This window comes from Phocoena sinus, chromosome 5 (assembly GCF_008692025.1).
Source record: "Phocoena sinus isolate mPhoSin1 chromosome 5, mPhoSin1.pri, whole genome shotgun sequence".
Lineage (NCBI taxonomy): Eukaryota > Metazoa > Chordata > Mammalia > Artiodactyla > Phocoenidae > Phocoena > Phocoena sinus.
The window spans coordinates 863,381-999,868 of record NC_045767.1 but is presented as its reverse complement, the minus strand read 5'-3'; the positions used below and the strand labels follow the sequence as shown (position 1 = coordinate 999,868).

At 60.9% G+C, this 136,488-nt stretch overlaps 4 protein-coding genes, 1 long non-coding RNA gene and 1 pseudogene across 15 annotated transcripts; 3 read left to right on the top strand and 3 right to left on the bottom strand.

The window, feature by feature from the left end:
- Positions 1-26,709: 26,709 nt before the first annotated feature.
- Positions 26,710-38,585, bottom strand: TACC3 (transforming acidic coiled-coil containing protein 3). Its single transcript, XM_032633213.1, is given in 22 exon segments — positions 26,710-26,923; positions 27,066-27,186; positions 27,275-27,381; positions 27,887-28,047; positions 28,711-28,754; positions 28,830-28,905; positions 29,508-29,628; positions 29,820-29,907; positions 30,189-30,292; positions 30,552-30,583; positions 30,586-30,603; positions 32,486-32,545; positions 32,548-32,638; positions 32,811-32,886; positions 32,969-33,049; positions 33,332-34,227; positions 34,229-34,298; positions 35,783-35,846; positions 35,849-35,924; positions 36,087-36,225; positions 37,646-37,785; positions 38,403-38,585. Coding segments are annotated over 22 exon segments (2,814 nt in total). The 3' UTR covers positions 26,710-26,857.
- TMEM129 (transmembrane protein 129) lies at positions 38,274-43,962 on the top strand. The gene is given in 15 exon segments (XM_032632564.1): positions 38,274-38,988; positions 38,990-39,019; positions 39,021-39,050; positions 39,052-39,081; positions 39,083-39,121; positions 39,123-39,156; positions 40,909-40,956; positions 40,959-41,110; positions 41,112-41,135; positions 41,137-41,283; positions 41,285-41,385; positions 42,062-42,221; positions 42,344-42,358; positions 42,360-42,560; positions 42,562-43,962. Coding segments are annotated over 15 exon segments (1,086 nt in total). The 5' UTR covers positions 38,274-38,946; the 3' UTR covers positions 42,595-43,962.
- Positions 43,963-45,413: 1,451 nt separating this feature from the next.
- SLBP (stem-loop binding protein) lies at positions 45,414-59,348 on the top strand. Of its 6 annotated transcripts, XR_004349929.1 has the most exons (9): positions 45,416-45,582; positions 45,688-45,804; positions 48,535-48,639; positions 50,950-51,009; positions 51,307-51,444; positions 52,008-52,157; positions 53,175-53,256; positions 58,822-58,975; positions 59,289-59,348. XR_004349929.1 is itself a non-coding variant. In XM_032632155.1 (8 exons), exons 1-7 carry the CDS (start codon positions 45,524-45,526, stop codon positions 53,226-53,228), a joined length of 792 nt encoding a protein of 263 aa, XP_032488046.1. In that variant the 5' UTR covers positions 45,415-45,523; the 3' UTR covers positions 53,229-53,256; positions 58,822-59,252. The 6 variants fall into 6 exon arrangements, 4 of the variants coding, with proteins under 4 accessions (XP_032488046.1, XP_032488047.1, XP_032488045.1 ...); XM_032632155.1 differs by lacking the exon at positions 59,289-59,348 and having other exon boundaries at positions 45,415-45,582; positions 53,066-53,256; positions 58,822-59,252; XM_032632156.1 differs by lacking the exon at positions 59,289-59,348 and having other exon boundaries at positions 58,822-59,242.
- Positions 59,349-59,369: 21 nt separating this feature from the next.
- LOC116754059 lies at positions 59,370-67,516 on the bottom strand. Of its 3 annotated transcripts, none has more exons than XR_004349931.1 (3): positions 66,851-67,516; positions 61,912-63,181; positions 59,370-61,559 (listed from the first exon to the last, which is right to left on the bottom strand). It is a non-coding gene; the product is annotated as an uncharacterized LOC116754059 (long non-coding RNA). The 3 variants fall into 3 exon arrangements; XR_004349932.1 differs by lacking the exon at positions 66,851-67,516 and adding an exon at positions 63,302-65,248; XR_004349930.1 differs by lacking the exon at positions 66,851-67,516 and having other exon boundaries at positions 61,912-65,257.
- Positions 67,517-67,943: 427 nt separating this feature from the next.
- FAM53A (family with sequence similarity 53 member A) lies at positions 67,944-91,861 on the top strand. Of its 4 annotated transcripts, none has more exons than XM_032632151.1 (5): positions 67,944-68,683; positions 78,098-78,345; positions 81,428-81,482; positions 82,740-83,449; positions 91,150-91,861. In XM_032632151.1, the coding sequence occupies exons 2-5, from the start codon at positions 78,268-78,270 to the stop codon at positions 91,441-91,443; spliced, it is 1,137 nt and encodes a 378-aa protein (XP_032488042.1). In that variant the 5' UTR covers positions 67,944-68,683; positions 78,098-78,267; the 3' UTR covers positions 91,444-91,861. The 4 variants fall into 4 exon arrangements, with proteins under 4 accessions (XP_032488042.1, XP_032488043.1, XP_032488040.1 ...); XM_032632152.1 differs by having other exon boundaries at positions 67,944-68,766; positions 82,743-83,449; XM_032632149.1 differs by having other exon boundaries at positions 67,944-68,766.
- Positions 91,862-99,200: 7,339 nt separating this feature from the next.
- LOC116754882 lies at positions 99,201-99,296 on the bottom strand (annotated as a pseudogene).
- Positions 99,297-136,488: the final 37,192 nt, after the last annotated feature.

Sequence of the window (136,488 nt, the reverse complement as noted above, 5' to 3'; positions counted from 1 at the left end):
CTGGCATCCGGGCCCAGAGCCCAAGTGGGCCGGGGCTCTCGGGGATGTGGGAGCTGAACTGTGGGCTGCAGGCAGGTGTCCCCTGGGCCTAGAAATGGCTGACAGCCAGTGGGACCCACCGCATGGGGCTGCCCTGGGTCCTAGAGGCAGGTCTGGGAGAGCCAGCTGAGCCCAGGGGAGACCTTTGGTCAACCTGGGGGGCAGTGTCCCTAAAGCCCCCACTGGGTGTGTGGCCGAAGTTGGGGGAGACATTTGGGGACGAAGGGGAGGCATGGGAGCGGCTCCCCGAGCAGAAGACGCAGCTGGGGCTGCAAGGCCCCACAGAGGGCTGTCCCTTCATCGGCTGCGGGGTGTGGAGAAGCAGGGAAGACTCTGACGCGCCATCCAGGTGGCCGGTGAGGTGGCCGGACCCAGGGGCCGGCGGCAGAGCTGTGGACGCAGGGCGAGTTGCGAGCATTCTAGCCTGTCCCAGAGAGGCTGCCCCTGGGGATGGAGACGCCCGGGTAGGTTGGGAGGCTCCAGGAAGACAAGCCCCATGGGCCGGGGCCCCTCGCCAGGCACACCTCACTCTATCCCCGGGCCCACCACCCCACGGCCCTCACTCAGTCACGGGGAATCAGAACCCACTCCCCATGCACGGGACCCCGAGGTGGAGCTGCCTTCCCTGGGAGGCCCTATGATGGGCAGTGAGGGCCGGGAGGTTGGGCCGGAGAGGCAGAGCCTGGCGTCAGGGGTTCAGAGCAGGCCACAGCTGGGCCAGGGTCTCAGAAGTGAGGATGCGTATGGTCAGCGAAGGGGCAGTGCCTGGGTGGGCAGCAGGAGTGATACAAGACAGAGGAGGGCCCCAGGCGGAGGCCACAGCTGGCCACAGGCCCGGCAGGCAGAGTGCGAGCTGGCCCGTCGTGGTCACCCCTGGGGACGGTCTGGGCCTGGGGTGCCCGGAGGAGACAGGTGTGAGAGCAGTAAGCCCACACCTCTGTGCCCCACTGTTCCCGGCCCCCATCCTGACCCAGATCTTGCTGCCATCTGAGCAGGAAGGGAGCTGGGATCTGAGACTGCACCCCCCCAACTCGGGTACTGAGAGTGGGGGCTCCTCCATGCAAACGGGGGACCGAGACCTGAGAGCCCCCTCCCCTCCCACTGCCTCTCCCCAGCCCACACCCAACTCTGGAATTGACTCTAGGCCCCCTGGGCCCAGCCCCCGCCTGGATCTGGGACAGATCAACCCGGGAGGGGCCGGGACAAGGGTCCTGCTAGTCTAGTCTCCGGGGACCGCTGGCCAGGTTTGCAGCAGGTGGGGGGCGGGCGGGGTTGGATTTCCAGTTGGCCCCCTCCCAGGCGCCGACACCTGCCCTGGGTGCGACGGGCCCATTCTGCCGCTGTCACAGATAGCACCTCCAGCGCTCACCGGCTGTCCGGGGAACAAGGGCTGGCACCGGGATCCAGCTGGGCAGGGAGGTGGACACAGTGGGCCAGGGCCCCAGGGAGGGGCAGTGGGAAATGGGAAGCCTGCCGCCTTCCCATCACCTCCACTCAGGGGTTCAACCCGCTTCTGGTTCACGAGTGGCGAGCCCCGAATCCTAGTGCCCCAAGGGGACTGCAGGGAGGGGCCCTCCTGGAGGGGCATGGGGCAGGGGATCCAAGGGCGTCCCCTCGTCTACAGAACACGCACCACCCCTGCACCTGACTGGCCCCAAACCCAGATTAAGTGAAGTGGCCGGAGAGAGAAGGCAGGGGAGGCTCGGGGTGCCCAGCCCAGCTACAGATGACCCCCGGTGGGCACTGCCCGGGCTCTCGTGACGCCAGTTCGGCCCTGCGAGCAGGGGCTCTTTTGGTGGCTGCAGCACCGCCATAGCCTCAGTTTCCCGCCCTGTGAGACAGGCTGGCCTCTCCCTGCGGGTCCCCCCATCGTTGCCTTTGGCACTTGCATCTGGGTGCGCACGCCCGGCATGGCCTAGAACTGGCTCTGATAACGCCCTGGTGCCCGGGCCCATCCTGGGCTGTCTGCCTGGCTCTGACTCCCCCAGCAAACGGGGGCATCGCATGGCCTCCAGAGCCTTCTGCACAGGCTCTCGGCCTCCTGCACGGCTGCCCGCAACTCTCCGCTGAGCCCCAACTCTGCCCCGGGCCTCTGCTTGCCCAGGGGCCACACGCTCACACGTGCACGCCCCCGTATGCCTGCACGCCTGTGAGCACAGAGGGAGCAGCTGCAGCCGGTGGTAGGACTTGCTGATCAGGCTCTGGGCCCCCGGGGCCACCCTAAGTGGCTGGGTCAGCAGGGTCGTGTTGCTGGCCAGCCGGGAAGCCGAGGCCTGTGCTCCTAACCAACCCGCGCACTGCCTGTCACTCCTCTCTGGGCCTCTGTGGGCTGAGATGAGGCCTCTGCCTGCCAAGGCCCCGTTCACCCCCCTGCAAAGTCTGGGCCCTGTGGCCGTGGTCCGCAGCTGGCTGGGGCGGGAGTGGGAGTGCGGGCCGCGCGGCGAGCCAGACCGCGAGGCCCCAGCGCTGAAAGCCCCCTATCTGGCAGGCTGGGGGCAGGGAAGAGAGCTCCCGGCCTGCAGCCCCAGACCTCAGGGTTCCTACACACCCAGCCTGGCCTCCAGAGAGAGGCCGCCCCTCTGAGGTCACACAGCACGCCGGGGTGGGGGGCAAACGGGGTGGCGACTCCCCAGCCGTCTCTCACAGCCCACCGGCACGCAGTCTGGCCAGGGACCATCCCATCCCCCCAGCCGCGTGCTGTACCAGGACCCCCATCACCAAGGGGAGGGCCTCAGCTCTGAGCCAGGGCCGTGCTTGGGCCACCGCTCCCGAGTGACCTGAAGCCCTGGGTGGGAGGAGGTTTGCAAAACCCACAGAGCCCCCAGGGACCTCCCAGGGCCACCCTACCCAGTCTGAACCGTGCACCCCAGATGGGCCTTGGAAGTTTCTGGCAAATTACTTTGGTCCTGCCGCTGCCCCTCTAGTTCCCCTGGGCTGCAGAGCGTGGAGTGCCAGGGCCTTGGACCCTTTGGCCCCTTGCCCCCAGGCCCCAGACCACTCCTCTGGGTGAAACGCTGGGAGGGGGCACCACCCCCCGTGTCTAAGCCGCACAAGGTGTCAGACACCAGCCAGTTGCCTGGGTGGGCGCCTCTGTCACCTCTGCCCCAGGTTGCTGTCCAGGTGAAGGGTAGAGCAGTCAGGGCAGTATGACCTGGTCAGGCCACCAACCCCACCACTAATCCCTGTGGACCCCTGCCCCTGGCTCTCTGAACCCCAGCCCCTGCCCGGCTCCTGCCCTGCACTTGGGCATCCTGACTTCTGAGGGCATTTCCCACGGGCTGTGGGCGGGGTGGGGGGGGGGCCGGGGGCGGCGAGTCGGGGGCTTGGGAGCTTGGCACCAGGAGGGCGCCTTCCCTTAGTCAGGTGTTTCTGCTTCGTGGGGGTGGTCATGGAGCTCCACTTGGCAGGTGGGCACAGATAGGGAGTCCCCGGCCTCTCCTCAGGAATGGTCCCAAGTCACCCCACCCAAGGCAGCTCCGCCCCACCCCCCCCACCCCCCACCCCCGCCCCTGCGCCCCCCTGGCGCGAAGCCCAGCGGCCGCGGAGCTCATTAGCACAGCGGCAGCCCCGCCAAGCTCGCTTTAATTGGGGCCGGCAGGACGTGAGAACCCGGGGACCCCGTGCCCGGGCCGCGGGGGGAGGGGGCGCCCGCCCGAGCCGCCCGCAGCGGCGGCCCGGATTAGCGCGGCTCAATGGGCGCAGCCAGCGGTAATTAAAGCTGCCCGCCCGCCCGCCCGCCCGCCCGCCGGCAGACTGTAGTGTGCGCCCCGTGCCCAGGGCCCAGGGCTGGGGAATGGCCGCGCGCCGGGGCCTGCCTCGGTGTCCCCTTATGGAAGGTGGGCTGACATGGTCTCTCACAGGGTGGCGGGGAGAGCAGGTTCATGAGTAGATCTGGATTCTGAGGCGGGAGTGAGCTGCCAGCCGCTCCAGCACCCTCTGGGGACCCGCCCCGGCCTCCCAGCAGCTGCCCAAAGGCCTGGCTAGGCGGCTGCAGGACACCATGACCTTGGTTCCCCTGGACCTCGCCTGGGTTTCCTTCTGTCCCAGGCCCTTACCTCGGAGTCTTGGGGCCTGGAGGCAGCTCAGGCTGGGACAGAGGGGCCCCACCGGCCCAAGGAGGGGTGCAGGTGACAATGCAGGGGCACGGCTTCCCCTCTGCCGGACAACCGCCCCCGGGGTGGACTCTGGAAGAGCTGTTCCAGAAGTTCCAGAAGGTTCCTGGGGGACCCTGCTATGGGCTGGCCCAGGCGGGCAGGTGGCCAGGCTGAGAGGCTGGAGGGCACAAGGAGGGCAAAGGAGGGGGGCGGGGGGGCTGGTGCATGAGGCCTTGGGGCCTGGCTTCTGGCGTCCACTGTCCATGGGAAGAGGAGGGCCCGGGGGTCCTCTGCTGCTGACAGGCCCATGGTGCGGTGGCTCCCTCAGCAGGTCACCCCCGCGCCAACCCTGTCATTACTTGATCGGGTTTCTCGCTGCAAACCCCAGGCTCCGTGTGGTTTCTCCAGAGTCATAGGATCTGGCCAGGCCCGTCCTTGTCCTGGCCTGGCGGGTGGGGGCCTGCCTCTCTCCTGCCTTTCCAGAGGCCAAGGGCTCAGGGTCGGTCAGAAACCCCTGCAGCCAGCAAAGCCCGGACTCCGGGACTCAGCGTCATCCCAGTAGGGCCTGGGACCCAGGGAGCTTCTGTCTCGGGCCTCCGCAGCTCAGGGTGCCCCATAAAGCCTCACAGGTCCCACGCCTGCCCGAAGCTGGTTCTGAGCCATCTGGGGCCAGGGGCCCCGTAGGGGGGGCGGTGCCCAGGGAGACACAGCAGCAGAGCCCCAGGCCCACGATGCTGGTGGCCGGGTCTTCTCTCAGGCAGGATCCCAGGAGCAGACGGGGTGGCCCTGAGGGCCCTATAGGCCCCAAGAGTCAGCCCTCGAGGAGTGGGGTCAGGGAGGGACTCACAGCGGCCCAAGTGCAGGGCACGCTCGGACCCCAGCACCTGCCGTGCCCACCTCCCCAGCGCCACGGCCTGCCCCACAGCCGCCCACGTGGGTGCCTGGCCCGTCGCGGGGCGGGGGTGGAGGGCGTCAGTGTTTTACCGCCAGACTTGAGAGGCCATCCCGACTCGGGGTTGGTGGCAAGAGTGGGGCCTAGAGGCCGCCTGGGTCTGGTTTGGCCACATTTTTTCTCTCGGGAGACAGGCCTGTTGCTTCCTCCACGAAAATGTTTACTCTTCCCAGGGCGGGGGTGCTCGCTGCAGCGCATGTGCCTGCGTGTACCTGTGTGTGCATGTGTGTGCGTGCGTACCTCTGCGGGTCCCAGTGCTCAGGCCCCAGGAAGCAGGTAGGGTTTGAGCTGGCCCCCGGCAATGGGCAGGAACGGAGGCTCAGAGAGGGGAGGCCCAGTCCAGGCCACACCCCGGGGCGGCAGGACCCCCACCCCAGGCCCCCGTCATGCTGGGCAGATGTTTAGGCCCCTGGGCCAAGAGCTGCCCCAGACAGGCAGGTGGCTGGGTAGAACGAGGAGGAGACCCTGGGTGAGGGGGCTGAGGGGCAAGTGCCCGCTCCACAGTGTGGCCTGGGGCTGCTTCCCCACCCTGCACCTCAGTGTCCTCATCTGTAAAATAGGGATAACAGTAACACCGCCTTGTAATTTAACCTGAGTCAGGTGTCCGGCATAAGGTTTAGCAGGTAGACGGCACTAAGCCACTATGTCCTCCCCGAGTTCCATCTGGGGACAGTGTCCTCTCTACTCTGAAGCCTCCTCTCTGGCCCCCTCAGGAGTCACTGACCCCAGGGCCCAAGAATTCTTTTCAGAGAAGGCTGAGAGCCCAGCTGGGTGCCCGGGGAGGGATGCTAACCCAGCCATGTGATCCCGGAGGCAGGAACTCCAGTAGGAGAAGGTTTCAGGGACCCAGGGTCGGGGAGCTCTGCCCTGGAAAATCCAGGCAGGCGGCTGGGAGAGGCAATGCTTGGGGTGGTGGGAGTACGCTGGAAGCAAGACCCTGGAGGTGGGCGTGGGAACGGCCCTGCGGTAGTTCTACCGAGCTCCGTGGGGGCTGAGGGACCCTCCGCCAGCCAGAGGCTTTGCTTGGGACTGGAAGATGGCTGGGGCTCTCCCCCCGTCGACCCCTGGTAGCCACGGAGGATAAGGGGGGACCCTCCCCGTCGGCGACACCTGCCCCAGCGCTGAGCAGGAACGGCGGATCCGCGGGGTGGGCACCCAGGTCCACCTCCTGCCCCGGCAGCCCCTCGGCTCCAAACCAGGCCGGAGCCCTGACCGAGGCCGGACGCCGGGAGGGGGAGCGCGGGCGAGCTGGCGGCCCGCAGGCTCCGGCGGGGGCGTCTCCGCTCCCGCCCCGCCCGTCTCCCTCCCCGCCCCTCCCCCATTTCTCCCCCGCTTCCGCCCCTCCCCCATCTCGCCGCGTCCCTCCCCCAATTCTTCCCCGCCCCCCGCCCCTTCTCCGGCCCGCGGTCCGGCTTGCGCGGGGGCGGGGCCGGCGGAAGGGGCGCCCCGGGCGCCGCTCAAAGGGCCGCTAATGTTCGCTAATCCCGGCCTTTCAGGCGGCCGCGGCTCCGGCTGTTGGCCCAACAACAGGAGTCTGAAAGGGGGGCGCGGGGGCCGCTGCCCCGGCCGCCCCGCCCCCGACCCTGGCGGCCCCGGGACCCCGAGCCCGCAAGACGGGGCGCAGGTGTGTCCGCGCCCCCGGAGCCCTCGCGCCCCGGGGGAGAAGGGCCGTCCCGGGCCGCCCCGTACCAGCTGGGGAGACCGAGGCGGGGGCGGGCGGGGGAGAGGGGGCTGGCCGGGCGCGGGGAGGGCTGGCCGGTCCGCCCCCTCCGGCGGCGCGGCGGTTCCCAGGCCCGGGAGGGGCGCGGGGGCCTCACGTCGCAGACGGGCCGGGCCCCTCCGGAGCGTGACCCCGGCTTTCAGCGCCGCCCCTGGCCCGGCCCCAGCGCCTCGTTAGGGATTTAATTAAGGAGCCGGCGGGGATTTGCATAATCTCCGAGCCGGGCTGGGAAGCCCCGGGCGGGGGGAGGAGACAGCTGAGCAACTCTCTGGGCTGGGGTCTCCCAGTCCACGGGACGGAAGGGGCCTGGAGGTGGCGAGGAGACAGGCCGAAGGCAGGAGGACCCTTTTGTATCGGAGCCGGCCTGGAATTCCCCATCCGAGCCACAGGGTCCCTCCTCCTCCCCAGCTGACCCGAGCTGTAGATTCAGCTGGGCCTGGGCCCCCGGGCGAGGCGAGGGGAGGGGTGCCCCAGGAGGGGCCGCGGGCACCCCCCTCAGGCAAACAGTGAATGCAAACATTCCAGCCCCGGCCCAGCCCGGGGGAGCAACAGGCCCCGCCCCTTCCCACAGGTCCGTGGCGTCTGCCCCCATCCCTGATGGCAGCCCGGGTCAGGCCATCAGGGGGTCAGAGCAGAGCGACGGTGGAGGCTGCCCACCCTCCCGGGGCAGGGCATCCCCTCCCGGGTCACAGTGCCTGTCTCAGAGAGGGCAGGGAACAGGCTTAGCACCCCAGTTCTGGCTGGAGTCTCTGTGGTGACCACTTAGTGGTGTGGTGGTGGTGGTGGCTCTACGACACGTCCTTGGACCCTGGACCTGAGAGTGAAGGTTAAGGAGGGGCCTCCCGGGCTCCGGTAGTCAGTGAGGCCGACCCTGCAGGGTTGTGTGGCGAGCAGTCTTGCCCCCCCTCCCTGCCCCTCGTGCTGCCTGCCGGAAGCTCTGTCTCTCCTGGCATTCCAGATGGGGAGACTGAGGCACTGATCATAGGGCTTGCTCTTGGCGGCTGGGTCAAGGAGGGTGGTGCGTCCTGAGCCCCATTTCCTGCTGGCGTCTCAGGCAGGACAAGGGTATGATAGTGTGGCCTCGGGAGGGTGGCCAGGGCTCAGCCAGGAGGCCTTTTGGGTCACAGCCACAGTACCAGCAGCCCCTCTCCCGGTGCCTGGCACCTGACTGCCCTGGGGGCATTCCCACAGCCTTCAAAGGGCACTGTGGGGCCTGCACGGGCAAAGGCCTTCCGTCTCCTGGGTGGCAGGCTGGGGGCTGGATGGTCCCCGGGGGTGCGGCCACCTCCCAGGCCCTTCCCCTGGCACCCTGATAGGACTTGGCACCCCTGCCCAGCCTCGGTTCTGTCCTCTGCATCGGCAGTGGCTCCTGGGGCCTCTGAGTCAAAGCCAAGTCCCTGTAGTGCCCATGAGGCCAGGGTCCCTGGAGCCCTGTGCCCCAAAGCTCCCACGGCCCCTCCGGCCCCTCAGGCCTGGTTCCTCCTTATCATTCAGGGCTCAACCCGAAAGTGCCCTCCCCAGGGTGCCCATTCTGACCCCTCATTGCCCTCACATGACTACCTGAAGCTGTACTCACATGGGGTCTTTTCACATGCCGTGGTCTGTCTCCATTGGGCACCCGGCCTCACGTCTCATTCCTGGGACCCCCACCCAGAGGAGGAGGGCAGATGTCAGTGCCCCATAGGGCTGGCACCTGCAAAGGGCTGTGTGACCCCTGGGGAGCCCATCTCTTCAGCTGGGGAGCCCACCCCCCCATTTCCAAATCCCCACAGAGAATAAGTGAGGCCCGAGTGAGGCAGGCGCCCGAGTGCTCATCCGGGTACCGGGCTGCCCCATGCCGGCCGAGGTCAGCACGGAGTGGGGCTGCAGCGTGGGGACCACACCCAGGCCCACCGTGGGGTTTGCCTGCAAGGTCCCTCCCCTCCGCCATCCCCCCGAAGGCAGGGTACGGGGACAAGGCCCAGAGGGGGGCTGTGGCCAGTATGAGCCTTGGCGCCCCGTTCTGGCCTGGTCAATTCAGGGGGGCTTCCTCCGGGCTGGGTGTGAGGGTGAGAGGAGGGGGCAGTGTGAACCAAGCCTGGCAGGTGGGCTTGGGGACCCTGGGTTGTCCCTGGAGCTTTGCCCGGCCCTCTCCGAGGCTCCTGGAGACGAGAAGCTGCGGGGGCACATGTTTTGGTCCTGGCAGCCCCTCCTCCTGCAGGGCCCCGTCTTCATCCAGCTCTTTGTGCCCCTGAGAACGTGCACTCACCTGAGAGCTGGGGCTGGGGGTCAGGAGGCCGCAGGCTGCAAGGACGAGAGGGGTCAGGGAAGCCAGAGGTGACAAGATTTGGGATGGTCCTAGGCCAGGCCTGCGGTGCAGGGGGCGGGCGTCTGGCTGAAGCAGGAGGACGTCCCTGCAGCCTGATGGGGACTCAGGAGAGAGGTGGGCTTCAGCTCACATGGAAGCCCACCAGGCCCTGTTTTCAGCCAAGGTGTCTGGAAAGCCCAGAGGGCACGGACCAAAACCAGCGGCACCTTCACCAGAGACGCTGCCGCCCCTCACCCTGGACAAGCCAGGCGCTGTCCTGCGTGGGGACTCAGGGACAGGAGAGGCAGATCAGCCCTGTCATCCGGCAGCGGTGCAGAGAGGCGGGGCGGGCGGGGGAGGCTGGGCCTCAAGCTGCAGTCCCCACTGTGGCTCGTGGGGCTACAGGTGCTCCGGGGGTCTCTGGAGGAGCCTGGGAGCACAGTAGGTGGTGGGCAGAGGATGCCACTCGGGGGAGCCCCTGCAGGGGCAAGCACCTGGGGTGGCAGGGCCATAGGCCACCAAGGGCCCCCTTCGAGGGGTGACGTGTGATAGCAGAAGCTCCCGCTCACAACCCCCGGGTCTCCGATTGCCCACCATGCCAGGGTCTGCGGGACCCTGTGCCTCCTGGCCGTGCAGGGAATGGAGATAAGCCCCAAGTTCCCATTCATTTCCACTTAAGTTGCCTAAATATTATTCCAGGCAGCTCCCACAGCCTCCTGGCTGCCCCCGCCCCAGAGCTGGAGCAGCCAGGAGAGGACGGAGGCCTCGCGGGGGTTGGGGACACTCGAGGGCCTGTGGTCGTGGTCCCCGCGGGTGCTGCCGCGCCACTGAGTGGGGCCTGACCCTGCCAGGGGCCGAGCACAGGGCCAGTGTCTCCCCTCCCGCCCTCGCCTGGTCCGGACCCCGAGAGGCGGCTTGCCCAGGACCCCTGCTTTGGGCGCAGACCCCTCGGGCCGGGCGCAGGCCGGCTCAGGGAACCACAGGGGCCCCGGGCCGTGTCTCAGGGCTTGGGGGGTGAGGGCGGGCAAGGCTGCCCAGGGAGTCGCCGCGTGGACCCCCGGCTGGAGCTGGTCCCTCCTGAAGGGGCCTTTCTCTGAGGCTCGGGGTGCGGCGGAGCCCCCCGCCCGCCCAGCGCCCAGCCTGGCTGTCGGCGCCTCCTGGCCGGGCGGCCACAACGCTGATGTTGCTTTAATAAAACAAAGTTTTTCTTTCGTGCGCGGCCTCCAGTGGTGAAAGGGCCGATTTACGGAGCGCCGCACCCCCCTGCCCGCCCGCTGCGGTGGCGCTGGCCCGGCTGGGTAATTTATAGCTTCGGCTTTGCGCACTCGCGCTGGGCCGCTGCTGCATGACTGGAGCCATTTATCCCGGCCCCCCCGCCGGCCGGCCGCCCAGCCGCCTTCCCCATTGAGATGTGTGGAAACCCCGCGGAACCCTGGGGTGAAAACAAGCCGGGCTGTATGTGCCTCTGGGCGCCCGCGGCCACCGCCCGGACGGCGAGACCCCTTGGCCCGCCCCGTCCACGGGTGAGCAGACCCGGGCGGCCGCTGTGAGGGCAGCATCACTCCTCTGTTCAGCCAGTCTTCAGTTTCCTCCCAGAATACGGACTGCCCAGAGGAGAGGGACTTGATCATGTCCCGGTAACGTCGTCCTGTTTGGAAGCTTCCAGGTCCAGGGCCTGCTTGCCCGCAGCCGGGACACGGCTTCACTCATGGTGTGTTCATTGAATGGCTGGTTTGTGCAGGGCCTCCCGCCCATCCCAGGAACCCCAGCCCAAGGAAGAAGGGGTGAGTGTGCCCATACGGGGCCAGGCCCCCCTGAGAGGGTCGGGGGGCCCTAGAGACAGGCTGAGCCCAGGACCCTGGCGACAGGGCGTGCTATAGTGGGCAGAACTCAGGGGCTCCCATGGAGGACCTGAGCTGTGACTAGTCCTCTTAAAGGGGGCTGCTGCCCCTGATCCACGGGCACATACTTCTGCCACAGACCTACCGTGGTGGAGTCTGGGGGCCCAGGCCCAGCTCTGGGGTCGGCACGCACAGGCTCACGGGCGTGCATACACGGCGTGCACAGGACACACAGACAGGCACGTGGACATAGACGCTGTGCCCCTACTCATGTCTGCACTTGGGCCTGCAGTGGACAGCTTGACTGCGCATCCTGACAGTGTCACAGCCAGCTCCTGACCCCAAGCCCTGCCCAGCTCGGGTCCTGGCTCCCATCCCAGCTCTCAGGCCCGACCCCGAGTCCTCTTTGAGTCTGGTCACCCTCTAACCACCAGGGCACCCGGCTGGCCCCCTCCACACTCTCCCGGGCCATCGCAGGCCCCCCTCGCTGGGTGCCCTGTGTCCACCTGGCCCCCGTGGTCTGTTCAGTGGCGGAGCCCCGGGGAGACGCGGGCAGGCCACACTCTGCTGGGTAGGACCCCTGCCGCCTAGGACCCCAGCCTGTCACTCACCAAGGGGTGTCGGAGACAGCCACCCACACCCAGCCTCCTCCCTGCTCATGTGCCCATCTTAGAGGTGGGGAAACCGAGGCGGGGGTGGCGAAGAGGCCCCTGAATGGTGTGGAATGAGCTGGTAGCTGGCATCTCGACTGTGTCGCGCCACGGCTCTGGTCCATGGAGGGCTCCACTTCCCTCCACCTGTGTGCGCTGGGGGGGTGTCACGTGGGAGGAGGGCAGTCCCCACACTGCAGGTGATGCCCAGCTGGGGTTCGGCCCCTCATCCGAGGTCAGGCAGCAGGAAAGCCGAAAGTGCAGGATGGAGGGGTGTTGCTGGCTACTGTCTGGTGCGGTCCGGGGCCTCCGTCTCACCCAGAGCCTCTGGCAGGGGGCTGGGCACGGGTTGCCTGGGCATGCGGCATCTGTGACCCGGGTCTCTTTGGAGAAGAGATTTTTTTACTTCACTCCCAGTCTCATGGGGTCAGTGATGGGGGCCTGGCCAGTGTGGGCGGCCCCGGGCCAGGGCCCGGCAGGGTTAAGGAGCTGTCTCCACTCCCACCGTTATAGTTGGGTCATTAAACCCCCATCTCCTGCCTGGGTTCCAGCCCTCCCAGGGCCTCCCGGGCCTTTGTCTCACTTTCTAAGGCTCTGACAGGATCGGTCGGGTGGGGGCCCAGGAAGGGGTGGGGGGCACAGCATACAAAGCCCCCGGCCCTGGAGCCTCCACTGCCAGGGTGCCTGCCGGAGCCACTCCCAGGATGCCCTCCTAGGGGGCTGGCATGGGCCAGGCTGGGCAGGCGTCCCCCAAGCCCGGCCTGGGACAGATCCACCCGGGCCGCACCCCTGGCCACCCCTGGGCTGTTCCCAGGCCCGTGGCGCAGAGCCCCTGGCCCCCTCACATTTGCCCACGCTCCACTGAAGGTTGCTAGGAGCTGGGCGGGGGTGGGGGCGTGCGGCTGGCGGAGGACCCGGGCAGGGGGGCGGACGCCCATGGACAAAGCCAGCCTGTGATTAAGTCATCTGCCCGTTGGCGCCACGCACGTCCCCTGGCCAGCTGAGGGCTGCTCCGGCCACACCCTGCGGCCACCGCAGCCCAACCAGCCCCCTGCCCCCCGGCCAGGCTCGGGATCCCCCACCATGGTCAGGGGTGCCTGCCCCAGCCCATCCCACCCTGCCGTGGGGCCTCTACTGCCCAGGTGCCGTGGCATCGTCCCAGCTCTGCTGCTGACCCGTGGGGACCATAGCCGAGGCCCCTTTTCTTCAGTGTCCCCATCTGTTCTACAGCCCAGTGCCGGGGCTGTACTGTCCCCATATAACCCCCTGACCCTCTTCCAGCCCCACACCCTGAGCCTTGGTCTGAGCTGGGGGTGCTGCCCTAGGAACTGGCCGGGATGGGTGGGTGGGCCGCCTCACTTGAAGGAAGTGGGGAGGTCCATGTGCCCCCCAGCTGCCATTCTTGCTGTCCCCAACACTGGTCCCGATGTCCCCCCACCGCCATCCTCTGGGGGCCTCCCTGGTGGGCTGGTCTCTGCCCGTCGCGCCTACCCGAGAGGAGGGGGCTCCCCAGTCTCTATCTACAGGGCCACGCGGGACCTCCCTGCACAGCCCCCCACCACCTCAAGGTATGAGTCCAGCCTGGTGGGGACCTTGGGGTGCGGGGCCGCAGGCTGAGACGGGGAGTGTCTCAAGAAACCAGGAGTCAGCTTCCTTACCAACCCCTCACCACGGGAGCCCGGTAGCTCCCTGGGCATTCACGGGGCCCTGGCTCAGCAACAGCGGGATCTGGGACCCCTCTTTGGTCTCCAAAGAACAGGTGGCCCCAGGGGCACTTTCGCTTATTTTAGAGCAAACTTGGGGTGGGGAAGGCCCGTGGAGGAAGGGTCGGCCCCTGGACCCTGCGGTCTCCTCGTCCCTAAAGTGGGCATGACACCCACTGGGTGGGGAAGGCTGGGGCCTCAGGGGAGGGCGGCTGGGCGTACCAGTGGAGGTGGCCTCTGGGGCCAGGCCTGCCCCGGATGGGTGGGATCACCTCCCCGCTGAGCCAGGCTGTAGATGGGGTTTCAGGATGGGGCGGGGACTTCCTGGGATTTGCCGTGAATCAGGGCCCTGGGCGGGGAAGTTTATCTGTGCCTCAGTCACGCGGTATATCTCCGCCTGGGGAGAGGGGCACAGCGGTGTCCTGGCTGGGGTGGGGCCCTGGGACCAGGCACAGGGGGCCTGGACGGGCCCTTCTTTCTCAGGCCTCAACCCTCCCCAGTGGTGAAAAGCCTGGTGGGCTCCAAAGGCCCAGCAGCCCCCTGCATAGCCCCTGCAGGGCCAGCCATCCAGGAGGGTCCCAGGGCCCCCTTCTCCCCAGGGAACTGCTCTGTAGCCTGGGGGGGACAACATGTGAGAGGGGGGCTTCCCTCTCCCCTCCCCCGTGCTCACGAGGGGCGGAGAATGGGCCTGGTTTGGGCTGGGTCCTGGGGTCTCGCCAGGACCCCACTTCCCATCTCTGGGCCTTGCGGGTTCCTCTGCTCCCCTGGGGACTTTGGTCCAGTCCCGGCTCAGTTGTCCTTGGTTTAACCCTCTTTTCCCTGCTCCATCTCATGCGGGCCTGCGAGGAGAGGAAGGCCGAGAAGGGCCTCCTCACCCCACCTCTGCCTTGAACTCCACCGCGTGTCCACTTAGCAGCCACGCGTGTGCCTTGTGGTCACGCGAGCTGGCAGCTCCAGCCCGGGTGCACCACGGGGAGGGCCCCCAGTGTCCACTGCCTACCCCCCGGGCCGCTTAGCTCTCCCGAGGGGAGGGAGCTTTCCTCAGCCAGCACCCTCGAAATCCATTTTTCGGGGGACCCCTTCAAACTGAATCTCTCCTTCTGTGCCCGGCCTGAAAGGTGGCTCTGGGAATGGGCTCCAGCTCGGGGCCGGGGGACCAGGTTCCAGGCAGGGAGCGATGGCAGAGCTGGAGGAGGGCCTGAGGCCTGCGGCTCAGGGCAGGGGGAGGGTGGGGGGTGGATGACGATGTCAGTGCTCATGTTCGCGGGGCAGGGGGCGGGCGGAGCGGGATGGGAGGGGGTGGGCCTGCCACCTGCGCCTGCCTTCCTGGCGCCTGATCAGGCCTGTCCCGCCCGGGCCTTCCCAGAACCCGAGGCTGCGGTGCTGGGTTGGGGGTCTGTGCCGCTTGCCTTCTTTCCAGCTGGGGCCTTCCGTGTGGTCTCCCACCTCACTCTGGGGCCGGAGGCAGACACAGGCAGGAGGGGTCCTCTCAGGCCTGCCCAGGGCCCCTCAGCAGACAGGGACACTGTCCCCTTCCCTCACCCCGGGCCCAGCCGTTCCAAGGCGAGCCCTCACTCAGCACCTTCCTCAGGGTCTCAGACTCTCCCAGTACACGGCAGGTGCTCACCACGTCCGTCTCAGGACTGGCTCTCGCCACTTCCTCCTCAGGTCTCCAACCCTGCTCTCGGCCCACAAGTCTCACCTGACTCCTGCCGTCTGTGCTGCCTGCCCACGGAAGCCCCCGCCGGACTCCCCACCAGGGTGGAAACTCTGGTCCCCAACTGTGCCTGGGACCGCGGGCACGGTCAGCCAGCATGTGTCAAGTGGACAGATGGAACCGGGAAACCCTCGATGGGTGATGGGTCCAGTGGCGGGGTGGGAGGATGCAGAGTGACGGAGTGGAGGCCAGAGGAGCGGGACGTGGGCGCCTGGTGAGTCTGTAGGTCTGTGCAGCCGCGTGGGGCGCAGGTGGTTGAGTGCACACTGCAGGTGAGGAGACGGGAGCGGCCGGTGGGCACCCGGGGGGGCGGTTTGTGGACGGAAGGTGGAAGGTTGAGTCTCTGGAGGGTGAGCACGTATGGCGTTCTGAGCTGTCAGGAAGGTGCGAGAGTCCCAGGGGAAGACAAGCTTGGCCTGATCCATGCTGCGTGTGGAGAGCATGGCCACGGCCCCTGCCTGGGCTCAGCGGGCCTTGCGCGGGGAGGCGGCCGCCGGCGTGAGTGCGGGGGTCCCGGGGAAGGAAGCGCCAGGAGGCCAGAGTCCCCGCCAGAGTCCACGGCCTGGAGCAGAGCTGGGGCAGGGAGGTGGGGAGTCATCAGCCTGGGGTAGCCCAGAGCGGATGAGCGCCCGCGCCTGCCCAGCGGGCCCCAAGGATGCCCCCGCCGCTGCCGCTCCCAGCGGGTGCGAGGCCAAAGGATAATGTCACGTCTGCTGAGGGGGCGCCCTGGGGTCTGGCAGCAGGCGCACAGTCCAGGGTCCCCGCCTCGACCCTGCCAGCCTCTGCTCACTCAGGTTGCCCCAAGGTCACTGAGCAGGCAGGGCACTGTTTCCTTGGGCAGTCTCACCTGGTTTTCCCGAGTCCCTGGCCCCAGGCCAAGCCTGTCTCCCACTCTGGGCCTCTAGGGGGGCTTGTGAGGAGTCGGGCCAGGCTGGGTCACCTCTAGGGGCATGGGCTGTGGCAGAAGGTGGGGGGTCAGAGCAGGGCCAGAGGAGGCAGAAGTGGGTGCCCAGAATGCCAGGGTCCCACAGCAAGCCCTCTGCACCTTCCTGGACACTCTGGGAGGGACCCTCTGCCCGGTGCCCATTTTACAGGCCGGGCACTGGTAGGGCCAGAGACTGACTACCCATGGCTCCGGCTCCAGAGCCCCTGGTTTGATGGGCTGGTTGCCTCCCAGTGTGGGCCAGCCTGGCCATCACCAACACCCTGGAGGGTGAGGGCTGTCCGCCTCCCACCCTCCTCACTGCTATCACTAGCCCAGAGCCACTGGTCTCCACCAGCCGAGTGCAGGTGAGGCTGGGGGTGCACAGGCGGACACAGAAGCAGAAATGAAATCTCAGCCCCTCGAGGCCCCTCACCACCCTGCCCATCCCCTGATCACCGCACAAGGAGCCAGGGCCGTGGCTGCCCTGCCCACTGAGGCAGGGCTGAGCTGGGGTGGGAGATGCAGCCAGACGGGAGAAAGTGGGGCGTTCCGGGTAGACACGGGCCTCCATCTCCACAGGAAGAGCCAGGAAGGCTGAGTGGGCAGATCTTATTAGCTGGTAGACTTCTCCGAAGCCCCATCGCTGAGTGCCCAGCGACCTGCCTCGTTCACGGCCCACCGTGTGCGCGCGCTGCCCTTGGGGGCTGGGCCTCCCGCTGCCCCTCAGTGCCCTCGGCCAGGTCCTGGCCAGCCTGCACCTCGCCCGGGCCCCGGTTCTCGCTCCCCACTGAGAAGGCTGCTGGAGATGTGCGGGAGATGCTCTGGAGCCAGGAGATGGCCTTTCCTGGGCAGTGTGGTCCAGGCCCCTCCTGACCCCAGGCCTTGGTGAACGGCCCACGGCCCTGACACGCTGGGCTCCTGCTGGCGCCCCCGCTCCAGGCTCTGGGTCAGCCCACCCCTGCAGCTCCCAGCTTGGAAGGGCCCCCAGGTCAGGGTATCGACCCCTCAGTGTCAGGCTTTGCGCCCAGCAGGCCCAAGCCCCCATTTCCCCATCTATAGAATGGAAATCATGACCGGTGATGGCTACTCCCATCCATCCGGGCAGTGAATGGGCAGTGAGCCCTGTGCCACCGGGACCACTGTCACCCCAGAGGGGCCTGGCCCGCCCTCCCTCCTCCCCCGACCCCAGGCCCAGCGCAGAGCGGCTGCCAACGGGGTCCCCATCTGGAAACGATTGTGCTCGTGGCCCCCAAAGATATAATTAAAATGCATTGGGGTTTTATGCTGCTTCCTTGTCTGGGGAGGAGTCCAGGCTGGTTATGGAACGGGATCACTCTGACATTGGGCCCGGAGCAGCAGATTGTGTCGTGCCTGAATCAGAGCCCACAGGGGGATTCTCGGAGGCCCGCCAGGCCAGGGCTTCACTGTGACCCTGCCCCTCGTCCCGAGGGGTCCCGTCCACGTGAGGGCATCTTCTGTACCGGCTGCTCCCAGGCCCCAGGCAAGGAGCCTGCCCTCGCCGACAGGGCGTCCTGCTGAGCGGTGGACAGTGAGACCCCAGCTCCATCCTGTCCCCCCCAGGAGCACCCTTCCCTCCCGCTTCTTCATCCTCCAGGCTTCACCCCCCACCCCGGAAGCGACCCATCTGGGAGATTCGAGGGTCATCTTGTTCCCAAGGCTGGTGTGGCCCAGGGCGGATTTGGGGTGAGAGGAGGCCTCAGAGCTGTGCCCGCCTGGCTGAGGCCAGCTGCTCCCCAGCCCAGGGGTCCGCTAAACCCCTGGGCTCCAGGGATCCAGGGGCTGAGAAGTGCTCAACGAACTCTTGGGTAGTGGTGGCTCCTGCTGGTGGAGCTCGAGGGGCAGATGTGGGGTGGGCCCTGGGGGGCTCCTCCCCCTCTGGGGAGCCCTCCCTGCCCCTCCCTCAGGCTGGCTTCCCTCAGGGGCGCAAGGTAGCCACAGGCCCAGTCTCCGCCTGCCTCCCCCCTGGCCTGGGGATGGGGCGGAGGTGACCCGGAGGATGCCGGAGAGCCTCGCCCAAAGCCTCTGCCGCTCCTGTCACTGCAGGCTCTGCCATCACAGCCCCTCAGGCGGGGGAGGGGCAAGGGCCGGAGAGGCTGCCCAGCTCCGGGCCCCCCAGAAACCTGGCCCCGGGACCGCCAGTGCGGGCGCCCAGGCTGGGTAACTGCCTGCTCAGCCACAGAATGGGCGACAGGCTGTGGCCTGGCTGTGGCCCCTGCCCTCCTGCCCCGAGGCTCTTCCTGTCGGGAAGAGGCCCTGGGGGCAGGTAGCACACTGGCCCTCGTCCAAGCAGCGCAGGCTGGACGTGGACAGGACGAGCCGTCTCTCCAGGTTTGGGGTGGGGCAGCGCACGGCCTGTGTGGCCGTGCCACCCGGCCCCTGACCCGGGGTTGTGCGGGCTCAGAGATCCTCAGTCACTGGCACCCATCTTGCTCCCAGCCCGCGTCCCCCAGCCCTGCGCCGGAGCCCGCGGCCTCGCGCCCGGGGTCCCCACTGCCCTCCCAGCATCTCCATGGGCTGGGCCCGGAGGGCACTGTCTTGGCCGCCCAGCCCACTCCGGGCCTCCCTGGCAAGTGGGGATGGAGTTTCTCGGGCTGCCGGGGGCTCCTGAGCAGGAAGTGCTTGAGCGTTTCTGGGGGGGGGGGGCTCCTCTGAGAGCCCCCGGCAGGTGAGGGCTCGGCGAGGGGATGCGGGCACAGGGTCTGCGTGCAGGGACTGGAGGCAGGAGCAGGGGGCACAGCTGGCCTGCCCAGTGCTTGTCCCTGTCACCACCGCTGGCCTGGAGGGACCACACGAGCCCTCCCGCAGCTGGAGGTCAGGAGCCTGGGGACTTCAGTGTGAGGGTCCAGAGCCTGGCATGGAGGAGGGGACAGCTGGAGGGAGAAGCCCCAGTCTGGGCCCCAGAGCCACGTCGCCCGGTTCCCGGCGCCCTCCGCCTCCCATTTCGCCCAAGCTCAGCCCCCACCGAGTCCTCGCCCCCAGCCTCCCCCTGGCATCTGGCAAGTCCCAGGGCACCTCCTCCAGGAGGTTGCCCTCGCTCAGCTGTCCCTGGCCAGGAGAGAGGCGTGTCAGTGGGGCCTAGTGGGGCGCCTGGGGCCAGACAAGCCTGGGCTCAGGGCAAGGGCACATTCCTGCTTTCCTAGCCTGTGGAGAGGGGGTTCCCAGAAGTACCGAGGAGGCCTGGCCAGCAGCCCGCCGGGAGAGCCCCTGGCACTTCCTGCTCGGCAGGACACACGGCAACAGCAACAACCGTAAGCGCCCGCCCTCCTGGCCCTCCCTCCGCCCAGGGCTCGGGGTGGCCTCCCCTCCAGGATCCAGACCAGACAAGGCAGCCCCCCGAGTCCTCTGCCCCCGGCACCGCGGGGCGCTGCGTCCTCGGGTGCCACGGAGCCTGTGACCCCGCCCACCGTGCCTGCCAGCCACCCCACCGCCCTCGGCTCCTTGGTCAGGGCCCTGCTTGGGTTGTCACTGCCCCCGCGTGAGGACGTGTGGACTCGGGACCCCTCAGGAAGCGGAGGAAGGTGGGTGATGAGGCAGGGTGGGGACATGGCCACGCGACCTCGGGCACGTCTCGTCCCCTGTGGGGGCGATGAGATCACTCTCCCGGCGGCGAGCCAGCACCTGGCGCGGTGGGCACGTCGGGGCGGGCGCACACCCGGCCGCACCCGCCTGGGCCGGCGGCTTTCGGGCTGGGCGCGGCCTCCCCAGGGGACACGGCCACCCTCTTGGCGGTGGGCAGGCGGGACTTCAGATACCGCCTTTAGGAGACAGGTCCCTGCCTGGCACGCCCCGCCCCTCGGGGAAGCCCCCGGACACTGGGCCGGCCCACGGCGGGGCGCCCACCGGGAGGAGGGCTGAGTGGCCGGCCTGGGCCTCTTGGGCAGCGCGGGGTGGCCGGGCCTGGACGCCGAGCCTGCCGCCCTGGAGGGAGCCTTCGCACTCCTCGCCTTCTGCTCATGGGCAGTGAAGGGAACCCCTAAGCCCACCTCCCGGGCCTTGTGCTGCGGGGTCGTCGGTGGCTGCAGTGGGTGGGCTGGACCCTGGTGTGAGGCCGCCTTCCAGGCCCAAGGAGCCTGCAGGTCGTTGGCCCGTGACCTCCGTGCAGCGCGGAGAGGGTGAGGGGCAGTGCCGTGCGAGTCCAACCGCTCTCCAGGGCACAGGAGCTGCTGGACCAGCTGCGGTCGAGCCTGGCCAGCCCCCCTGCCCCGGGTGGAGGTAAGCCCACCCTGGTCCCTCTCCTGTGCTGCCTGCTGCTCTGGCCTTGGACACACCAGGGACCCTCTGCCCGCTGGCCTGCGTGGAGAGCAAGCACCCCAGGCCGGGAAGCCTGACACACGTGTGTAGGGACGGGGCGGGGGCCGCTGTGAAGAAGCAGCTGGACCTCACTGGCTGCAGGGGTGCCTGGAACCCCCTCCCGCCATGATGCAGCTACTCCCCTTCCCCCTACTCTGTCCCCCCGCCGTGGCAACCGTCACCCCCTCCCCTGACACATTCCCTATCTGCTTGTCTATTCCTTCACTCTGCTCCCCCCACCCCAGCCCAGCCAGAAGGTCGGCTCCACCAGGGCAGGGACTGGACCAGTCTGTCCCCCACTGACCCCCAGGGCCTGGAAGAGTGCTTGGAACAGAGAAGGTGCTCAGCACATGTTTGTCATGTGAATAAAGGAACGAATGGCCAAGAGTGTGAAGCAGCCTTGGAGTCTCAGGATCCCACCCCTCACTGACTGTTGGCGACGACGGGCTTGGTGGCTGGTGGGGGTCTGGATGGGGGTCTACCCGGAGGCTGACGGCCCCTGCCCCACCTCTCCCCCTGGGCCCTGGGAGGGGGCGGGCACGGCCTCGGCCTCGCTCTGGGCAGGTCACGAGGCGCCCTGGTGGGAGCCCCAGGGCCCCTTTGCTGCTGTATCACAGCTGGGAGGCCAAGACACTGCAGCCCAGCCAGGGGCACTGTCCTGGCCTGGCCTTCACCCCGCCAGGCCCGGCCCTCCAGGAGAGGGCGCCCTCCTGTGGGACGCCTCGGGCTGCCTGAGACCCCAGCGCTCTGCAGGGACCCTCACCCTCCCTGCCTCAGGCCCCTCCCTGGACTCTGCCCACGCAGTGGCTCCTGCCAGAACACGCCCTCAGGGCAGGCCCGGTCCAGACGGAGAGCGGGGTGTGTGGGGGGCAGAGAGCAGGCCAGGTGCCGTCCAGGCCACCCACCCGCAGACACCCAAGGCAGCCCCCTGCCCCACACAGGGGCGCTTCCTGCCAGGTCCAGCCCGGGCTCTGGGTCTCATGCTGGCGCCCCCGTCAGAATACCTGAGGGTGCCCCCATCTCCACCCCGAGCCAGGTGGGCCTGGGCAGCGCCCCTAACCCCCACTCAGGAGTGGACACCAGGGGTGGACAGAGGGGAGCCAGGCACGAAAGTGGGACAGGAGAGGGACAGTCCTCCAGCACGACGGGGCGCTCAGAGGACAGCACCTGTGGGGACCTGGCTGCCACCACACCAGGCACAGCCTCCCTGCTGGCTCGCTCATTCATTCACCCCTTCACCCCTCCACTCCTCAGGCACACGTCACGTCATCCCGTCCGCTGCGGGCAGGAGCCCTGACACTCCCCTTAGCCCCTGCCCTGGAGCCGGGGAAGCTGAGGGAGGCTCTGGGTGCCCGTCCAGCCACCCATTCTCTCTACAAACACCGAGTACTGTGTAGCTGGTGCCCACCGCCAGGTCTGGGGTGGGGGCAGTTTCTCCATGGAGTCTGGCCCACTCCTGGGGTGTTAGGCAAGTGAGGGCCACGAGTCTAGCACTCCGTGTGCCTGGATGGTGGGTGCGGCATCCACCCCACCGTGGGGTAGCCCAGAAAACCACCAGACAGGGACGGGGCTGGGGAGGAGGCAGCGGGGGCAGGTCCTGCCGTAGACGTTTTCACAGCCCCACCCGGGCTTGCCCAGACCCCCAGCGGTGATGCTGCCTGGGGTGGCCAGCCCCCCACCTGCCCTGGGCCGGGGCCCTGCCCGCTGGCCCCTCTGTAGTGGCTGGGCCTGCCCTCCACAAACTTGGGTACTGGGCCAGGCACACGGGTCTGAAGGACAGGGGGGAGGGGGGGAGGGGAGGACAGGCACCCCCCAAAGCTGGGCAGGACAATAAGGAGGCGGCCCCTCGACTCCCCACGGTGGAGGGTCCCGGAAGACCCGGGCGCAGGGGGCCAGGCTGGACGGAGCTGACGACGTGGTCAGTGCTAGTCCGGAGTCTCAGGCCGGCCCCACAGCGCCCCCTGCAGGCCGCCTGCGCTCAAAGGCTCCCAGGCGGCCACGACAGCCTGGGTCGGGGCTTGGGGGCGTCGTGGAACCTGGGGGTCAGGAGAGCCGGGCCAGGGGAGCACAGGGGGCCTGGGATCTGGGGCCGGGAGCCAGGGCCGGGAAGTGAATACCTGTCCCCACACGCCCAGTCCCGCAGGGTGTGCCGTCCACCTCGCGGACACGGCCCAGCACAGCCCCGGAGAGCCTCAGCTGGGTCAGGGTGCCCCTGCTCTGACCTCGTGCAGCCCCTGCGGCCTGGCGTGCTCCCCAGCATGCTCTGCCTCCCGAGCGGCCCCGCTCTGCTGGGCCATCCCCCTCTGGGACCTCCCGTAGGATGAGCCCGGCACACCCAGGGCGGCCCAAGGGGCCAGTGGGCGGGGCTCTGGGTTTGCATGCCCAGGTCACACAGGCACACACGGGCACAGATGCCACCCGTGGGTCCTTCCCAGAGGGCGGGGTGGCTGGCCTGAGAAAGACCTTCTGCGCCCCTGCCTGGCCGTGCCGCAGCCCTGTTCGCTAGGACTAGGAAGGGCCGAGGGGAGTTTGGGGTTCAGCCTTGGCTGGGGGTCACTGAGTGGAGGCATCACCTGACTTTGGGGGAGGCTGTGGCTGGAGAGAGTCCGGGGGACCGGCAGGCGGGGGCACGGAGGGTGGGACTCGGGGGGCAGCCCGGTGGTCCGTCTGCTCTGGCCAGTCCCTCGTGCTCCCATCCCCCCCGGGGACTCAGCCACGTGGCTGGCAGCCCCTGGCCACAGAGGGCCCAGGCGAAGCCCACTGAAAGGACCGAGACCACCAGGGTGGCCCCAGGTGGACGCTCTCAGGGGGGTAGGGGTGGGCGGTGATGCCCCGCAGACCTGGGCTTCTTCATGAGGTGGGGCGCCAGCTCGCGGTGAGGACAGGCGGGCAGTGGGGGGCCTCGGGCTAGGCGGCCCCAGTGGTGGCGGGGTCTTAGTCTGCTGTGCGGCCACAACAAAGTACCGCATGCTGGGGGCCTGAAGCAACACACGTTTATTTCCTCATAGTCCTGGAGGCTGGAGGTTCAAGATCAGGGTGGCAGCCGGTTTGCTTCAGGGCGAGGCCCTGCTTCCTGGCCTGCAGACGGCCGCCTTCTCGCTGTGCCCTCACAGTGAGGGCGGAGAGGTCTGGTCTCTTCCTCTTCATGTAAGGACACTGGCCCCATCACGGGGACCAGCCCTCATCTTCCCCCACCTCCTGATTCCATCGCCTTGGGGTTAGGGCCTCCACACATGAATTTTGGGGGGACACAAACATCTGTTCCTTAATAGTGGGGTTCCAGGTCCCCACCACACCGCGGGGAGGGGCTCGCTGACCCTGTATCTGATAATTCTTCCCTCCCGCTCAGCAAGGAGGCCTGGGCCGCGGCCCCAGGACAGCTCCGTTTCCGCCGTCCCCGCCCTGGCAGGAGGCCCCTTGGCCCGCGGCGACGATGTGCAGGGGCGCAGGGGTGCGGAAGCCCAGGCCGCGGCTGCGTGCCCGGCTCGGGTCATGTTTACCCTCGGGAGCCCAGTGCCAGGGCCCCCACCCAGCCTCGCAGCCCTAAGTTGACTCGGCCTCCAGGATAAACACCCATTCAGCCACACAAGGCCTCTTTGTCCAGGACGAGGCTCCTGGCCCAGGACGCTGCCCGGCGGCCCGTGTCCTCAGCGTGGCCAGCCGCCCCTTGTGGCCTTCTCTGGGCAGACGCCTGGCCTGGCTCAGAGGCCCCAGCTGGGGACGGGGCCCTGGGCGGCCCTTGGAGTGGCCAGAGAGGCCAGGCAGGCTGAGCTGGGTGCGGAGATTGCCCCTCCAGGCCCTGTCAGAGCAGCCCTGACTCCCCAAACAGCAGTGCGTCCCTGCAGCCGTGTGGCCACCATGCCCTCTTCGGCCAGGCACACCTGAGGGACGTAAGGACGCCGGGGAGCTGCAGCGGGGTGGCGGTGGGCCCGGGAGCTGCAGGCCCCGACCTGCCTCTTGCCCACCCAGGCCCCTGTGGCTCCTCCCAGGCAGAAGAGGGGCTGCCCACACCCGCATCCCGCTGCTGGCCACTGGTCCCTGTGAGTGCAGCGTCTTTATCTGTGAAACGTCCTCCGCAGGCTTTGGTGACTTCTCAGCTTCTAAACTCCCCCGGGTGGGAGTGTGTCCCACTTCTGTCTGGGGTGGAAGTGAGATGGGGGGTGCCTACCCGGGAGCAGGATGGGGGGCCCCTGTGCTGAGGCAGGGGGTGAAATGGAGGTTCCTATGCAGAGAGGCGTGGCATGGGGTGGGAGTGGGGAAGGGGCTCCAGGACTTGGGGGCGGCACACGGAGAGCAGGAGCCTGAGTCGCTCTGGGGAGGGGCCCAGCGTGATGAGGAATCACAGAGCCCTGAGCAGAGAAGCCGGTCATCACGGGCAGCGGGCCTGCCTGCAGGAGGCTGAGGGGTGGCCTCTACGTAAGAAGAGCATGTATGCTTAGGCCTCGAGGGCCTCCAGCCTCCTTTCCGGAGGGGCCAGTCCTGGGGCTGGCCTGGGCAGGGCTGGTGGAGGGGCCCCCGGAGCCAGTGCCCCAGCCACGCCTGGCTGGGTCGGGGGTGTCAAGGATGCTCCTCCAAGTAGTGGCTTTTACGCAGAGAGGTGACGGCCCTGCGGCAAGGTCCTGCTGGCCCACCCAGGGAACCAGGAGCCACGACAGGTTCTTGAGCACACGAGGACCGCGTGGGACTCTGGTTAGAAAATGACCCTCTGGCAGTTGTACTGAGAAAGGGGGCAGTTGGGGGCCCAGAGGGGTCCCAGGAGGCCGGACAGGAGGTGCCACAGGACAGGGGAGATGGTGGGGCTGGAGCACAGGGGGCCGTGGGGGGCCTGGAGCCTGGGCTCCTGCCCGGCCTTTTGTCACTCTGACGTGCTGAGGACAAATGCGCTGTGTGCCCCTGGGGGCCCACGGAGGGGGCGCTCTTCAGTGGGACTGTCATCAGGTTCCTGTCCCCGTGCTGCAGCCCATGGCCGGCAGCGACCCCTGGTGGTGGCCAGCATGTCGCTGCAGCCCCCCGCGGGTCCGTCCCTCACTGGCGCTGGGATGCTGGGGGCGGGATGTGCGGGGGGCGGGATGCTGGGGGGCCGACGCGAGGGGGGGCGGATGCGGGGGCCGGGATGCTGGCATGCGGGGGGCGGGATGCGGGGGGGGGCGGATGCGGGGGCCGGATGCTTGGGTGGCGGATGCAGGGGGCCCGGATGTGGGGGCAGGGATGCTGGGGGGGCGGGATGCGGGGGAGGGGAGGATGCTGGGGCCCGGATGCCGGGATGCTGGGGGGCAGATGCGGGGGGAGGGCCTCTGGTATTGGGCTAGGGTGGAGGCGGTGGTTGGTGCGGGGGCTCCCTGAGGGGAAAGCGCCCTTGTGTCGGAGGTTCCCCTCGGGACTGGTGTCCTCTGCCTACTCCAGCAGCCCCCAGGAATAGGGTGGACATGCAGACTGAGGAACGGCTTCAGGGCTCAGAGTTTCAGAGACCAGTCTCTGGCCAGCTCTCTGCCCGCCTGTGTCCAGCGTCCCCTGATGCCCTGCAGGCTGGGACCTGCCCAGTTCAGAGGGTCTCCCGGGGGCTGTCTGGCCCCCACTGCACCCATGCCAGGGCCTCACCTCCACCCTCCAGGCGTTCCCCCCTGCCCTCAGTGAGCAAGGGACCATGACAAGGACAGTGCTCCGGCCAGTGTCCAAGGGTCCGGTGAGCATGTACTGCGGGCCCCTCCTCTGGAGCAGGCCCTGAGGGGCTGAGACGCAGCCCGCTGGGGCTGGGGGTGTACACTCAGACCCCCCATTTGAGACGTTCTTACCTCGGAGCCTTTGGAGGCAGAGCTTGTTAGGAGCTTCGAATGTCTGTCCATGGAGGGTTCTCCAGAGAGACAGCCAGAGGAGACCCATTTGCCCTCGAACATTTCACCCCTCCGTCTTCTCGGCTCTGTCTCAGGAGACTGTGGGGGTCCTACTGGGGGGCAGGCCGGCAGGCTGGAAACCCAGGCGGGAGCTGCTGGTCCCGAGACGGACCCCTCCTCCCTCGAGGGCTGGAGGAGGCCTCCACACCGCCGAGGACAGGTCGGTGCTACCACGGCAGACGTGAACTCGGCATGGCTACAAACACCCTGCAACATCTCGGTGAGTGTTCGACTACCAGGGCTGCGGCCTCGCCAGGTGACACAAAGCCAAACTGCCGCGTGGCTGCCTTGGTTGGCTTTCTTCCTCGAAGACTTGAGTCTGTCTGGATTCTGATCTGTGGCCGAGGCAGAGACACAGCCCCCACCCCTGACCACAGAGCCGACCAGGCAGATGGGGTGGGGCCGGAGCCCACTCGGCTGACCCCCGGAGGGGCTGCCCTCCCGCCCAGCCACCCGCCTACCCCTCGGGCAGCTGTGAGGTGCGGGGCAGGGAAGGGCCAAAGGCACAGAGGGGACAGCAGCTGTGGTTGGTTCAGCCGGAAACTGTCCCTTTAACGAAGACCAGGAGAGCTCTACTGCTTAGACTTAAGGGAAACTTATTTGTTCTTCCTAAAGCAACCTAGTTTAAAAACGAGTTGAGGTTAACAGAGAAGAAAAACCCAGACAGGCAGACAGACAGACAGACACACAGACAGACGGGGGGACGGCACAGGTCGGGGCTGCCACATCAGATTCTCTCCATCTTGGAAATGAGGTCGTCACAGATTCTGGTCAGTTCATCGTTTTCTTTAGTCTGAAGGAGGAGAATCAAATCCCTGATCTCTCCCAGCGCTCTCCCAGCACGCTCAGAGCTGGGAGCAGGCCCAGAGCTTCTAGAACCAGGAGGGCCGCTCCTCCCCCACTTCCGCCTGGACCCGAGGGTCCCCCGTGCCCACCTTCTGCTCAACGACCTTCTCCAGCGAGTGGACGCGCATCTGCTCCTTCCTCAGGACTGCCTGCAGCGCCAGGGCCTCCGCTTGGGCCTTGCTGCGGACCTGGGTGATCTCCTCGTTCGCCCTGGGAGCAGCAGAGGGGCGGGGCTGAGCCCACCGGGAACCAGACCCCTCCCGAGGGAGCCTCCTGCACCCTCCTGCCCGACACTCACAGCTGGAGCTTCTCCTCCGCGTGGGCCTTCAGCGCCTGGTACCTCTGGCCCTCCTTCTCGATCCTGCCTATGTAATCCTCGACACACTTCTTCAGCGACTCTTCATTCTGGAAGGAAGCGCAGACGCTGAGCCCCGAGCTCAGGGCCCAGGCTCTCTGGGTCATTCGTGGAGCGGCAGTGGGCCAGGCTACAGGGGAAGAGCTCTTCCCGTTTCCTTCCGGAGACGCCGGCACTCACACAGCCCCAGGCCTCCTCTCATCCCGCGGCTCAGGAGGCCTCCGGATGCAGGGCCTGACCCCCCGCCCCCGAGGGGACCCTGCCCGGCACACAAGAGCCCTAGGTCCAGGCACCACAGGGGAAAGCAGGCCGGGCCCCAGGTCCCCAGGAGGGAGACAGCAGCGGCAGGGAACATCTGGACACAGCAGTCCTGCGCAGGCCACGCAGGGACAGCCTCGCGGGCACTCGCATCCGGCAGTAGGCTCACCAAGGCTCAGCTCACCCCCTCTTCCTGCAGGGCCCCCAGCCTCTCCCCGTCCCTGCTTGTTGCGCTGCCCCACTGGCAACAATGCCGACCCCGCCGTCCCCGGGGCTTCTTGCCGGCCGGGCACCCACCGTGCGGTAGCCTTCGATCACTTCCTTCTGTTTCTCAAACCGCTTGAAGAGGTCGGAGAACGACTTCTCCGTGGAGTGCAGGTCTGCAGTCAGCTGGTCTCTGTCCCTCAGAACCTTCTGGATCTCGGCTTTGGCAAGTTCCTTCTGTTTCTGAGCCTCCTCTTAAAGGAAGACCAGCACCCGGGATCAGCGGGCGGCCAGCAGGTGGCGCCACAGACGACCAGCGCCAGGAGGGCCCCCTGGGGTGCTGACCAGCCCTGCTCTCGGGACCTTCCAGGGCAGGACCTGGGGGCCCCAAGTGCCCCGAAAACAGCTGTTTCCTCAACACCAGCTCTACCCGGAAGCTGAGGGAGTGGACAATGAGCCCAGGCCACATCTATCCCACGTTCAGGGCCTCCAGCCCCAGCCCGGACACACCCGGTGCCCTGCTCTACCCGGAAGCTGAGGGAATGGACAACGAGCCCAGGCCACACCTATCCCACGTTCAGGGCCTCCAGCCCCAGCCCGGACACAACCCGGTGCCCAGCTCTACCCGGAAGCTGAGGGAGCGGACAAGGAGCCCAGGCCACACCTATCCCACGTTCAGGGCCTCCAGCCCGGACACACCCGGTGCCCAGCACCCACGGAGGCTGCAGCTGGACGCGCGGCCCTCGGGGCAGGGGTCAGACCGCAGGTGCAGCGCCCACTGGAGGGACCCAATCTGTTCGCCGCCACAGCCCCGGATTGCCACCTCGGGGCCCGGCCAACCTGAGGGCTGATAAGCATCCGGGCCCTGCACCCCCCCGGCCTCCCTGACTGCCAGCTGCCCCAGCCCAGGAACTCACCCATCGCCTGGTACACGGTCCCCTCAAACGCGTCCATGATTTTCCTGTGGGAGGAGAGCAGATGCCGTGAGCCCCGAGAGTGCGTTGTGGGGTCCTCGGCAGCCAGCACGCAGACTCACCCCATCTCCAGGATCTTTTCCTGCAGCGCCGTGCACCTGACCCTAAGCGCCTCGTTCTCCTTCTGCGTCGCCCAACCTGTGCAGACCACACACCTGAGTTGGCGCCAGTGTCCTGCCGTGCTGGGGTCTCCCGCCCCACTCAGCAGACATCGCAGTGCTGGGGGGTCGGCGTGCGGTGGGTGCACGGGTGGGACACCTCCCGACACAGGCGGGGCGGTAGAGCAGCGTGCGGGGGAGAGCCCCGCGGCAGAGAGAACGCCGCCCGAAGACGGCGGGCAGGGGCCAGGAGCTCCTGGGCCCAGCGTGGCCCGGCGCACAGGCCTCCCTGAGAGGGGACCAGCCGGACGCCACCCAGGGCATCACCAAGGCAGCAAGGGGACTTGGGGGGCCGCTACCCCCGCTACCCAGGGCAGCTCAGAGCGGACACCCAGACCCTCGCTTGCGAACAGGTTCTGCAAGAGACACTGAGTGGAAAACGCAGGACACTCAGCTGGCTGGGCGCCTGGCTCGGGGGTCGGTGAGTGGCCGCCTGCGATCCTGCCTGCACGGTGTGAGCAAAAGGCCAGCGCACAGAGCTGCCACCCCCCGCTCCCCGAGGCTCTTCAGAGCAGCCTGCAGGTGCCACGCCCAGGGCTGCAGCCAGCAGGTGGGGGCCGCTCGCTGGGCACCTCCCCTCACCCCCCCTTGCCCTCACCGCAGTGTCCAGGTCCTTCTGGCTGTACTGCAGCACGTCCACAATGGGCCCCACGGGCAGCAGCGGAGCCCTGGGTCCGAGGTCACAAGGAGCTGGGCCGAGCGTCTGCAGGGTGACAGAGACCAGCTGGGCCGCAAGCTCCCCTGGCACTCCTCTCTGTCCGTCGGCTCCCCAGATGGCACAGTGCAGCCCCCCTCGGCCCAACGGACCCCTTAAGCCTTCAGATCCACAGTACATGAAAGTCGGGCCATTAGAACAAGTGTCTCTTTACACCCCAGAGGGCACGAACCACTTACGGGAACGTCCGGGGCTCCTGTGAAGTCCAGGTCCAGCAGCTGGGCCTCCGGGGGGCTTCCCGAGGAATGCGCGTCTGTGTCCCGTGCACTGAGACCAGAAGAGAACACGCATGCTGTCTGCGTGCATAGGGGTCGGCCCGGACTCTCCCCCAGGACCACGGGGTCAATATTCTGGACACGTGGGCCATGCAGGCCAATCAGGCTGCCCACCTCTGCTGTCGGAGGGGCTGCACGGGCACAGAAGAGCACAGACCCGCTTACAAACTTGTTTACGAGCTCGGCCAGGGCAGCTGGGGCCCGGCCACTGTCTCTGCCCCCCCTCCCTGCGGCAGGGTGCTCCCATCGTCACACGGCCTCGCCGCAGCGCACCTGCTGGGCTCCGGGGCCACAGGCGCCGGCCCCCGGGGGCTGTCCTGCAGGAGCGGGTCAAACTTAAGGTACAAGGACTGCTTCCTCAGGGCCGACTCCTTAAACTGCAGGGAAGGAGCAGGGTCACCGGTGCCCCTGACATGACAGCCTCCACGCCCCGCCCCACGTCCCGCCCGGGAGCCGCCCTGACCCGAGTGGCCTGCGGGCAGAGCGGCGGAAGCAGCCGGGCCGCCCGCCACGTCCGGTACAGACGTGGACACGTGCTTGCGGTTGAGGAATCGCGGCCCGGGGCTGTTCTAGAAAAGAGCCCCTTTTGAGACTGGCACTTGAGGAAAGGCCGCCGCGAAGGCGCCGGGAACTTACCGAGGACGCCCCGAACTGCTCCAGGTAATCCACTCGGCCCCCGTGCCTAGAACTGAAAGGGAGGCGCCAGCTGCATCTCACTGCCAGCACTCGGGCTGTGCGCTCGGAGTGGCACCCCTCCCCGTCCACCCTTGACTGACGGCCCTTTGCTATAGAGCGGGGTTGCTGTCCGCAGGCTCAGGACGCTTGGGGCTGTATGGTTCCATGGGGCCGTGCCGTGTCCCGCAGGGTGTTGACAGCACTCCTGGGGGCGTGACAACCAGAAGTGTCCCCTGGGGTCCAAATCGCCCCGGTTGAGAACCACTGTGTAAAACCACGCTGAAAAAGAGTCCTTTAATTTCTGATAATGTGACCTTTGCTTAAAAAACCTAAGGGTAACTCACACCATAGACAAAAATTAACTCAAAATGGATCAAAGACCTAAATATATGAGCTAAAACCATAAAATTCTTAGAAGGAAAACGCGAGGGCAAATCTCCGTGACACTGGATTTGGCAATGATTTCTTAGAATTGACACCAAAACCACAAGCAGCAACAGAAGAGATGGGGCTGGAAAGTTAACGTTCGTGCTTCCACGGACACCATCAAGAAAGTGAAGAGAGGGACTTCCCTGGTGGTCCAGTGGTCAAGAATCTGCCTGCAGGGGACGTGGGTTTGATCCCTGGTTGGGGAACTAGGATCCCACATGCCGCGGAGCAACTAAGCCCACGCGCCACAACTACAGAGCCCGGGTGTCCTCATGAAGATCCCGAGTACCGCAACTAAGACCCGATGAGCCAAATGAAGAAAGAAAGAGAGAATTTTTGTGAATCATGTACCCAAAGAATTCTTACCCAGATTATACAAGAAATCTTTACAACTCTATAAAAAAAAACAACTCAATTAACAAACAGGCAAAGGACCCGAGCAGATGCTTCTCCAAAGAAGAGACACGAAAGGTCAACGTCAGTCAGCAGGGAAACAGACCCAAACACGCCGAGACTGCACTGCACACCCACCGGGACAGTGGGGTGCAGACCCAGACCCTCAAACCATGCGGGGGCAGAGTAGAGGGTGCGGACCCCGCGGGGAACAAACAGTTACACAGTGTTACCACGTCCCCTTCAGGGTACGTCTGCCCCAAAAAAGATGGGAAACGTATGCTCACACAAAACGTGTACGTGAGTGTTCCCAGCAGCCTCATTCATACGAGCCAAAGAGTGGAAATTACTGGTAAAAGAAGAAACAAGATGCGGTCTATCCACACGGGGGATATTACTCAGCCATAAAAGGAAGTCCTCACACAATGCGACACGAGGGACTTGGAAACATCACAGGACACAAACCCCGAGTCACGTGTCTAGGGTCCCTGGCCGGGGAGCAGGCTGCCCAGTGGAGCTGACCCACGGTTCCTGGTCCCGCCCGCACAGGGAGGACCCCACGATGGCCCTGCCACACAGAAACCCTACACTCGCCTCCTGCCTTCTCTAGGCCTGGGGGTTTTAAGTAACCAAAACTGAGATCCTGGCGTGCTGCCTCATGTCCTGTAAGCACCTCAGTTGGAAGTCCTCACTGAAGGCAGCTCAGACCCGCGACTCTTCCACCCCTCATCCAGGGTGCGTGGACGGGCAGGGCTTCTCCTTTTATCTCTACGGGGTCTCGTTTTAAACAGCACTTCGATTCAGCGAGTTCCCGCTGCCTCCTGTGTCTGTATCTGTACCGCCTGGGTCAGTCAGGCCTGCTGCCTGTTTTTCTAAGTTGGCTTAAAAAATATATATTTTTAATATCACAGATCTTAGTCCTGTTCTCCTGAAAATGCCCATAGTTGATAAACCAGAAATTTCCATGTGAATCACTCAAGTCAGGGGACGGGGCTGCCCATAGAATGACCGCCTGCGGGCGCCACGGAACACGGTTCTAGTACCCTGGCCTCGAGGACGGGTGAATGACGTACCCTCAGCAGGGTCCCAGAAGTGCTCCCCACTCAGGTCCAGGCCGGGCTCTGGCCCCCGGGGGTTGTGGCTGTGGGGTCAGTGGGTACGGTTGGTGGCTTGCTGCCCGGGCTGCTGGTTGGAGCCGATGCCCCCGAAGCGTCTGTGGTCCCCTCCTGGAAGGGAGGTTGGGGTCACCGCAGGGGCTCATCAAGATGAGTGGGCGTGGGGGGAGCAGGGGAAGCAGCGTGCCCCACCCCCCAGCCCCGGGCACCACCGGCCTGCCTCTGCCCCGTGATGACCCACAGACGTGGCAACAGCATGAGGACGCCCAGCCCACATCCGTACCTCGCCCGCCGCTTCTGCGGTCCCTGCAGAGGTCTGCACCCCCGGTGTGTCATCCGCCGAGGCCAAGAGCACCTGCCTAAAGAGACGGGGTCAGCAGGGCCCGTGCCCCACACCTCCCCCCATCCCGCACCGAGCTGCCACCAGCGCCCCACCCCCACCCCCCAGCCCAGGAGCCAGGCTTGAGGCCCAGCCGGGTGGCCAACGCAAAGCCATCCCCGACCTCATCTGCAAGAGCATCGCTCCTCAGAAGCAGACAAGGCACTCTGAGGTCATTTCAACTCAAGAAAAAGCAAACCACAAGGATCCATTTATCCTTTTTACCAGGAAACTGCAACAGCAGCCGGTGCTGGACGGCTGGGCACACCCTCGGCCACTGAGCGGCGTCCCCGGGGAGCACGCCGGGAGACGGCTCCCCGAGCTGTGCTGCGGGAATCCTGGGGCTCTCGGCTAGGTATCTTGCTAGGCCTTCCGGATGCATCACAGGGAACGCATCTCAGACAGCGTGGGCACCCCCTCCCCGCTATTCCCCAAGAGCTGTGGCAGCTGCCCTGGGGCCCCTGCTCAGGGCTGCAGGTGGCATCTCTGGTCTCGCGCCCACCACTGCCACCCCGTGCTCACCGGCTTGGAGACGAGGCCTCTGTGGCCGGCCCGCTCTTGGGGTGCTCTGGGGGCCGGCCTCTCCGTCACCTCCGGCGGGGTTACAGTCTGGGTCGTCCAGCTTGTCCCGGTCCAGGCTGTTGGACCCGCGGGGAGGGGGATCGGGACCCTCGCCCGCCTCCACGAGGGCCTTTTCCTCCTTTTCCTGCCTCGCCTCTGGTCTCCTTGAGGGAGGTCTGAGAGCCGGGGTCTTCCCTCGTTTCCTCAGCGGGGGCGGCCTTTTGATGGTGACATCAGAAAAGTCAAATTCCAGCCTTATGGGCTCACTCCTCAAAGAGTCGGCCGTTTGGCCTTCGGCCTCCTCCTTCTGAGGACTGGGGAACGTGGCACCTCCAGCCTCCACGGGGCCAGCTGGGGCCTCGCTAGGCAGGTCCACGAGGGGCTCTGCTCCGCGGGCTCCGCCGGGGTGGGTACCAGGAGCTGAAGCGGCCCCGGCAGAGGGTGCAGCGACCCCGCTCGAGTTTTCTCCTGTGGCTCTCAGCGGGTCCTCTGTTCTGTCCTGGGATGCCATCCCGGGAGGGTCTTCTAGAATTGTGGAAGTAGAGGTAGCACTTTCCTCTAAGGAATGAGGATGGACGTGTTCTTCCTGGGTGGGCTCAGGGCTGCCTGACGTTTGTGCCGGAGAATGCCTCTGGTTTTCAACACTTTTGGGCATCTGGGAAGAGCTTGCAGGATCCAGGCAGGCCTGGGGAGCCAAGGAGGGCCCGCTGCGATGCCTGTCGTCAGAGGCTGGTCTCATGTCCTCTGAAGGGGGGGTTGGCATCGGCCACTGCTGGTTTCTGGAGAATTCCATTGGTCGTTCTAGTGTCTGTTTCCTTGGTGAACTGTTGGCTTTTAGAAAGACGTAGTTAACACTAAAGAACCAGTTAGGTTTTTAGTTAGACTTTAGTCCACGTGAAAACATTAGCTAAATACAGGGGGAAAAAAAAAAAGAGCATTTGGCCAACCCTCTCCTCAAGATTAACCTTCACAAGTACGTTCCCACAAGTCAATACTGGCGGGCCACCTAGAGACACAGGTGACTGAGAGAGAGGAGGAACCTGACTGACAACAGCCAAGGTTGAGGTCCTCCATGCCGGCCTATTTTCCCCTTTTGGTTGGGGACCACCAGCTACGCGGCCAGGGACAGGGCACACCAGGGTCAGGCTTCCCGCTGGAGAAAGAAAGGCCAGGTCCAAGGACGCTGGCTTCACAAGGAGCAGGGCCCAGCGCCTGGGTCCTCCTGGCCCCTCCACGCCCCTGGCTCTGTGGCTGGAGCAGCTCAGACCCAGGGGCCAGGAGGCAGCATCCGAACGGCTGGGTTTCCCTTCCCTCCTGGGGATTGTTACAAAAGAACAGTATTTGAGTCACTCTAATCTCACTCAGCTGAATCTCAAAATGAAACTAAAAAAATTGAAGTTGAAAAGTAGCAAGGAAACCTGGGGAGAGGGGGAGATTCCGGTTTGAGGAGTTTTCCAGCCATGGGAGATACTCGGCCCAAGGACATTTCACTGGAGCGAGGTGAAGGGTATGTTAGTGACCTTTTGCTTTTATACCTTTCTCTGCACATCTGAAATCCATTTAAAAGAAAAAGCAAGTTCTGAACAGTCTAAGTCAGCAAAAGTCAGAACGAAATGTGCCAGCGAGGCCCTTCCCCGCTCTGGATGTAGAGGGTCCCTGGGGGCACCAGCCAGGTTAATTCAGCCTCATCTGGGGGTGAAGGGCCGCCGCCAGGGTCCTCGTCTCCAGACAGAGGCAGGAAAAGCCTTGGCATTCCACTGTCGACCACCTCACGCAAGCCAACCACCTAATGCCAGGCGAGGCTGCAAAGAAGCTTCTGCTGGTTAAAGTCAAGTGTTTCAAATCTGACTCGTCAGGCCACACGTGTTCTGGTCAGATTACACAACACACGGGTTCCTCTGCCTTTAGCAGTAAAAGCTATCTGTAAGCTTTCTCCAGGGCTTGCCGCTGAGGACAGGAGACGGACCTGCAAGCAGGAGACCCCAGTGGAATGCTAAAAAAGAAGCAAAACCACAGAGCGTCCCTCCTTGGAGATTCGGCCAGGACATTTCATGAAGTTAGAGAAACAAAACCAAGGCCAATTTGTTGGCAAGAGCAACAACAGAGGGGTAGAATGTGAAGTTTAAACTTCCTGTTTTATTATTCACTTTTCCAACAACGAACGACTTCGGCGGTGCTCTGGGCCGCGCACTACACAGACCCAGAGCGGAGACCAGGAGGAGCCCAACCGGATGTGGCGGGTGAAACAGACTTCTCCTGCCAAGTCCATCGGAGAGGTTACAAATTGCAGTACATCAAACAGCGCCAATACTTACTTCTCTTTCTGGGTCCAGACTTGATGACAGTTTTCTAATCCAATGGTGTCGCCCAGAGCAAACAAGCTTCAAGCTTGCTGCCCGTGCTGGGACTTAAAATCCTGTGTGTCTGTGGATCCCGCAGAGGTGTCTGAAAAGTAACCTGTCAGGGAGGGAGGAGGGCACCTGTTCAATAATTCAAGTCTTCAAGCACCATGCTGGCAGCACCATGCCCTGCCCTGCCAGCTCAGTAAGTCACCAGGAAAAGCAGGTGACCTCATGTGTGACACACGGTGGATAGTACGCAGAGGCAAGACGTGCTTACCTTCATAGCTTTGGCTGTGCTCTTAGGTGGTACGTTTTCTTTCTGTGATAGACGGAGAACAGATGATCTTCCGGTAAGTTCCAGTGGTGAAAACAGGAAGTCGCAGTTTTCTGTACTTTTGTCACCAGTGACATTTCGTCACTGAAGACGTGCAGACTCATTCTGAAAAGCAGAGAGTTTTGTGTCAGGAGTAGGGTAGTGACCCGTGTTGTCTGGACGCACATATGTGAATGTGACAGCTGACCCCACAGTGCTGCAAGGAGGACGTCCGCCTTCCTGCACAGGTGGGTCACACCTCAGGCAGTGTGTCCTCTGCCAGGCAGTCCCCATCCTGCGCTGGGGGAGCTGCCAACCACCCAGGAGCAAGAGCTAGAGGGGCTTTCAGCCCACAGGGCAAGAAGGAAGACCCAAGTGCTCGAAATAACTCGAAACTTTGTGGTAAAAGTTTGGGAGACAGATAGGGGCTGATCTGTGGCAAAACTGCAAGGGGCAGAGGAAGCCTGGGCCTCCCCACAGGCCTCAGCATCAGAGGTGGAGCAGCTGCCAAGTTAGTGGACAACAAAAGCAGGAGGGGGGACCTCCCTGGTGTCCAGTGGGTAAGACTCTGCGCTCCCAATGCAGGGGCCCGGGTTCGATACCTGGTCAGGGAACTAGAGCCCGCATGCGAGCTGCAACTAAGAGTTTGCATGCCGCAACCAAGACCCGACACAGCCAAGGTAAATAAATGAAAAAGTAATGCAGTAAGATGCTATTTCAAAAAAATAGAAAAGAGAGACGAGGAGGAGGAAGAAAAAAGAGAATTTAAAAAAAAAGTAAAGCAGAAGGGCACAGCAGCTTGCTCTCCACCCACGGGGCTGGGAAACAGGGACTGGACTAGGGCGTCAGGGAGGGCCGAGGCTCAGAGGAGGAGCTAGAGGAAGTAACAAGAAGCAGGTGCAGAGTCACTTGGGGGGAGTCGAGGAGCTTCTGCACCAGGGGCCTCCAGTGGGGCCCAGGAGGTTCTAGAACAATCCCATTTCTCCTTCCGAAGCCCTCATAATGGTCAACACCGTGGCGTTCCCAACCTCGGAGACACCAGAGCACTGGGCATTGACCTGCCCGGGGGCACTACAGGTCCTTGCTGGCAGTGGGGGCCCTGGGGACTGTGCCTGGGAGAGACCAGGTGGCTGGGGCAGGGAGAGAAAGGGTGGCCTGAGAAGAGGTGAGCTCGGCGTGGGAGGTCGAGGGTGACAAGCCGCCTGGAAGGGGCGCTGCGCGTGAACAGGGAGGGCTCACAGGGAAGGGGGCGGCCAGAGCTCTGGCACCGCGCCAGGGTGGAGTGGTCTGCCCTGGCTCGAGAGCAGCCCGCACCTGCCGTGTGGAAGCGGGAAAGGTAAGCCTAAGCCAAGGGTCACTGTTAGGTTTGGCCTGAGCAACGGGGTAAAAACGGGGAAGGGGGCTGGATGGCTGGAGGACACAGAAGGGAGACATCATGTCGGAAGACCCCCGTCGCCTGGGGAAGGTGGGAGAGCAATGACAGCAGCCTTTAGGTGTTTGGCTTCTATAATGCTGGGGCCAACGGAGGGGGCTCCTGAGCAGAGGGAGCAGGGCCAGGCGGGGAGGAGGGCTGGTGGCCGGGGGCGAGCGGGTTCTCCGGAATCAGCGGGGCGGGGAGCGTGGAGCCCAGGTTTCCAAAGCAGGTGGCGTCAGGAGTCAGGTGCTGCAGGAGTCGGTGAAGGGCTCTCAGGTGGGGCTGCGCCCAGAGGAGGGGCCGGAACTAGGAGGCCTGCCTTGGCGCAGAGCTGCGAAGCCCGCGGGGTATTCAGAGGCGGAGACGTGTCCTCTGCAGGTCACAGCCACGGGCGGTTTGCGCTGGACGAGGTCACCGGGATAGGGAGAGGAGGGGCCGGCGCAGCGGGGCCGGAGGGGCCTCCTGGAGGGCGACAGAGGAGCCACCAGCGTCTCTAGAGGCAGGGGCGGGAGCCCATCGGCTCCGCTTCCGTTTGCGCCCGGGCGGGCGGGACGAAGTCAGTCGAGAGAGGACCCCTGAGGAGGGGCCCAGACGGCGGGCAGGGACGGAGCCGCGGGACGAGCCGGAGGGGGCGTAGGCCCACATCCAGGGTGGCCGCCAGCACGGCAGGCAGAGACCCGAGGCCAGGCCAGAGGCGGGACCGGAGCCCCGAGCCCGGACCCCACCACCGCATTACCTGTCGGCCGCCGCACGGAACCAACGGAGCGGGAGGCGAGGAGTCCGGGAGCCCCTCTGCCCGCCGCCGATTCAAATACCGACGGTTTGGCGCGCGCGGCCAATCAGCGCGTGGCTGGGGAGAGACGAACGGGCACCGCCAGCAATGGGAGGTCGAGTAACAGGTCACGCCCATGAGGTTCCGCTTCCGGGGTGACGGCACGCTGGGCGCGGTGGTCGCTGGAATTCTCGGTAACCGCAGCTTGCCAGGCGTGCGTAGAGGAAAGGCCGTACGCGGGCGGGCAGTGACTGCGGTGCCCGCCGTCGCCCGGCATCTCGGGCTCTGCTGCGGACGAGCGCCTGGGCTGCGCGGGAAGGTCAGGGCCTGAGAGCCGCTCGCCCGAGTCTCAGTTTCCCCAGCTGTGCAGTGGGGCCAAGTGCAGCAACCGCCACCAAGGCGGGTCCTGAGGAGCATCCAAACCCTCCCGAGGACTGTCGCGGCAGTTCACAACCGGGAACTTCATTTCCCAGAGTGCCCCGCAGGACGCCGTCTCCCAGAGCGCCCCGCGAGTGGCCTGAGGGTGGGGACTCCATTTCCCAGAGTGCCCCGCGTCTTCCGGACCCGGACGCCGCGGCCTGTTCTCGCTGGGGCAGTGGGTCTCGCCGGGGCGGCGTCCAGGAGGCGACGGCGGCGCAATGGACAGCCCGAGGGTCACTTTCACGCTGGCCTACGTGGTGTTTCGCCGTGTGCTTCGTGTTCACGCCCCACCGAGTTCCACTCGGCCGGGCTCACGGTGCAGGAACCTGTTGTCGGGCTGGCTGGGCAGCGAGGGACGCCGCCTTCGTGCCATACCACCTGCGCCGCACGGCCCGCCACGGTGCTGTGCCACTCGCTGTTGCCGCTAGGTGAGCTCGGCGGGCGTGGGCGGCGCTCGAGACCGAGCTCCGGGACCCCGGAGTGGGGAGGGACGGCGGAGGGCGCCCGTGCGGGAGAGCCGGGTCTGCGGGCCAAGCGCCCGTGTGCTCCCAGGAGTGGGGAGTAACGGTGCTGCGGCAGCTGCCTCTTGCAGGTACCTGGCGGAAAGGCGGGGCTCAACCCTGGGGGAAGGGATGCTTTGCTCACTGGGGCGGGTGGTGAGCTGTCACGTGGGGGGGAGGGCTAGCTCCCAGGAGAGGGGCGTGAGTTAACTGATGCAAATAGGGGTGACCCTTCCCGGTCCAACTTGGACGGTGGGTGCGGGAAAGGCAGGTAGAGGGTGACGCCAGTTGGGAGTGTCCACAGGTGCAGAGGCCAGGGAAGGCGTGTGTGTATGTGGATGCTCAGACGTTGTCAGGGGCTGTGCTGGGTGGTGATCCAGGTGCTAGCTGGCTTCTGGGAGGCTGCTGGTTGGATGGGTTACTAGGTGGGGTTCTCTGAGGACTTGGGGTCAGAATTAGGTCTGGGAGGGCGGTGGCGGTGGCCAGCAGCATGTGCAGCTCGGTGGAGACAGGGAAGGGTTTCCAGCTGGCAGCAGGGCATGGAAAGTGGCCAGGAGCGGGCTGGGCTGAGGCTGGCCTGTGCGTGGGGGCTGCCTGCTTTGTGTGGAAGGCGGCAGAGGAGAGACCACACCAACATAGAGGCAGGGCCGATGTGGTGAGCTGGGAGCTCTGCTGAGCCCCCAGGGAGGCAGGGATGCCCGTCAGCCGGCTTCCCATAGGAGGAGTTTGGGTTCTCCTGAGGGTCGTGTGTTGGTTTCCTCCCTGGGAACTAAGGATCTCTGCAGCTTTATGGAGCCTCTAACTGCATCTTCCCACCAGGCTGTGGGGGGCTGGGCACCACCATCCTGTGATGGACAGGGAAACTGGAAGGTGAGCCAAATGACTTAGGGGGGCTGCTCGAGGAGGAAATGGGGTGGAGCCTGGCCTTGTGGTCAGACAAGGAGTCTGCTTTTTTTAAATTTGTTTTGAAATACCTTTGAATGTTTAGAGATGTGTTATTTATTTCTACACGATGAGTTACCTAAAGCATATCAACTCGATCAACAACATTTATTATTATTTTCACAATCTCGAATCTGTGCTTGCAGGTCACTGTCTAATTCATTAATTCGACATGCAAATTGGCCCCCATCTGGCAGCAGGAGCCCTGGAGCTGCTCCTGTGTCCTTGTGACGTGCTCCTGTCATTCTTTGCTTACTGTTCGGTGCAGGACATCCCAGTTCTGGGATGGGCCATGCTCTGATCCGCCTCCTCAGAGTAGGTGGGGTCCAGAGGCCAAGATCCGGCCCCAGGAGGGCCAGTGGGCAGCTCTGCATTGGGTGACGCCAGATCCTTGTATTTACTTTTGCTTTTCTAGGTTTTTCTCCTTTATTTCTGGTAGTTATATGTCGTTTGTACATAAAGTAGTAAGATAAAAATGTTTCCTGCTGACAGGGCAAGGACTGAGGTGAGTCAGCTGTAGAGGCGGGCGAGGCCCACCTGCCTTGGTGCACCGTGGTCTTGCTCTGGGGGCCGACTAGGGCAGACGGCCAATGCCCAGGCCTGGGGGCTAAAGGAAGTGTGCCCCCCCCGCCGCCCGCGGAGGGTCAGGAACAGCACTGTGGACCTTGGTGGGTACCGCCTGAGGAGGATGAGCGTGGCAGTCCCAACCTCTGCTGAGGTTTGCCCTGTTCCTTTTAGGCTACTACGTGGGCATGTGCTTCGCCGCCTCAGAAAAGCGGCTGTACTCCCCAGCCAGGCCCCGGAGACCTGGCGGGTCTTCCTCCTGCTGGCATTGACACTGCCCACCATCGCCTGCACCCTGATCTACTACTGGTCCCGGGACCGGTGGGCCCACCACCCACTGGCCCGCACCCTGGCCCACTATGCCCTCCCGCAGTCAGGGCTGGCGGGCCGTCGCTTCCTCCCGTGGACACCGAGTTCCGGCGGATCGACAAGTTTGCCACGGGGGCGCCGGGTGCCCGTGTGATTGTGACAGACACGTGGGTGATGAAGGTGACCACGTACCGTGTGCGTGTGGCCCAGCAGCAGGACGTGCACCTGACCGTGACGGAAGTCCCAGCAGCACGACCTCTCCCCAGACTCGAACCTGCCCGTGCAGCTGCTTACCATCCGCGTGGCCAGTGCCAACCCTGCCGTGCCGGCCTTCGACATCCGGTAGGCGGGCTGCGGCTGGGTGGGGGTGTGGCCAGCCAGCGCCCAAGTTCTGGTCTTTGAGTTGCTCGAGGAGGTGATGATGGTGGGAGCTGGTCCTATCAGCCGCCCCTCCAGCGTGCCCCTCCTTCAGCGCCCCCATCCCCCCGGCCCCCCCCCCAGGTACTCTCCGCTTCCCCTTTCTGCACACCCTGCTCTGAGCCGTCTTCCACAGCATGTCGGGGGGAGCACGCGGGGGATGTTTGGGGGCCGCCGTGTCGCACAGAGGCTTGGTAGCTCCCTCGGCTCTGAGGCCTGGGCCCGAGCCCAGGGTTCCCGTCTAGTTCAGGCTGTGGCGGGCCCTGCGCTGCCCCTCCTGGGACATGCCTGGGCCTGAACCTGCCGAGGGCTAGGCTCTCTGTTTCTACAACTACAGTCCTCCCGCCCTCCTGCCCTCCCACGTCGTGGGGGGCCAGCGGGCAGCTTTGGGTCTGTGGGCTCCGGCCCCAGGGGCCCTCTCTGCTGGCTGCTGGGCTGTGCCTGAGCTGCCACGTCTGTGTGGTCGTGGGCGCCCTGGGCACTGGGGCGCAGCCTTGGCCTCTCTGCCCGCCCCGGGGTCCTTGCCAGCCCGCTGGGAACCACGGCCCTGCACCGTAGACGCACCCGGTGGTCCCCACCCAGCAGCAAACACCTCGTGCAGGCTGAATTCCACGGAGTATGGTGAGCTGTGTGAGAAGCTCCGGGCGCCCATCCGCAGCGCGGCCAACGTGGTCATCCACCAGAGCTTGGGCGACCTGGTTCCTGGAGACCTTCGCCTCCCTGTAGAGGTCAACCCGGCCTACTCGGTCCCCAGCAGCCAGGTGGGGGGCTGGGCAGGGGTGGCGGGTTCCCCAGCTGGGCCCCCATGGACCACGTCTCCTGCGGTGGGGGCCCCCCAGGGCGGCCTGGCAGGGCTCCCTCTGACCGCCTGGGCCGCCTGCAGGACCTGGAGGCGTGCAATCGGCTGCATGCAGACCCGGGCCAGCGTGAGGCTGGTGAAGACCTGCCAGGAGGTGGACGAGGGCGAGTGTCAGCAGTGCTGTTGCCGCCCCATGTGGTGTCTCACCTGCATGGGCAAGTGGTTCGCCAGCCGCCAGGACCCACAGCGCCCCGACACCTGGCTGGCCAGCCGTGTGCCCTGCCCCACCTGCCGCGCGCGCTTTCTGCATCCTGGACGTGTGTGCCGTGCGCTGAGCCCGCCAGAGGGACCCCGCCACTGCCTTGGGGAGTAGTTGGGCCTCTGGGCCCTGTTTGGGCTGTCATGGGTGGCTCATCCCGGTGTGGCGACTCACCGGTGCAGAAGGGCTGAGGCTGCAGTAGGGCTGGGGTTTTGGTTTTAAAAAGAAGTTTTCTGTTGAGTTCTGTCTGCGGCAGCGGGATGGGTCCTCAGTGCCTCTGTCTCCCCGACTCTTCGTGCTTCCGATTAGGGGGTAGATGCTGGGCACGCAGAACGTGGTGTTGGGTCCATCTCCAGAGCATTCTGGGGCCCCCTGAGCTGTGTTCTGGGAGACCCCCGTCGTCTGCCGCAGATGGCCCTAACTTAAGCCACTTGCCTTAAACGTATGGGGCACATAAACCTTAACTGCTCGTCAGTTACACGACAGACTCGGATTTGTCCGAGACTGCAGTCTATCCTGCTCCTGTCCCCAAGCCGGCTGCTGGCCCTGTGGCATTGGCACCCTCCACTCTCCCCACCGAGGCTGCTCTGAGGACCTGGCGCAGAGCTAATTGGTGGAGGGTGAGAGCGCTGCCCAGGGTCTCCTGGTGATTGTGGGCAGCCAAGAGCCCACTCCTCGGGGGGGGGGGGTGTGTGTAGCCCCTGCCTGCTCCCTGCCCAGGGATACCCTGGGCTTCCCATCAGGGGCTGGCTGCTTTCAGCTGCCGTTCTCTTAGCCGCGTGCTTGTGGGGGCCGCCCACCCCTTGGAGGGGCCTGTAACCACGTGCCTTCTGCCGCTCCTGCGAGTCCAGGGAAAGGGCCAAGTTTCAGACTCCTGCTAGCGAGGGCACTGAGTTGAAGACCATGCTCCACAGCAGCGTCCTACATCCGGATGACAGGCTTGTTAGGACTCAGCACGGGGCTGGCCATAGCCCCGCAGGGTCCACCCACTTAGGAAGGGAAGTGCCCAGCAGTCAGGACAATGGCAGCTGTCTTCCCAATTCCTGCTGGTGCAGGGAGGGGAGCAGGGAGGCAAGTGCCAGGTCCCTGGGTACAGCTCTGACAAATGGGACTGTTGGAGGGGCCCTAAGCCCCCTAAACCTGGTCATTCTAAGCAGGGGAGATGGACTCAGCTGGCCCATCTCACCCAAGGCTGCACCAAAGCCAGGGATTTGGAAGTGAGAAGCCCAGCTTTGTGGTCCTCGGGGGGTGCCCACAGATGAAGGCCACCAGAGGGGCAGGCGGGAGCCATGCCCAGCCTCAGCCTGGAGTTGCAAACCTTGGCAAGGGGAGAGCCAGGCCTGGGGCTATCTTTTCTACAAAAGAAACTTACTTAGTTTTATAAAGATAAATCTATCGTAGTGAAGTGATACACTATTTAATAAAATGTTACTATGAGTTTATATATTTTCTTGATTGGAATATTTTGTTTTTCCTGATACTCAAACTCTGGTAACAATTGGGGAGATGCCATCTTAGAAGTGGCAGCTTTTAATGTGCACATTTTGCTCAGAATAAGAGAAGGGAGGCAGACTATGCTGGAATCTTCCTCTGATTTCCCAGCTGGGGTCAGAAAGCCCATTTCCCAGGGCACCCTCGTTGAAGGGTCTTGGGGTTGTAGGGGGGCTCAGCATGCAGGTGCTCCAGGTACAGGGGACACTGGTGGCCCAAGGTGGTGGGGCCCTGCTCGTCGCGGCCTCCAACCTTGAGCTCTCCGCTGTGTCCCATGGGATGCCTGGGTGGCCCAGGAGAGCAGCTCAGGTCGGGGAGCTCCTCAACGGCACGTGCTTCCTGCTGTCTTATATTGGTGCTGGCCCCCAAACGTTTTTAAAAAGTGGTACATGCAACCATTTAAAAAAACACAGGGCTTCCCTGGTGGCGCAGTGGTGGAGAGTCCGCCTGCCGATGCAGGGGACACGGGTTCGTGCCCCAGTCCGGAAAGATCTCACATGCCGTGGAGCGGCTGGGCCCGTGAGCCATGGCCGCTGAGCCTGCGTGTCCGCAACGGGAGAGGCCACAACAATGAGAGGCCCGCGTACCAAACAAACAAACAAAGATAACACAGTCTTGAATTTTCTACATCCCGGAGATCTTTGACGTTCTTCCGACTTCAGTCCTTCTCTTTACTTCTTTTGCACACAGCATCACCACTTAACGCGTGGAGACTGGCCCAGGGCCCCAACGGGTGGGGTACCCGGTGGGGGTCACGGAGGGCCCGTGGGCCGTGTGCGGGGTGGGGGAGCGGTTAGCGCAGGAGGCGGCTCTGAAAGAGGCAGAAGTGAGCTCAGCGGCGGGAACTTCACATAGGCTCGCGGCGCCGGGCATCAGTCGCGGGCAGCGAGTTACCGCCGGCGTCTCCGTGCCTGGAGACTGCAGCCCGATGTTGCTCTGCTGCCTCCCCTTCCGGGTTCCGGGTTCCCGCCAGCGCGGACACAGTTTTCGCCGAACCGACCAATCGGAGAGGGCCCGAAACCGGGGCCGGGCCAATCGGAGACGCGGTCCCTTGTTCCCTTGGCGCGCCCGCGTCGCCAGCGTCCGAATCTCCCGCCAATACCCCTATCCCCGCCCGCGAAGGCGCGGCCAATCAGCGTCCGAGGGTCGCGGCGGCCTGGCCGCCTCCAAGGCGGAGGGGGCAACTTTTTTGAGGGCCTCGCCTCAGTCAACCCGGCGGCGCCCCTTCGCCTCCCGGATGGCAGCACGCGGGGCAGCTGTTTCGCGGCTCCCGGCCCGGCCTGGACGGCCTGCGGGGCGCGCGCCTCCGAGAGGCTCCCCCCGGAGCGGGCCCGATGGTCTCGACCGGCCCGGCGCGCGCGGGAGCCCGGGGGGCGGGGCGGCGGCTCATAAAGGCTGTTGGGGGCGGGGCGCGCTCAGTCAGCGTCGCGAGAAGGGGAAGTCGCCGAAGTCGCCGCCGTCGCCGCCGCCACCGCCGGACCCCAGTCCCCCACAATCCCGCCCGCCGCGTCGCCATGGCCTGCCGGCCGCGAAGTCCCCACGGGTGCGGGAGCCGCCGCGACGGCGACGCCAGGTGAGGCCGGGCCGCGCGCGGGGGGCTCCCGGGCTGGAGAGCGGCGGGCGGGGTTCGGGCGGGGGTCCCTGGCCTCCCCGCCCTGACATGGTGTCTTGTCGCCAGCCCGCCGCCCGCCTCAAGATGGAGCCTCGGACGCAAACGCACGGCCGACGGGAGGCGCCGGAAGCCGGAGGACGCCGAGGGCCCCTCGAGGCCGCCGGGCGACCGCAGACCCGACAGGTGGGCCCGGCGCGGCCGTCGGGGTCCGGAGCGGGGGGTGGGGTCCCCCGCACCCGACTGACTAGGGAGTGCCGTGGGTCACCAACAACTCTCGACTAGTCGGGGCGCCCTTGGGTCACCACCCCGGTTAGTCCAGGGTGCCTTTGTCTCACTACCCGTGACTAGTGGGGATGGCTCTGGGTCACCACCCCTGACTAGTCCCGGCACCTGTGCCTCACAGTACGGCCGTGAGGTGTCTCAGTGACGGGTGTCAACAGAAAGCGGGCTCAGTCTCAGTCAGCGAGCCCTGCTGTGTTCCAGGGATGGCGTTGGGGGCCACCACGAACTTAGAACTTCCAGAGCAGTTAGGCTGACCCTTAAAAGAGTCAGCTCAGAAAAGTTGGGTGTCAACAGCAGAGTCACAGAAGGTGGGCGCCAGGATGCAAACCGAGACTTCGGCTCCACGCCCCTCTTTCTACCCTGACGCTCCCTAGGCGCTTCCCTTCTGGCGAGTCTTGGTCGCAGCATGTACGTGTTTACGCGCTCACTTGAGTGCTTTCTGGGCTGAGCAGTGTGTCGGGGAGGCCAAGATGCCGTGTCAACCTAGATTTCCTTTTTGTTCTGCCTGCACCCTGACACGGGTCAGCGAGTCAGACGAGGGCCTCAGAGACGGAGCGGCTGAAGAGCACGCGCAGGGGGCGGCCGGTGAAGGGCAGCGTGGCCAGGGAAGGCCCCTGTCGGGACGAGATGGGAGGGGGTCCCGCGGAGAGGAGGGCGAGGGGTGCGGGGCACAGCTGCCAAGGTCAAGTACTTACTGATGGGTTAGGGGTGGGAGCTGGGAGGAGTTCAGGGGTGACTAGCTTTTTGGCCTGGAGACCTTATTTGTGGAATCTTTTGCCACCATGAAGAGGATGGGGGTGGAGCAGACCTGCTCTGGGGAAGGAGTTGGTGATTAGGCTTAAGAAGCTTTTCAGGTGAGTAAAGAGGAGATGTTGAGGAAATAGCGGGCGGGATCTCACAGTCTGGTCGGGAGGCGCAGATGTTAAATTAGCATATACGTGGCTTTTAAAGATTTGGGATTTGAGACTACCTGGGAAAAGATGGGAACGGAGAAGAGGCCCTCACAGCCCTGGGGCTAGATGTGAAGAACAGGTGATCGAATGGTATCTCTGAGTTCCTGCTCTGAGCCCTGCGGTGGTCTCTGTCTTAGCTGCAGACGAGGTGTTAAATCCTTACATTGCTTTGCATTCCTTTGTGTCCTCCTCCGGCTCACAGCAACCCCGTAGGCCTCCTTCTTCTGACAGGAATGCCCCGTCCTAGGCACGTTGCCCCTGCTCTTCGTTCTGTGCATGTGCTTTTATTCCCACAACCCCCTGTGGTGGCAGCGGGGAGTACACGGGGCGCATGGTGAGTGGAGCCACTTACGTCTCCACGGGTGCAAGAACTGGTTCCTTTGGAGGGACGTTAGCTCATCGTGTAAAATAGGCTTTGTTTTCTACTTGAGCACTTTTCCAGAAGTACTCTTGTCCTAAGATAGGGTGAGTTGGTGAATATAATTTGCCTAATCTAAGAAATGAATTTTAGTTCCACGCAAGGTAGTTTTTATCAAGCTACCAAACAGGAGATGGAGTGAAAGGTCGTTTGTAAGCACCTTTTAGAAATTCAGGAATCTGTCACGGCTGGGAAACCCAGACCTGGACTTCTTGATAACACTAGTGAGGATGTTGACGTCTAACCCTAGACAGGCCTCCATTTGGTTCTCTTCTGTATCTACCATACAGTCATTGAGTCATTTTAATTTGTTCATTAATTTGATTTCAGACCCTGCCAACCATATTTAGACTGTGGAAATTTATTTTTGCGGATCCAATTTGAGTTTCTGTGGGTGGAGTAATTATAAGGGGAGAAATGATAATTACGTAAAGGGATTACTTTTTCGTTATTGCTGTTGCATTTTTGAAGCATGTCATTGGGTTTCCAGCTAGAATGTATAAAGTCGCTTACTGACGCAGTTGCAGTTAGTTTCCACTTTGATATACCAGTGATGGCCAGTAGAAAGTTGAGGAGGAAAAAGTAAAATGTAAGTTTACATCTAATCTCTAACTAACAGATGTGGCAACAATTCTAACTGCCAGAGTTCTTGGCGTCAAGTTCAAATTGCCTGAACTTGACTAAAGATTTCCTTGAGCCCTAGATAGAACTGAGCTTCTAGATTAAATTTAACCCAACTCTAGGGGGCACCTTTACCTGTAGACTAAGTCCTAATGCAGTAAGAACTCTGAAGTACATTTTTATCTCCCCCATTTTAATTATGATGTGATAGATCCTGAGCCATTAATTGTGCGCATCTAGAAGTAAATAGTAGCCACATTTGTTAGGTGCTGGTCACTCTGCTTAGCTCTAAAAATGTATTAGCTGAAGTCTTTTTAAAATCCTAGAAAAAAAAAAACCCTCTTTTTGTAAATAAAAGAAGTTGTACTAGGTAGGTACACTTCTTGGTGCCGATGATAACTGTTGACTCTGTCGCCTTTCCCCTGCACTGGCACACAGAAGTTGTTTAACAGACAGAGCCCAGGAGGCTTCAGACGAATTGCCTGAACTCGGTGAGCCAGTAAGTCATGGAGCAGAGATTCTCTGGAGCCCGTTTTCTTGGCACTCTCCAAACAGCCTCAGAGCATTTCCTGATGCGCGGTTTGAAAGGAAACTGAAAGTTGTGTCATGGTTCAAATGTGCGTTTTCCTTTTATTGCAGCTTTACCACTCCCGAAGGCCCTAAGCCCCGTTCTAGATGTTCAGACTGGGCAAGTGCAGTCGAAGAAGATGAAATGAGGACTAGAGTTAACAAAGAAATTGCAAGGTACGCATTTCAGGCCAGTTTGAAATGTTATCTCTGGTGTTTTAAATTATATATTAAATTTGAGGCATATCTTAGAGTGGTGGGCCCCAGACCAGCCACGTCAGCAGCTCCTGGGAACTTGTTGGAAATGCAGGTTTTCAGGCCGCACCCCAGGCCTGCTGGATGGGAAACTGGGTGGGGCCCAGCCCTGGCTTAAGCCCTTCAGATGAGTCTGCTCACTGAAATTTGAGAACCGGTGTCTTGCGGCTGTCCTTCCAGGGTGGCAGTAAGTGGGAGGTGGCGCTGCTAACAGCTCAGAAATGCCAGAGTGCGTGCGGGGACGGGTCCCTGACTTGGGGTCTGTGAACCCCTTGCAGTCGTACCCAGAGCTGTGTATTCAAGTTCGACTCCAAGCCACTTCCTCTTCCTCAGTGATGCATCCTTCACCACTGCTCACCCCCCTGGATTACGTTCTCCCTGGTGTTTTGGGGCCTTTCTTCCCTTTGATAGATGCCATCCAACCCAGGGAATGAACGTTGAGTTAAAATGTTGTGGCTCGAAATTAATTGAAGTATATTGAACCAAGAGTCTGTTCTTAATTCTGATGAGAAAATATGTCCTCATTGTCAGCAGGGAAGCAGGGCCAGACTGCTTCCTCCCCCTCTGCAGTGGTCAATGGTATTTAGAGCTGCCTTCTTTGTTTTTTTTTTTTTTTTTTTGCGGTACGCGAGCCTCTCACTGTTGCGGCCTCTCCCGTTGCGGAGCGCAGGCTCAGCGGCCATGGCTCACGGGCCCAGCCGCTCTGCGGCATGTGGGATCTTCCCGGACCGGGGCATGAACCCGTGTCCCCTGCATCGGCAGGCGGACTCAACCACTGCACCACCAGGGAAGCCCAGAGCTGCCTTCTTTGGAAAGGCTCGGACACACGTGGGGGTTGGTTGTGACCACTTAATTCCTTTCAGACATTAGAATGCACGTGTGTGGGTGAGTAGGATGCCTGGGTAGAAGGGTGAACTGGAGCTGACAGCCGTGGGCTTCAGTGTTTTGAATGAGTTCTCGTGTTTATATAGATCTTGATTTTTCCCAGCTGTAACGGTAGGCTGTTTGACTGGGTCTATGCAGTTTTTGTGTTCTGCTCAAGGGTTATAACAGTTCTCATCATGTCCTTGTGTATCTGGACCCCCAGTGTCACCTTTTGCTGGGGACTGTCTGCAGCTCTTACGTGCTGCAGGGAGACCCCTGTTTGTCTTGACCTTCCTGTTGGTGGACCCCTCTTTGTTCCTTTCTGAAAATTGTCCTACCTTGCAAAGCAGGCCTGATCTTGTCCAGAGCACTGTTTTGGGCCGCTCTGTGGATCACACCCTTTCTGATGGAAAGCTGCTGCTTTTGATAAGACCCAAGTGATGTGAGCTTTTGATGATGGTGGTCTGTCTTACTTCCCACCAGGAAGCGGGGAGGTAAGAATTCAGCTCACTGTATGCCAAGGAGGCTAGCACACACTACACCAGTGGCCTGAAAATTTGAAAATGGGTTTTAGTCATACCTGAAGCCAGTCTTTTCAACTGGGGTTCCAGAAAGAATGAAATTCTACAGAAAATGATTTCAGGGACTAGTTTCGCAGTTCTCAGGGAGTGGTTCATTATCTCCTGGTATCCAGGCTTCACTGGGGTGCCCCAGCAAACTTGGGGAAGGTTGAGAATTTAGATTTGGAAGGCGGCACCATGATACGTGACATCTTTTAGACACTTGCGTGAGCTTCTAGCTAGAGGTGGTTCGCGGTTTCCACGTTAGATTGCACTATGCTTTTTTGGTGACGTACTTTTGCAAAGTTGGGTGTTGGTCATTGCTGTGATAGAAGGCAAATGCCCGGTGAAATCCACAAGGGATGGGGGGAGGGGGGAAGGTGTGCAGTCTTTCTAAGAAGGTGAGTAGTCCCAACAGGCACACGTCTCATTAATAAGTAATCGTGGTATTAGAAATAAAAGCTTTGTATCTCAACTCATGTTTATTTTTTTCTAAAGCCTTCCGGGTTAGAGGGATGTAAATTTCTATGTCGTTTGGGTCTCACTACTTAACTGGTGGCAGTAGTTTTTTTTTAGAACCTGGTTGTTTTAAGCACCTTGTATGATCTTGGCATGTAACCTTTATCTTTGCCTCAAAGGTGATTGAGGGAGGTTGAAAATAAAAGAAGCCACCTACTGTTTGTTACTTAATCCACTTACCAGACCGCAGTCTCAGGGAGGCTTTGTTCCCTGTGGCTCTCTTAGCTCTAAAAGCTTTGTGTTCATTTCTATACCTTTTTAAAAACAGCAACATTTACTTTGCTCTCAGATATAAAAGGAAACTCCTGATAAATGACTTTGGAAGAGAGAGAAAATCATCATCAGGAAGGTAAATGCTGTGTAATTATTTCTTTTTTAATTTAATAGATCTGTAGTTTATTAATGAAAAAAACCTGAACATGAGATGCTAAGTGTCTCAGTAGCATTTACTGTTTTTCTGTTCTTCACTGATTAGAAATGTGTATCTATCGTGTACTAAATTCCCATATATTCAAAGATCCTGGACTGTCGTGGGGTTAGTATGGTTTGGAATCCAGAGCACAGATACTCCTGTATCGTGTTCAGACGTTTTCCTACGTCGTGATCTTGTAAGTGAGGCTTGTGCCGTGCATTTCATTTTCTTCAGTTCGGATTCGAAGGAGTCTATGTCAGCATTGCCAGCCGACTTAGAGACCGATGAAAGTGTCCTGATGAGGAGACAGAAGCAGATCAACTATGGGAAGAACACCATTGCCTACGATCGCTATATTAAAGAAGTCCCAAGGTAGTCTTGTTTCGCCAGCATGTCCTGGTCAAGTCATGTGGCATTGCCATCTAAAGAGTTGCTTTGGTGGTAAATCTGATTCTGGGCCTAGTTCTGCTAAGAAGTGTACTATTAATTATTAATGACTTTCAGGCACTTACATAAATAAAGAAGAATGGGTTGGTGACTGAGAAACCAAGGACGTGAAGATAAATAACATTTTCATAATTTAGAATGTTAGATGACATTTCATTTCTCAGGACTCATAGCTGTCTTGTAAATGTAAGATTATTAAAACACATGATGGGAAAATGTAAAGTTCAAGTTACAGATTGTGCAGATTTCATTAGAGAAAGATATGAGTCTTGCCCTGTTTTGTGTAAGCAGCATCCCCCCTCCCCCCACGCACGCAAAGATACAAAGGGAGCTTTAGAGAGTGTACCAGCTGCTTGGCAGGATTGAAGTGCAGATGTCCTATTCTGGGGCATGGACTGCGAAGGAAAGCAGAGGCAGAGAGGTAGTGCTTTTAAGCTCACCTGCAAATGTGGATGGTGTGTGCCAGGATAATCCCTCTGTCCCGGTAGGCACCTTCGACAGCCTGGCATTCATCCCAAAACCCCCAACAAATTCAAGAAGTATAGTCGACGATCGTGGGACCAGCAGATCAAACTCTGGAAGGTGGCTCTGCATTTTTGGGATCCTCCAGCGGAAGAAGGATGTGATTTGCAAGAAATGTATGTCTTTATCGCATTCTCGTCCTCCGTGTCTGCAGTTCGGGCGGTGATCGCAGTGGCTCTGTCACTGTGTGGCAGGTTATCGTGCATAACGTCCGCCTGTGGTCACAGCTTCGTGTGTGTTTTTTCTCTGCACGAGTGTATAAAGCCGGCTAGGCGGGCTCCGGGAGAGGCTGGAGGGAGGGGTGTGCTTCCTGGGCTGGCTTTACTGTCTGTAGCTCGGACAGACTCATCTTAGGAAACCTAGAGATATGTGGGGTTTGTTTGTTTTTAAGATAACATTTTAAAAAGCATGTGAGTAATTTATGTTGAGCTATAAACATGAAAGGTCTTTTTTTTAATCTAAGGAAGGCTTTTATCTTTTTAAACTGTGTCTAGTTGGAAAGGTCTCAGGCCTGAGTTTCTGCCACGTGGTCGGGATGCCGGTTGAGTGCGGAGGTGGAGAGACTTGTCTGTGCGGCCTCTCTTCTCAGCTCCTTCGACCTGAGACTCTCCTGCCCTCAGAGACACATTTATTCATTCAAGTGTTGGAGTTTCTGCTTTGTGCTAGGGAAATTCTTTAGAAAGAAGTTTGGCCTCACAGACACACACTGATTTTTTTCCCGGTGTCACTATTGTCCCATTCTGTCTATGGGTAGGAAATTGGACAGATGAGTGATGGTGTGTAGTATGGCTTGTCACAGCGTCTGTCTCCCCCCAAAACTGGGCTCTGTTATTGACGCTCCTACTTGGAAGGATGCCTGTGGGTGTGTACAGATAGTGGGCCATGGGCAGGAGCGGGCAGGTGGTTGTGCGCTCCGAGCCGGTGGACCTGTTTGCCTGCAGGGCCTGCTTTACCTCTGCCAGGTGATCGGGCAGAGGGTCCGTCTGGCACATGGGGAGTCGCTGAAAGCTGGTGGGTCCCTCAGGGAGCAGAGGAGATGTGTGTCAGTGCTCACGGGCAGCGAGACCGTGGTGGCGTTTGCCTTCTCCTGGCTCTGTTCCGTGGTGACTGACGTGCTTGTTCTGACCGCACAGACGTCCTGTAGACCTCGGGGAGATGGAGACGGAATCTGCGGAGAGCAGCTCTGAGTCCCGGACGAGCTCTCAGGATAACTTTGTAAGTACCTTTCCTTTGTTTTATCTCTGCGCGTCAGTGTTACAGGTTAATTGTTGACAACGTATGCCCCTCTGAAAACTGAGGTTTAATCTGAAATTTGATTCTGATACTTATGAAAAAGGGGCTCCTTACCCCTTTCTCTGACTTTATTGAAGTGTCAGATTTGATGGAGTTCGTAGGTAGTGGCCTTATTTTAGATTTTGGGTTCAATCCAACTAATCAGTACCACCATTTTCATTTAAAAGTAAAAGGCCTTTTCTTCTCCGGTTCACAGGCTTTGTCACTATTTTTAATTTTAGGCTGTCTAGTTCTGGTGAATTGCTAGTATAGGAATCATCTGCTAGTTGTTATAAGTGGAGGAATGCTTTGGGCCTAGGGGTTTCCCCACATTTGCCAATTTTAAAAAATTACGTGTTTTCGGAAGAAAAAACCTCCAAAGATGAAAAGCGACGTACAGAATTGCCTCGTCTCTAATTCTCTAGTTACGGGTTGGGTGCACGTTCTTCCAGACTTCTCTGCACGTATACAAGCCAAATGCACAGCAGCACTTTACAGTGAAAGGATCCCTTCGTTATTTTAAAAGAGACGGCCCCAGTATTTACATGTGGAAATATTCTGCGCATTAAGTAAAAAAACAGGTTAGAAACTAGAACTCATAAATATTTGTTTGAAAAACTCATGCTTTATAGAAGATCAACCTGTACTGTATCTGAACAGCTCAGGAACATATAAAATGAAAGTGCGTAGTTGCCTTTTCCTGCCTGCCTTCCATCTGTGTCACCCTGATAAGCCTGGGACGTGCCCTTCCAGTCTTGGGGACCATCTGCATCCCACATACTCTTTGTGACTATTCGAGGTGTTAGAAGTAACACAGGGACTCCCCTGGAGGTCCAGTGGTCAGGACTCAGCGCTTCCACTGCAGCGGGCTTGGGTTCAGTCCCTGATCGGGGAACTAAGATCCCGCAAGCCGCGTGGCCAAAAAAAAAAAAAGTAACACTAACGTCCAAGAGAGAGGAATGACAAAATTACATTCATAAGAAATACAGCTACTCCAGATTGTTTCTGAAGACCGATAACGTGGAAAGTCGTCAAGATAAATAGAAACAGGACACCTAACCACAGGATGATCCCAGTTTTGTGGGTATTTATACGCAGGCAGGACTAAAACCCACGACGATCTCAGCACGTGGTATCCTTGGTGTGCATTAAGAGTGGCCGCTGTCCCGGCTCAAGAAGCTGAGTCTGAATGTGCCGCTCGTGGTCACACAAGTTAGGGGGTGGCGACTGCACGGGCGGGTCGGGGGCCAGGCCCTGAAGATCAGAGGCAGCGGTCCTGACGGGGGGTGGGTCCTGGGGCGCTGAGGAGAGGTGGGAGCCGGCGGGACGTTCGGGGGACAGGAGAGAAGGCCGGGTGGCGAAGCGGAGCCCCCCGGCTCGGGCCTGCACTGCTCGAGCCCGAGGCACCTGGGAGCAGCGCGTTCGCCGCCGAGCACCGGCCACTACCACAGCCTCACTGCTGTGCTCACGAAACGCAGCCGTGGTAAAACACGGCTACCTCGTGACCAGGCCGCGCTCAGGTTTCCCGGTTGTCCCGATAATGTCCTTGTCACGGGTCTTTTTTTCTCTTTTTTGGCCCAGAATTTAATCAAGGATTACACGTTTAATTGCCATGTCTCTTAAGTTTCCTTTAGTTTGGAATAGTCTTCCTGCTTTCCCCCGGGATGCTGGCCTCTTTGGAAGGGTTCAGGCCCGTTTTTATGAATCAGGGTGTTCCTCAGTTGGGAGTTGTCGTACCGTCTCCTTGAGGATTAGATTCAGGTGGAACCTTTTGGCCCCCGTTTTGGGGGTGAGGTGGGGCGGTCCTCAGCCCAGTGCCAGCGCCAAGTGCTCGGCGGTGTGACGTGATTGCTTCACGAGCCACGGTGGCGTGTCCCGTCCACACGGTGGCTCCTGTTAGGCGTGAGCGGCTGTGGCTCAGGGGCCTTAAAGGTCACTTGGTCACTCATGGGGCGGGGGCGGGGGGTGGGAGTTTGACAGATGCTTGAAGGGAAGCTTGGCGGTCAGTATCTGCTGGATGCTCTCCCGGGCATGTCCTGCGTTCCTGGGAGGCGCTCAGCCCCCTGCTCAGCACCGCCAGCAGCAAGTCCAGTGTGCCCGAGGGACCGGCTGTGACCGTGCTTCTGTTTTCTAGGACATGTACTGTGGCACCCCTACGAAAGTTAGGCACGTGGACTGCCACGCGGGGGATGAGTTTGACTTGGAAGCCTGTTTAACTGAACCCTTGAAAGACTTCTCAGCCATGAGCTAACCGGCGCCACCTGGAGGCCCCTGGGAGCAGCGCTGCCTCCCCGGGCGGGGTGGCCCACCAAGCATGCGTCCTGCCTTTGTAACTGGGGGTTTCTGTCCCAGTGTACAGTCTCTTGGTGAATGGATGTTCTTGCCTTATTTTCTTAAGAAACGTTAATTTTGTGTATAGGGAATGCATTTTGCATGTTTTAAATTGTAAATGGAACTAAATCCGAGGAAGATTGAACTCGAGGCAATCTTGCAACAATCTTGTTTAATTTCCACATCCTTGAAGTTAACCTGACAAGTGTACCGTAACTGGTTTTCCACAAGTTTTTTAGGCGTTAATTGCTGCTTGTCAGAGGGCTGGTTTGGGTTTCAGCATATGTTCACGGGGTCTTCTTCACTGGTATCTGGCCGAGTGTTCTCATAATCAGATACCTTTAATATCTATGGAAAGGGTTAGGGTTTGGGCCGTTTGTCAGTATGTCAAGATGGGTTTTTTTCCTCGTACAGAGCACTGAATAGTCAGATATTAAATTGAGCTGGTAGGTTAATGGGGTTTATGTAAGTTATACGGTCTTAATTTGGTACTTGTAAATAGCACTCAGTAGCCCTTCTACCTATACTACTCCAAGAGTTAAGACAGCAGAAGGATTTAGAAAGAACATTTTTTTATGGTCAGTTAATTTACCGTGTACAATTGCTGTAAATGATAATGTGTACAGATTTTCTGTTCAAATATTCAATTGTAAACTTCTTGTTAAGACTGTTATGTTTCTGTTGCTTTTGTATGGAATGACATTGCAAAAATAAAAAGGACCTTCTTTAACTGACTTACTACCTTGCCAGATAGGCTGCCTGCTGTGGTGATTCCTGCCCTTGGCTTGTGCCCAGGGAGGGTGGCACGCAGTGGTGGGAGCGTCGTGCCCGGGCTTGTGGCCCCGCCCTGCCCGGCGAGGAGCCCTACATTTTGATAGGTTTGCAGCTCTGGCCTGGGGTCTTGGTTGGGCTGGAGCCGGGTCCAGACCTGGTGTCAGCGGTGGGCCCGGTGTGTGCTTTCCCTGGATCCAGGCTTTCCTGGTTAAAGGGAGTGTGTGCCCACAGACTTACTAGGAAGCCAGGGGCCTCGGCTTGCTGCTTGGTTGGCAGCTGGGGTGACAGGGCCTTTCCCTGTGTCCTGAGACAGACCAGGGCCGGGCAGTCCACGCCAGAGCCGACGGCCCGCTTGAGGGGCTGCCCCACCCACAGCGGCACGCGTAGCCCCTGGCAGCTCGTGCCCTGTGGACACCCCCTTGAAGTGATGCTGAGCTCCCTTTAAGCAAGGGGTGGGCATCGGTCACTTTGTTCAAGGTGCTTTGAAAGGCCAGAGGCCCTTCCTGTTGGCTTCACACATGTGTTGAGCTTGTAGTATGTAAGGCAGCCTCGTGGATGTTGGGACACAGGAGACAGGGTGCCCTGAAGTCTGCACTCACGCTCTTGGGGACAGAAGATAGCAAATATGGTGTCAGGTTACAGGGTAGGAGGGCAGCGAAGCAGGGCAGGGGGCGGCTGGGAGATGCCCTATTAGGTGGTGTGTGAGCAGAGATGTGCTGCTGGGGTGGGGCGGGGGCATTCACCCCAGAGGGCAGCAAGTGCAAAGGCCCTGGGGTAGGAATATGGTGTACAGAACCCCAGCAGTGCTCCGACATGGGAGAGGCTTGGCAGCTGGTGTGGGCTGGAGCCTGTTTGAGAAAGACAAGAGCTGTGAAGGGGGGCAGGGGACGCCTCGGGGCCTGGAGGAGGCTGCCCAGGACGGGTGAGAACACTGGGAACCGAAGCAAAGTGGACCCCTGCTGCGTAGTGACCGCTGGCAGCCCTGTTGTGCACAGGGTGGTGGAAAACACTGACCTATGGCCTGGATGGGCCGGTAGGGTTTCTAGGCAGACCCTCGGAGCTGCCTCTGACTTCCCACGGCTCATTCCGAGAGGCGAGAACACAGGGAAGGGCTGTTTAATTGCGGGAATGGGGGGAGCCCTTTGTGGTCTCAGTTATGTGCACCTTCCTGGGTGGCAAGCAAGGTGAACGTGAAGAAACGGCTTCAGAGCGAAGATCAAACCCAGAGGATGCCGGGGGAGACGGGTCTGCAGTGAAGCTGAGGCCGTGGCTGTCAAATGCTTGGTTAGGACCTCGGAAGTTCGAGAGCCTTTGTATCAGACAACAGGACGTCTAAGAAGCTTATGTCCCCCAGTAGCCCAAGGCAGAGAAGGGCTTATTTTGAGGAGACCTGTGCGTGTGGCTCTTGTCTAATGAATCGAACCGCAGTAAGAGTCACAGGAGACTCAGAAAGCTTTCGAAAGAATCGTATTGGCAGAAACACTGCCAGCTTGGACTGAAATGGACGGGCAGTATAGAATGAAAAGAGGCCTTTGGAGCCTCAAGATTCTAGTGTCAGGAGGCAGGTTGAAGAAACTACACAGCTGCGAACACAGGCTGCGTTTCATGGAAAAGGGAGCGTGATTCACAGGTGGATCCCAGAGGCGTGGAGAGTCACCGATGCAGCAGGACTGAGACCTGCCCAGCCCTCCCCCCGTACCCCCTGCCCCTACAGGAGCGGCCGAAGCAGTTACCCCAGGCTTGGCCCATCGTATGTTGGTGTGTGTGTGGCGGGTCCTGGGGACAGAGCGCACGTAAGTCGTCTCTCTTCAGACCGAGAGGACCTTCACCCCAGGAGCTGTGTTTGGGGGAGTCCTCCATCAGAGCCTATTCCTGTGACGGGATCGGGACGTCGGGCTGGTGCTGATGCAGAATGAGACTTGGGGGCCTCAGGAAGGCCGTAGATCATTTGTGGCCAGAGCGTGGACTGCGGTGGCCCTAAGTAGTGGGCAAGGAGGCTAGGCTGGCTGGAGCAGGGAGTGACGGGTGCAGTCTGGGGTGGGCAGCCAGGGGCTCTTGAGCAGGGGCCATGATATCTGACTCAGGTTCTGGAAGAATCACCCCGGCTACTGGCTTTTGCTTCACACCTACATTCTTAGAATGCTCTTAAGCACCAAGGACATCAGTCTTCAGGCTTGAGTTCTTGCTCTTCAGTGCTGTTAACGTAAGCTGGTTCTTCCGTGTGAGTGTAACAAGGAGCCCATTGGCTGGGGCTGAGGGGTCTTTATTCTTGAGTCTCGTACGTTGAACCCAGAGGTGTCAGAACTCCATTACGTTTGTCCAGCATGATTAATTCTGCACGGTGCCAGGCTGGTCGCGATCTCGTTCCCAGTGGAGGTTCATTTTCCTGTTTCCTGAGTGCAGATGTGGGCAGCTTATCAGGGCTGTCATCGTCCATCCCCAACTCGCTTCCTTGCTGTGCCGTGATGTCGTCCTCTCCTGCTGGCCCGCCGGGATCCTGACATCAGGTTGCTGGTCCCTCCGCCTCTGAGAGGAAGATGGTGACAGATCCTCCCAGGTGAGTCAGCAGCCCACCTGAACCAAAAGGCTGCTCTTCCACCCGTGTGGGTGGCTCTTCTAGTTAACGGAGGGGTTACAGGAGCGTGGTTGCCTGTGTAGGCAAACTCGAAAAGCCGCTCAGGTAGAGTCATGTGACGCTACTTGACAAACCGGAAGTACCTTGCAGTTAATGTGTCTTCTTGGAACCTGGGTCGGGGGGAGGGGGGGACGTGTGCCTTTTCGATCGTCAGTCTGTATATTTTACGTTTAAGCATCTTGAGGGGGGACTTCCCTGGCGGTCCAGTGGTTAAGACTCAGTGCTTCCACTGCAGGGGGCTCGGGTTCGATCCCTGATTGGAGAATGAAGATCCTGCATGCCACGCAGCGTGACCAAAAAACAAAACAAAACAAAAGAGTCTTGAGGGTTTTTTATTTTGGAGTTTTGTTGCTCTGTTGTCATTGTTTGCTTTGTAACGTGCAGACTTTAATGGGATCAAAGCCACTTTGGAAAACTCACATTTCGAAGATGCACGTGAAGTTTTCCGGAAAAATGCTCCCTCAGTGTAGGGTGGAAGAAGCAAAGCCTCTGACGCTGGCACTGAGGCTCTGTGACTGACCTTCCAAAAGGCACCGACCCTGTACAGTGTAGCCAGAGCCTGTCGCCTGGCACATCGCAGGCGCATTCAACGTGTGGCATGTGGGATGCGGCCCTGCCCTGCGGTGCCAGCTCTGCCTCTTCCGGCTGTGTGACGGGGCCTTCACGTCCCCGTGGATAAGACCGGAGCAGTAGCAGCTACCTCCTAGGCTGGCTCTGAGGCTTAGAGGAGAGAATGAATGCCGCGAGCTAATGATGCTGGACGACGGCCCCATTTAAGGTGCCGACAAAACCCACATGTCCACGAACTCCTTCACTGACGGGAGGGCAGGGATGGGCCTCAGGCACTTAGGAAGTGGGCACCCCCTACACACGGGCATCGAAGCTGCTTCCTGGAGGCCTAGAGATGGTCAGTCTGCCCAGGGAGGGGCCCTGGAGCCAGTCCAGTGCTTGCCGCTCCCCTGCGTGAACGCCAAGCCATGCGAGGGGCACGTGGCGTGTGCGATCTTGAGGGGCTTTCCAGGTGTGGTGGCCATCGGTGCCCTTGCTGTGCTCCTTAGGAAGAAGGCAGAGGAAGCCCCTTCCCTTCCCTGGGCGGGAGTGCCAAGTGGGGCCTTGCCACCCATGCGGGCAGGCGGCGCGAGCCGTGTTGGTTACCTGCTGCTGTGGAACAGGTCACCCCAAACTTGTGGCTTACAAGACGGTACTTATCCCCCAGCTTCTGTGGCTCGGTCGGGTCCTTGCATTCAAGGGGCTGCAGTCAAGGCGTCGGCTGGGGGGGACTTCCCTGGTGGTCCAGGGGTTAAGTCTCCACGCTCCCAGTGCAGGGGGCCTGGCTTCGATCCCTGATCAGGGGACTAGATCCCACCTGCCACAACTAAAGATCCCACGTGCCATATAGAAGACCCGGCGCAGCCAAATAAGTAAATAAAATATTAAAAAAAAAGAGGGCATCGGCTGGGGCTGGGGTGTCCTCTGAAGGCTCGACCAGGGAGGAGCCATGTCCACTGCTGTGGTCAGTGTGTGCCCCATGGGCCAGAGGTCGCCCTCACTCCTTGCCAGGTGGGCTTGCTTCACCAGAGCAAATGAGAGTGCCAGCAGACACGGCATGGTGGGGGTCCCGTCTTGGGCTATGGTGCCAGCCCACCCTCAAGCAGAGGGGCCATTGGAGCCACCTGGGGACATGCCGTGAGAGGCCCTGCTGGGCAGCTGGACGTCTGCCGGCACCTCAGTCTCCTATTACATGAAAGTTAACTTAAAACGGACCGCAGACTTAAGTGTAAAGTGCAAAAGTATAAAACTTGTAGAAAACTGGGCTCTGGGGCGAGGCAGTGCTTAGACTGGACACCAAAAGCATGCGCCGCAAAGGGAAAATGGTTAAACAAGACCTCATCCCACTCAAAGACTTGCTCTGGGCAAGGCCCTGCTGAGAGGGCGGAAGGACAGGCGGTGGGCTCGGGGGACGTATCTGACAGGGGTTCGCCTGGGATAAAGGAGAACTCCCCAAAGTCACAGTGAAAAGCAGTCCAGCTAGAGGAGGAGCAGGGGGCGTGAGGAGGGAGGCAAGTCACGGAGAGGACACAGGGGCAGAGGATGTGTGAGAAGGTGTCCAGCGAGACTGCTCGTTAGGGAAACGTGGCTGAGAACCAGCCACCAGTGCTGACGTCAGTGCGGGGACACAGCGAGGGCTGGTGAACACCGGGCAGGGGAGGTGGTGCAGCCCCTCTGGAAGGTACTCGGACAGTTACCACCGGAGCCGGTAACTGTGCTCCTGGGCATTTATCCCAGAACTGAAAACGCATGTTCACTAGAAACCTGGGTGTGAATGTTCCTAACGGTCGAGTGTGGAACAGCCCCAGACGAGAACAATCCACATGTCCTTCTACAGGCAGTGGCCCAGCAAAGCCCAGGCCACCCCCAGTGTGGATGGGCGCTCACTGGTTACGACAGTGCACTGGAGTTTTGCAGGACTTTATCCTGGGGGAGATGATCATTCGTGACAATTTTCCTGGAATACAAAAGAGGCAAAATTACATGCTGAAAGGGCACACCATGTTCCCGGGTATATTGGCTCAGAATGACCAACACAGACACATTCTAGAAAAGTTACTGGACTTTAAAGAGAAAAGAAAAAAAATCCCTTGGGCATCTTGAAAAAAGCATGTTACTTATATAGGAAAGAATATTAGGCTGTCATACTTTCTTATTTTTGTTTTTACTTTTTAAAAAAAATTCTATTTTTTGATTTTAGACTATCATACTTTTTGACAACAATACTTTATTCCGGAAGACAGTGGAGTAACATGTTTCAGATATTTGAAGAAAGTGTACACCAAGGATTTTATATCCAAAAAACTCACTTGCAAGTACAAAGGGCACAGAAAAGTTGTCATCCACGTGGCAGAGCTCAGAATTCAGAGATCTTGTTCCTGTGAGCCCTTCCCGAGAATCTTCGGGAAAATGATCTGCAGCTGATGTGATCAGACGCGTCAGCGTGGGCACCGAGGACAGTGTCACACGTACAGCCACTTCGGGGCCCGGGCCGGCAGGGCTGCGATGGGAGAGTGGGGCCTGCAGCGGCCTGGAGGAGGGTAGGGAGAGAGGGCAGAGGTGCAAAAACACTTCATGTTTTTAGCCATCATATTGTTGGGAAAACTGAATGAGTAATTGTGGGATGGATCTTCCAGACGGCGCGTCTCCTGTGTGGTCCTCTGTGCTGAAGAAGAGTGCACACGTCGAAAGTAGAGAAGATCTTCCGGAACAGCTCTGGGTCTTGGGCCGCACGGGGAGCCCCGAGGGCATCATCGCACCTGTAACAGCCATGCCTGTAAGGACCCGGCGTTCTTTGTCGGGTGAGGGTAAACCCTCGGTGGCCCCAGCACCCAATACTCCACATCACAAAGGCGTGGACTGTTAGGACAAGCAGCCCCGAGCGTATCTCCAGAGGGTCAGGCTGAGCGGAAACAGTCAACCTAAAAGGCTGTGTTCTATGTTCTTCCTCCTGTGTAACGTTGGGGGAGAGACAGTTATAGAAATGGAGCAGATCAGTGGTTGCCAGAGATCCTATGTATGTATTGTGTATCTATACGTGACCTATATTAACCGATATCTATATCATCCTTATCTCCCTCTAGCTCTGTGCTGAAGGTCTAGAAACAGTAAGCAACCTGGCAGTGCCCATCCCTTGCCCCCATGTCGTGGTCTTTTTTTTTTTTTTTTTTTTTTTTTTTGCTGTACGCAGCCCTCTCACTGTTGTGGCCTCTCCCGTTGCGGAGCACAGGCTCTGGACGCGCAGGCTCAGCGGCCATAGCTCACGGGCCCAGCTGCTCCGTGGCATGTGGGATCTTCCCGGACCGGGGCACGAACCCGCGTCCCCTGCATCGGCAGGTGGACTCTCAACCACTACGCCACCAGGGAAGCCCCACATCGTCGTCTTGAAATAGCATTTCTCACGATGAGGGCCTCTTGCAGAAGCGGCCTGTCCGAGGCATGAGGCAGGAGTGTCCACCGCGAGCCTGGGCACGGCATCAGGCCGGGGGCCTTGCGTTGAGGTCCAGTAGCGTCATGTCCAAAGCAGCTGGCAGTGGCTTGGAGAGACCCCCTCACTGGCCAAGACTGTGACAACCTGGTCTTCAGTGGGGATAAAAAATGCCATGGATTAAAACCCATCAAAATGTTTAAGTTCACGAGTTCAGAATGATACCTTGGAAAAAGAGAAATGGGCCACTTCTGGAGGCTGGTGGGAGCTACCTCACTCGTGAGAGCCGGTGGTGGGAGGGGATGATCCCAGCGTCTCTCCGGCGGCCACCGGACCAAGCTGCACCCTGCAGGGCCCACACTGGACGGTGTCTGCACGAGGACTCCAATGATCAGTGACAAAGAAGGCAGTGGAGTGTCTCCCCTGGGACGGCCACTCAGACTTCCAAGTGACACAGCCAGGCATTTGAGCCGCCCCAGCCTTGCCCAGCACCACCTGTAGTTTGGCAGTTACCAAAGCTGAGTCTGACTGAAGCCCTGGGGTCTGACTGCCGGTCGGCAGGAAACCCAGAGGAAGGAGCCGGCGCTGGGCTTTTGCCCACAGGCCCGCAGCAGCCACGTGCAGACCGTGGACCACTCCAGGGATGGCACAGTGGTCCGGCTCTGCAACTGCGTGGAAAGGAAGGGAAAGGGATGGAGGATCTGGGATCAGAGATGCCAAGGGACTCCGAGTAGGGAAACGGGTAGGACTGAGCTCCCATGGGGTCTGGGCGCTGCCCCCAGGGTCCGTCAGCTGCTTCTAAGGTCCAGGAAAGGAGCGTTTCTGGTCCGGCTGGGGGAGGGTGTGCCTCTGGCCCTGACGAGCCCCCTGGGGAGGCTGCCTACGTCCGGATTTCTCTCTTTTTTAAGCAGCATCGTTGAGAACGGTTCACAGACTGTGCAGTTCACAAAGTGCACAATTCAGTGGCTTTTAGGGCCACAGAGTTGCGTGTTCCTCGCCACAGTCAACGTTTTGACATCCACAAAGAGCCCTGCACGCGTCCGCTGTGCCCTGGCCCCGGCCCCAGGCAGCCCGTGACCCCCTTTTCTGGTCTCTGCACGTCTGTCTCGCCTCGTGCTGCTCCTCGAAGCCCACCCCTGACTTGGGGCTGGGCTGTCCTACCGCCGCCCCCAGCGCCCGGCCCTGGCCCGTGGTCTCTGCTTGGACCTCCTCAGAGCCCCCGTGCTGGCCTCCTGCCGCCCTGGCCCGATGACCGGCTCCACCCCTGCCCTCGGCCCTGCTCGTGAGGCCCCGCTCTGACCATCAGCTGCTCCCCTGGGGCTTCCCGACGGCCCAGCCAGGGGGCAGCTCCCCCGCCCCACAGGGACACTCAGCCACCCCACGCAGCCTCCTCGCAGTGGCCCTGCTGGCTTGCCCTTCTCCCAACGCGAAGCCCGGAGCACCTCGGGGCCTGGGCACCGGCAGACCCCTCTGGAAGGAGGGAGGCCCCGGGGCCACCAGGTGGCTCAGGTGCATGAGTGGCACCCCGGAGTCGGGCTGCCTGACTTGCTGAGCCCGTCGGTCCAGACTACCCCGGTGGCTGTCAAGGCTGGTGCTGGGCCGGAGGAGGACCCGGACCCCAGCTCTGGAGCGGCCGGTTTCCAGACCCATCTCTGGCACAAATGTCACAACCTCCCTGGGTCTCGGTTTTCTTATCTGAGAAGTGGGAGCTGAGCCTGAAGGGAAGGACTGGACCCAGGACTCTCTGGAAACAGGATGGCCACACCCAGAGGCGGACACTGGTGGACGGCAGGCCAGGGCAGCCCAGGGTAGGCTCTCGCTACTGGAGGTTAGCCCCTGGGTCAAAAGAGGGGTTCCACTCCCGCCCTCCCATCAGAAAGCCATCCAGGCCCCTGGGGACCCAGAGAGGCTTGTCTAAAAGGCTCTCTCCTCAGCCCAGTCTGAGTGCCGGGCGTCAGCGAAGGGCACCCTGGGCCAGGAAGGCCAGGGAGGGACGGGGCAGGGCCCTGGGTGGAGGGTGGAGATGTCCCCTCAGGCTTTTGGGGCCGAGAGGGGCCTCCTGGAGACTCTCCTTCCAGGGCTCACCTCCTGACTTTTGCCTGCTCCTCCTCTCACTTCCACTGGGCTTTAAACCCCCAAGGGACGTCCCCTCCCTCCAGGCCCTTCCTAGCCCAGATTAGGAGCTCTCCCACCAGCCCACCCGCCCTTGTATTCCTTAGCTCGCTCCACAGTGCATCGCGGCTGGGCACCAGTTACTACCTTTTGTGCGTGGGTGTCTCCGGCCGGTGGCAGGTTCCCGGGCCTCACGGCCCCTACGTAGGGCACATTGTAGAGTGAGCATCTGCCCTCGTCCGCCCTTGTGCCCAGTGCCCAGCCCTGTGGCTCCTGGGTGAAAGCGTGAAAGCGCTGCTGGCTTTAAGGCAGCTCCAGCTCCGCCTCCTGGAGGGTGCCCCTGCACCTCCCACACCCAGCAGAGGTCAAGAGCCACCGTGGCGTGCGGTGTGCCCCTTCTGCTGCTCCCTGGCCGCTCTGGGCGGGGTCACAGGCTGAGGGGGCTCGTCCTCACTCCTAACAAGGCTCCGGCAGAGGGAGTCGATGAGCACCGGGGTGGGACGAGTCCCTTTGCTCTGTGCCTCAGCCTCCCGATCTGAAAGGGTCGGTTCTAGCACCTTCCCTCCCTCGGGCTAATCCATGCAAGGCCTGACAAAGGGCACTAGTGTGGGCCAAGCCCTCCTGATGGGACAGCCACAGCGGCCGGAGCCAGCAAGAGCTGGCAAGGACCTCTGGTCTGTAACTCCATCCCCACAACTTTGTCCCCGGTTGCAGGAGGGTTCTGAGATGCTTTTCAGTTTTATGTGAAATCATTAAATCCAATGAGAGACATTAATGGGGCACAGACTACCTCTCTTGATCCACTGGAAACCTTCAGTAAATATGCAAATAAGGGCTGAGCGGCAGGGGGATACAACTTAATCAGTCCGGAGGCTTCTGACAAACACAAAGGTGACCTTGGTGACTTGGAGGTGGTCATCACGGGTCCAGATGGGCTACAGCAGAAGACCCAGCTCCCCTCCCCCACACAGGTGCCCCCAGGTGTCTGTGTCCTGCTCCGTCCTGGATCACAGAGCCACTTGTCCTCGGGGAAGCTGGCCAGCACCGCTTGACTCTTGGAGGGGATTAAAGGATGGCGGTGTGGATGCCCGTGGAAGCGGCCTGGGCGCCCACATTGCCGTGCCCCCCGCCCCCATCTATCGCTGGCCCTGCTCCCTGCACCAGCTATGCCGGGGCTCCAGTTCTTCCAGGTGCCTGCAGGGGGACTCTTTCCCCGCCAGTCCTGGTGACAGGTGGCTTGGCTCGGCTCTAAAACCTGTATAGGACAGGCCTCACCAGGCCCAGAAACTGCATGGAGGCCCTGGCCTGGCGCTCAGGGGCCACATCCCTGATGTCTCCCCCAACACCCAACTCCAGGAATGCCCAGGAGGCTTACAGTCTCACCTCCTTCGGGGTTTCTTCCCAATGCCACGCCCTTTTCCACCTAAAAGAACCACCACCCCATCCCTGTCATGCATTTGTCTGGCCTCAGGGCCCACTGCAGGGCCTGGTCAGCGTGGAGCCCCCTCGTCAATGCCCCTGCCCCCAGGCCAAGAGTGAGCACACAGGTGGCAGGTGGCTCTTTCCCATCTGAACCCTTCTTACTACCTGCACAAAGCTCAGGGCCTGGAGACTCAAGCGGGGGAACTGTGGACCACAGGGTCCCTAAGGTCTCTCCCAGCCCCAGTGACCCCCCCCTCCCACGAGTGAGGAGCGTTTGCCTGCCTTACCCGTTTAATGAACCATCTCGTCTGAAACAAGCCCACGCAGACGCCCGGCCTCAGAGCTGCCCCCTGAGCTGGGCCGGCAGGGCGGGTCTGATTGCGGGGGCCAGTGGGCCTGTGGGCCTGGGTCAGGACCCCAGCCGGCCCCCAGGATGGAAGGCTGGAGGGTGAGGCAGGGCCCCTTCCAAGGGCCAGTCCCCTGACCGCCAGCCTCACCTCCCAGAGGTCCGATCTCAGCCGTCACTGTGCTCGGACGAAGGCCCACACTTCTCTCCTGCCAGGAGCGCTAACCACGGCCTCTGAGCCCCTGCCGCCCTGCGGTCGCACAGGGCGGAGGTCGCCGGGAGACGGAGAAGGCAAGAGACTTGCTCGAGGTCACACAGCAGGTCACAGGCAGGGCGCGGTGGGCGGCGAGGCCGAACCAGGGCTCCGGGCCGTACGGTGTGGGGAGTGGGGACCCCGAACGGCCGGGCCGCCGGCGGGGCCGAGCCCTTCGCGCCGGGGAGGCCACTCGCCCCTGCGCCGAGCGTGCCCTCCCGCTGCCTCAGGTCGCCGTCGCCGCCCGCCTTCGCCTTCCTGGACACTGGCTCACGCCCACCGCCCGCAGGCGCGCAGGTAGGTGGGTGGGTGTAGCCCCGACCCCGGGGCCGGGGCCAGCACGGCGCACGCGCCGTTCGCCCCGCCCGCCGCGGAAACAAGCCCCGGCATGCGCAGGCCCTGCCCCCTCGGCTGAAACCCCGCCTCACCAGCCACGCCCCTTCCGCCGTAAGTCCCCGCCCATTCGCCGACCGATGGTACCGCCCCCCACGACATAGGCCCCGCCTCTCATGCGCTCGGAGCGGCGCGGCTGTGGGAAGGCGAGTGCCGGCCAGCTGATGGGCGGGGCGGTGGCGCGGGGCGGGGCTTGTGTCGTGGGGGCGGGGGCGCCGGCCGCGGTCCTCTTGCCTCTGAGGCGCGGCGTCCTTGAGGGAGGAGCGCGGCCTCAGGGCCGGCGCCCTCCTCGTTCAGCCCGCCCGGCGAGCTCAGGTGCAGGGCCCGGCGTGGCCCGCGAGAACCCGGGGCGTGCGTGGCGCGCACCCGGGGCCGTGCGTGCGCCCGCCCGCGCGGGGCCGCGCGTGAACTTGGGCCAGAGGGTGCCCGCTCCTGTCAGCGCGGCTCAGCCCGGGCCCGCGCGGCCCGATGCTTTTTCCACTCGCGTCGGTGCCGAGCGTTTTCGCCGCTGCACACGGAGAGCGCGGCGGGCGGGTCGCTGAGGGCGCGGGGACCCGGGGGCTCGCGACCTGGGGTTGGGACTCCTGCCGCGCGCACCACCCCCGGACCGGCCCGGGCCCCGGGCCCCCCACTCCCCGGTCCCCCTGCACCCCAAGACTCTGCCACCTCGGGGCCCCCTGCGCGCCCCAAGAGCCCGGGCCCCGGGCCCCCTGCGCCCCGAGAGCTTCGCGCACCCCGGGACCCCCGCGCGCCCCGAGAATCCCTGGCCTTGGGACTCCTGCGCCCCGGAATCCCTGCTCCCCAAGAGCCCCGCGCCGCGGGACCCCCCGCGCGCCCGAGAGCCTGCGCACCCGGGGCCCCGTACACTCTACGCGCCCTTTGGCTGTAAGGGGCCCTGCCTGGGGCGCGCTGCCACTTGCTGAACCGACTTTGGGTGTCGCCTTTGCGAGCTGTCGTCGTTCCGGTGCCGAGACGCGCGGCCTGAGCGGTTCCCGGGACTCATGTGCCTGTCATCTTGCAGCGAGAGAGAAGCAGGAAGTTGGACGTGATAAACTGTGCGTCAAGGGAGCCCAAAGGTGGACCCCGCACGACGGGGGAGACCAGACCCTCCTCGGCGAACTGTGGAAGGTGATTGGAAGTGGATTCCGAAGCTGCTTTCTCTGCATAGACGAGGGTTGAGTCTCTCAGACTTTTCCTGGGAGTGGAGAGAGGTGCGTTAGGTAGAGTGTGTTTTTCTTTATTTCTACTTTATTTTCCCTTTACCTCCAAGTACAGTCGCAGATCTGAAGTGTTATGTCTGTGCTAAATTGACTCCAGTTGCTTGCATTTGGTCATGGGCTACCTGTACTTGACTCTAAGCTTCCACAACTTTACTTTTGTTTTTAACTCAGTCACTCACTATTTAGTTGAGTTTATGATGACCTCTTTGTATTGAGAGCTTTTCTAGATAGGTTAGTTTGACTTCAAGAATGGCTTCAGTTCACAATATTTAAGAAATTTAACTTGAGCTTATAGGTTCTGCTTCTTCATCTCGCTGTCTTATCAAAGCAGGTCCAGACAGGGAAGCGCAGCCTTAGCAGTCTGATGGTAGAAGGCCGGGAAACAGTTTGATTTTAAAGTTCTGGAATATTACCCCCCAGTTGAAATTGAGATAGCAGTTGGTTAGGAACAGTGGCTTTTCTTTAAACTGGTCTCCTTCCATGGTTCACTGTCCAGAGAACCATTAGACCTTGGTTAAGGATCACGGGTGGCTGGCACGTGTGGTGTAAAGGGTTTGCTCTTTGGGTGGATCCCTACATTTTTTTGACTTACTTTGGATTTGGGGGGAGGAGAGGCGTTCTTGTAGCTGCTGGGAATGTGTAATGGAGAGGCTGCCAACGTTATTGTCTTTTTTTTCCTTTTTTAAGTGGGTGCATCAGGACCTTTCCTGGTTATGGAGACATTTGCTCATGGGTGCACAGGGAGCAGGCACAGAGGAGGCCTGTTTGTTTGCTGGTAGATAAAAGAACCAGGGCAACAGTCCGGTGTTTTTTGTTTATTTTTGCGTTACGCGGGCCTCTCACTGTTGTGGCCTCTCCCGCTGCGGAGCACAGGCTCCGGACGTGCAGGCTCAGCGGCCATGGCTCACGGGCCCAGCTGCTCTGCGGCATGTGGGATCTTCCCGGACCGAGGCATGAACCCGTGTCCCCTGCATCGGCAGGTGGACTCCCAACCACCGCGCCACCAGGGAAGCCCCAGTCTGGTGTTTTTTACAGGTGCATTGCAGACATTCAAAAACAACTTTTTTTTTTTTTTTAAAGCAAATTAAAATTTTTATATAAACCCTTTTGGCTTTTTCTGCTGTAATATTTTTGAAAGGAAAGTGGACTTTCACAGTCTTTTAAGCATTTGTTATAAGTGGTCGTAATTTCACACATGTGCCGGGGACCCAGCACTTTCACGCGTGTTTCTTAATTTGATTCCTTGCAGCCTCATGATGTGGCTGGTTCTTTCCCAGAGACGTGACGTCACGGACCTGGGAGAGCCCAGCCCGAAGCAGGCCAGCCGGGGTCTGACCCTGGGCCTTCTGTCCAGCTGATCAGGGCCCACCCTACATCCTTTCTCAGAACGATCTTTCTGGGTGTGGGGTCTCTTCTGCAGCGCGGTGCACTCTGCACGCACTAGCAGGGAGGTGACGGGCATAGTCTCCTTTTTATTGATATCATGTAAGTTTCTTCTCCTTGTTGCCTTGCAAAGGTCACAGTTCAAACATGGTTTCCGGGCAACTTTAAACTAAACCTCCTGTTGTCTAAACCCTCCAGTTGTGTATTTTAATATTAGCAAGATGTTGGTTAGTCAGGACAGGTGATTTCTTCTTTTCTCGTTTTGTTTTGAAGTCTTTTCAAAAAGACTTCGGTGGCCTTGCGCACAGTTTTTCGGTGGCACTGACACGGGGCTGTCTTTGCCTCAGACTTTCCCAGGGGTCATGAGTGTGGCACCGAATGTGCCCTGTTAGGGAAGGCACCGAACCCCTGACGTGGAGTCGTACCCCAGACCCCGCCAACTGAAAATCATCGGGCGTTTGCGGCGGCTGCAGTAACTTTTCCCTTGTGGCCTGTGTGCAGCGTGGGGACATGGCCACTCCCCTTCCTTCCCAGCCTCCATGTGATGCAGGAGGGGGACCGTGACTGGCTCCAGCAGCTCGAGGGGGACGCTCGGCTCCCTTCGCTTTGCTAAGTGTCACTGCTTTGGTTACTATGACAGCGCAACAAATTCACTCCAAAACTGGTGGCTTCAAACAGCAACGCTCATTTATTACTGCTCAGGGTCTCAGGGCCCGGAATTTGGAGGAGCTTGACTGGCCGGGGGCTGGGGCTGAGCATCCCTTCGGGGGACATTCTGGCTCCGGGGCTGGGAAGACGTGGGGAGCGGGTTGGCTGGCCTCTCCGTCACTGTGATCGCCCCGTGTGTGGTGCCTCCAGGGTGTGTCCCTAAAGGCACCAGGCCTCTGCAGCGCCCGGAGGTCACCTCGCCTCTGTCCGGTCGAGGGGCACCTCAGCTCCACCTTCTCCTGGGGGCCGCTGAGACCAGCACACAGACGGTGCCAGTTAATAACTCATGTCCAGTCAGGTTCCAAGTTTTGTTCGAGTGTTCTTGGTGAGAAAATGAAAGAAAATCTCTGAGAAGCTGGAGGTGGTACCGCTGTGCCGGCCTCGAGCTTGTGACTGCACGACGTGCCTGGAACTGGGGACACGCTGCTGGGTCTGCGGCGCTGAGGGCTCCGTGCTGTCTTTTCTGTGAAAACCCCAGAACCGATGCTTTTGGGTCTAAAGTGGCCTGGCTCTGGCCTCCCCGCGCTCTGGCACCACTGACTGAGCAGGTCCTGGAAACTTTTCTCCCCGTTTCGTGCTTCAGGAGCTGGCGGGGGAGCTGGAGCAGCCTGTCCAGAGCCCAGGCTCGGGCCCGGGGTCTGGTTTGCAGCCAGGGCTGGGTCCGGCTTGAGGGCTGGAGGGAGGCTGCATTTCCAGTGGCCCTGTTCCCCCGCCCCCAGCCCGGGCTGCTGCCGTCTGCAGCCTGCTGTCCACGCGGATCCACCTGTTCGGCGTGTCCTCACTGACCTCCCCGAGTGCCGGGTGGCCCTCGATGGAGACGCCGTGCAGGCCCCTCCCAGCGTGAAAGGGGAGCAGGGTGATGGGCACAGGGGACACCTCCGGCCTGAAGCTGAGTCCAGCTGAGCAGAGTTGGCTGAGGGAACCGAGACACTATAGCAGGGACAGGACGAAGAAACTGTTAGGAGGAGAGCCCTGTGCTGGGTCAGAGCCTCATAGATGAGCACACACGGAGGCTCACGGCGCTCAGAGGCGAGGCGCGCTGGGGCCCTCGGGTTAAACAGGGGAGCAGAAATAAACATGTCACTGGAAGGCGTGGAAGATGAGGTGTTGGCCATTGTGGAAACAGATCGACAGCAACAAAAACGAGACAGAGACGGACGATCAGGGAGGGCCAGCCCAGGAGCGCAGCGCAGAGCACCGGCTGTCCCTGAAACAGACCAGGGGAAGGGGGGACGGGAGGGGCTCGGCAGTGACGCCGTCAAACCTCCGAGGCCCCAGTGGCTCGGGTTCCTGGTTAAGAAGACCCTGCTCAAGGCCCTGTGTATGTTTCCCAGCCCTGGGAGACAGAAGAGTCAGAAAGTCCGGCAGGCATCCAGGGAGGAGAGAAGGGGCACGGGCATCACACGCCCGCCAGGCACCCTGCTCAGGAAGCCACAAGGTGAGGGTGAGGCCCAGGGCCCAGCTGGCCAGCGCCACTCCGGCCTGAGCAGAGGCCGGGGGTCCAGGAGCGCACGGGCTAACGGCCGTCCTGACGTCTTTGACCAAATGAAGCTTGCTTGCCGAGTTGATAATTCTTTGGGGGAGTTTGAGGGAAGAGTTTGTATCGGGCAGAAACTTTGCGTAGGAGAAAAAGGAGGCAAGTATTAACCTGAGGAAACGGGCTCCCTGTGTGGCTCGGCTGGGGATGCTGTTTACAATGACAGAGTGATGTCGGCGATGACTTACGGAAGTGTTGGTGGGCCGCGCTGGGAGGCTGGGAGGCGGGGGAGGCAGGGAGTTGGTGTGGGGACGTGCTGGCAAGACCTCAGCCCTGATGCTCCCAAGTCAGAGACAACCAAGGACAGCTGTGCGCATGCACCGTCCAGCATGGACTCGGGGTACGAGTGCAGAGCTGCGGGGAAGTGCCCTGGCAGAGGCACCGCTGGCGCCCGTCCTCTGCGTTACAGAAACGCAGCAGTGTTGGCTTTTAAACCTATGCGTTGCCGTGATACGATAGACGTGGCTTGTTGTAGGCTGAATTGTGTTGAAATCCTAAACGCCAGTGCCTTGGAAATAGGATTGTTGCACATGTAATTAGTTAAGGTGAACTCATGCTGGAGGAGGGTGGCCCCTAATCCAAAACGATTGGTGTCCTTATAATAAGGGGGGTTTTGGACACAGACACAGTGAGAGTGAGGCTGCCACAGGCCAAGGAGCTACCAGGAGCCGGGGCAGAGCCCGGAACAGACTTCCCCCCGCGCCTTCAGGGGGAGCACAGCCTCCAGAGTCGGGAGACAGTAAGTGTCTGTTGCTTAAGCCCCCAGCGTGTGGCCGCCCTCAGACACTCATATATGGCTTTACAAATGCTGTCTGACTCTATGTCAATAAACTGAAATGAAAAGAACAGAAAAGCAGAGCCACTTTGGCGCCCTTGTGGAGGGTGGGGTCCAGAGGATGAGATGGGCCAGAGCGGCCGGCCGAGAGGCCCTCAGAGTCTGGGTCGGGCCACGCGCGGGGGCTGCCCGTTGAGCAGTTACTGTGTGCGTGACACCCCTGGGCCTGGAGGGTGCCTGTGTGGGGACGTGAGGGGCCAGGAGGCCCAGAGTGAGGATTTTGGCCTCTGTACTGCAGCCACGCAGGGTGTTTCTGGTGGTTGGAGCCCTGTGGCTACTTCTTGTTGGGGCCAGCTGAGGGCTGCTGAGTGGACGGGAAGGGACAGCTTTTGCTGCTGCGGCCGCCCAGGCTCACAGGGGTGGGCAGGGAGAGGAGCCCCGGGAGGTGGGCAGCCGGGTCACTGGTTTGCTTGTGAAGAAGGACCAGCGCCTTTGGAGGAAGGACAGCGGCTTTGAATTTCTCACGGTAGGAAAAGTGGCGAGGTGTCCACAATCGGGCCTCCTCTGCGGCGGGTCCGCCTCACACGGGAGGAGACTGTCCCCTGGTCAGGGGATGCTCCAGTGTGTGTGCGTGGGGTCTTGGAGCTTCTGAACTGGGGCTGTGGGTGGAGTCAAAGGTCACCTGTGCTTCCAGGGGTGCCGAGGAGCCCTGGCCACACGTCTGCCTCAGTCGTCCTGGGGCTTGTGGGACAGATCCTCTGTTCCCCGGCCCTCAGCGCCCGGCCGGCAGGGCCGGTTAGTCCTCTCACGTCTGGCGTCTGCGTCCACCTGGGCCCCCAGGGTCCTGGGTTTGTCCCTCTGTCCTGGCACCTCCTGCTCAGATTTCAGTGTTGGCTCCATCGTCCTCCCAACAGGCCGCCCTGCCGTGGATGGGGTCCTGCTCGCTTCCTTCTAGCACCTGCCACCAGCTGGCATTGTTCCCAAGGAGAGCTTGCCTCCCTCAGGGCCAGGACGCTGTCCTGAGCTGCTCCAGCCCTGGCTCGTCATGCTAACCGTTGAGCAGGGACGTGCAGGGCATTACGCATTGTGCCCGTGAGGTTCCATCCTGATCGTTTGATTTCTTATAAGGGGAACTGGCTTGGCCTTGAGGGTTGACACAGTGTGTCCTTCCAAAAGGTCTGCTCAAGTCCTGACCCCAGGACCTTTACATTAAGATGTAAATTAAGATGTAGTCATACTGGGGACTTCCCTGGTGGCGCAGTGGTTAAGAATCCGCCTGCCAATGCAGGGGACCCAGGCTCGAGCCCTGGTCCAGGAGGATCCCACATGCCACGGAGCCACTAAGCCCATGTGCCTCAACTACTGAGCCTGCACTCTGGAGGCCGTGAGCCACAACTACTGAAGCCCGGGCACCTAGAGCCCGCGCACCACAACGGAGAGTAGCCCCCGCTCACCACAGCTAGAGAAACCCTGAGCGCAGCAAAGAAGACCCGACACGGCCAAAAATAAATAAATATTTTTAAAAAAGAAAAAAAAAGATGTAGTCATACTGGATTAGGGTGGACCTCAACCCAATCACTGGTGTCCTGATAAGAAGAGATACAGAGATACAGGACACACAGGAGAGGCTGCCTGAGGATGGAGGCGGAGGGGGGTGTGATGCCGACACAACCAAGGATGCCAGGGACTGCTGGCCACCACCAGAGGCTGGGAGGGAGACAGGGAGCGGATCCCTCCTTGGAGGCCCCAGGAGGAGCCAACCCTGCCGACACCTCGACTTCTGGCTTTGGGTCTCAGAACCCGGAGGAAGTAGGTTTCTGCTGTCCTAAGCCCCCCATTTTCGGTTCTTCGTGGGGGCAGCTCCGGGGAGCTGGGATTTGAATCTGCATGTTAACAACTGTGAGTGGCACGCGTTCCTTCCCCAAGACGAAAATGAAAACGTTACCCAGGACGGTCGTTCTCCTCTGCCCGGTGCTCAGCCCCCACCCCCAGCCCCGGGCGGGCAGCTGGGCGTCCCCACTGGGCGTCTCTTACTTTGTCCGCAGCTGCTGCGCCCTGCGCACACCGGCCCGCAGCAGCCGGGAGCCGTGTTTGCCCTGACACTGTTTTGTTGCCTTTCTTGCACGTCTGCAGTGGTGGCGGAGGACCATTCCACGTGGAAGCTGGCCGTGCCCCCTGGGGACCGCGTGGCTCCTGGCGTCCGTGTCGGACGTGGCGCAGCGCGAGGGTCGCATCGGGACCCGAGGTGCTGGCTCTGACCGCCGTGCTGATGCAGATGTCGGGCGTTGTCCCCTGGAGCCCTTTTTCTGACCCAGGACCTCGTGTCCTCCCAGGGTCGTCAGCAGGGCAGGACCCCCTCGTGTGCATCTTTCCCGGCCCTGACACTGCTGATTGCTGCCCGTCACTTTGCACAGTTCACCTCATTTGGGTTTGTCTGACTTTTCCTCACAGCTAAATCCAGCTTCTGTGTTTCTGACAGGAATCCCGTGTCCCATGCTGTCACTGTGCCCTGGAACAGGCTGTGCTCACCTTGGTCTCTGGCTTTCACGGTGGCCTCCAGGCTCCTGTGCTGTGCGGTCCACGACGGAGAGCCTTGCAGGGAGACCCTTTGGGGCCCTGTGAGGCCTCCAGGCGCCTGTGCTGTGTGGTCCACGATGGAGCACCTTGCAGGGAGACCCTTGGGGCCCCGTGATACCCTGCCTCTCCTCGTGCTTCCACCCACTGGCTTTAACTTCAGCGATGATTCTTGCCTGGAACTTTATGCGGTGCTTTTCAGGTGGTGATTTAAAAGACATTCTGTCCTTCCGTCTACATGTCTTAGTTGGCATTCTACCAAAAGGAAGAGCTTCCCCCTCCCCAATTTCCTTACCTTTTCAATTATTATTATCATTATTTTTTTTTGCGGTACGCGGGCCTCTCACTGTCGTGGCCTCTCCCGTTGCGGAGCACAGGCTCCGGACGCACAGGCTCAGCGGCCATGGCCCACGGGCCCAGCCGCTCCGCGGCACGTGGGATCTTCCCGCACCGGGGCACGAACCCGCGTCCCCTGCATCGGCAGGCGGACTCTCCACCGCTGCGCCACCGGGGAAGCCCTCCTTTTCAATTATTTACTTCAGTGTGGATTCGTGCATCTTATTTTTTCTGTGGAGTATAGTCCACTTGCCTCGTTCGCTTCGCAGCTGCCCTGGGGGACCTGTCACCACTCTCTGCTCCTGTCCTGGTGCTCTGGCACCTGGAGATGCCCCAGCCTCCTCTGGTCGTTTCCCTGCCCCAGCCCTGGACATCAGCCATCTCTCCAAGGACCGTGGGGCCTGTTTTTAAAGTACTAGTTGTTTTATTATTTTTTTCAAATTTTGCCATGGCTGCTGTTACCTTTCTAGGGTTTTGTGTGCTGTGTGCCACCAAGAGGGTTTGACAGGAGGGTCTGAGAGACCCCCGAGCGGTCGGCTCGGGGCAGAGGGCAGAGGAGGACGCTGCCCCCTTGCCGTCTGTCAGAGGGCAGTGCCGTGGGCGTCGGGGGGGTTGCAGCAAGGGAGGCTGATCTGTCACGTGTTGGGATGAAGGGGCCCTCGTAAGCCCCTCTCTTGAGGGATTTCTGAGTGGGGCCCAGGTGGCTTTGTGGGGAGCGGCAGGGAGAGCTGTTCTGTGGCTTGGCTGGTCCCGCCCAGGGACTGGGGGCTGGCGGTGGGCGTGTGGTGTGGCCAGCTCTGATCCGGTTCCCGGGTTCGCAACACATTGAAGCAGAACCACTGCTGGTGCAGAGCTGCCCCCTGGGGAGCTGCTGGCCCTGACCCTCCTGTCTGGGCCTTGGGGTCCCCGGCTGTGCTGGAAGAGATGGCCATCTCTACTTAGGACAGGGGGAGCCCAGGGGTGCTGTCGGCGCCAAGCGTGCTGGGTGCTGAAGGCCCCGTGGATGGGCTTCAGGCTGAGGGGCGCAGACGTGGGCGCTGTGGATGGAGAGCAGCTCTCCTGGCCTAGAACCAGTCCTGGGTGTGGATGGTGCCTCTGGTCGGGGCGAGCTCACGGCCTCTGGGAGGCAGTTAGGAGCCGGGCTCTGAAGATTATGGAGGTTCCATCACTGCTGTCGTGTTTAATTTCCAGCAGCTCTTTTAGTTTTCTCTAAATGTTCCCTTTTAGCAAGCTTACTGTGTAGATATGGCGCCTTCTCGCTCGGAAGCTCTCGTCCTCTGGCATCATCTGTTTTCTCCAGTTGCTGGGGTCTTCCTGTCTGTCCGCCTCTGTCTGTGGCTTCCTGGGCTGGGGGCCCTCGGCTGCTGCTCACGGGCGGCAGCGGGCCACTGAGAAGGGGGTGCCTGCATGGTGGGCAGGTGGCCGGCCCTCTCCTGTCGGCGTCTGCGGGGAGCCGGGTCCTCCGAGTGTCCTCCCCGGGCCGCCGCCAGGTGGGTCTGCTGCCAACTCTGCACCCCCGCCCCCCTCCCAGGAGGGAACCCCAGCTTCAGTTGGGGGCGGGGCCCTCACTGGCCAGGTGGGGCGGAGGGGTGTCTAACTGCTGCGGTCAGTGGTCAGCGGTGACTGGTCAGAGGCCAGGTGGGTCCAGCCGTTCATGGCCAGCTCGTTTCCGGGGTCTCGCTGCCGCTGGCTGAGGACTAGGTTTCCAGCAGCTTCTCGAGTCCGAAGCGTGGCGGTCGCGCCTCCTCCCGTCTGGCGCCTGTGTTTGGAGCAGGGGTGGGGAGGCCTCCCTCGCTGGCTCTCACGCGTGTCCACCTGCCATCCTTCACCCGGACCGCTGCTTTTATTACGTTTTCCAGGAGAGAGCTCTTGTGGTAGTTTTCACGCGGGAGGGTCCTTGTTAGGCAGCGAGATCAGAATATTCACACACGCAGTGCTGGCGGGTGACAGAGTCATTAGCTGAACGGCTTTGCCTGTAATCCTTATGATGGTTTGTTTCTCTTTGCCAGAAACAGGCACGAAGCTCTGAAGAACCCTCGGAAATGGATCGCTCGTCTTTAAAATGGAAACGTACCCTTGAGGGTTAGCTCAGAGCCAGCAGCGGCCCGGGCCTCCTGAAGCCTGATGTTCCAGAACCCCAGGGCCTGTCGGCGCGGACAGAGGGCACGGGCCCCAGACCATGGTCACCCTCATCACTGAGAAGCTGCAGAACCAGAGCCTGGATGACCTTGCCCGCAAGAGCTACGATGCCGGCCCGGTGAGCTGCCTGGCCCGTGTTGGGGGCCACTGCCTGGGCTGGGCCCCAGCTGGGGGAGAGGATGGGGGGAGGTGAGGAGGGAGGGGGCAGTATCCCAGGGAGGCTCCGGCGCCTTCGCAGCCCCGAGAGCCCGTCAGCGTCGTGATGGTGGGTTCTCAGCATCATTAAAAGCAAACTTTGAAAGCCTAAGCTACACATCAACGCGTATGGTCCTGGGTGCGGAGTGGGCAAACGTCCACCCTGGTCGGCAGCCGTGCCCACCAGACGCTGCCCGTGCCTCCGGGCGCCGCCCCTCCTGAGAGCGCCTCTTGAATTCTGTCTCTGTGGGTCAGCTTTGCCCGAGGTGGAGCCGATTCCTAGGGCCGTGTTGCCATGGCCTTCAGCTCACGCCCTGCCTGGTTAAACTGGAGGTCCAGAGGGAGGCGGCTGAGCATCTGCACCTGCCTGGTGCTGGGGGCTGTGCCTGAGCGTCTCCCCGGGCGGGTGCTCAGCGCTGTCGTGTCACCCGCACCCAGCCCTCGGCCTGTTGTCGCCTGTGGTTCCTGCAGGGAAGGGGGCACGCGAGCGGGTTTCGCTGTAGCGAGAGCATGACAAGAAAAGTCCCACTTATAACTCTTCCCGTCGTGACACATCATTTCACCTTGTGTGACTTCCCCACACGTCCTTCGTACAGGATGCACGTGTGTGGGAAATAATGCCTTTCTGTACCAGTGGGCGTTTCACTGAGTTCCTGGTGAGGCTTGCTGATGCGTCCGTGGGGTTCCTGTGCTGTGGGTGCATAGACGTGGCTTAGAGCACCTGCTCTAACGTTCACTTAAAAGAAAAAAGAGGAGGGAATTCCCTGGTGGCCTAGTGGTTGGAATTGGGCGCTTTGACTGCCCCAGGGCCTCGGTTCAGGGAACTGAGATCCTGCTAGCTGCGCAGCCAGAAAAAAAAGAAAATAAGAGGTGTAATTTACATAGTGAAAGACACAATTTAGTGTATCTTTCTGAGCAAGAAAGTCCCCGTCATCTCTATCACTGTTTGATTTTGGGCTCGGGGCACCCTGTTCTCGACGCTGGGGTCGAGGCAAAGCAGATGACGTGCTTGGGGACAAGTAGAGTGGGGAGGGGCGTTGGGAGTTGACACAGGGCTGGAATTCGGCGGAGCAGAGGCTGTGGGCGGTGAGCCAGCTGGAGCCTGGGCCGGACGCGGGAGTGAGAGGGTAGCAGGGCCCACAGGCCCCAGAGCTTGGTGGGGACGCAAGCCCTGTGGGGACACGAGCCTGGTGGGGACAGGTGCTTGGCGTCCGTTCTCAGTGAGGGCCAGGGCTGGAGCAGAGGCCATGACTCGGGTCAGGGGAGCAGGCCCCCTCTGCTGCAGGGCTGTGCTGGGGGCCTGGGAAGGGTGCCAGGTGGAGGAGTGAGGGGGGGGTGCAAGGTCAGGGAGGGTCAGCGTGTGCTGGCCCCCGTGGACGTAGCCTCAGCGTGCTGTGTGTGTCCTCCAGCACGTCCGGCTGTGCAGGTATAGTTGGGTTGGCAGAGAGCTCAGCTTTTAAAGCCTTGAGTTTAAAAAATACTTTTTTTTTTTTTTTTGCGGTACGCGGGCATCTCACCGCTGTGGCCTCTCCCGTTGCGGAGCACAGGCTCCGGACGCGCAGGCTCAGCGGCCATGGCTCACGGGCCCAGCCGCTCCACGGCATGTGGGATCTTCCCGGACCCGGGCACGAACCTGCGTCCCCTGCATCGGCAGGCGGACTCCCAACCACTGCGCCACCAGGGAAGCCCAAAAAATACTTTTTTATTGAGGTGTACGTTTCATCTAGTAAAACGCGCAGATGGGGTTTGGTGTGGATTGGGTGAGTTTTCCAGTCGTGTACGCGATAACCTTGTCACCGTCACTGCAAACCTCTCCATCGCCCCAGGAAGTCCCCTGTGGCCCCACGTGGCTTTGCTGTCTCAGAAGTGCCAACATGCAGCGTGTACTCCTGGAGACTGGCTTCTCCACTCAAGGCGAATGAGTGCCCCTGGGTTCACTGTGTGGACGGTGCATCAGGAGCTGTTCCTTTACTCTGTTGAATGGTCCGCGTCTCCTGTTGCCAGGAGGACACACTTGGGATGTGTCCACGACTGGCTGTTAAGAATGACACCGCTGACTGCGTTCGCGTGCAGGCCTTTTGTGGAAGTCTGTTCCCACTGTGTTAAGCGAAGTCCTGCCCAGAGGCCCGTCAGCGCCCCAGCCGTGCCGTCTCCCTGGTCGGGAATGGTGGCGTCTGCTCACGACTCTGACGGCGTGTCCCTGATGACCAGTGAGATCAGGGCCATTTCCTGTACTTACTGGGTGTCTGTATGTCCTTTTTGCTGTCCTTTTGCTCATCTTTCTTTTGGGTTGTGTGCATTTTTCTCACTGGTTTGTAGGAACTCTTTGTATATTCTGGATGCAAGTCTTTTCTTGGATGTGTGTTTTGCCAGTATTTTCTCCTATCCCATGGTTTGCCTTGTCACTTTCTTTCTTTTTTAAAAAAACTTTTATTTATTTTTGGCTGCGTTGGGTCTCATTGCTGCACACGGGCTTTCTCTAGTTGCGGCGAGCAGGGGCTGCTCTTCGTTGTAGTGTGTGGGCTTCTCATTGTGGTGGCTTCTCTTGTTGTGGTGCACAGGCTCTAGGCGCACAGGCTTCAGTAGTTGCAGCATGCAGGCTCAGTAGTTGTGGCTCACGAGCTTTAGAGCGCAGGCTCAGTAGTTGTGGCACACAGGCTTAGTTGCTGCATGGCATGTGGGATCTTCCCGGACCAGGGATTAAACCCGTGTCCCCTGCATTGGCAGGCGGATTCTTAACCACTGTGCCACCAGGGAAGTCTGCTTGTGGCTCTCTATGTCCTTTACTCAACTGAGTAATTGTGAGGCTTTTAAAATTCCTGATTAAGAAAAGAAATGTATTCCGGGGCCCATGTTTTTCTTTTTAATCACCAAGAAAGACAGTGTTGGGGACAAACAAGTTTATTGCAGGGATAAAAACACAGGCCTGTTTCTTGAGTTGGAACTCTTTCTGAATCCGCATGTGTAAACCCACAGTACTGAAACTTCTTTCTCTTCACTTTCAGTATTCTGCCCAGAAACTGAACACAAGTGGCCACTCGTTCCCTTCTGAGACCGACGGTAAGTATTTAAAAGCCCCAGTGGGTCTTTCTGGGCTGCTGTGGGCCAGGACCCCGTGAGCAGGGCTGGACGGGGAGGCTGACACGGAGCGCGAGGCCCCAGCTGCGCCCCCTCCTCTGCTGGCCTCTCCCTCCTCTGGACAGCGGTGCGGGTTGGAGAGCTTCCTTTCTGGAAGCGGCCTGGCAAGTGCAGACCTGAAAGGCCCGCCCAGTGGGGTCTTGTGGCCACCAGGGAAAGGACGGGGGTCTGGCGGTACGCACGGCCTGTGCCACAGCGCTGGTGTGGCGCACACCCGGCCGGTGGTGGGAGCCGGGGTTGTGCGTGCCTGGAGGGCCTGGGTCTGCCGGACCCCTTCCCTGCGCTGCACGCCCCTGCCACGTGTGCCCTGTGGTCTGAATGGGCCTAGGAGGCTTGGCCGCCCGAGCGTATCTGTTTGCGTGAGCGTGGGTGTGGGCGCCGTGGCCCCTGTGATGAACCGTGGCTGGTGTCCGTGGTCGCAGTGAGGTGCTAGTGGTGCGACTTCAGGCCGGACAGTCCAAGTGGCATCCGGCTCTTCCCCTGCGGCCCTGCTCACCTCCACGGGGACGCTGTGCTCGGCTCCCTCCAGGCTGCTCAGGTGCAGCTGTCACCAAGGTCTCGGGTGGTATGGGCCTGCACGTGGCCCTGGGCACCGTCTCCGTCCCACACAGGGACAGTCCTGGCTCGGAGCCCCTCGGGCTTCCCGTAGGCCATGGAGCCGGCCCTGCCGTCCTTTCTGACTGACTGTGCATCCTCGTGACCCGGGGTCACCTAGGGCCTTTGCTTGTGCCTCTCCCAGCGGCGGGTCCTGGCCTCCGTGCCAAGGCCCCTCAGCTGGGGGTGACCGCAGAGCAGCTGGGCTGGAGGGGCTGCTGGCCGCCCCCGGGCCAGGTCATCAGGGCTCTGGGCTCCCCCAGCCCTGGCCCCACTCCCCTGGCTGCCCCCTTGCCCAGGTATGCTGCCTGCGTGAGCCCATCTGTGTCGAGCTGCTGACCCCTGTACGCTCGGCCTCTCGAGTGACCCTTATGCCCCCGTCTGACGACGAGGAAGCTGGGTCTGTGGTGTCAGGTTCCCCGTGCCCCTAGGCGTCCCCACCGTGGTGTGAGCTGCGACTGTGCAGGGCAGGGGCGGGGAGGAGGGGCATCCCACGAGCAGGGCTGGGCCCACCCTGAGGCCAGGTAGGGCTGAGGGCGCGGGGGGCGTGCGCCCCTCACCCGTCTCTCCTTCGTGTTTCCCCAGAAGACAAGCACCCCTGGAAGGTCGTCGGTGGAGGACAGCCCGTTGGAAGCCAGGGGGCCACGGGCCCTGCCATCCCCTTCCCTCCTGGCCCCAGCGGCCCGAGTGCCAGCCTGGGTGCGGTCAGTGCCAGGGACCTCAGGGACGGCGCAGGGCCGCCCTCAGCACCACCCACCAAGCGACACTGCCGCTCCCTGTCGGAGCCCGACGAGCTGGCGCGCTGCCGGTCCCCGTGGCGCCCCGGTGGCTCCAGAGTCTGGGCTCCTGTCTCCAAGAGGCGGTGCCACAGTGGCGGGAGCGCCACGCTGCAGGCCAGGAGCGCCTGGTCGCCGGGCCGAGCCCTCCCCGCTGCCAGCTCCGCCTCACCCCCTGCGCCCCGGCCGGCCTCGGCTTTGGCCAGCAGCGGCCTCCTGGCCCTGGGCCCGGCTCGGCAACCCGCTGGACCTCGCTTGCCCTCGCCGCGCCGCCGCCTGTCCCTGTCACAGGAGCACCTGTTGCCAGTGGACGCGGCTCCACCCTCAGCGGGCAGCACGCCCGCGTCCACGCCCGCGTCCACGCCCGCGTCCACGCCCGAGCTGGGCCGCCGTCGGGGCCTGCTCCGCTGCCGCTCTCAGCCGTGTGTGCGCGTGGGCGGGAAGGGCCAGCGGAAGCGCAGGCGTGAGGAGGATGCCCGCTGGCCGCGCCCGGCCCTGGACTTCCTGAAAATGACGCGGGTGAGGCTCCCTCTTGCGTGCAGTGCAGGCACCCCCTCCACAGGGCGGGGTGCTTATGGGGGGATCCACCCCCCACGCGGGCTGGGCTGCCCCTTGCAGGGTGGAGACAGGAGCCGTCGGTCAGGGCGCCGAGGCTGAGCGGGCGCCGTCCGCCACCAAGCCTTTCCTTGCCGTCCCTCGCGGAGCCTGCCACCAGTGATGCCTCTTTGGAGAAGGTGTTGTTCAGAGTTTGGGTTGTGAACCAGCTTGAAGATTCTGGTGTCCGGGGCCACCGCCTGCCCCTCCCATGCTGTTTTCTGATCGCGGGCAGTTCAGAGCAGAGTTAAAGGAAAAGAGCCGGTTTCCAGAGGTCTGACCTGTGCATCTTTGCAGGGGGATGGCAGGACCTTCTGGGGGTGCTGAGGAGCAAGGACGGGGCTGTGGTGTGAGAAAAGGGAGAGGCCAGCCTGCCAGGCCCCCTCATCACAGAGGCGGCTGTGCCTGGGGTCCTGGCGGGGGCGCAGGAGCCCGCAGGGTGGGACTGAGGTCTCCGTGGTCCACAGAACCCAGGTGGGATCCAGGCTGCACGATGCCATCTACACCCACTCTCGACCTCACTGTCAGCTTTACCTTTCCTGACTGGTGGGTTTTCTGGAAGCTTCTTCCCAGTGGTGGGGAGGGAGCTCCCAACCCACACTTGCTGGCTGTGAAGTTTCCGCGGAGAGCTGGGGTTTAGGAAGGGGATGTTCCGAGCTTTGCCACGTGCCACGGAGGAAAGCTGGCCGTGAGCCCGATATGCACCCCCCAGCTCCGTGTACTGCAGCGTCTGCGGGCCCCGAGGGGGCAGGACTGTGGGGACGTTCCCACCAGGGACTCCAGAGTAGGCAGGGGGAGCAAAGCAGGGGGAGCCCTCACTGCTGGGTGGGCGTGCCAACCCCTCAGACCAGGGAGGGGGCAGGGATAGGGTGAGGAGGAGGGTGTCAGGACCACTGACCACAGATGTGTGTGGACCCAGCCTGGCAACTCTCGGGTTGCTGAGTTCTGGGCCAAGCATGGTCATGATCGCCTTGTGATGGAGAGGCTGCCGTGCAGGGCGGCTGGTGGGGGAGCAGAGAGGAGACGGGAGCTGGGGTGTGGGCAGGACAGGGCTGAGGTGCCGCCCCCCAGAGGGACAAGCCTGGGGAGGGCAGAGGCTGCTTGTCTCCTAGGATGGCTCCTCCTGTTACGGGCGCGTGGCTGTGGTCCTAGAGCTAGCTCCTCTGTGTCCCTACCACGCAATTACCGGGCCCAGCAGTCTCGTCCTGTGTCCCCTTCCTTCTCCAGCCATCCTGCCCCAGGCTCCTGGCAACCTCTCTCGTACTCATCGGTGTCTGCCTCTGATTCAACCCTGATGTCCCCAGCAGAGCCATCTCTGAAATGAAAGTATAAGATAGTGTGTCAGTCATCTGTTGCCTCGTAACAAACACCCCACATCTAGCAGCGTAAACAGCACACGTCTGTGCTATGTTCTTGTGGGTTGGGCACCCAGGAGCGGCTCAGCTGGCCGGTTCTGCTCAGGGACTCCCTGAGGTCACGGCCATGCTGTCGGCCAGGGCTGTGGGCACCTAAGGCTGGACTGGGGCTGGGAGAGCCACCTCCCAGCTCCCTCACGTGGAGGAGGTTTGGTGGGATTGCTGGAAAGCCATCTGGACCTGGGGTGGATGTGGATTTAAACAGACCCGCACCCACTTTCTCCAGTCAGGATCTAGTAGGGTTTTCTGTTTCTTCAGTTTGTTTTGAGTATTTCTGGGGACTTGTCTGTTACAGTTAAGGTTTCAGTTTTGGGTACAAAGTTGCTCATTGTATTTCTCAGGCCTTTAAAATTTGTAGTCTGTACTTTTTTATCTTTAATGTGAATGATGAAGTGTGTGTGGCTAGGAACATTGCAAACAGATCACAGCGGCCACCTGTTGAAAAGCGTCTGGTGAAGAACCTTCCCCCCGTGCCAGTTCTGATCCCCATTTTGAGGCGTGGGGTCAGTTCCGGGCCGGGTGCAGAGGTCAGTGCCCAAGCGGGCCCCTCGGCCGGTCGGCAGCCCCTCCATCCGTCACCAGACGACGTGACTGTGACCTGTGTGGACTCACACCGCCTCTGAAACTGAATGCCTGGGTTTTCCCACCACACGCCTGCCGTTCTCTGCAGACACCAGCCGAGTGTCCAACAACTCACTTCACTTCTGACACGAACTACCTGGGGTTAGTGCAGACCCTGCAGGTCAACGCTCAGCCCCACAAGACGGCCCCACTTCAGGCAGCAGCCCCAAGTCCAGGGCCTCCTGAACCTATAAATAGGGGGTTCCCACGACCCCTCCTCAGGGCCCATCATTTGCTATAATGGCTCACAGAACTCGGGAAAGCACCTTATTTATGACACGCATTTATTTTAAAGGCTACAACACAGGAACTGCAAGATGGAAGGGATGCGTAGGGCAAGGCATAGGGAGGGCGCAGAACCTCCACACCCCTCTCCAGGTGCACCACGCTCCCAGCACCTTGACGAGGTCACCTAGGAACCCCACCATTGAGGGGATTTTATGGAGGTTTCGTTGCATCGGTGTGATTGATTAAGCCATTGGCCACTGGTGATTAACTGGGTCCCTGGAGGTGGAGGTGGGGTGGGCTGAAAGTCCGACCCTGGAATCCCAGGCTTGGTTCCGCTGGTGACCAGCCCCCATCCTGAGGCTGCTGCGGGGTCGAGTCGTGTCGGCGTGAACTCGGGTGGGGTTGGAAGGGGCTCCCCCGCCCCTGTCACTCAGGGAACCCCGAGGAGTTTAGAGCTCTGAGCCAGGCACCTGCAAGAAGACCAAGTATGTTCCGTACTCCATCACGATGTTGCAACGTACCTAGAAAACGCGATTATTTCAAATGTCAGGGGAGTGAGGTGACAGTGGCCAAGCAGTCACGGGGTCTGAGTGGCGAGGTGCGGGCCTCCCTGCGTTTGGGGTGTGGGGCCTGTAGGGCGGCAGGCCCGCTTCGGCACGCTGTGCGAGGAGCGAGCTGAGAGTGTCGCGGGTGTTTGCTGCGGGGCTGCAAGCGCCGTCTGCAGGAGTGACTTGAGCCCCTGGTCCCGGTCCCTCCCTTGGGCTGGCCGCGGCGGTCACTGGGCTCTGCGGGCGGCTGGGGCATAGAGGACCCGCTGTCACCAGGCGTCCCCTCCGCGCAGGACGTCGCCTCGGGGAAATGCCCGTCGCTCAGCCTGGACATCTGGCGAATTCTGTCCGTTTGTACCTGGAGACCCCCAGGTTTCCTGTCCCTTAGTCCGTCTCCCTTCCACGAGGCTTCCTAGGCGCGGGAGGAGCCCCGAGAGGTCAGAGTGCACAGGTCCCTGGACACAGCGCTGGGCTCCACGCTGTCCAAGGCCGGCTCCGCCCGGGCCTGCCGCCCGCAGCTGCCCGGAGCTGCCAGGCCTGGAAGCTTGTTGGTCAGCTGGGTTCCCACTGCTTTCTCACAGAGGCAGCCTCTTGGTTCTTGTCCTTATTTTTGTGTCATGTACACAGTGCCCTAGAGATTGTGGCCGGAATGTGGCTGTGAGCCTTCCCTGGGGAGGGCCGCCCACGAGGCCAGGGCGCTGATGTGCCTCCCCAGTGGCCACAGGCGCGGCCGGACCCTGACTCCCAAGTCTTGTGTGGACGTCACTGGGCCGGTGAGAGGGCGGGGGGCCCGGCACCGAGAGGTCAGGCAGTCGCGGCCTTTTCACGGCCTCCTGGACTGAGGGGGGCAGAGGGTGAGCAGGTGGGGCTGGGGGCCTCGCCCTGGCCGCCCGTCCACCAGCCCAGGGTGGGGGAGGGCACCGTGGGAGGGTCCCGCAGAGGCGGGGAAGACCCGGGGTGGTGGTGGTTGAGCCGCAGCTTCTGTATTTGTGAGGCCAGTTCCCTGTCCACATGTTTCAAGTTCGTTTTCTGAGCAGCTCGTGTCTGCCTTTCACTTCGTCCTTTTTATTCGTGCTTTAGTTTCCCCCAAGTTGAATAAACAGACCGTGTCATGGTAGACGTACTCTGTCTAGTCTGCTTTAACCTGTTCGCTTCTCCCGGCCGACTGTCGTGTGAGCGTATTGCTTTAGGCGAACGTGGAAGGTGATGAATGTAAAAACCGCACGTGGCGGGTACACCCATCTCTTGCGGAGGGGACGCTGTTACCGCTGTGGGTGGCACTGTGGGTGGAGGTGTGCCCAGTGGCCTCGGGGCCGTGCTCTCTCCCCTCTTCTGAGAAGGTCAGTGCCGGGGTCAGGCGAGGTGCCAGACACGCAGGGTCCAGGGCACGAGGCATGAGAGAGGCTGTGTTCGTAAGGCCCCCGCAGCCCTGTCGCTGAGGTCACCACGGGCTCTCGCTGGTGAAATGAGGGTCCCCGGGCACTGCAGGCCGCCCAGCAGGAGACACCCCGGTGGTGCCATCCTGGCTGTGCGACCTGGTGACGGCCCCCCCAGCCGGTGTCTGGGCCTCCAGAGAGACCCAGAGACAGGTGGCCGTCCACTGCAGAGTGGACTCGCCAACCCCGAGACCCAGGAGTCAGCCTTCCTTGTCACCATCTCTTTCAGCGCACGGCTTCTTGAGGAAGGAGGGGGGTGGCATGGATTCAGAGGCCTTGCACATCCTCTCCCGCTGCCCAGGACCGGCCCCTTCACACTCCAGACGCTGCCCTCAGCTTCCGGGCCCCGCACCATCCCGTCTGGTCCTGGTTCCCCAATCCCCTCTCTGTCCTCCAAGCATTTCGTGAGGACAGACCTCGTGTGTCTGTGTTTGTCGGTTGTGCCGGGTCCTTGGGGGTCAGTCGGGTCCAGGGGGCTCCCGCATTGCTGGGGAGATGATTTCGGGGCGTGACTTTCTTCAGTCTGCCTTCTGGGGCCCCCATACTCAGAGGGTGGGCCTCCTGACTGGTCCCCTCTTTCCCTTTGTCGGTTCGCAGATGGAGGATCTTATCCCTGGGTGCTGGGGGTCTGGTTTTGGGGACGTTTTCTTTGTCTTGCATCGCCTGTTTCCTCCAAACTGCTTCCTCTTTTGGGTTATCCTCACTGCTGCCTTACGTAGAAGATGCTGTCCCCAGGTGTTTGGTAACGTTGGGACGCCTGCCTGCGTTTAAGACGGGGACCCAAAGGCCGATCGGCGGCCCCATGTGCCTGGGTGTGGCCCTTCGGCCGTGAGCTTTTTGTGGGGTGCTGGGACCCCCCAAGTCTTCACCCCCAGTTCCACAGAGAGGCCTCTTCCAGTGCTGCCTGGGGAGGCTGGGAGTCCAGACGGGGTGCCGACCCTCAGGTGGCCCCCGTTTCCACATGTGTCCTACTCGTGGTGGACCCCCCCCCCCGTCCCCCCAGTCCTGTGGTGTCCACCGGGCCGGCCTCCGCCCGTGGCGGGTGAGGAGGGCCTTGGCTCGGCCAGGTCGGCCGCAGTGCATGTCTGGGTTCCTCTCCTCGGCTGGAGCCCAGGCTGGACCCGCACCCGGGTGCTGGGCTCCAGGGGCTCCGGGCAGCTGGGGGCTCCCGCCTGGGCTGTGGCCGTGGCCTGTGGGCAGGGCCAGCTCTGGTCTCGAGCATGGACACTGGGCTGTGCTTCCAGGAAGAGACCTGACGAGCCTGCGGCTGGGCCGGGCCGGCCGTTTGCTGGCAGGATGGTGTCTGTTCTTGCAGAAGCTTGCGGCTCAGTCTCACGGGGCCTCTTCGCTCCAGCCGCGGGGGGTTGAGCGTGAGCTCTTGCCTGCGTCAGTTGGGTGGTCTGTGGTGGGCGCGTCCCCTAGGCTGTTTTGCACACAAGGTGAAAGACCCTCTAAAACTGAGGGCCCCTGATTCAGAACTCAAAGTTTTCACCTTTGATTGTTTTTGTAAAATTTATTTATTTATTTATGTTTAGCTGCGTTGGGTCTTCGTTGCTGCGCGTGGGCTTTCTCTAGTTGCGGCGAGCAGACCCTACTCTTCGTTGCGGTGCACAGGCTTTTCATTGCGGGGGCTTCTCTTGTTGCGGAGCGTGGGCTCTAGGTGTGCGGGCTTCAGTAGTTGTAGCACGTGAGCTCAGTAGTTGTGGCGCACGGGCTTAGTTGCCCCACCGCCTGTGGGATCTTCCTGGACCAGGGATCGAACCTGTGTCCTCTGCATTGGCAGGCGGTTTCCTAACCACTGTGCCACCAGGGAAGTCCTGACCTTTGATTTTGAAAAGATATTTTCTGTCCATCTGCTTAGATGCAGGTCACCGTCAGACCAGAGCAGGACCGTCCGGCAGCGAGGGTCACACGTGTCAGGTCAGGCCCGGCCCTCTGGAGCTTTGTGACGCCCCTTTTGGGCTCTTCAGTGTGAAGTGTCAGTGGCTTCGAGCTGTGCGTGGCCTGAGCCGGGAGTGTCCAGAGCTGCCGCATTCACGCTTGAGCCGCAGTTGTGGTCGTAGGCGGGCCTCCGTCCTGGCCACCGAGAGGACCTGTGGGCCGTGGTCCTCCCGCCAGCTGTCAGGTTACTACCGTCTGGGTAGGGCTTCGACTTCCGTGCTCTGAATCAAAAGGAGAATTTTATAGGTGGAGATGTGAGGAAGGACACGTCGGCTTCTGCTGCTGTGGGTGGAGGGCCGGGCCCGCCGTGCTGTGGGGTCTGCGTACGAAAGTGACCTTGACTGTGGCGTCCGCCTTGATTTGAATGAAGAAGAAATTATCTCACGCGTCCTCATTTTGTGACCGGGGCTTGTGGCCAGTTGTCAGATCTTCAGGGACTTGATTCTTCAGTGTTACTTCTTGGTGGCTCACTCTTTACAGTAGGACAACAGCCGAAATAAGGCCGTTGGTCTGGTGGAGCTGAGTGGCACCCCCGAAAGCGCTGGTTCCAGAGGGAGCTGCGTGTGTGGTTCTGTGGGGCCTGTTCCAGGGAGACGTGTGTCCAGGAGCCTGACCGCGGGAGGCCTGGGGGCACCCTCGCCCCGTGGCCGCCACCCCCCCCGACACGTCGCCACGTCGGATTCTGCCAATGCCCTGAGAAGCCCCAAAACACGTGGTGACGTGTCTGCGGGGCAGGGTGGGCAGCCCAGGGGTGACGCCTGGACACGCCGTGGACAGCACGTGGCGCTGCACGAAGCTGCGGGACCAGGAGTTCAGGGAGGGACCAGCGGCAGAGCAGCTCTCAGGGGCGCGGGGTGGGGAGCTGCCCGCCAGGCTGGAGGGGGTGGAGGCTCAGGGGAGGCCCCCTGTGTAGAGTGTGCGTCTCAGGCGTTCTAAGGTGAGGACAGTCGCGGCGTGTCGGTGTTGAAAGCGGAACCATTGGAAGAGGGAGGGCTGAGGGGAGAGGAAGGTGGGCCCCGGGGGTGGCTGTGGGGCTCGCCTGGCAGGAGCTGGGGGCCCTGGCGGGGGTCCCCTGAGGCAGGCTGTGGAGGCGGGCGCCGGCTGGGCTGACAAGCGGGGCCGTTGTTGCCCGAGGACCCCGGACCTCCGGCCAGTCCTTCCGCAGGTATTTGATGGGATCGTGGACACACCTCCGGCCTCGAGTCCCCGGGCCCCTGTCCCCCATGAGCCGGGTCTCAGTGGGGCCATGGCCCTGGGCAAGGCAGGGGCGCGGGCAGGCAGGGCTCTGAGAAAGTGGCCCTGAGGGTGGGAGGGCGTGTGGCGGGGCCCAGTGGACCGAGGGCGCCTTCTGTGACCTCGGGGACCCCTCTTGGTGGGATGCCACCTCCCCTGTGGCCTTCTGGAGATGCTTCAAGCCCGTGTCTTTTCTGTTGCAGACGTTAAAAAATTCAAAAAGCCTTTGCTCCCTCGATTATGAAGACGAGGATGAGGAAGACGCCCAAGTGAAGACAGCCGTGTCCTCCCCGTGCGACCCGCACGGCCCCATGAGCACCGCTGCGCCCAGCCCCGGCGACGCCGGCCCCAGCCCGGGGGTCTGGCGGGGGTGGGTGGCCGGTGAGGGCGAGGGCGGGAGTGGCGGGGACCCGAGTGACTGGGACAGCGCTGGGGAGGAGGGCATCTTCCCCCTGGGCCGCGGCGAGCTGGACCTGGAGCAGATCGAGAACAACTGACCGGCAGGCGGGGGAGCCCCGGCTCTTCCCTGCGAACGCGCTGTTTTGAACTCGAGGTGTCGCTTTGATCCAGTCTTTCCTAAAGAAGTGTTCTGCGTTTTTACGGCGTTTACGGTTCCGAGAAAGCGTCTCTGTTTTGAAGTGAATTTTTGTGAGGGCATTCTGTTAACAGGGTCTGTGCACAGACCCTGGGGTGGGTTTGCGTTCCTTTGGTGAAATGCCTGCTGTGAAGGGCACTGCGCGTGGTTCAGCTGCTCGGAAACACCGGGCGCGTGGCCAGCCCCTCTGTGGACGTGGTCGTTGTGTGCCGGGCTGTTTGGAGCAGGGCCGCGTCGCTGGGGACTTGGGACGGGCCGTGAGGACGTGGTCCTGGCAGCCCTGCTCTGTCACTTCAATAAAAGGCATTCATTTGCTTTGCGGTGTGGCTTCTCGCTCGCTTTTCTCCCCAGGTCACGTAGGCCTGGTTGGCCTCGCGTCTCTTTTTGTTCATTCTAACAATAAAATCATAGGTTTTCTACCAAACACGTTGATCTAAGGAACTTTGGGTAAGAGGAAGGATTTGCGATAGCGAAAGGAGACGTTTATAATCTTTGGAGAAATATTCCTGCTTTTCTTTCCTGAGAAAATGGTCGTGGGGCCCTGTTGTTAACTGGAAGCGCCTTCTGAACTGGTTTGGGCTTAGCTGGGGGCCGGGCAAGGCTGGGAAGCGTGCTCTTCCCCATGGGCCCCCCATTGGCCCTGCCCTGCAAGGTGGGGAGCAGGGTCTTTGAGTGCTGTGCGGCCGCCTGCCGGGCACCCACCCTCCTCTTGCCTCTTGGGAAACTCAGCAGCACCTGTTCTGACACAGTTACTTGCAGAACTGAAGTGGCGGTAAAGCCTTCTTTTCCCATCAGTGTCGAAGAGATCTTTCTTCTCTTAAAACCTCGGCGGCAGCCTGCGGGCCCCGCTGTCCTCAGAGGCACAGTTGGGCTCCTGGTTGCTCTCCTGGGGAAGTGGGGGGCGGGTGGATGTCTGTGCCGCAGACAGATGCAGAGGGGCCTCCTGCCTTTTCTGAACTGGGGTGTCACCTGGACAGCGGGGATTTGGAAGCTGCCTGGGTTTTCTTGTTTTTTTGGTTTTTTTTTTTGCAGTACGTGGGCCTCTCACCGCTGTGGCCTCTCCCGTTGCGGAGCACGGGCTCCGGACGCGCAGGCTCAGTGGCCATGGCTCACGGGCCCAGCCACTCCGCGGCATGCGGGATCCTCCCGGACCGGGGCACGAACCCGCGTCCCCTGCATCGGCAGGCGGACTCTCCACCGCTGCGCCACCAGGGAAGCCCTTTTTTGGGCTTTTCTTGGCGACGCCGCGCAGCGTGTGGTATCTTAGTTCCTTGACAGGGATTGAACCCTTGTCCCATGCAGTGGGAGTGTGGAGTCTTAACCACTGGACCTCCAGGGAAGCCCTGGAAGCTGCCCAGGTTTATCTGAAAGAGAAAAGAACAAAAATAAGTTGCCGAGAGGGCCGGGGTGGGGGCGAGACGGGAAGGTGGCTGCAGGGGATGTGGTGCTGGTGGTGTTGGGATGGCTGGAGAGCCCCCAGGATGGCTCTTCAGCAGGGGCTGGAGGAGGGGACCCTGGCTGGCAAAGGCTACTGTAGGGCCCAGGCGGGGAAGCGCGGGAGAGGGTCGGCGACGGCAGGGGCAGTGCTGTGTGCAGGAGTGAGCCCAGCCGGGCCCAGCCCCGGGGGGCCCTGGGCAGGTGGCGGGCGGGCAGGGGAGAGCTCCCCACAACCCTGTCCAGCTGGGCCGGCTGTGGGTCTCCAGGCCGAGCACATCTGTGTCACTCCAAGCTGCTCGGGGTCAGCCTGCAGGTCTGGGCGGCCGCAGAGGGGCGTCTTAGGAGCCCAGGTGAGCACCGCTGCTCTGCAGCTCCCAGCCTCCTGACCTCTTCCAGGTGAGTGCCTTGTGACCCCCATGCTGGTTGCCCCCAGATAGTAAAGGCCTTGGATTTGGAGGGTCACGTACAGTCTTCTCCCCGCAGAAGTGGAAAATCCATCTGAGCTCTCTCGGGCAGTCACCGTTCAGGGGTCGCTTGCTGGTGCCTGAATGCGGGGAATTAAAGGATAAAGTCAAAGACAGAAGGAGGAATCGATGGTAAAGTAAGAGCAGAAACGAGGGAAGCGGACAGAGCCAGAGCGAGGAGACAGAGCCAGAGCGAGGAGACGGGAGTGTTGCCTCTGATGGACTCAGGTGACGGGCCGAGCGGGACGGAGCCCAGAGGGACAGTCAGGGGCGACGAGAGGACGGAGCCTGAGGGCAGCAGGGCCACTGCCGATGGTGAGAGGGCGAGGTGGGCGGCGGGGAGGAAAGGGCGAATTCCCAGGAAAATAGTGCAGAAGCCAGTGCCGGAAGTCAGAACCCAGGGCTCGTCCTGCAACCACTGAACAAAACGGGCCGTGGCTGAGCATCTTCCTGCAAAAACCACACCCACCCCAGAAGACTTTGGGCAAATCCTACAAAATACCCAAGATGGAGGAGATTCCAGTTGGAGAAGACACGCCCCCGAGAATCCAGTGTGGCCAGGGAGGCCCTGACACGACGACGGCGTGGAGGGGCGGTGGGGGTGGGGTGGAGCTCAGCGGTGGTCGGGGTCAAGGGTCAGAGCGGTCAGGGTCGAGGGCAAGCAGGGTCCGTCTCCTGGCCTCCACCCCAGGCCTCCGGACAGCAGGGAGAGGGCCCTGGTCCCCTCACAGTGGCCACCAGCCCGTAGGTGCCAAGCCCCTCCTCCCTTTCTCCGGGCCCCCTGACCTTGGCCCCCTCCGCCACCCCACTACTGAGCTGGGCCCCCCTCCCGGGGTGCCCGCAGCCCGTGCCGACCGTGGGCCTCTGCCCTGGTGTCGAGTGGGAGGGGAGGTGCCTGCCGATCATGCGCCTTTCCCTATTTTTCTGCAGCTGTGGATATAGCTTTTAAAAACCTATTTAAGTTGATTTTGGTAATTTATATCGTCTTAGAACGTTGTCAGTTTCATCAAGAATATCCCATGTACTAACCTGTCACTTTTAATCCGGGCTCTCTGGTCCCCTCTTCTGGGCCCGCAGGGCGTCTGGGTTCTCCCGCTCTGTTGATTAGCCTGGTCAGACGTTTGTTTATTTTATTTATTTATTTTGAGGAACCAGCGCTTGGATTTACTTTTGAGTTCCCCCATTTTCCTCGTTTCCAATTCATTAATCCGCCTTTATCTGTACTCCTCGCTCCTGCCTCCCGCGGATTTACTTTATCGTTCTGTTTTCCCTCCTTGTGTCGAATGTTGAGCTCATTTATTTTCAGTCTCTCTTGCTCAGTAATAAAAACATTTAAGGCTGCGAATTCTCTGACAACTTCCTGAAGCTGGCCCCGGGGATGTGCAGTCTCTCTCCCAACACCTGTAAAATCCTCTGTCACGGCAACTTTCATTTGCTCTCTGACCTAGGAGTTATTTAGGAGAGTAGCTTTGAATTTCCAAATCGTCTGGCTTCTTTTTTAGATCCTTTTAGCAATTTTTAGTGTCACTGCATTGGTTTAAATAATGAGGCGTATAAATGCCTCACCGTTTGGAATGTGGTGAGGCATGCTCGCATGTGTGTACCTACGTGCACACATATGCAAGCGTGCACACCCACGTGCCCACACATGAACCTGCGTGCACCCACACGTGTGCACCTGTGGGCCCACGTGTGTGTATGTGCATGCCTGGGTCTGTGTGCCTGCCCACGTATGGCCGTATACATGTGGGATGTGTGTGTGCATGCATGGGCGTGTATATGCACGTGTGGGGCTGTGCCCACGTGCACGTGTGTGCACGCACACGTGTGGGGAATGTTATGTGGTTTCTGGCCGGGCGAGGGCTGTCCAGTCAAGTGTGTCCAGGAGGGGACTCAGGCCTCGTCCACCCTCCAGTTTTGTCCACCCGGTCCTGGGTCTCTGGCTGAGGTCTGGGCGCTGGAGCTGGCATCCCCAGATGCTCACGGCGACATCCCTGATCTCGTGCCCCTTGCTGGGTCTCGACGGCCAGGACTGCTTGTTAACAGGCTGAAAAGACACCTTGGAGGCCCCCGGGCAGGCGGCCTGGGAAGGGCTTGTTGGGGATCCTTGTGCTGGTGGCAGAGGGTGGGGCTCGTCCTGTGGCCCCAGGTCCTCCCTCCAACCCCAAAGACAAGGAGCAGAGCGCGGGGAAGACCCGGGAGATTCACAGGAAGTCCAATTTTATTCCTAGTTCGCTAATGATAAAAAATCATGAACGAACGTTGAATTTTCGTTTATTCGTCAGTTGAGATGATCATACGATGTTTCTCCTTTAATCTGTACACGAGTTTTCTAGGGCAGCTGCAGCAAATACTACAGACTGAGGAGGGTGCGTTGGGGGCCTCAGACAACAGGCATTTGCTCCCCCCAGTCCTGTGGGGGCTGCGAGTCCCATTTCAGGGTGTGCACGGGGATGGGTCCTCCTGAGGCGGCCTCTCCTGGGCGTGCAGACGGCCACCTCCTCCCCGTGTCCTCACAGGGTCGTCCCTCTGTGTGTGTCTGTGTCCTAATCTCCTCCTCCTATAAGGACACCAGTCAGATTGGATCAGGGCCCACCCTTGGGACCTCATTTTACATTATTCACCTCTTTAAAGACCCTGTCTCCAATTTTTTTTTTATTGTGGTAAAATACGTATAACATAACATTTACCGCGTTAACCATTAAAAAAAATTTTTTTTATTGGGGTATAGTTGATTTACAATGTTGTGTTAGTTTCAGGTGTACAGCAAAGTGAATCAGTTATACCTATACATATATCCACTCTTTTTTAGGCCATATAGGCCATTACGGAGTATTGAGTAGAGTTCCCTGTGCTCTACAGTAGGCCCTTATGAGTTACCTATTTTATATACAGTAGTGTGTCTATGCCCATCCCAGTCTCCCAATTGATCCCTCCCGCCCTTACCCCCTGGTAACCATAAATTTGTTTTCTACATCCATGACTCTACTTCTGCTTTTAAGTGCACAGTTCAGTGGCATTAAGTACATTCGCGTTGCTGTGGAGCCGTCACCATCCATCTCCAGAACTTTTCCATCTTCCCAAACTGAGCTCTGCACCCATTAAACACTAACCTTCCGTCCCCCTCCCCCGGCCCCCAGCATCTGCTTTCTGTCTCTATGGATCTGACTCCTCTAGGGACTCATATAAGTGGAATCACACAGTATTTTTTTTTTAACTGACTTACGTCACTGAGGATAATGTCCTCAACGTTCATCCATGTTGTAGCAGGTGTCAGAATCTCCTTCCCTTTTAAGGCTGAATAACATTCCACTGTGTGAATGGACACTTGGGTTGTGTCTACCTTTTGCCTGTTGTGGGTAACGCTGCTATGAACATGGGGGTACAAATACCCCACTGAGACCCTGCTGTCAGTTCTTTTGAGCGTGTGACCAGAAATGGAATTGCCGGGTTCAGTGGTGACTGTTTAGTTTTTTGAGGAGCCTCCACACTTTTCTCCAGCAGCTGCGCCATTTCACGTTCTGCCAGCCGTGCACAGGGCTCCAGTTTCTCCACATCCTGGCTGACGCTTGTTTTCTGTTGTCTTTTTTGTTTTGTTTTTTTTTTTAATGTTGAGCCGCCTTCTAATTTATTTATTTTTATTTTTGGCTGTGTTGGGTCTTCGTTTCTGTGCGAGGGCTTTCTCTAGTTGTGTCAAGCGGGGCCACTCTTCATCGCGGTGCGTGGGCCTCTCACTGCTGTGGCCTCTCTTGTTGCGGAGCACAGGCTCCAGACGCGCAGGCTCAGTAGTTGTGGCTCACGGGCCCAGTTGCTCTGCGGCATGTGGGATCTTCCCGGAACGGGGCATGAACCTGCGTCCCCTGCGTCGGCAGGTGGACTCTCAACCACTGCGCCACCAGGGACGCCCTCGCCTTTATTTTTGAAGGATAGTTTTGCCATACATGGAATTCTAGTTTGTCTCGTTCTTTCTTTAGAGAAACAATTCCATTGTCTTCGGGCTTGCATAGTTTTTGGTGAGAGGTCAGAAGTGATTTTATTTTGAATCCCTGTAAGTGATGTGTCTTTTTTCTTTTTTCCTGGAAGGTTTGAGCTTTTCTCTTTAGTTTTGGTTTTCAGCAGTTGGCCACACCTAGGAATGGTTTTTCTTTGTATTTATCTTGCACGGTTGCTGCTGTTTCAGCCAGCTTCTGAACTCAGTGGGTTGTTAGATTTTTTGCTGTAGTCTTCTCTCTTCTGCCCTCTGGGCCTCCAGCTCCATGCCTGTTAGACGCTTGATAGTTTGGACTGTCGACCAAGCCCGCTGACCCCCCACCGCTGCAGGCAGACCCACCGTGCCAGACAGGTGCCCACCCCAGGTGCCCGTGAGGAAAGGCTCGTCGCTCTGTGTAACTCAATCCTTCAGGCTGCCCTGCAGGCGCTGCTTTTCCTGCGTCCCTGGCTTTAATGTGATGAGTTTTCTTGTCGGGAGCCGAGGGTTTCAACATCCTCTGCATTCTGACTAGAAGCGGACGTCACTGGGTGTATATTTTTACATCCTTTTGTGTTAAATCTTTCGGTAGCCTTGCATGTTAGGTCTTTGGTGAACAGACCAGAGTGGTTTTCTTAATCCCACCTCCAGCTTTACCTGGAGAATTAGGTGTTTTTTCACTTATTGTAAGTCTTCCGTCACTGGGTTCTGTGGCTTCTCCCTCTCCTGGTCGTGATGTTATGAGTTCTGTTTCTGCTCTGTAAGTGGGTGCCCCACCGTCATAATGAGTATCCTTACCTCGCAAAGTCTGAAGCTCACCCAGGTCTTTGCCTCCCCCCGCAACACCAGGACCTTGGTCACTTTAATTCCGGCCCTGCCCTTTTGGCTTTCTGTCCTCTTCTTGTGCACGGGCAGCCTCGTTTTACCCCCAGGACGTTGACAGTCCTGTCATGTGCTGTCAGTGGCTGTGGGTGTCCCCACGTATGTCCCACCCTGATGGCTCTTTGTTGCCCTTTGCACCGCACATGTTTCCTCGGAGTCACCCTCGGTCCTGCCGCCAGGGCTTCTCCAAGGAAACTTGCAAGCAGCCGGCTTCCCTCGGTGGGCCAGCTAGCCACAGCACCCCCACCATCTGTGGAGCCTGATGGAAGTGTGGGTGCGGCCCACAGTCAGCGTGAACCCAGGAGGCGGGGGTCATGGGGTGTCTCAGAGGCCGCCCTCTGCTCAATTAATGCCCTTTCAGCTCAGGGGAACTTTCTCTGGGTCTTGCATGTGCCCCGTGCTGGGACCCCTCCCCAGGGAGCTCCCCTTCAGCTGGGAACTCGCTCCAGGAACAAGAAACCACAGTGACAGATGACAAATGAGACCCCACAGCATTGCACGGACTGCAGTGGAGAGAGCGTGCTGTGGCATCTGGGATGAACACCAGCCTTGCCGCTCCCAGGCCGAGACCTGGGACATGTGGGGTGACAGAGACGCTTGCTGTGGGTGCCGCCGTGCGGGAGGGTCATGTCGTCCACACCTGCGCAGCCAGGAGCTCCCTGGGGCGAGGCTGTGGGGAGCCCAGGCGGGCACAGGTGGGCGGGCACAGGTGAGGGGCTAGAGGGGGGCTGGGGCCAGGCAGATGCAGCGGCCACAGGACCAAAGCCTTCCCTCTCCGGTATTATTATTTTAAAAGTCTTACACAATTAATTGCAAACATCTTTTTACTGTTAGTGCATGAGATTTATTGACTTAGGTATTAATTTCATATATTACTATACATCCAAGTTATCTCATTGTCTTTTTCTTTTAAATATGGAACGCTTCACGAATTTGCGTGTCATCCTTGCGCAGGGACCATGCTAATCGTTTCTTGTATCCCTCCAATCTAATTGTCTTTTGAAACTTGCTTTGAGGTGGAACTCACATGACATAAAATTAACCGTCTTAAAGTGGCAGTTACGACATTGACAGGGCTGTGCAGCCACCATCTCCATCCAGTTCCGAGGCATTTCACCCCGTGGCCCCAAAGAAGCCCCCTACCCTTGGCCATCACCCCACCAGCCTGCTCTGCTTCTGTGGATTTACCCATTCTGGACATTTCACGGAAATGGAATCGCACATCAGGGCCCATTGGTGCAGGAGAGGAAGAGGTCCTCGGGAGGCGGGGGACGGGTCCTGGGCTGAGTGTCAAGTGTCCACGAGGTCAAGGCTCGGCACCTGGCAGCCCTCGGGCCTGGCTGTTCCCGAAGCGAAGCGCGTCGGGCGGCGGAGGTGAGCAGGGACCGCACAGGCTGTCTGGCCCACGAGGGGGAAACGCTGCCTCTGGTGCTTTATGGAATCTGCGGACCCCGCGGTTGGTGCCCAGTTCTCCCAGTCTCCCAGCCCCGCCACCGACGCCTGGCTGGATGCGTGGCCGCCGCTAGCCTGGTTGTGCTCGCCGTCGACAGAAGGACACAGGGTGCTGGACCAGGGGAGGGAGGTCCAGGGCCCGGCCCCCGGGAGCCCCAGTTCTTTGGGCCCCAGCGTAGCATCCGTCCAATGGGGATTGACGCCCATTCTCCTGGCTTCCTGGGAGCACGGCCGCCTCGTGGGTGCAGCTCGGCTCAGGGCGGCTGGCAGGGGTGGCTGATGCCCTTGTGTGCGAGGCGTGGGTCCTCTGTCCTGCTGTCCTGGCACAGACCTCCACCAGCCCTGGCAGGCGGGCGGCAGGACACCCTGTCCCGTTAACAGATACCAAGGCCTCCTCCTTCAGGGGTGCTGGGGACACGGGGCAGCGGGTCCTCACTCAGGCCCAGGGCCTGGCTTCGCCTCCCAGCATAGTACCTCCTCTGTCTGAATGGACCCGGGGCGTGAGGGCGAGGCGGGGTGTTGAGGGTGTGAGCGGCCACGGTTTTTGCCCCTCTGTCGTGGTTTTGGCCTTTGTGGGGGGGCCCTGATCTCAGAGCTGCCTTGGGTGGCCCAGGTGGGTCTGTGTGGTGAGGACAGCCACGGCAGCCCTGGGACTACCAGGGACTCAGGGCTGGCTCCCTCCTCCCGGGGGGCTGGCTTGGGCCTGAGACACTTGCTCTGGGAGACCCCAGTATGCCCTCCATGAAAGCCGGGTGTGGGCAGGGCTGCCCTGGGCGTCGGGCTCCCGTCTGCCAAGGGTCCACTCTGTGCCGGGCCCGGGCGGTTCTCCAGGGGCTGTGGGGGAGGCTGCAAGGTGGACCTGACGGATGACAGGCCAGTGCACAGAGGGGCCTCTGGGGGGGCGGAGCCTGTGGCCTGGGGGGCTTTGTCCCTTCATGGGTCCAGGGAGGGAGAGGCTGGGCCTCACCTTGTCAGGCAGTGTCTGCCGCCTAGGGCTCCCCGGCCCATCCCACCCGCCCCCCCGCAGCCCTCCGGACCCGGCTCAGAGACCCCGGACCAGGGCAGGGAGGGGCAGGGCTGCCCCGGGGCTCTGCAGCCACACAGGCCCCCCACAGTCAGGGCTGTGCCGCAGACGGCCCCCGAGATGCTCACTGTGCAGCCGGTGATGCCCCAGCTGCTCACGCTTGGATGCGGGTGCGCCCAGAGCAACGGGGATCACAGGCCGGGGCCGGCGGGGGCGCCTCCCTCCCCATCCTCCTGAGGGCGTGGGCTGGGGCCGAGGGCCCGAGGGGAGCAGCTGCGCGTGGGCATCGCACTGTGGCTGCCCAAGCTGGGCGGGGGTCTTGGATCGAGGCCTGTTTCTCAGCTTGAAGCCTGAGGGTCCAGACGCTGGACGCTCTCAGTGTGTGGGGCTAGGGGTCCTGGCCTCACGGGGCGACCGGGACGCTCGTGCAGGGATTGGAGGATGGACGCTCACCTCCCCACAGCTGGCGGGGCCAGGTGGCCCTAGACCGAGGCAGTGGCTGCTGTGCCCAGAACTCAGCCCCACCCCCTTGGTCCCCAGCTGCCCTCTGGCTGGGCCTCTGGGGTGCATGGTCCAGGCCCGAAGAGGGGCTCTACTTCCACTGGCCAGCTCCTGGAGGCCCCTGTGGCTGGGTGGTCCTGCGGTGGCCGGAGGCTCCACCTGCACTGCCCCTGGCGGTCGCTGGGTGGCAGCAAAGATTGCCACTGGCAGTGGCTGAGACCTCAGCCTGCCCGGCCTGTGGGCGAGCCTGCGGGGGTGGGGGGGGGGGGGGGGGGGGGTGGCGGGTGGTCTGGAACCTGGGGTGGGAGTGGAGGTGGCGCAGACCCTGGGGCCCCGGGTGTGGTGGCGATGGTGCCCCCCGGTCAGTCCCCCCACTTCAGTGTCCCTCAGGGCTTCTGGTGGCTCCTTCTACTTCCCAGAGAGGGCTGAGTCCAGGAAGGGGATCAATGCCGTTCGTTTCCCCAAAGAGCGCTGGCCACCCTGGGGAGTGTGGACAAGATGAGATGCCCCCTCCCCAGGGAGGCCAGCCATCCAGGAGGCTTGTCAGGAGTGCAGGAGCCCAGGGTCGGATGGGGCAGGTGTGAGCTGTGGGTGTGCCCCGGTGGCTGTGGGTGTGGCCCCAGTGGCTGTGAGCGTGGCCCCAGGGCTTACTGAACCCAGCGCTAGTCAGTGGACACTGCAAGTTACAGATGGGGCTCTGAGCCCAGAGAGGGTGCAGGACTCGCCTAAGGCCACAGAGCTCACACAGCCGAATCCCCCCAGGGGCCACTCCACGGTGGGTGGGTTGCCAGGGGGAGCCCGGGGAAATTGAGGTTCAAGCCCCAGGCTCCCACCAACCTGCTGCGTGACCTTGGGAGCAGCCACCCCACTGAGTGGAGACCCTGGGAGGGACCAGCGCCCAAGGTGAGGGCCTGGGACCCCCCTTTTCCTGGGGCTCCGTCCCTCACGCCCTCTCTCCACGTCCCGGCCTCGGCCTGGCTGCAGCCCCTGGCTGCTTGGCCCAGCCTAGACCCTGGCTCTGTCTGGCCAGTGAGTTTGGCACAGGTGACGGGAGGGGCGAGTAGCATATGGGACCCAGGCCCGGTGGGGTGGGTGGGAGGGGCGGAGGGCGGGGTGGGCCCCTCAGGGTCCCCTCGGTCTGGGGCCCCTGGTACCATCGATCCTGCAGTTATTGGAGGAGTGATGTCGGCACGTACCTCTCCTGGGAAAACGTGCGTCTGCAGACATTTCACCTGCACCAGCTGTCCGCCGGTGGGCGGAATTAGTCAAGAACAGTGCCACTGCTGAGCAGCTGCTGTGGTCTCGGCAGTGCCCTGGGGTCAGAGGTGGAGCTCGTGTCCCCTCCACCTGCTGGGCCAGGTGGGCCCTTTGTCCCCGGGTACTTGGCCCACGGGGACCTGGGTGGCTGGGTTTCCCGGCCAGGCACTGACCAGGAGGCCTGGGGGCGCGAGAGGTAACAGCTGGGTCGGGGGGACCCTCGGGGGCTTGGGGCCTAACAGTGCACGGGCAGAAGTGGCTGGGGGACATGAGGCCCCCCTCCTGCACCAGGCCCGGGAGAGGCAGCGGGCCCTCCCCTTGAAGGTGGGCTGGGTGGGGGTGACTGTCCGGGTCTCCCCAGAACCCCTGGTGGTGCCCCAGTGCTGACCGCCAAACACTACCAGAAACCGAAGCCCAGGGATAGCCCCCACGGGTCCCCAATCCCCCAGCACGAGATGCCCACCCAGCCCTCCCCATCACATCTCACCCTGACTGCCCACCCCCCCCCTTCCTGTGAAATTACTTGAACTTGGCACTGACAGCCTCCTGGCTGCCTCCGAGGGTCCTGACCCCTCCTCACTGCCCCCCCCCCACCCCCCGCCAGCCTCCACCTCCCTCTACCAATCCCCGCGTTGCCTCGGGCTCTCCCCGGCCCTGACCGCACGCGCTGAGACCCTGGATGGCGGGTTCCTCTCAGCCGTGAGCGATGTCCCCGAGCAGTTCCTGCAGGAAAGGTGTGGGTAAGAGCCCATGGCAAGGAATATTCCGCCTGGCATCTGGGACCCCAACCCCAGGACCCAACCCCAGGGCCAGCCTTCCCTTGGAGAGGTCCGCAGATGGCCGGTGCCCTGCAGCGGGGCCGGGGGGCCAGGCCAGCCTGGCTCTGTCGCCTCCCTCCTTTTTGGAGGGCTCTGTTATTGCTTCTGAGGATGTAAAAAAGTCCCGTCTGCGGGGGCCTGCGGTGGGCATCTCCCTGAGGGTCCTGCCCGGAATCCTGATTCCCCCAGACCCCACTCTGGCAGCTGAACGGTTTGCCGGTGCCCCTGGGCCCGTGGCATCTGCCTCTCAAACTCCATTCCCTCACTGAGTGGCGGGTCCCCGTGTGTCCCTCGAGCCCTGCTCCCCTGTCACCTGGGGCCTTGGAAGCTTTTCCCAGTGCCACCACGGCTGAGATGGGACACTGAACAGCTCGCACTCCAGCTGCCTGGCTGTAGCGGGGCTGCGCTCTGGGAACCTGCCCTCTCTCTTTGTATGTGGAAGACAATTCACTGACTCTCCCGAGGGGCCTTGGGGCGCCTGGCCTGCAGCACCCTGGGTGGGGGTTGCCGCCACCCCATTTCATGGACAAGGAGATGAGGCCTGAGGGGGTGGGCGGACGTCCAGGCATAGACCCGAGCGGACGGTGCTCACCCGCCCTCGCCCCGCCAGCCGCTCCCCGTCCCGCGGGCAAAGGGGTTTCTCTGCTCCTTGGTGACCGGGGGGACCCGGCAAGGAGGTGGCTGGCTATCCCTGCAGACAGGGATCCGGACAGTCGGACAGGCTGCCCGCAGCTGGCCGGGAGCTGCCGAGGCAGGGAGGCCGGGCCTGACACCCCTTCCCTGGGTCCTCGGGTGTCCTGGGGTCCCTGGGAGGGGATGCCCCGTCTGCCAGGCTGGGGGCTGTACCAGTCGGGCACCAAGCTTCTCAGCGGCCACCGGAGACGGAGCCCATCAGCGCTGCCCCCTCGACTTTTTTCTCCTCCCCAATTAATTAATTTAAATTGACCATTAAGTCAGCTGAGTTTTTGATTGATATTTTCATTAGCAGCCCTGTCCGACGCCCTAGGAATGTATGGTAATGTCCAATCTGCAGCGGCCGCGCTTCTCCAGCCGCGCTGAGTTATGGCTGGCACGGCGCGCGTCTCCCAGGGTAATTTGAATTCAGATGAGCTGCCTGCCGCAGCGTTCCAGAGCCTGGCGGCCGGCCGCTGACGGATGGCACTCGGGTTACCACAAGGTCACTGGCGCAGCCACCACCCTCTGCGGGAGGGGCCGGCGGGCCTTGGGCGCCCGGGAAGGTGGGCGGCCAAGCGGACTCCGCGAAACTGGCGGACGGGAGCGCCTGTGGGAGAGCGCGGCCGCCGGCCATCTGCCTGCTGTCCGGGGAGGGCGCGGGGTGGGGGCAGCTAGACGCCCGCCCTCGCTGGCACCAAGGCTGCCCCTCCGCGGGAGGGCAGGGCGGGGGCCTCGTCCCTGGAGAGCTCTGACCAGCAGGTCCCGGAGAGCTCGGCCGGCCCCCTGGAGCTGCTGATAGAGGCTGGGATCTGCCTGCAGCCGTGCATCCCTGTCCTGCAGCGGGGGCTCCCAGGCCTGGTCACCGCCAGTCCCGAGAGCTGGACTTGCCTTACCCCGTGCTTCTCAGGGTGGGGAAGGGATGCCGGGCTGGTGGCCACGGCGGAAGGCCGTCCAGCTACGTGGCCGGGGCAGCTCACCTCTGTGCTCTGTGCCTCAGTTTCCTCATCGGTACCGTGGGATGACATTGGGCCTTCTCCTCGGCTTGGGGCGAGGGGCTCAGGCAAAGCGCAACTCCTCTCCAGGCCTCTCCACCCGCCTCCTGCTGACCTGCCGGGGAGGGGGTAGGACCTCCTGACCGGCCCCTCTCCTGGGCCCTCCAGGGCTAGGGTGCTGCCTGCTGACCCCAGGCCTAGGCAGGGGCTCCCAGGGGCCCTTGAGGCGCTTGGAAACATGGTGCCCGACACAGAGACCCCGAGGGCTGGTGTCTGGGCTGGGCCAGAACGAGGCAGAACATGCGTGGGTGGGATCTGCATGGCCGTCCTGGGGGACCACTGGGTCGGGGAGCAGGCCATGGGCAGGGGCTGAGAAGGAGCCCCACTGAAGGGCCGCTCCAGACAGATCTGCCTCTGGTCCAGGCGTCCAGGCCCAAGCTTGGACCGTCACAAGGGCTGGACAACGCGACCCAAGGCTGAGCTGTGTCCTGAGTCAGTGGACTGCAGAGGGTTGGCTGGACCTCGCCCCAGGCACCGTGACAGAGACGGTGCGAGATCAGAAGTTTGCCCCCATCCGTGGGTCCTGCTGGTCCCTGAAGACCCTGCTGGGGTCTCGGAGCTGCGGAGGCAGGGCCTTGGGACAGCCAGGGAGGGGGCATGAGTCCCGCCCGAGTCCCGCAGGGAGGAGTTGGCACTGGTCTGTGTCCTTGGCCAGAACTCTGTGGGGCTCATCCTGGCCCCTGTCCTCGCTCTCTGCTGGGTTGGGGGGCAGACTTGCCCCACAGGGCTCCCCCATCCCAAGTTTCTGGGCCTTCACCATCCTGGCCGAGCCAGATATCCTCTCTGGACCCCATTTCCCGATATTCCTTGCAGCTGTGTGCGGCCAAATAACAAAGGTCTGGCAAAGGAGATGTGAGTAAAAGTGCTGGACGGAGCTTTCGAGGGCTCCTTAAAAGTAGCTGACTCACCTGGGAAAAGCACCCCCTGTCCTTTGCGTTGCTTTTTTTCTGCTTCCTGAACAGAGGTGTGATGGCTGGGGCTCTGGCAACAGTTTGAACCACGAGGCGGCCTTGAGACCGAAAGCCATGCGCAAGGAGCTGGAGAAGAAGGACAGAGATGCCTGGGTCTCTGATGACTGTGGAGACCCAGACCACCCTGGTTGGCCACCTGCAACTCTTGTCTCATGAGAGACACGTGAACGCCTGACTTACCGAAGCCACTTTTGTTGTTGCTGGTAGTGTTTTGGTGGCGTATGAAGTCAGCGCAATTCCTGAGTGAGGCAGGAACCAAGGCGGATCCACCGTGTGTGGAAGCGGCTCCTAGAGAGGCCTCACTTGTTCCGGGACAGAGCAGAGGCTCGCAGGGCCAGTCCTGTGGGGCGTTCTACAGCGGGAGGGTCTGTTTCACCCAACAGCTGAGGTCAAGGTTACTTGGCTGTGGTCTATTACTGGAAAACACAGTGGCTTTTATGAGGCATCGACTTGTTTTTTTTTTTTTTTTTTTTGCGTTACACGGGCCTCTCGTTTGTGGCCTCTCCCGTTGCGGAGCACAGGCTCCGGACGCGCAGGCTCAGCGGCCATGGCTCACGGGCCCAGCCGCTCCGCGGCATGTGGGATCTTCCCGGACCGGGTCACGAACCCACGTCCCCTGCATCGGCAGGCAGACTCTCAACCACAGCGCCACCAGGGAAGCCCTCGACTTGTTTTTTAATACAATGTAAGGAAACGTGGGGACAGAGAAAAGGAGGCGGAGACAGGACGGTGGGTGGGAGAGGACAAGTGAGGTGGAGCTTCCCCCGAGCCAGCTGGGGAGGAAGGCCCCCCCTCGCCGGGTCCGCTCCGGCCTCCCCACCCAGCCCGCCCGTCTGGGCTCAGCCTGGCTGAGGGCCCTGTGCTCTGCAGTGTCCCTGCCCTCCACGTCGCCGCCCCCCCCCCCCCCCCCCCCCCCCCCCCCCCCGCCCCATCCCCGCTCCCGGGACCACGTGGGGCGCCCACGCGCGTTTGGATGTGGGAGCGCCCATCTCAAAATCACTTCCTCATGGGTCAGGGAGATGCCGGGGTCACCAGCCTGCGGGGTCTTCCCCGAGGTGCCGCATCCCCTCCCGGGGGTGCACTTGCGGGAGGGGTCCTCCTTTGCTCAGGTGCAGAGGGCAAGGCGCTGTCGGCCTCACAATGCAGGGGAAGCTAGGGAAGGTTGTGCCGGCCGCCTGCCCTAGAAGATGGGCCAAAGGAAATCCTCGCAGCAGACCAGAAGGAGCCCGGGACCTCAGCAGGAGGAGCGACGGGGACAGACCAGCAGAGGTGGGCGAACATGAAGGTCCCTGTCCCCCAAGTCCTCTGAATTCTGAGTGATGGTTGGAGCCAAACTGCACGCGGCCCACGTGGTTCCCAGTGAGCGGGAAGGAAACAGTGAAGATGACAGTGTTTCAAAGGGGGCAGGAGAGGACAGAAGGGGGCAAGGCTTGCGCACGTCTTGGGGGTACCCTGTGTCTGAATAACACCCCAGAAGCTCTGGAAAGGGACCCCCTCAAAATCACCAAGGTGAATCCGTAAACGACCCCCAAAGTCGAGGAGCAGCTCTCCTGCGCTTTTCCTAAACCAATAGCCTTGGCTTTCGGGTTAGACCCGTGACCTGTGTGGCATTAATTTGGGGTGTGCTACGAGGAAGGAGGGGAGTCCGTCTCTTTCCAAAGACTTTCCTTCCTCCATTAATAAGCATTGGTGTCTCGTCAAAAGTAAACACGCCACGTTTCTACACGTCCACTTCTGGATTCTTTTCTGTCCTGCTGTCTGTTGGTCCGTCTGTCCCACTGCAGCTTTGCAGTAAGTCTTGACATCAGTCTTTCCCTTCCCTTCAAAAATTTCAGGCCAGGTTTCAAACATGTTTTACAAAAGATGCCATTGGCACTTTGGTTGGGATTTTGTGCTAAAGCTACACCAGTTTGGGGAGAATTTCCATCCCGATGGGACTGAGTTTTCCAACCCGCAGACACAGTTGGTGTCTCCATTTACTTGCCTTTAATTTTTCTCCGTTATCCGTGTGGAGGTCTTGCGCATGTTTTGTTAAATTTATTCTCGTGTATTTTATTTTGGTGCTAATTTAAATAGATTAAAAATGTTCATTTTCTAATTGTTTACTAGTAGCTTGCAGAAATACAATTGCATGTTGTGTATTGACCTGTGACCTTGCTAACTCCATTTGTCCGTTCTAGGAGCTGTTTTCGGGATCCCTTCGTGTATTAGTTACCTGTTGCTGCATAACAAATTACCCCTAAAAACTTGTTTGCTTTAAGCTTTTTATGATCTCACGGCTTCTGAGGGTCAGTAGTCTGTGTGTGGCTTAACTGGGGGCCTCTGGCTCGAGGGCTCACGAGGTTGTAGTCAAGCTGCTGGCTGGGGCTGTGGTCTCACCTGACTCCCCCTGCCACCAGGCATGGCAGCTGCGCCCCCGGCGTGAGTGGGCCAGTTCGGAGGGTAAGGGGGGCGCCCCACAACGGAGGCCAGTCTTTTACAGCCGAATCTCGGAAGTGACGTTGTTCTGGCCCCCACGTCCAGCCTCAGATGCGGAGCTGAGAGTCTCCCATGCAGTTCAAGGAGCTTTTCCTTCCCAGTCGGTGCAAGGCCTGCCTCTTATGTTTTACTTTATTTTATTTTGTCTCATTTTTGTTTTTGGTCTCACTGTCCCCTGATATCCAGTCTCTCCTTCTTCCCTCGTTGGAGCCCGTCTCCCCGTCTTCCTGGGGTCCGGGTGGGGCGCCCCTGGGTCCAGCGCTCCAGGGAGGGTGAACGACAGAGCCAGGAGCCTGGCCCAATGGCCGGAGGCCCAGCAGCTCGAGCCTTGAGTTGCGGTCAGCTGGTCTCTGTCCTTCAAATGCCGGCCCCTGGCCCCTCCCCGGCCTGGGCACCTGCTGGCCTGTGTCTTCGCTGTGTGGCCGGCTCGGACGGGCAGGGCGAGGCGCTGGTTCTAGACAGATGGCGGTCTTCGGTATTTGCAGAGCCTGTCTTTGCGAGTCCGCCTGCTGGCAAAGGCCCGCTTGTCCCACCATCGGCAACGCTCGCGGCGCCTTCGAGGCTGTATGCGGATGGACGTGCACGGATGGACGGGCCCTGCCTTCTCGCTTCTGCTCACCCGTGAGCGAGCCCTCTTCCTGCCCCTCCGGGGCCGCGTTTCCGCTCCTGTGATTTCGGTGGTGATTCTGCGGCTTCCGCGGCCCCCGGCCGAGGGCTCTTCACATCCAGAGTCCTGAGTGCGCAAGGCCGGGACGTGCCCTGCCGAGGAACCCGTGTGCCGGGGAAGCTCCGTCCGGGCCGAGGGACAGCGCTGCCGGCCGCGTCAGTGCTTAACGAGCCAACGACGGTGTCTGTTCACTAAGTGGTCTTTTGTGTTGACCCATCGGGGAAAACGCCGTGCCGAGAGGCTGGCAGGAAGCAGCCCGGTGTTTCCCCAGGAGCCGGGGGTGAGCGCTTGCGGGTCCAGAGATTCCGAGCTTCCGGCGACGATAGAGCACGCTGGCCACGAGCAGCGAGGAGGCCACGAGCAGCGAGGAGGCCACGAGCAGCGAGGAGGGCCGCTTTGGCTCAGATGTGGCCTCTGGCTGTACGTCCCTCCTTTCCCACGGCCTTTGTGTGACAATCCATCTTTGGCTGCGTTCCCCCCGCCCCCAGTGTTCTGGGACGACTTCCACTGCCCTCATTCCTTCCCCTGGTGGCAGATGTCTGGCTGCTCCGACTCCGCAAACGTCAAGCCCGCCTGTGGCGGGGCTCCCGGGACCCTGGCGGTGCGGGCCCGGGAGTGGGGCTGCAGGCCCGGGATCCGCACGGGCTCTGGGACCTGCTGCGCAGCTGCTCCGGTGGCCGGGCTCTGCCAGCGTCGGCTCTGGGCTGACCTCAGAAGCCCACTATTCCGCAGGGCACCGAGTGTGTCCGATTCTGCGTTTATCTGATTCCTGGCTGGGTCGACGTCTTGGTGAACGGCTTAGCCTACCGGCTCTCCCCTATGTGATTTGTCTGCCCAGTTATTCTGTTGGGTCCTCCAGCTTTTCCGCATCAATTTCCAAAACTTTGCTGACGTGGCCTCAGCGCCTAGATCTTTGCGTTTGGCCTGAGCTGGGAACGCAGCTCTATTTTTCTCTGTATGATAATCCAATCCCCGTTCATACCTAGTTTTTAAGCGATTTAACAAAACAATAAATAGATGTTGAACTTTACCAAACACACTTCCTGATCTTTTGAGATGCTCGTGTCATTTTTCTCCCTTTGGCCCTCGATGGAGCTGAGTCACCTTGACACACGAAGTACGAGGTGTCATTTAGAACACACCACTGGGTTCGATTAGAAGAGCTTCATTTAAAATGAAAATGTACTTGTGGTACATACGTGTATGCCTGTGTGCACACACACACCTGCACACATACACGCGTCTGTATCTGCACACACACCTGTATGGGCACACACACCCGTACACACACGCGCCTGCCCACGCACACACAGATCTGTATACGTACATGCACCTGTACAAATGTGTACACACGTCTGCACACACACACACACACACCGGTATATGTACACGCACCTGTACGCACGTGCCCGTGCCACACAAATCTGTACATGGACATACGTCTGTACACATGTGTACACATATCCACACATCTGAACATACACACAGGTACACACACATGCCTGCACACATCCCCTCCACATCTGATTTCTTCTCAGAGCCGTCTGTGTGCCCTTATTTTGGTGTAGGGCCATCCCCTCGGTTCACAAGGTAGGGACTGCCCTCTTCTGTTTCCGGAACAGCCTGTGTCAGGCAGTGAGAGAGGCCTGGGGGGTTCGGGGTCTTCGGTGGGGGAGGTGGTACTTTTCAAAAACACCCATTTGAGGAAAGGCATCTCTGGTGGCGCAGTGACTGAGAATCCACCCGCTAACGCAGGGGACGCGGGTTCGAGCCCTGGTCCGGGAAGATCCCACATGCCGTGGAGCAGCTAAGCCCGTGCGCCACAACTACTGAGCCCACGTGCCACAACTACTGAAGCCCACGCACCTAGAGCCCGCGCACCGCAACAAAGAGTAGCCCCCGCTCGCCACAACTAGGGAAAGCCCGCGCGCAGCAACGAAGACCGAACGCAGCCAAAAGAACAAACAAAACCTCGGCCCATTTGGACGCATTTTCTGGATGCTGCTTTGAGCACTTGCTCTGGTTGCCGTGGGGCAGCTGTGGGAGACCAGCTGGGCAGCTGGCCGTGGGGAGCGGTGGGGGAGGGATGGGGGCTTGGGTGGGGGAAGGGCAGGCTTCCGCAGAGAATCAGCCTGGGTGGGGGCGCTGGGTGGGATGCTGGAGAGGTGTGGCAGGGGGCCTGTGGCCGCTGGGTGTGTGCGTCTGAGCTCTGCGAGGCTGCTGGCGAGGGAGGGGAGTCCCTGAGAAGTGGGAGGACGGGGCGTGGTGTCCGGCAGTAAGGACCACCCATCCATCCAGGCAGGCAGGACTCGGAGGGTGGGTGGGATCTGGCTCTGGAGAGAATGGGTGGGCGTCTGGGGGCAGCACGTGTGACCAGGAGGGCTGATGGGAGGGATCCCAGTGCCATCCCTTCCTGGGGGAGGTGCCAGCCTCTGGATAAGGGTCTGGAGCTCTGGCCCCACCCCTCCCCCCAGCCTTAGTCTCCCAATCTGATGTTCCCGACACTCATATCACCGGGTGAGGGTGCTTTTTGTGGCCCTTCCTTGGGGATCCACTGCTGCTCGCAGGCAGCAAAGCCCCCTCCAGCCCAAGTGGTCAGCTGAGGGCCGGGAGCCCTTGGGGCTTGCCAGTGGGCATGGATGGAGGCTGGGCACAGATGCCCCGAGAGAGTTTGTGGAAGGGTTTGTCCATGCGAGACATGCCCGCTGGCCTGGAGCCCAAACCAGGGGCGGAAGACTGTGCTCATCCCCTGGGCTCAGCACTGGTGTCGCCTCCCCCAGGAAGCCTTCCTGGATGCCCAGCTGGCATCTGTAATGACTCAGAGGCTCCTGGTGCCTGGCCTGCCTCTTCCTGGAGGTCATGTAGGTGTGAGGGGGCTAGAGGGCACCTGTGTGTAGGTGCCAGGCACGGGCAGCAGCCGGGAGCTCAGAACCGCGACGGGGAGGCTTCTGTCCGCTCCCAGAACCAGGCCAGATCGGGTGGAGCCCAGAGCGCCGAGAAGATGCTGCGGCTCGAGGAGAGAGCCTGGCGTGGCCTGAGCCCTCGGGTCCTGGGGAGAGCCTTGAGGTGAGTGCGTGTGTGCGTGTGCATTCCTGTGTTACCGGATTTGTGCCACTGTGCACGTGTGTGTGTCTGGCGTGTTTGTTGCAGGACAGCGTGCGTACATGAGGGGCGCTGCGTGCTCATGTGTCTGTGTGCACAGACGGGGGTCTGTGATGGCGTGGGGTGACGTCCACGTGTGCGGATCCGCGTGTGCTCGTGCCACGTGTGCCGGTGTGTGCGTGCTTGTTCATGCTTGCGCACAGGCAGGCACACGTACCCACCTGCTCCTTTTACCTGCACGAACATCTGTGCACGTGGGTCACTCAAGCACGCTCAGACGCACAAGCACCTTTGTGCCGTGTATACTTTCGCGTGTGCTCACGTGTGCATGATTAAGTGTGCTGTGTGTGCACAAGCGTCGAGGGGCCCGGGCTGGGCGTCACCTGGCCCCTCGTGGGCTTCTCCGGAGGGACCCTGTGTGGGACCCCCACGGCACAGAGACCTTCGCCTTCACGGGCAGTGCCGTCAGACGCCCCACGTGACCTGGTGTAAATACAGCAATCCCCACTTCAGATAAATACAAGATGCATCAAAAGATTTAAGGCACCTGTTGTGTATTTAAAAGAATTATATCTTGTTTATGGTTGCGTATAAAACGCACAGCTGATTTATACGGCGGCTGGTCCATCGCAGAGGAAATCTCATTTCAATCATAGACGGCAGGATTTGATTTAAGAATTCATTCTTTAATGGGTCCGCAATGTTCAAATTTAAACCCATTCAATTCATCAGCCAAATATTCAATACGGGGCACAGGGAACTCATTTAGGCAAACAGAGACTTTTAATATAAATTTTCCGGGAGATTTCTCCATCGATTCCACAGTTTAGTGCAAAATGATTTGTGCGATACATTCTCGGGGATCAATGCTACTGGTCAATGGCTCCTATAAAACGCCTCCCCCGCCCAGCGTGGGTCAAGGAACTCTGGCTCTCGGGGAGCTGTTCCCACGGCAGGCACGGCTGAGTCATCCCACCTCTGCGCGCGTGCCCGCTGCCAGCCCACTGGGGGGCCACCTCCCCATGCGCCGACCCGGGGTGGGCGGGGGCCCCCTCTGCCCTCCGCACTGGCCTGCCGTCCCCTGAGTTGAGGAGACCCCCTCCGTGGACCTGCTCTGCTTGGTGTAGCCACTGTCCCCTTGGGCCCTGGTGCCCCTCTGTCTCGGTGCCCAGCAAGGGTGCACACAGCCAGGGAAGCCGGCTGCCCACTCACGGGCCCAGGCCACCTGTGCCGGCCAGTGGGTCACCCCCCTGGGAGCTGGTGAAAGGCGTTCAGGGCCAGGCCAGAGCTGCCCTTCGTAGCCGGCGTCTGGGTCTGAGGGTTGGTCTCTGGGACAGACGGTGGGGTAGATGGATCGCCGGCAGCAAGGCATCAGACTAGAGTGGCCTGGGCTGGAATCTGGCAGCGAGAGGGTCTTGGGGGGCGCAAGGGCTGGACCCCGCAGCCCCCATACCCTGGCCCAGTCTGAGCAAGTAAACGGGGGTGCCCCCTTCCACACGCCTGGCCGGGCCGAGCGCCAGGCCGCTCGCTGGACAGCACGGGGGCCTTTTCCTGTGCCCCCATGTCCCAGGCGAGGGGCTGGGCCACAGGCAGGTTGCAGAGCCATGCCGCAGGCACGAGGGGCTCTGACCTCTGGGCGGCTGAGAGGGCCCTGCTGAACGCTGCTGTCGTGGGTTAGGGGTGGCTCCCGGGGGGGCGGGGCAGAGGTGGGCAGTGTGCAGGCCGGTGTGCTGAGTAGGACGGGGCAGGACAGCCAGCCTGGCACCCAGACGGCTGCAGCCTGGGCAGCGGGGAGGGCACGTCCTGGTGGGGCTCTGCGATGGCTGAGGGGTGGGTGGGACATGGCGGTGGCCCCTCGCTGACGGCTGACCGTGAGCACTGAGGGCCGGACACGGTGAGCCCTGGGGGCACGTCCTCAGGCCTGGCGCCCCTTCCCCTAACCTCCCCCACCCCGCCTGGGGGGTCCTGCTGCCCAGCCCTCTGCTCCCTGTGTCCTCCAGACCCCTCCCCAGCCTAGCGTTGGGGTGTCCCTTGCTGCTCCGGTCCTCCACACTGGGGGTCCCCTGGGTCCTCAGGTCACTGCCCCCGTGGACGCTGGGCAGCCCTTACGTCCTTCCTGAGAGCCCAGTTCATCCCCCCGTCCCTTCACCTGTTCCTTCTCTGGCTGGCTCAGCCCACACTCATCCCTGCTCCCTCTGCCCTGGGATGAACCAGCAGGCCTCCCCTCAAGCAGCTCTGGGCCTGGGGGGTTGCATCTGCAGACTAACCCCACCCCTCCCTGACCAGGAGCAGAGAGCTGGCAGGCCGAGTGGGGAGCGGGCTTTGGGGGAGCTGTGCGGGCGCGGTTGCCCCTGGGCTCTGTTCACTGGGGGTGGGCAGTGGTCTGGCCCTGGGAGGGTCCTGGGGAAGGGCGGGCCCCTGCGTGCTGCAGCGAGGAAGGGCACGGATGGGCTGGCAGGGAGCTCAGTAGCCATGATCTGGGGATCAGGGTAACCACAGCTCGGGGAAGCCACGGTGAACGTGGCTGAGCCTCAGCGAAAATCCAGGCTTCGAGGGAGGCTGGGTGGGTGCACATCCGGGCCTCCCGGTGAGAGCGAGGGATATAGGGAGATGTGGCCCTGCGTCCTGGGGTGGTGGGCCCCAGGCAGGGGACGGACAGTCCCTGCAAGGACCCCAGGCGAAGGTCCTGGCCATTTACTAGCTCAGGCGCCGGCCCCGCAGCCCTGTGATCCTCCCGCTACCGCAGAGAGCTCGAGGCGAGTACAAGTCAGGTCAGCAGGTGCGTGGAGGCCGCCCCAGCCCCGCCCGTGGCCCTAGGCACAGGGATACTCCAGGAATGAAAAGCACAGCCGTATTGATTTCATTTCCAAATTATTAATCAACTTCACGTCTCAACAGGAATATTGTATTGTTCAGCTTGGGCAGGTCCAAATGGCTCTCCCTCAGGCGTGGCGCAGGGGCCGGTGAAGGACACGGTGATAAACGTCCCGGCCCCCACGGAGGCTGCTGTGCGCCCACCGGGCCAGGTGGGTGCTGGGAGGGGCCTGGGATCGGAGCAGTGCAGGTGGCACCGCCAGACCCTTGGCATGGGACCCCTACCGGGGGCTTCTGTCCCCTTTCGGAAACCTGGGCGGGTGGGTGGAAAGGCCGCGCTAAGTTCCTTGTGCCCCAGAACCCTGCCGACTGCCCTGGTGTGCCGCCCGCCCTCCGTGTCCCGCCGGCCTCCGTGGCCGGGCTTGGGGGGCTCTCTGTCCCCCTGTCTGCCCGTCTGGGTTCTGTCTGACTCTCCTTCTCTCCCGGCCTGTGGTTCTCAGAGGGTCACGTGGCACCCCTGCCCCTGGGGTGGACTCATCGACTCACCGAGCCCCGTCCCCAGGAAGCAGGGCCTCCACCCAACCCCGCGGAGCGGAGGGCGTACGGGGCAGGGGCCCTGGCCACGGCAGCAGCAACGATTCAGGGTGTGACGGGGCGGGGCCCCGGGCGGAGGCGGGGAGTGGGACGGGGACAGTGGGGGCTTGGGGTGACTCGATTTCCCCACGGCGTGTGAATCAGGAGACCATCAATTTCGGCCTTATGTGAACACACCAGGTACTGGGAAACACCAGTCTGTCAGGAATTGGCGGTCGTCATTTCTAGTGATTTTGTTTTGCTGAAAGTCTCCTTGGCTTTTAGAAATACAACCGGAAGCACATCCGAATGAAAGGGTTTGTGTGGAGAATTCACTCTCAGATAACCTGTGGGTGAGGGTAGAGACGAAACCAGATTCCTGAATTGATAGCTGTTGAAGGGCAATGGGTACTTGGGGTCCTTTATACAGATCTTGCTACTTTTATGTGCGTATTAACATTTCCATAATAAGGCAAATAAATGCAAATCAAAACCACTCTGAGATACCACTCATGCCCAGGAGGATGGCCACTGTCAAAAACAAAAACAAAATCAGGGAATTCCCTGGCAGTCCAGCGGTAAGGACGCAGAGCTCTCACTACCGTGGCCCTGGGTTCAGTCCCTGGTCGAGGAACTGAGATCCCGCAAGCCGTGTGGTGCAGCCCAAAGCACAAACAAACACCCTCCCCAAAAAACCCAAACCAAAAAAGCCCAAAAAACAGAGAACAGCAAGTTCTGACGAGGAAATGGAGAAATTGACACCCTTGACGCTGTCGGCGGGAATGTAAATGGTGCAGCTGTACGGAGGTTCCTCAAAACATTAAACATAGAATTAGCATACGATCCAGCAACCCCACTCTGTGGTTTATACCCCAAAGAATTGAGAGCAGGGTCTTGAAGAGATGTCTGTACACCTGTTTCGTAGCAGCATTGCTCACAACAGCTAAGACATGGAAGCCACCCAAGTGTCCAGGGAGGGATGAATGAAGTCCGTCCACATGGTGGGATAGTATTCACACTCAAAAGGAAGGAACTCCGACACCTGCCATGACACGGATAAACCTGAGGACATTCTGCCCTGGTATCTAGAGGAGTCAAATTCATAGAGACAAGAGTGCACTGTGGACACCAGGGGCTGAGGGAGAGGAGGGGGAGTTAGCGTTTGCTAAGTACAGAGTTTTTTTTTTTTAAGTACAGAGGTTTTAATGAGAGGGTGAAACAAGTTCTGTGGGGACTTCCCTGGTGGCGCAGTGGTTAAGAATCCGCCTGCCCATGCAGGGGACACGGGTTCGAGCCCTGGTCCGGGAAGATCCCACGTGCCGCGGAGCAACTAAGCCCGTGCGCCACAACTACTGAGCCTGCGCTCTAGAGCCCGCGAGCCACAACTACTGAGCCCGTGTGCCACAACTACTGAAGCCCATGTGCCTAGGGGCCAGGTGGGGCTGGGGGGTGGTGTCTGCACACCAGGAGGAGGGTCTGGCTGAGGAGAGGCGGAGGCGGGAGGAACCAGAACCTGCCCAGGAGCCCAGAGAGCAGGTGCAGCCCGAGGGGCGTGTGGCGTGTGGTTGGATGCAGGCCCCACTCCATGTGGCTTTAGGCGGAGACTCTAGAGCATGCCTTGCACTTCCTGGGGCCTCCCGGGGTCGGGCGGGGATGTGCTGGCCTGGGAGGCTGGGGGTGATTCTTCCTCTGGAGGCCTCACCTCGACCCCGGGACCAGCCGGGCTCTCTGCCTCCCCGGGCACCCCCTCCTGCCTGCAGTGACTTCCGTGTCCTCCTCCGTGTGAATTCGGGGCTGCGACACCCCTGGCCCCAGAGGCCCCTTCCAGGAGAGACCCTCCCCTGCTGGAGCCCCCACCTGGCCCCGACCTCCCCTGCCGGAGCCCCCACCTGGCTCCGCCCTCCCCTGCCTGCACAGTGGGGTCTTCCGGAGGAGGTGGAAGCAGGGGTGGTGCTGGACCCGGAGCGGTCCAGGGCGTGTGGCCTGGGTGACACACCGGCTGGGCGATACGGCAATACCCAGGACTCCCGGGCAGCGGGGGGAGCGCTGGGGTGCCACAGGCCTGGTGGCTTCTGCCCTGGGCGGGGGGCCTTGGTCCAGCATCGGGGGGCACATGTTGTGACTTCTTACTCTTAAGGTTGCTCCAACCCTTTCTTCTGAGGGGCCCTCTGGGTCACATCTCGTGGCGGTAGAGGTGTGCAGAGCCCTGGGCGCAAAGGACGCCCACCCCGCGGGATGGCCTGAGCTTCCCACCGGGACTGCTGCCGGGAGGTGGGTCCCACCCGCCGAAGCAAAGCCAGACTGTCCCAAGCCTGGGGGGCGTGGCGCGAGACCACTCTCTCAGGGCTGCCCCATACTCGGGGGGGGCGAAAGTGCCTCTGCCTGGCCGGCCTCACAGCGGGGCTGCCGGGGGTGCCGGGATCCAGGGGACCAGGGCTGGCAGGAGGTGCAGTGGAGGGAGATGCTGTGCTGTGCGTGGCCACGGGCTCAGCCCTGCCCCCAGGACCCCTGGGTCCTGCCCGTCCGGCCTCCCTGCCACGCAGGTGGCAGAGCCCGAGGCTCTGGCCACCACAGGCCTCGGCGGCGGCTCTCTCTCCCGCCCGCTGTGCCCGCGGCCCTGACCCCGAGGGGCCCCTTGTCCCCTGCAGAGGGGCGCCCCCCCTTGGCTGCGTGGCCGGCCTGGCAGGTGCTCGTGGGTGAGGCGGGGCCGGGTTCAGCCAACTCTGCTTCCCTGGGTGCGACAGATGGGGTTCAAGGGAGCACCTTCGCCCAGCACTTTCTGCTCAAGCTCCACGCCCTCGTCCTTCCCCGGATGCCGGCCCGTCGTCCCCGGGCCCCCCCAGCCCCTGTTGGAGAGCTCAGCTTCTGCAGATGGGAGGGGACTTCCTCTCGGCCCTGAGAGCCCACCTGTGCGCTTCCAGTGGGTCCTGGAAGGCAGCAGGCTGAGGGGCCGGAACAGTAGAAGGGCGGCCACGGCCAGGCCATCCCCGAGGACTTGGGCTGAAAGGCCTCCCTCCTGCCGCCCCAGGGGAGGGGCCGAAATCGTTCCCTCTCCCCCACCCCCGCTGTTGAAGCGAGTCAATTTTTTCAAACCACATTTGCTGTCTTATTGTTTATTTTCGGGCAGCAGCAGCAATTTTCGATACCCACCTCAGATATGGCTCGGGTCACCTGTCATTCCAGAAAGGTCAGCGATTCATTTAAAGTCTCATCACTCTTCCCGTAAGCAGGCAAACACCGTTTCACCTGCCGCAGCCTTTGTGTGGGCCACAGACCGGCTGGTTGTCTCCTTCCTGTCCCGCGAGTGCACAGCAAGGCCGTCACCCCACGCGGGGGGGCCGCACCCACGCCCGCCCCGGGCTCCCCCAAACACGCTTTCACTTAGAGGCAGCTCTGGGGCCGGGCCCCAGCCTGGCCCTTCCCACGCCGGCTCTTAAGATGGAATTGTCCAGTTGTGTGCCCCCTCAGCCCGCTGCCCTGAGGCAGGCGCCGGGGCGGAGCCCGCAGACTGCCCGTGGACCAGCCATCCACCCTCGGGCCCAGGATGTGACGGGAGGCTGACGCAGGTGGGACTGGGGTCCGGGGCTCCGAGGGCCATGGAGCCTCCCGAGGTGCTCAGTGGAGGCCCAGCGTCATCGTGGCGACTGGGGCGGGGCTGTGCTGACGGCCCCACGGTCAGGTCAAGGACGGGGGCGCTCTCGCGTCCCCAGAGGGCAGGCAGCCCCAGGCCTGGTGGCCCTTGTCGGCTGCCCCCAGGTGTGGCACTGGGTGTTCTCTGGAGGCCTCTGGGCTCTTCCCGCAGCTGTGGGAGCTTCCTGCCCCCTCTCCGCCTCCCTGTAGGGTGGGGCCCCAAGGGCAGGGTAGGGTCCTGGATGTGCCCTAGTGTGCAGAGCCCACACGGTCCTGAGCCTGACAGGACCTTGTCATCTGTCTTATTTACGCTCCCACCTGCTGCAGGAGGACAGCATGTGACAGGAAGGGTTCAAGTAAGTGGTGGGCGCGCGCTGGGGCAGTGGGGCCGTGGTGAGCACTGTGGGCCACGGTGGCTGGAGAGGAAAGCGAACCCAGTAGGCTGCTCTCCATGCCCCTCCGGGGACACTCCGTCGGCTGGGCAGCTAGACTCGGCCTGCGTGCCTGGCCTGGTTGGTGTAGGCTTTGCATCCCAGGCACCGCCCGGGTCCTGAGGTGCGGTGGATGGGGTGCGTGTGAGTGGGGGTCCCCCGGGACGGCAGTGCCTCCCTGTATCCTTCACCGAGGCCCTCCTGGACTGGGAGGTGTGTGTGTGGGGGTTGCTCCCCTGGCCCTGCCCGCCGGTACAGGTGGTGTTTCCGGCTCCTTCTGGCTTGGCGGGCTGCCACGCCCACCCGTCCATACAAGGGGCCGCCTCCTTGGTGGGCTCCCGGGAGGGTGGTGAACACACAGCCCCTGCCCATCCCGCCCAGGCCACAGCCCTTCCCTACAGAGGACCCACCCCCTCCCCCGACTCCGACTCCTTCTGGGGTCCTGTGGCCTCTCCCCACCTCTATGCCCCAGCACCCCCACTCCCTGAAGCCCCAACTCCCCGGGCACGGCCCCCCCCAGTTAGGAGCCAGCCCCCCGCCCTCACCTGCGGGATCGTCCCTTCGCCTCTAACGAGGAGCTGATCAGTGTGGCCTCGGCCACCAAGCTGGGCCCACTGACATGGGCCACGAATCGTGGTCGCTGGGCATGGCCTTCTGCCCCTGGCTGCCTGGCGGGCTCAGAGGCCAGCTGCCAGTGCCCCGCGGTCTGGGGAGGCAGGCAAGAGCCTTTCCTGTGACCTGTTCTGGGGGGTGGGGGGAGCCCACCCTGAGATGCGGGTTCCACCCACCGTTCCTGGACTGGCCCGGGGTGGGGCCGGCACCCCCACAGCCCTTGGCCTCATCTGGTCCTGGTCCCAAACAGGCTGCTTTCTGCCCCTCCTCACGGGGCTGCCACTCGGAGGGGCTGGGGTGGGGGGTCGGGCGGAAGGAGCAGCCTTACAGCCCACGGGCCGGGGTCACGGAGGCCGAGCCGGGCCCCTCCTGGTGCCTCACGGTCCCCAGGAGGCCTCAGCTTGGCTCTCCTCCGTCTGCCCACACCCACCCGGCCACCCCTGGCTCCTTGCTGCTGCAGGGACCCCCATGGAGCTTCTCCTTCTGGGGCAAATGGCAGGAAACCACGGGGTCCAAAAAGTTAGCTGAGGAGTGAAAGATGTGTGATGCCCCCACGGGGGGAGACACCTGGGGTGGGGGCGTTTGGCGGGAGGTGGAGGCCTGGGCATGGCGGGGGCCTCATGTGGAGATGGCTGAGGCCTGGCTGAGAGCAGGTGGCTGTGCTTGGTGAGAACGGAGCCGGGGCCCTGCGGCAGGGGCTGGGGGAGGTGTGAGCGCCCGGTGTGTGCCTGGTGAGCGCCCGGTGTGCGCCCGGTGAGCGCCCGGAGCCGGGGCCCTGCGACAAGGGCTGGGGGAGGTGTGAGCGCCCGGTGAGCGCCCGGTGTGTGCCTGGTGAGCGCCCGGTGTGAGTCCGGTGAGCGCCCGGTGTGTGCCTGGTGTGTGCCCGGTGTGTGCCCGGTGTGTGCCCGGTGCGTGCCTAGTGAGTGCCCGGTGTGAGCCTGGTGAGCGCCCGGTGTGTGCCCGATGTGTGCCCGGTGTGTGCCTGGTGTGTGCCCGGTGCGTGCCTAGTGAGTGCCCGGTGAGCGCCCGGTGTGTGCCGGGTGTGTGCGTGTGAGAGGCACGGCTGCTGAGCTGTGTGCTGGCGAGGCCACTCCTGGTCTCGCGGAGGGACAGTGGGGTGTGAGCCCTGAGTCACCCAGGGCGAGGCTGGAGGATTCCTTTTAAATATCCCGCCATCAGCACGGTTGTGTCCATTCAGAGGTCAGTCTGCTGCCGGCTAAGGCCTTGGCCTCCGCGCGGTCCGCCAGGGCTCTGAGCGCTGACCCGCCCCCTGCCGCGCCCTGGCCCCTCTGGGCCTGGCTTCCTCATCTGTGAAATGGGCTTGTGTTCCCATCAGCAGCCCTCTGCAGCCCAGGGGACAATCCAGGCAGGGGGGCTCCCGGCTGGTGGGAGCTTCCAGAAGATTCCAAGTACCCCTCTGGGGCCTGGGTGTGTGGTGTGCTGAGACAGCCAAGGTCTGGCCCCGCTGGCCACGCCCACCCTCACCCGCCCCATGCTCGTCTCCACGTGTGGCCCGGCCAGCCCCTCCTCTCCACCTGCTCCACTGGCCAGCAAGCCCCTTCCCCACACAGCCGGCCCTGAGCCCCTGAACCCCCTTGGGTGCCCCAGTCTGTCCCTGTCGGGATCCCTGGTCCTGGATCGTACGCAGCCGCTTCCCCGGGGGCTGGGGGCGAGACCAGAGCCTGGGCAGTGTCGGGGGGGCGGTCTACGAGTGAAGGCTGCAGAGCCGACCCCCAGCGGGGTGGGGACGGGCAAAACTGAGGCCCCGGAGAGGGTGTGAGCCCTTGGGGAGAAGGCCCCTGCCCGGGGGGGAAGGGGAGCCCCTCCTGGCCTGAATCAAGACCCCCCAACCCTCCCGCCTCACACAGAGGCTCCCCGTCACGTGCTGCCCCAGGTGGCCCTACGTGCTTCGTGGGTCACACAGCCTCCTGCCACCCACCCACCCAAGTATCCACCCCTCACCCTTATACCCATCCATCCATCGGTGTGTCCACTAACACGCACAGGACACTGAGGGGGCCAGGCCATGGCCCGGGCACTGGGGACCCCAGAGAACACAGCAGGCCCCACGAGTCCACCTCCCCTGCACGGACAGGTGACTGGGGGATGGGGGGCAGCTCGGGGGCAGGGCTGGGGTCCCTCCTGGGGTCCCATCTGAGCTCCAGTTCAGCTCCAGGGTGCCCCCTGGCATACGCAGCGCCCACCCCAGCCTGGGCCGCCCCCCAGAGCAGAGGAGGGAAGGCCCGCCCGCTCCCCCCGGCTCGCCCGCAGGTCAGCACCTCGCGGGCGCCCCCGCCCTCTTACTACCTGTCCTTGGGGACGTCCGCGCACAGCGTGCTCCCTGCCCGAGGGACCCCTACCCCGTGTGTCCTGCTGGGGGTTTGGGCGGCTGCCTCTGCCCCCTGCCCTCCAGACCCTCTGGTCTCAGTGATGGAGAGCCGGCCAGGCGAGGAGGGGACAGAGGGAAGCGGCAGGGGAGCCCCTCGCCCGCACGCACCCCCGCACACGCAGAGAGGAGAAGGAAGATAAGTGATGGGTAGTATTTTAAAGCATATTAACCCAATTACAAGTATATTTTTACAATCGTGGCTCCAACATTTATCACGCGGCGTTATTAGCCCCCGGAGCTGGGCTGTGTCAGATGGAGGCTGTGAAACAGGAGCGTTTCATTACGTTCTGCCCGCGTCAGGCGCTCCAGCCTGCGACTCTTAAACCGCATGATTTTATCAAAATCTTTGGAAATTGAAGCAATCACTAAAAGGTGTCGGGGAATTAAAATGTTCTGTCTCGGTGAAAGAGATACACTTCTTGTAACATGTATCAGGGGTCTTTTTTTTAAAGACACGTTACTATGCAGAGAAGAGGTATCAAACGTAGGAGGGGGCGTTCCAGAACGGTCCTGCCACACGGTAATTCACGCTTAAAAGTCGTCTCTGAGGGATGCGCGGCTGGAGCCTCTCTCCGGTGCCTCTCTCTCCCTGCGGGCTTTTACGGTTTTGTGTCTCACCCTCACTAGACGTCTGGGGGTCGAGTCAGCCCCCATCAGCCTCAGGCCTGAGGAATGGAATCCAGGCAGCCCGGGCACTCGAACGGGGGTCCCAGCCCCTGTCTGCACCCCCCTGGGCTGGGGAGGCTGGCGGGAGGGCTGAGGTTTGGAATCTGCCCCCAGATTTCTCAAAGACACTCAAACGCGGCCGCCCTTCTGGGCCAAGGTCAGTGGGCAGAGCAACGGCCTTGGTGCTGACCAGGGCTGTGTGGCTTCCCGCATTTCGGACCTTAAGGGGGGCTGTTTTCCCGTCTCCCTGGCCACAGCGGGGACCGCCCCAGGGCTTGGAGGGCCCCAGAGCCAAGGAGCGGCCCTCGGTCAGCCGCATGAGATCCTCAGCTTTGCCGGGGGACCCCTGTGACCTGGAGGGCTGTGGGGGTCTCTGCAGAAGCACAGGCCCTGGGCGGTGACGGCTGCTTCCTCCACGCCCGCCCTGCTCAGAAGTTCCAAGGAGGGGCTGGGGGCCGATGCCCGCATGGGGCCCCGTGGTCAACGCCAGCTCAGACCCTGCCACACACAGGGTCTGCGGCGTCAGGCCGGCCTGCGAGGAGAAGCCCTGTGCTAGCGGAAGACAGGCCAGTGGTGGTGCAGTGTCAGGAGGGGGGCAGGTGGGGTATGCTGGCCGGCCTCAGGGATGTCATTGAGCTGGGGTCTGCAGCAGAGGCTGGACCGGGGGTAGTGGTGGGAGACGCCTGTGGAGGGGCAGCAGGAGGACAGAGCAGGGAGCAGGGACGGGGGATCTGGGTTGCCCGGGCCTGGCCTCGGCCCCGCAGAGGTCACGCAGGAGCTGGGCGTTGCCAGGACACGGGGCTGCCTGGGCGCCTCTGGGCCTTGGGGCTCCAGGGTCCAGCCGAGGTTCCCACCCAGCACCAGGCCCGTGGGTGCTCTCAAAGAGCATTGCCCTCTCGAGCCTCTTGATGGACGCTGGACCGAGGCTCCCAGCACCAACTTTCCAAGGCCGCTGACGGGTCTGTCTCTGTCTGTCTCTCCTTTTAGAAGGGGTGCTAGGGCTTCCCTGGTGGCGCAGTGGTTAAGAATCCGCCTGCCAGAGCAGGGGACACGGGTTTGAGCCCTGGTCCGGGAGGATCCCGCATGCCACGGAGCAACTAAGCCTGTGCGCCACAACTACTGAAGCCCACGCGCCTAGAGCCCGCGAGCCACATCTACTGCAGCACATTGCATCCATGCGCCACAACTACTGAGCCCGTGTGCCTAGAGTCCGTGCTCCACCACAAGAGAAGCCACCGCAATGAGAAGCCCGCGCACCGCAACGAAGAGTAGCCCCTGCTCGCCGCAACTAGAGAAAGCCAGCGCGCAGCAAGGAAGATGCAACACCGCCAAAAATAAATAAATGAAACAAATTAATTTTAAAAAAGAAAAAGAAGTGCTATTTCAGAAGCACCATGGTTGAAAAGCTGGGAGCGGCTGGATGTCGTCCAGTGGCTAAAGGGTCACACCCACCCTAGTGGGAAGGGGTGATGGGTGCCGGCGGTGCCGGACGGTGGGAGCGCCCAGGGAATTGGGCAGCGCCAGCTGGTCCACCGACAACTGCAGGCTGTGTGCGCTGCGGGGGCATGGGGATGGGGGACACGAGGGACCTGGGGTGGCGGCTGCGTCTTGGTCGATGCCGGTATCCTGGCTGCGATCAGCTGCTTTGGGGGCAAAGGGTACGTGGGATCTCTCTGTACAGTTTCTGACAACTTCATGTGATTCTGTAACTTTCTCAAAATAAAAGTTTAACTAAAAACAAGTAGTTTTACAACAGTTGTAATAAGAAATTCCAGTGTGGAAAGATGCAGAGGGAGAGCACCGGCCCCTCCTCCCATCCGCCTGTGGGCCAGCCTCGGGCGCTCACCCACCCTGCGTGGGCCGCGCCTGACCCGCCTGTGCGGCCCGGCACCTGGCCGGGTCGGCTGCTCGGGTGCTCGCGGTGTGGACAGGCCCACGGGCTCTGACGGGGCTCAGGCGCTGTCACGGCCGTGACTACCGTGCGGGGACTCTGGGTTTCTCCCACCCCACTCCATCCCTGCTGGCGCCCACCTCCCTCATGTGCACTGGGGCCCTGGACCCCTTTCCCAGAGGCCACGTGGGAAACCCAGAGCGGGTGAGGGTGGTGGTTGAGGCCAGCGCAGCCCGGGGCCAGGGGAGCAGCCGGCTTGTGGGCGCACGGAGTGGAGGGGGCTCAACCCAGCCACCCCGGAGCCCTTCCGTGAGGAGCAGACGCTTGGCCATGCTGCCCAGGCCGCCTGTTGCTGGACAGAAGGCGGTGCTTTCGGGGGGAGCCTAGAGGGGGGAGCGCGGATGGAGGGAGAAGCCCCCCTTCGGGGGGTGTGGGAAGCATGTGACCCACCCAGCCCTGCCCCCGTGGGCATGGCCACGGCCCTCACCAAGTGGCCCAAGGGCGTGGCTCCTGGGTTGTGCCCCTGGGTGTTTCTGGGGGTGGCCTGGGGGTGGCCCTGAGCTACTGGGTGTCCTCCCTTCTCTTGTCCCTCTGTCACCAAGCGCACATTGAGCCTGGCTCAGGAGCAGGGACCCTACGTATCACACCACAGGGACAGTGCAGGAGAGGCAAGACAGACACCTTCTCCTGTCCCCGGTTAAGCTCAGCCTGGCCTGACCTGACGGTGACCCATGAGACACAACCAGTCCTATGGGGGCCAGAGGAGCAGCCTGGCCACTGGGACGGGGCTCTCCTTAGACAGGTCGAGGGAGAGGCGGAGACAAAGGGCCCGAAGGGACCACACAGGCCTCTCAGCTCCTCTTAGCCCGGCTGGGCCCGGAGGGGACCAGGCTGGCTCCTGGGAGCTGCCCACCACCTTCCGGGACGCAGGGCGAACTGCAGGGCCCTGGGCCACCTTGTGGTGTCAGGAGGGGTCTGTGCTCGGGTGGGGTCTGCTCAGGGGCTGTATATTCATCAGCTTCTTGTGCCCCTAATTTATACCAGGGGGCCGTTTCCCAGAGCACCCCCCAGCCCCCGTCCTGCCCCAGCCTCCACTTGGGACGACCACTGGTTCCGTGTTGCGGCAGTGCCCACGAAGGCCCGGGGGAGGGGCAGCTGCATGGGGCATCCTGTGGATGGAGCTCCAGGGGTGACCGACCAGGGGGACAGACCTGCCGTCCCCACCCCTGGCCCAGGATGGGGCCCGTTTCCCCCACACCCCTTCCTCAGCCTTCAGTGGCGTCCCCCTCTCCGTGGCCCTGAGGCTCTCCGCACGCCTGTCCTGCCCTTTGACCCCCGATGGGTGCGGGGTTTTGTGCCCTCACCCGGGGCAGCGGTGCAGAAGGGAGGGGAGTTGCCCGGCCAGTGAGGGCCGCCCCGCCCTGCCGTGGACACTGGGCGGGAGCTGAGAACCTCGGAGACCTCAGGGCCTTTCAGAGTGTGGTGTCAGGCCCACAGCCCGGGAGGTGGGATGAGGAGAGGCGAGAGCGGCTGCAGCGACAGCTGTCACAGTAGCAGTCCGGCTGTCCCAGGGCCCTGGCAGGACGGGCTGCGGTCGGCCTTTTTTCATGACTGGAAACTGGAGCTGAGTTGTTGGCGCTGAGACCAGAGTCCCCCAGGGACCCCCAGGGTTGCCTCCAGCCGGGGGGTCTGCTGGGTCCCTTCCCTTCCTTCCCTCACCCCCACCCCATCTGTCTGTCCCTCCAGGCCCGCCAGCCCGCCCGCCTCCACCTCCAGGAAGCCTTCCAGGCAGTGCCGTGAGTTGTAAGTTCTTGTGTTTGTCTGTCCATCCTGCCTCTGGAGCCTCGTATCGAGAGCCCCTGAAGGCAGGGCCCCCGCCGGGTCCCCAACCTCCCTGCTCCTTAACCAGCACCCTCGGGAACGAGGGGCTCTGCCCTGGAGGGGCTCTGGGGCAGTGGAGGTGCCACTTACTGTGCTGCTGTCCTGGCTCTGCCATGCTTCGGGCTCTGGGAGGCCCTCCGAGGCACCCCTCCCTGCGGCCAGGCCCTGCCACTCCCTCCCGGGCCCCGAGACGACGGCAGTGACGTGCCGTTGCTGGCCGGGTGCTCTCGGGCCCGTAAATTTCCGGTGGGCGGCAGTCCTCCCGAGACTGTATCTCCCGCTTGTTGGTGTCACAGACTTTGCCACGCTGGGGTCAAGAGTTATCCTGCCCGTCTTTTGTGTTCTAAATTTAATTGTTGCACTCCTTTTCTCCCTTAAAAAGATCAGTAAAAACTGTTAATTTGATCAATACTTAGTTTTTTCACCCGGAGCGCGTTTCTTCTGCTGGCCCGTGATAAGGAGGCAGTGGGGCAGAGGGACAAGTAAATTGTCAGGAATTTCTCCACTCTCCCGCGGCCGCTCCGCCACTTAGAGCCGCGCGATTTATACCCCGGCAGCCGCTCTGCAATTACCCTGTCTATTGCTGTCGACAGTATCGCGCTATCTTTTAAATAGATCCGGCTGGGCTGGTCCAGACGAGCCAACAGGACAAATGACGCCATCCCTCATCCCGCGAGCCCTAAAGAGATAAGTCCCTTAAAGAGGGGCCCATTTATCAGCTGGTACAAGCTGGGTACTTACAAGCCCACTTCTTTGTTTGGGCTCTTTTCAGATTTCCGAAGCTCTTGATCTACCGAGGGGGCCAGGCCGGGGTACGGGGTGAGGTGCGGAGGCAGCCCCGGGCCGATCTTGCATGCACCTCGGACACCTCTGGGAGGGGCCGTGGGGCTCCCGGCTGCAGGTGCCAGCCCTCGGCCATGGGGACAAGCTTCCTTCCCTCGTGCGGGCGAGGAGGTCGTGCTGACGGAGAGGCATGTAGGTGCGTCTCTGACCCTCAGGCTTGCAGGCCGCAGAGTGTCTGGCCGACCCCTGGACGCCCCGAGGCCTGCGCTGGGGGCTAAGAGGGGCTGACCCAGGCTGGAGGGCCCCCGTCCCGTGCCTGCTCTTCCCCTCGCTGCCCCCTGCCCCAGCCTCCAGGGTGTGCCAGCTTGGTGCCCAGACGTGGGCACATGGCACCTGTGGGGTCTGCACCCCCAGACTGTCAGGATTTTGCATCAGGAAGCAGGGCGACAGGAGGGTGCTGGGGGGGCCGCTTCAGAGGGTGGGCAGCGAACTGCTCTGATTCTCGGGAAGGGCGCCAATGCCAGCTGGCCGAGCTGGGGCCCATCAGCTGGTAGAGGGGTGAGAAGGCCAGGACTGGGGGTGCCGCCTGCCTTGGGCCACCCTCGAGGCAAGCGAGGGGCTGATGCAGCTCTGCCCCCCATTAGGCCTGGCACAGGCATCTGGGGAGGGTCCCCTGTGTCCCCACCACTCCGGCCCTCACTGCCAGGTGCAGGTGGGCCCCCCGCCAGCGGAGCAGGCCCTGTGAGACACAGCGGTGACTTCCACCAGCATCGTGACAGCAGCCTGCGTGCAGTCCAGGGGGGGATGGGGCGTCCATGCCCCTGGCCCACCCAGTCCTGCTCTCTGAGTTGGGGGGGCTCAGGCCTCAGTCGGGCCCCCGCGCTCCTCTGGGCTCTTCCAGGACCTGGGGGGTGGGGACAGTGTGTGGATCGTCCTAGGTCCCCTGGGACCAGTGCCAACCCAAAGGTGGCACCCGTGGGATGACGAATGGCCCTGGAAGAGCCTGTCCACACGCTCCCAGCTGCACTGGAAGGAAGAATGGACCCCCTAAAGCCTCCCCGATAGCTGCTTCCACGAGGCCAGGGGCAGGCGAGGGCCGGGGAGAGCCAGGAGGAGGGGCCTGACCCTCGGAGCAGCGGGAGGGAGGGCTGGCAGCGTCTCCCAGGCCTCAGCCATGCTCCCACCCCTGCTCCAGCCCCCTTGTCTTTTATGCCTCACTTGCACTGGAGGGGCGCGGGGGGAAGGATGCTGCCGGCCGAGGATAAAGCAACGATCTCTCCTGGAGGCCCGGGGCCTGCGTGGGCAGGGTGCCTTCTGCCGCCTCGTCAGAGACCCTGGGTCTCAAGAGCCCTGGGTTCTGGCCTAAGGGGGTGGCTCCTACCCGCAGAGCTGGCCGCCGTTAGTGGAGAGCAATCAGGAATGTCCAGCGGGAGGGTGTTGGCCCCTGGACCCCCGGGAGCAGAGACCAACCCAAGGGCCAGCCTCGCACAGGTGCGCCGGCCCTGAGCCTTTATTCTATGTGCCCGCCTCAGGGCGCACCCCACCCAGGCAGGTGGGCCCTTTCCAGGAGGCCCTGCTCCCGTGGCCTGTGGGCTGACCGCTGTGGCCAGCACCCCTGGAGGGCAGCCTTGACCTCAGACGTGGGCAAGGGTGGGGGTCCTGTCCCCCGGCCTCGGGCATCGCTCCAGCAACCGGTCTTTTCCCACTCTGGGCACCCCAACAACTTGTGGCTAGCGTCCACCTGCCCCTCTGACCCCGTGTCTTCCAGACTGAGGGTCCTGCGGCCCAGCCTGGTCTGGGGAGTGGGAGCTGGGCCCGGGGGTGTGGGGACTTGGGCACTGGGCATCGGGAGGAACGAGGCCAAGTCCAGAGCAAGGGGCGTAGGCGCTGGGTGCGGGGGGCCGGCACACAGCTGCTTGTTCTCAGTGGCCTCGGGACCCTCTGAGGAACCCTCACCCGACTGAGCGAGAGTCCCGGGAAGGAGCAAATCGTGGCCAGTCGGGACCACGCAGGCCCCACGTTTGGGAAGCCCTTCCCTCCAGTGAACTTGGGGATCATCTGTGTGGTCTCTCCTCCACGCTGGACACACCCCAGGCCACGTGGGGGTGACAGGTCGCCAGGCTGCAAGGTTGCATCGTGGAGCTGTCACTGTCTGGGGAGACGGATGGGAGTACGGCGTCGGACGTGGCTGATGCGGGCGATACACCGAGGGTCATCTGTTTGGTCTTAATTTAGAAAACCTTCACAAGATTATTACGCGGCATTTTTTCCCCTGTGGTGCTCGATGGTATCAGGTGGGTTCAGGGCTCAGCTTTCCCGTTTATCTTCCTCAGAGAGTAGCATTAATACGTAGGTACAGCGGCCCAGACTAAACCCCACAGAAACAAATTGAAATGAGCTTTGCCGCGTCTCCTTTTAAAAATAGCGTCCATTTATCATCCAGCGCCTGGTGCTGAGCTCACGCCCGTGGCCCGGACGACTGACGGCCTCCGGCTTAAGCATCTGCTCTCCTACTTAGCTCTCCTCCTACTCAGCCTTCTCTCCTGCCCTGCACCCCAGAAGGAGGCTCTGAACACCTGCACTGGCTGCCAGGCAGGGGTGGGCGTGGGGTGAGGGGCTGCCGGCCAGGCATCTGCAGCGTGTGCCCCCTGCTGAGGTCCTAATCCAGGGACTCTGCTTCCTCCCTCTGCTGAGACCCCTCCCTGGCCACCTATGCAGGGGCTCACGTTCTTCCTTCCAGGGACTCCCAGGCCCCTGGATGGATCCTGAATCCACACCTGGAAGGAGCCACAGGTGGGGTGGACACAGGGCAGGTCATGTGTCCAAAAAAAATGAGGACTTAATTTTTCATTACTTCACTCACAGTGATATAAACTGAGGCCTTCGGTGTGCTAGTGGGCACTGTGCTGCAGGTGCCACGGGAAACAAGACTGACTGCCACCCTGTCCTCGCTAGCTCACCACGTCCTGGCTTGCACCTGCTGCAGGAACGCCATCACAGGACATGCGATCTCTCTCAACTCCATTCCTGGCAAATGCAGGGGTGGCTGGCTTTTCTAGGTGGATCAAAGAGCCTGGAGGGCAGAGGCCACAGTGTGTCCAGGGAGGGACAAACCTGCATGGAGAAGGGGGAGAGGCAGGGTCTTTGCAACCCTGGAGAAGTAGAAAAGGAGAAAAGAAAAAAGTAAGCCAAGTATAGAAATTACAAAACACACAAGATGGCATAAATCAACCCTAATATAAAATGAGTACAATAAATATAAATGAGTTAGACTCAGTGATTGAAAGCAGAGTCTCACAGATTGGATGAGAAACAAGATGCTGCAGTCTGTTGCTTAGAGAAGGAACGTTTTAAAGGAAAAGGTACAGAAAAATGGAAAATCAAAGGATGGAAGAGGCACAAAGGTAGTAAGAGTGCCCCCTAAAAAACAGCCTTTGCAATGTCTAAAGCAACTTCTCCTTTGGAGGGAGCATCTCGCCCAGTCCTTGCTGCAAACATTGTCTCCCTCAGAGACAAGACATCCGAGAAGAAATACAAGGATACCAAGGACCCCCAGAACAGCAGTGTTTGGACGGGAGATCTAAGTGCTGCTGCTACAAAGTTCCCACTCCACGGACCAGAGCAGTACCTCTAGGACGTGAAGCATGGCTTGCTGGGATGGCAGCCATAGATCGTCCAGCAGCCAAAGAGGCTCTGACTGAAATCTCATCCTGGCCTCCATGCACCTAAAAGCAACCAGTTGAGGGCAGGGGCTTCCAACAGCTGCAGTCAAGGTGCTGCAGTCTGGAGAGGCTTAGGGGGACTCTGTGCTGGAGCAGGTCCCCTTAGCTGACAGCTGCTGCCAGGAGCCAGAGTGCTGTGGATGTGGGACCACAGTCAGCAGGATCTGGAGGTACACAGGTGAGCATCTGAATGCCATGTGCTGACCTGGTTTTTGAGGAAAAACCTGGTGTCTGTGAACCTCCAGCTTTGAAGTTGTTTGTCACAGTTTGAGAATTAGCGGGCAGAATTATTTCTCAAAGATTCCAGAGATTTCTGTCGTTGGCTGGAGCAACTCCCCCGAGGGCTGCTACGTACAGCTGTGCGGGCTGTTTCCCCACCACGCTGGGCAGCACCAGGCACACGGCTGTGTCTTAGTCTTATGAGAGAAGAACAGGCTCTTCTCAAACAACAGAGTTTCCTCCTGGGAAATGCATGTAAGAAAGCACTAACAATATTGTGCTCTCTGTGTTGTTTCCTTCCATTTTTTTTATTTGACACACTGTAAAAACTTAATTATAAAGTCATATATGCTGGTTATAAAGTTTCATAAAATACAGAGAGTTATAAAGTAAAGCAACAAACCACACAGACACAAAGCAACAACAAAAACAAAACCAAACAGAAACAAAAGAAGAAAGAAAAAAGAAAGAAAGAAGGAAAGAAAGAAGAAAGAAAAGAAAGGAAGAAAGAAAGAAAATCAAGGGATGGAAAAAAGCTACCAAAAGGAATTTGGAGTAGCAATTCTAATACCAGACAAAATAGAATTAAGGTCAAAGAAAATGATGAGGCAAAGAATATTAGACATTGATTCAAAGGAATAATCGATCAAGAAGATATAATAACCATAAATATGTATCCTTTAAACTATATAATCTTAAATATAAAACTACAAATGAGAAAATTACCAGGAGAAATGTATGACTAAACTATGGAAGTTGGAACTTTTAACAAACTCCTCTTACAAAATGATAGATTAAATATACAAAAAGTCAGTATAGATACAGTATTTAAATCTGAATTGTATAGTAAATTAATTAAATTACATCTATTATTTCCCTATCATTTTACATAGCACATGGAGAATATGGGTTCTTTTGTGCATAATTTATTATTCACAAAAATAGGCTATGTGCTAGGCCACTGTTATGGTTATCTGCAGAGGCAGTCAGGCCTCACTGCAAATTTGGTTCAAATATTGAGACTGAAGAAGCCCCCACTCCCACCCCCCCACACACCAAGGGGGTATGAAAAGGTTTGGATTACTTGCATAATTGATGTTTCCGAGGAGAGCAGTGCAGGCCTCCCAAGCAAGTCAGAAATCACTTGAGAGACCAAGGAAAGATGTTTTTATTGTGGTTAGGGGCTGGGGCTGGGGAGAATCTTCCCGTGTGTGGTCTGCATCTCCAACCAGCATCAGAGGAGGGGGCACCCAGGATTTCTTGTCGTTTTGTCCAGATACAAGACACAAAGGGAAGAGGGAGGGGTGAGGCTTAAAAGCTGTCGGCGTTCAAACATCAAAAACTGGAGGCAGACTTCTCATTATAGCCACGAAAGAAAATGTGATGAATTTCAAAGAGTCAACATAATAGTGACGGTATTCTCTGACAGTAATGCAAAGAAATAAGTAACAAAAGAATAGTGAAAAAAATTCCAGATGTCTAGGAAGAAAAAAACCTTAAGTACTAAATAAGCCTTGGGTTAAGAGAAAATCATAAGGTAATTATAAAATATTTAAAGCACTGCAAGTTAAGAGTTGTGGGACGTACCTAAAGCAACAACAAAAGAAGAAATTATGATTTTAAATACATTTATCAGAAAAGAAAGAAAGAATGAAAATAAGTGAGCTAAGTATCCAGCTCAAGAGGCTATAAGAAAACTAAAATATATATCTAAAAAATAAGATGGAAATAAATATAAGAGCAGAAATCAATGAACTGGAGAACATTTTTAACATTAAGAAGCCAGAAAAGATTTACAGAGCTAAAACTGGTTCAGTCCTTATCAGTATAACAAACAGTCAGACTTCTGGCCAGATGGAAAAGAGAGAAGAAGCAAATAAACAAAGAAAGAAAAATGGAAAATAATTTAAAAAATAATAAAGCAGATTATGAATGCCTACACATATACTCAGGATACAGATAAAACGGATAAATTTCTAAAAATACATAAAATGCCAAAATTGACACCAGACTAAGTAGAAAACTTAAATAGACCCAAATCTACTAAAGAACCTGAAATGGGAAACAAATAATCCTCCACTAAAAAACTCCAAGAAAGATAAATTAGTTTTATGAAAACTCTTCCAGAGGACAGAAAATAAGGAAAAGTTTCTCACCTCATTTTATGGGTTATAATACACTTATTCCAAAATCAGAACAGAAAAGACAATTATAAGCATTTTCAATAAAAAATCATAAATAAAATATAGCCAACTCCAAGTGTATATTAAATTTTTTTATATTTAGAAAAATATCAAATGGGTTTATTCCAGGAAAGCAAAGATGGTTCAACTTCAGAAAATCTTTCAATGTGATTGACTTCATGAATGGACTAAAAAGAAGAATTATGTTATAAGCTGACTAGGTCTCCCCACCCACCCTGCAAAAAGAGGATTTGATCATTATCATGGTTAATTTTACATGTCAACTCGACTGGGCTGTGGGGTGCCCAGACATTTGATCAAACGTGATTCCAGCGTGTCTGTGAGGATGTTTCTGGATGAAATTAGCGTTTGAATTGGTGGACTGAGTGAAGCAGATTGCCCTCCCCAGTGTGAGTGGGCCTCACCCAATCAACTGAAGGCCTGAACAGAACAAAAATATTGAATAAGTGGGAACTCCTCCTGCCTGACTGTTTAAGCTGGGACATCAGTCTTTTCCTGCCTTCAGCCTCAAATGGAAAAACTGGCTTGTCTTGGTTCTTGCTCCTGCCAGCTTTCGGACAGGAAGTTTCACCACTGGCCCTTCTGGTTCTCAGGCCTTCAGAATTGAGCCAGACAACACATCACCCCTCCTGGGTGTCCAGCTTGCCGACTGCAGATCTTGGGACTTGTCAGCTTCCATAATTGCATGACTCAATTCCCTATAATAAATCTCTTATTAAACACGTACACATGATAAGGACATATCACTTCTATTGCTCAAACTAGTCACCAAGAAGAATGGAGTAAGACAATAAAAAATAAGTAAGAGGTTACTGGATTGGTAAGAGAGAAACAAACTTATTTTAAGCAGATGATGTGATTACCTACATAGAAAACGCAACAAAGCCAACAGGTAAATAAATCATCAGAACTGATAAGAGAATTTAACAAAACTGACAGATACAAGATCATTGTATCAGTTGTCAGCTGCTGTGTAACAACTTAAAATCAGCAGCTTAAAACAGCAAACATTGATTATCTCCCAGCTTCTGTGGGTCATGAATTTGGGAGCAGTTTAGCTGGGTGCCTCTGGCTCCATCTCTCATGAAGTGGAGACCAAACATTTGCTGGGGCTGCAAGACTTGCCTGGGGCTGGAGGATCCGTTTCCAAGACGGTGGACCCCATAACTGCCGTCAGAGGAATTCAGCTCCCTGCTGGCATTGGTAGGAGGTTTTATTTTGTGACCACGTTGACCTGTCCGTGTGGCTACTTGAATGTCCAAACGACATGGCAGCTGGCCGCCCCCCAAACAAGTGATCAGAGAGGGAGAGCGGGAGAGTGAGGGGGAAGGAGGACGCCACAGTGCCTTTTATAATCTACTTTCAGAAGTCACACTGCCAATTCTACCATATGCTTGTCATAAGTGAATCGCCAAGCACTGCCCACACTCCAAGGGAGGGGAATTAAGCTCCGTCTCTTTTTTTTTTTTGAAATATTTATTTATGTATTTATTTTGGCTGCACTGGGTCTTAGTTGTGGCACTTGGGATCTTCACTGCGGCATGCGGGATCTGTTTAGTTGCAGCGTTCAGACTTTTTAGTTGTGGCATGCATGCGGGATCTAGTTCCCCAACCAGTGATCGAACCCTGGCCCCCTGCATTGGGAGCGTGGAGTCTTACCCACGTACCAGGGAAATCCCTTAGCTCCATCTCTTGAAGGGAAGAGTATCAAAGAATCCGTGGACATATTTGCAAAACTATCACAATTATCTTGCAAAAATCATTAGTGTTCCCCCAAACCAACAGTATCTAGATGGAAAATATAGAGAGCAGGAACCATTGCAGTAGCTTTGAGACAATAAAGCGCCTGGGTTTTAACCTTAGAGAGGGTGCGTAAGATCCTTTTGCAGGAAATTGAAAGTCCCAAATCTAGTAAAAAGTGTGAATGGAAGGAGAGGTCTGTCATGTGTGTGGACGGCTGACTTCACATCCTAAAGTTGCCAGTTAATCTACAAATTAAATATGATTTGATTCAAATCAAAGGTGTTTGAGAAGTGTAACAAATTCTCATCTGTTACACTTAAAAGTGAAGATACAAGAACATTGGACATTTTTGAAAAGGAAGAACAAAGAGAAGGGGGTACAGCCCTAAAGTTATTAAAATATACTACAAAGACACAGGAAGAAAACTGTATGGCAGTGGCACTGGACCAGATAAACTCCCCAAACCCTAAATACAGATTCCCCCCAAGCAAATCCATGTATTTGTGGCAGCTTGATCTGTGACAGAGTTGATATAGTACATCTTTGGAAAAAGAAGATTTTTTTATAAAAAAGAATAGTGTTTTTAAAAACGAGTTCTGCAAATACATTGACACTCTCCCACTGAGAGGTAGGGTCTGTGTC

Coding starts and splice junctions, on each gene's coding strand:
- SLBP (XM_032632153.1), top strand. CDS start 45,524: ATGGCCTGCCGGCCGCGAAGTCCCCACGGGTGCGGGAGCCGCCGCGAC. Junction 45,805..48,534: donor GGCGACCGCAGACCCGACAG/GTGGGCCCGGCG, acceptor CTTTTATTGCAG/CTTTACCACTCCCGAAGGCC. Junction 53,257..55,447: donor CGAGCTCTCAGGATAACTTT/GTAAGTACCTTT, acceptor TCTGTTTTCTAG/GACATGTACTGTGGCACCCC.
- FAM53A (XM_032632151.1), top strand. CDS start 78,268: ATGGTCACCCTCATCACTGAGAAGCTGCAGAACCAGAGCCTGGATGAC. Junction 78,346..81,427: donor AGAGCTACGATGCCGGCCCG/GTGAGCTGCCTG, acceptor CTTCACTTTCAG/TATTCTGCCCAGAAACTGAA. Junction 83,450..91,149: donor ACTTCCTGAAAATGACGCGG/GTGAGGCTCCCT, acceptor TTTCTGTTGCAG/ACGTTAAAAAATTCAAAAAG.